A 144179-nucleotide genomic window follows, 5' to 3' on the forward strand; every position below is an offset into this window, starting at 1 on the left:
ATGTGATTTTAAAAGTGTTACTGCATTGCTGTCACAGTGCCACCCAGCAGTGCAATTAGAAATGCAGAATATGCTGTTTGAAAGCTCGCTTTGGTCAATGAAAAGACCCTGTTAATGTTGGTGGTGTGTCAGACCACGCTCTGGAAATGAGTCCATTAACAAGAGATGACCTTTTTCACTAGACTAAAATAAAAACGCACCAATCTTAGATTTGAAACCAGAGGAGTGTGATGTGATTCCATTGGCTTTGACTTATTTATTATTTTATTACTTACACCAGCGCATCTCATACCTGCAGAGGAGACTTGGCTGCAGCTCAACCCTTTACTTCATAACACAGTTTGGACTTTCCCCTTGACCTTCTGCAGCATCACTCAGCCTGACTCAAATGAAAGGCCTTAGGAATTCTCTTGCCTTTCTCAGTGCCCAAATGGGCACAGAGGATTACGCCTAAGGTTTCTGCCCTCCTGCTGTGGACTATTATGTCATGGTCTTCTTTGTGCAGGAATTCTTTCCATCTTCATCATCTCAACACGTGTACATGCATATATATCTTTACATGTACACTTAGAGGTGCTGTAGCTTTTTCTGTTGTATTCTTTTGCCCAGTCATCTGGAGTTACTCTCTCAGGCTTTCTGTAAGGTTGTGTCATTTTGTGCTTCTCATCTGGGCTTGTCGAATTTTGTTACAGAAATAGTGCGTGACTGATTTTACACTGCTCATCTTTTAGCTTTGTTTCTCCTACTTGCTGCCACCCTCACATACATGCCCACTAAAAGAAGGTCCTTCCTGGTTTAGATCTCCTTTGATTAGCATCTTGAATTTTCATGCTAATTTTGGAAGCCTGAGCCAATGCTGTACACAATAGCGTTTTTTTCTAATCTTTCCTACGTGGCTTCCACCATCTGCTGAGGAGAGCTGACCCAGCTCTAGCTCTATAGCTGCAGAATGGTTAGCACTTCTAACAATTCTAGGTATTTCCTTTACGTCCCCAACTCTGTCTGTGATGCGAGCATGGACAGCGATGGCTTCAGCTACATGAGGGCTGCACAAATGTATGACATGTATGCTAGTGAGGGACTGCTCTCAGTCCTCTAGTGCTTTAGGCCCTGTATTCATTTTGGGGTTTAACAAAAATTACCTGCCTATGTAGTGATGTTATCTTTCCCATGGGCTCTTCTATACTGGCAATGCAGGGGGAGGGATGGAGGAGGTGATTTCTAAAGGTCGTAATGTAGCTAATCAGCACCACCTCATTTAAAACAATTTAACTTCTGTCTCTCAACATTTGCTTTTGTCATTATATATATATATTTTTTGTCTCACACCAAATCATTGCACAATATTCCTGCTCATAGATTCCTTCAAACAGATGTCTTCTATACTCTTTGCATTTTTATTTATCTGTTATGTGCTTATCTTGCATATACGTGGACCCTTTTTGCCAAGAGCAGTACACCTTCTTCATATGGAAGCTTATTTTACCTGCCTGACACCCTGCCCTTCGTCCTGGTTATCTGTATATTATTCCACGCTCGCCTCTTCATGTACTGCACACAAATGTGGTCTCTGCCATTTGCTTACCCTTGTAGTCTCTCTGCATGCCTTGGTGTGCCTTTTAATTAGATGCACTTCTGTTCTTTCATTGCTTGTTAACCCTTTCTTTTGAGAAGCCGTTTGCCTTAGCCCTGCAAATAATAACCTCTTATTTTTGCAAAGTCAAGTCCATTTCCCTCAGTAACCTTGATTTCACCAGCTATCAGTTATACCACAAATAATTCAGCCTCTAATTAGTCCATCTGTTAACTATTCAAGTACACATGACTTATCTTTATTATGTAACATAATGGTCAGTCTTCTTACCTGCTAGTGATACTTTGGTATGGAAAATATGTTTTTCTGCTTCTGACATACCCGTGTTGCCAATGTGCCCCCTACGGAATATACTGCAAATTGCATGGTTTTATGGTTTGTGCCAAGGAAAACAAGGATTTCACCCTCTCTGATTTTTAAATTTAATTTTATTTTTTGTTCTTTGCGATTGTTGTTGCTTGCAAGGAAGTGTGGCAGCTTTGCCTCCTTTTTTTTTTTTTTTTTTTTTGCCAGATTTTCTTCAAGTTAAAGAGGTGAATGCTAAAGGTTTGCTACTTAACGGGAAATATCAGTGATAACAAAGGCAGAATAATTTTGACCTTAATTTTCTAATGCAAGTCATTTGGGCCAAGGTTAGATTTCTTTTGCAGGATGAGAGTCAGCATTAAATACACAACTATTTGCAGATAGGGCTCAGAGGCAAATTCTGTTCATCCGTTCAAGATCGCCACAACCTAGAGGACCAGTGCTGTTGGCCGTCAGCGATGTTGTGACAAATGCTATTGCTCCTGAATTATTTTTCAGGATTTTATTCTTGTTTCTATTTTTCTGCATTTTTTTTCTCGTTATTTGGAACAAAACAAAAACAAAACAAAAAGCAAAACAACACCCTTACATGATCTGGAAGGCTGCATTCGAGATTTGTCTTCTTTGGAACCCAAGAGCAAGCACAGATAAACACGCCCTGAAGAGCTTTCCTAAGTTTGTGTCACATATCTTGCATTTCCTTAAAAACTGCAGTCCTGAAAAGACATCCTATATAACTTCATTTTCATGGGCTCAAAATTGGGCTGAAATAATGGATCTTTGAGGGTCTTGTGGTTTCTTGGCTCCTTGAGAGATTTCAAGCAAGTCAGCTAGCAGTAATATGTTTCTTAAACTGGACACAAATCTTTTGAATTCGACTTATCTGAAACCTGCATTGCAAATGTAATTTGTTTTGAGTCTGTCTTTTTGAAAACTGTAGGCTTATGCCCCGTGTGCAGAACTTCACCTGGCTGTTTCGAATGTCACCCGGTTCCGTGCAGTGGTTTTGCAAACTAACCAACAGGCATGGCAACGCATTATTCAGTGCTCTTTCCAAACCTGCTTTTTTTTTTCCTTCTACAACTTGCATCGAGTCCCAAAAGTTCTTCGATGGGACAGAGAAGAATGAATGCCAAAGTTGAACGAGTTACAGCCGCTACTACCTAATTAAAATGATTTTGCGCCAGTTGCTTTTGTTGGGTAGGATCCACACATAATATAATTTTAATCCTGTTTATATACACTCCGGGGACAGATTTGAGATCAGCATTGCCATTTAAGCGAGGTTAATCAAGCATACCGTATGCAGCTTTTGTTTCTCGATGGTATGTGAAAGGTGACCACAGCTGATGGGCTCCTGACTGGCCGTTCGCTGCAAACCCCACCACTTCCTTGTTAACAGAGTGTCTGATCATTAACCCAACCCCAGCCCCGATGACTTCTCCTGCCCGCTCCTTGGAATTGCGCAGCTGTTGTTATTCACAGAGGAGCTCATAGTTATGAACTGGGTCGTACTGGCAGCGGGTACGCGGTTGTGCCGAGGGTAGGAAACAAGTAAGAAATAATTACATCTTCCCGAAAAACAAATGCCATTTTTTGTATTCGTGGCGCGTTTTATGTATGCTTAAAGGAAGGACATTATGGCAAAATTAAAAAAGACCCTCATAAAAATCCTTCTTGAAAAGTATTGTTGCTGACAGCCGTGACCTCTGTGAGTCTGCATGTTTACCCATAATTCATAATTAACAAAGACATTAGAACTGCCACTGGAGGATTCTGGGCTTTATTTCTTTCTAACTGGGCAGTACTAATGCTGGAAGTGCTCCCAATTCAGTGATTTAACATTTCAGGAAATCTTGGAGAGGCAGCAGAAGCCTCCTTATATAGTTCATACTCTGGGACTGTGGTTATACAGATATGGCTGAGATAATTATTCAGCTCTTGTTATTGCTGTAGTTCTGCACCTGATCCCTGAGCCATTAGAGCACTCTGCAGGTTATTACAACTATCAAACATCAAGGTCTCTTTTCTAGTCTCTCGACTATGTGGTTATCGTTTTGCTTCTTCTAAATCCTCCATCTGCATGGAAAGCTTCTGTGCTCTAACTTGGAGATCTGCTAACACTTTTTTTTTTTTTTATGACTTCCCAAATGAGGCCTTTCTCTTACCAGCACACTAGCATAAAAAGATAAGCTGAGAGTTTCTCTACTTGCATTGTTTTTATTTCCTCCCTCTTGGTGATTATTTCCTTGAGACACTGCACCTATGCTTCCACCTGTGTAGAGAAGGAGTGCTTGGGTGTTTTCAGAACTGTGAGAAAAACACAAAATCTCCCCAGGAGAGCATCGTTTCTGGCAGTGGATTACATTTGTGCCAATTTTTTACTGATATGGTACTTTGTTTTACATAAACTTCACCTCATTGCTGCTCTTCAAATTGGGCAAAAACGTCATGAAAATGGAAAGGTAGCTTAAAACGAGGCTTCGAATGCAGCTATGCTTAAAGAGAATTGATACTTCAGTGGGTACTCCTCTGTTAGCATTTAAGATGGGAAGGCATGCTGGAAAAAAATATTTCCTATGCGATAATGTCACCACCTGGCTTTTAATTTCTTCAAAAAAAAAAAAAAAAAAGTGGATTTGAATATCCTTTTTTTTTTTTTTTTTTTTTTTTAGCTATTTAGAGTGCACACATTCACTTGTATGATAATTTTTAAGATAATTTTGTACAATAAGAGCCTAGAGCAGACCTCTGCAGGCTGCGCAATAAGGGAGAACAAGGAGCTAATGCTGGGGTAGGCACAAGGGAGCTCAGCTATTTGAAATCTGTGTTTTGCATTATATCAACAAAACACCTGCAAAAGGCATTCCATCAGCACCAGGCAAGCTGATGAGGGATCTAATCCACCAAGAGGCAGGGGCAGTTTCAAGCAGTATGGCAAGAGGAGGAAACATATGGTTGCCTTACTTAATATTGCTGTACAGTCGATTCACAACATATTCCACTAAATGGGCATTAGCTTTATTGGTAAATCAGAAGCATGTGGAATGCAGGAGAAAGTAAGAAAAGTCGTACATGTGGTATTTTTTTTTTAAATACAGTCTGTAATGTGACAGGTAGACTTGTATTCCTCTCACCCAAATTATATAATGCCTATTAGACTATTCTTACAGTGATAGATATTGTGTATGTCTCTTCTGTGTAATGAAAGCAAAAGGTGTTTATGCTTTGACTTGCACTTTACTAGTTCTTTGATTATTCTTACACATTTTTACTGCACCCTCTGCATGGCTTTCCATGCAATGTCATATTGCATACCAATGCTACGTTAAAATCATTCAGTAGAAAAAAATTAACGTCTTGGCAAAAAAGAACCAAAAAAAAAACACAAAACAAACCCCAGGATTTTCCAATTGTTCTTTAAATTCTAGTAGTGCGACATGAAAATAAAGCTAATTTAAGTATAATTTGTTGGGGAGAAGTCTTGAGTATTCTCTTATGTTGGGATAACTCCCTGGAATACACTAATCTGGGTGAAAAGGGTAACAATAATTGGTTTTTAAGACTGAAATGAGCCATTCCTTTTTTTTTACACTTTGTGGAGCTGCAAGAAAAGGTATCTTTTAAACGTTTTTTTTTAGCATAAGTCTGGCAAGTCTTTAAGAGAACTGTGATTGATTATTTGTAAGAGTGCATTCTTTATGCACGAAACTCCAGTGGGCTGCTTTGCAGGCCACAAATAGCTTTTCAGTGTAGGTAGGCAAGTTTAAAAAAAATAACACGTTGCAAGCATTCTTCTCTTTCAGGTGGCTAGGGAAATAAAGAGAATTTACTTAGAGAGTACTCTTGTGTACCTGGCTTTCCTTGAGATTTTGATACGACTTCCTAATTAAACTATTTAGAGTAGAAAGAAAAGATGGTGGGAACAGCACTGACAAGATAAGCCGACTTGCCTTTAATGCAAAGTCTTGTTGCTGAACATGTCTTTCTCTTGTTTAAAAACAATGTGTGCTTGCTACTTCAAAGCCAGTCTTAGAGTTTGACACTGATGTGGAAATGTTTGCACTTGCGTCCTGTTGGACTTAGGACAGATGCAGGAATTAACAATAGCAGTATGTAGATTTATGGCATTTCATGGCTTATCACTTGCATAGGAACGTGAAACCACATCAGTGATCAGAAAATGACTCATGAACTAACTTTCAGATAGTGAATTGTATATCACTAATTACAGCCTTGTTATGATGCTTTTCAAAAAATGGGAAATGGACGTAAATGATTAATTATGCATTTTTATTTTATGACCACAGCAGAAGTTATTGGGATGCCAGAGATCCTGTTGATCTGACATGGGCACTCAAATCTGGAGGGGCTGGCCGCATGTGCACAGAAGTAAGGCATGACTTTATGGTCTTCTGGATAAATAGGAGCACACTTGAGGAGTAAATTATCAGTTTCTTGCTTTACAGTTCCTAAGCTTAACACTGAGCCACTGAACTTAAAGACAAATATATCTTCGGTTTATTTCATTTTCACAGTGCACAAAAGCACTTTGCCACACAGCTCCTTCTACATCCAGTGGGAAATGAGCAACTAAATCTTTGTGAATGACTTAGGAATGTAATGCCTTGAAAAAATGCTCGTTAGTGAGTTGTCCAGATCTCATTGCTGCCCGGATAGGCGCCGTACTCTGAAAGCAAAAACATCCCTGTACTTTTCACAGATGTTTTATAGGACTATATTCTGTGTTATTCAGGACTCACCTTGGCTTTCTTTTTTTTTTTTTTTCAGTTGTACAGATGCTCTTGATTGCAGGATTAAGCCTTTTACTTCTCAGTTCAAGACAGCAAGACGTCCAAGACAGTTTCTAAAACCTAATAGTAAAATATACTTAAATGTGAAAACTCACAGAGACCTGTCTTGCTAGTAGTTCTATCCATGAACAAATGTGTAAATGTTTGCTAAATCAGACTGCAGGGGAAGTGTTTCAGGCCAGGAAGCAAAACTTAAGAAAATATATAACAAAGCATTACTTTCATGCATTTATCATTCCGTATATCCTGGCCGTAGCTCGGGGCTTCATCCATCTTTAAGTAAGGAACTGCACTCAGAATTGTCTGTGTCTTCTGCAGAAGAGCTGACGGTGGGGGATCGTTCTGAAGTGGGAAGGATGCGGAGGCAACGGATGGGGCTGGAGGCTGGGAAAGAGATCAGAAGTAGATGGGAGTTTCCTAGGGAGGTGAAGCTGTGAACTGCCTGTCTGTCCCTCTGCTGATAGAACCTTGCCTTGGGACTGAACACCCTGCTAGAGAGCATTTCTCACAGTGACAAAAGGGAGTGTGACTCTTCATGGGTTGAGCACTCAGCAAATTATTAACATCACAAATACAATAGAGGAGAAAAAACAGAAAGTCCAACTTCTTGGTACTGCAAAGCCACTACTACTGCAGAGAAGAGAAATCTCAGCTGTAATACACTGGCATGTACACTGCAAAACCAAAATGAAAAACCTGGCCTCATCTTTAGCATGCTCCATTGCAACTTTCATGGAACATTTTATGTAGTCTCACCCTCTGCTTAGAGACTTCTTGGATAATTAGGTAATAGGAGATAGTTCTTCATTTCTTAGATAGTTCCACATTTTTGTTGATGTATATTACGATTATGCCTTTATGCCTATTCTTTTCTCTGAGGGATTATAAACAACAAAGCAACACCTTCTTTTTCCTCCACCTACAATGTTCTAAAGAAATGTCTTAAAATGAGGTTAGGTTACTTTTCATCCTTACATAGCAGTCCTGTGTTTATAGAGTCTATTCATTCTGTGCACACCAATGGTGGTTTGCTGTGAACTGGTTTATCCTTCCCCACTTCAGAAACATTGATTCAAGTCTTCTTCATTGACGGGATTTTTTAATTTCTTTTTCTTTCTCTTTCTTTTTTTTTTTTTTTTACTTCAGTGAAATATTTCAGGTCAGTCCTGTAGAACCATGCTGGTCTCATTGTAACCACTGCTGCAGAGCATGGAAACTTGCTGGCACAGTATTGCAAAGTGACTCTGCAGGGGCTGGATGACTTCCAGCCAGCAATGAACCACAGCCAAGAAATGCCAATATGGATAATGCAAACAAGAGAGATTTGGGGCACATTTCGATTTAACCATCTGATTTAATTGACAGAATAAATGCACCTGTCATCGGGTAATATTCTTGTGATTAGTTTTGGCTGTGCTGATGAAACGATGTTAAAAGAATGTCAGAACAACCTGTCCTGGGACTCCTACAGGCAGTTTCAAGCTAAGGAAGGTCAGTTTTCAGCTAGATAAAAGATTCAGAATTGTATCTTCTTTCTTTCCTCCTATGTGGTTGCGTGTCTTGTACTGAGACATGGAACAATTTATCTTGCATATTTTCCCTGCGCAGTCATTCTTACAGGTCCTCAGGTCAAAGCAAGCACAAATAAGTGAAGCTGTAACCTTTTCTTATACAGACTTCGAGGCTGTTCTGTGTTTGGAAAGAGATCCATTCACAAGGTCATCATTTGCCTACTTGTATGCTGTCATTCAGACTTGGACGCCTTTGTGGAAGTGGCAGCTCACTTAAGAGTCGAGGTGTGATGTGCTCCACTGTCTCCTGCCTCCAGAAGCAGCTGATTAGTGAAAGAAACTGATTTCTGCAGCTTTGGAGCCATAGCCCCCTGATTTTAATCTTACTGAGCATGAAGCTGGTAGGAGGAGATGAGTTGATTCTAAGTACTGGGGTGCCAAGACCTCCTGTTGTCCTTTCCATTTATTGAGCCATTTCAGTGGATTTCAAGGCAAGAGATGGGTTAACCAAAGGTAGGAGTATTAATATTGCGGGGGGAGGGAGGGGGGGGGTGGGCAGGGGCCTGGAGATGCAGCCTGTGGATAAGGTTCACTTTGCTGGTACGTGATGAGGAAAAACTCCTGGTCTGAAAAGGTAAATTAGCAACTGGACAAAGGTTTGGAGAAAAAGGCAGATGAAGAACTCCATTTCACAAGGGAACAATTTTACTGGAGAAGTCCCAAGGAAGAATTACACCAGCTCTGTGAGCTGTGATAGGCATTACACCTTCTCCACTGTACCCACTACGGTGACTTACGCTGCCATGTTGCAAGAAGTGGCAGTGCCCACATGGCTACACATCCCTCAGTACAGATGGAGCTGCATCTGTCCGTGTTTCAGAGGGGGAAATTGTGGACAAGGCAATTTAACAACTTGCCAGAGGTCACAGCTGAGGTCTGTGACGGTACAGCCAGTGAATCTAAATTCTTTCAGTCCCAAGGCCTTATCCACAAGACCATGCTTCTGATGATTAAAATAATCATACTTTTTCTTTTTTTCTTTTCTAGTGGTGTTTAATCTTATTTTTGGTTTACTTAAAAGCTCCACTTCATTATTTATTAGTTTTAAGCAGGGGCATTAACTGTCCTGAGAAAGGAACCTGAAAAACAAACTTTTTTGTTGAAGACCTGGTTAGCACAGCCTCCCTCGCCAGCAGTCAGCCCCTTTCTTTTGAGTAAAGAAATATTTTTTTCTTTTGCTAAGTCTAAATAAATGACATTGAAGAGAACATGGTGAGATTTGTCCCAAGTAGAGATATTGCAAAGACTTATGCATCATCAAATCCCATTTAAGTTCTATTTTGCGCAGAGCTGGAGGCTGCACTGCTTTATTGCACAAATGTAAATTTCATCTTGAGAGCAGATGTGCTGCACAAGTACTCTTAAAGGTGGTGGGGTTTTTTGGATCTATTTTCTAAGCATAAACATACATTATTTTCCAGGTAGCTCCAAAGTGCTGCTTCAGTTACATGCAGTTAACCATGAAATTTGAGTGCTGTGCACAGTTTCACTCTTGTGATTTAAAGTTCGGATCTCAGGCTATTTACACATTGCATCAAGAAATGAGTCAGCTGATAACCCAGCATTAGAAATTGCTCCGGGGCTGCTGGTGGTGGAGCACTGGGCTGTGTGTGGGACAGGGAGCTGGGGTGGTGGGATCACAGGCTAAAATAATTTTTCATGATTTTCCGTTCTTTAAAATAATTTCCAGACTTCATTTGTAAGTGTCCACGAGAAGAACATCACTCTTTTTAGTAAATGTCTACAAATGCTACAGTGATGCCTTAAATATTAAAGTAACATATCTGTTTACTGTTAATGAAGTTTAGGCAGATGGGCATGCAGAAGTCTGTGTATGCTCACAGCACGTTCAGCAACAAGTCTGAGCTGCAAGGTGCATTAGGTAACATCATGAGCATTCGTGTTCTCTTGCACAGTTTTGTTCCCTCTGGTGGCAATCAGAAAACTCCCATCGTTATGCAGCACAGACGTGCAGATCCCATTTTTTGAGGGATCATTTTAATTTCTGGTCAATGCTCCACAAACAAAGTTCTCCTTGTAGGAAGCTTATTTTAACTCGTAACTTTCTGTCTCCCCGCCTCCCACTGTATGGAAAGGAAATAATCACTAAGAGATTTTCTTCTCATATACATAAGAATATTTATCAGGTGTTGTTGTAATGATTCAGAGAGAGATGTAAAGCTCTAAGACTTCAAATAGTTCAGAAAAACAGGTCTATGCATATTTAAGATTGGTCAGTTAAAATACATTAAAATTGTGTGAGAGAGAAACACCAAAATATCACCGTAAAATGAATTCAGCAGATTGTGCCATGGACAAGGCTCACAGGAAGATAGGGAAAATAACAACAAGAATCTTGGATCTTCCTCTACATCCCTGGAAGCCTGGGCACCTCTTTGTTTTCAAAATAGAATTCTAGGGTACAGTAAAAAATGAAGAGGCTGAGGAATACGTGGTGTCATTTAGAAATACGCTGTAGCTTGAAAACAGAGTAACTTTTTCTTCAGTGCTCTTGGCATTTAGGAGAGAATACCTGTATTTGTTTTGGAAAATAGAACTGCTCAGCTAATAAAATGCAAAAGATTTTTCAGTTCTTTTCCATCTATGCACTGATGTTCTGCAAATAATAAGCCAAAGCTTTTGTGAAGAAATTCTACCCTTGCTGCCATATTTGGCTTTTACCTTTTGGCTAACTCTTGTGTGGGTATGTCCCACATAGCAGTGCTTTCCTAAAGCTTTTAAGCACTATAGAAGCAAGCATTACGAACATCATGAGAGCAAAGTGTTTCTGGATGATGGGTGTGAGGCAGGATCAGTTCCCTAGAATGCGAAATATTTGGGAACCTGTAGTTCTGCTTGAACTTCCCTGCCAGTGTGAACAACTCACTTGCTTTCACTATTCAAAGTGTGGCAGCCCATGGGTCACTGGAGAGGGGGAGACTGGGGAGCTGGACTAGATGACCTTTGAAGCTCCCTTCTGTCTCAAGGCATTCCTATAGTTCTATGAAATTATCTCTGTGGATGTGCAGGTGTGGTGTTGAGTTGGTCAATAAGAAAGTTGGTGAGAGTGAAGCAGTTGTTTCGATGCTGGTTGGCACATGGCAGAGCAGCATCTTCCCACAGCTGGTGGTAGCAGAGGGCTCCAGAACAGCTTGGGAAGTCAGAAGGACCCTTTACTCCTGGGGAGAAAAGCAATGCTCTGGAGAAAGAAAAAAGGACTAGAAGCCACATGTCATAGTAAAAGCAAAATTATTTTGATCCCAGTAACCAAAATATGAGTAAATGGGTTCAACCTTGATTTAGTTAATACGCATTGTGCCTGCTTTCTGGGGATGGCTTTGGCACTAAGTCTTAATTCCCAGTTTCCATCCAGCTATCCTATCGCATCATTAAATCTCACGGGAAATGCAAACACAAGTTGCCTGTCATTTATCAACAAAAATATTGTTTAACATTTGCAGCGTATACACAACCCATTATAAAACTCACTGGTGCATGCTCGGAAGCAAAATGTATTACTGTAGATATCAGTAGATAACTATTTATAATTAATCCTGTAGGAATAGCAGTTCCAGCAGTAAGAAACATCTGAACTAAAGGGAAGGTACAAATGCCTTACGTTATTTCCATGGGTTCTAAGGCTACAGGTTTGGTCATAGCAGGGTCAGCCTTCACACAGACAAAAGCAGAGGTGAGCCAGAAGACATTGGCCAGCAAATGGAAAATACTTCGAGGGAATATAAGTTATACATCGTAGTCCAGGTTTTGTTGTTCTAGGAAAAAAGGATGTCTGGACACAGAGGCTTTTGTTGCAGCCCATCACGTGATTGAAAGAGTCTGTGTGACATTCAGTTTCGAGCTAACACAGCTCTGCAGAGGTGCCTATCACAGGTGTTGCAGTCAGTTCTTCCGAAAGGAAGAATTTTTAATTCTCCTTAATATTCACATCATCAACTGGGGAGAACCCTCATTTCCGTCTATTAGCGTGGCTTCCACCTATAGGACATGAAAAATTATCTGAATTGAATTCATAAGCCATCTTCCTGAGAAATGACTGCATAATCGATTTTTAGCTGGAGATACCTCACGTTAATGACATTGCTGGTCATCCTGCCTCTGGTACTTACACTGTCACCTCTATTTCTGTCTCTTCCTGTGGTCTCTAAGGCAGCCCATTTTCTCCCATTCTCAAACCCAGAACATATGTAAATATGTAGGCCTTTTACACCTGCTGCCTGATTGAGAATTCCCCACACAAAGCTGGGTGACCTTTCTTAGAAGTATGGGGGTGTTTCGTAGAAGTAAAAAAAAACATCAGATGCAAATCCTTAAACCTGAAATACAGTCACATATTTCTGCACCTGACATTGGCTCTGTCCTTGCAGCTCTGAGATACTGCATGATGGTACATTATATCACAAAATGTTGCTATGTACGTAATTTATTTGTTTACTTATTTGAGAAGAGGCTTCTTGTTTCTAAATCTTCTCCACTGGAGGAGATGACTTCCTTCCCTGACCATTTGTTGTTGATTATTCTGACATATTCCTCTCTGCCATTCTGTCTCCTAATGTAAAGGATTTCTTCAGTTTAAACTTGAGACATACCATGGATGTGATTAGCCTGTGCTGTCAATCTCTGGTGTATTAAGACAGAATTCAACGCTTATCCTAAAAGCTTTCCAGACCCAGAGAAAAAGTACAAATGAAAAGTGAGTTAAGCTCTCATGCATCTTCGTAGATGTATTGGAGAACATATTAGAATAGTGATAAATGTCCAAGATAGCAAGAGGCCTTGTGCTTACAGCACTGTAAAAATCTGTCTTGATGCTGGCCTGTACTGGACAAAGCACCACCTGAAAGGCTTTGCTGCAGGCAACGTGTCAGAGCCTTGCAGGGGTTGTTGCTGCACTGCCTGTGTGCACAACACAGCCCTGACACCATGCCTTCGCTTCAGAGAGCACTTAACAGTGGAGCTGGACATCACACAGCCTTAGGGCGCTGCTCCTGGCTTCAGGGTGGACCTAACATGAAATCAGAATTTGCTGCCACTTCTGTGAGCACTGGAGTGTGAGAGAAATTCTTAAGCACGTTTTTTTGCTTCTTCTTCAACTACCCACTGCTGGGCTGTCTTGTCCTCCATCCTTTGCTGGTGAGAAGGACTCAGGTGCCTAAACACACTGCCTGACTGTGCCCAGAACACCCGCAGGGAATGGCACACAGCACATTATGGTAACCAACCATAGCAACCTTGGGCAGAGTGACTTGGAGGGGTCCAAAACAACTTTGAGTGTTGTGTGAAGGAGCTGAATCCAATGAGGTGAACTGATGACATGGAACTTTATCTTGAATGTATCCCACCAGCTCCAAGCTGAGCTCAAAATTCAGCACCGTATTGAACACGTAGAAGTAGACTCGTGTGAATGAGTTAATGGCCTAAGTTGTGGTTTTAGGTTCGAAAAATACAGAATCTCAACTGTTATGAGGATGCTACCATAAGAACTCATATTTCAGGCTGAATAGTCCAAATCACAGTAAAATTATAGGGAAAAAACAGCCTTGCATGTATTTGTTAGGATGACATCGTACCACGAGCAACTGTGGCCAGCAGGCAGTTTTCTGATGGAAGCTTGAAGATTTGGAGGGAGGGGGGAAGTGAAGAAATTATTTAAGCATTTAAACATGAAATTATTTTGAGTTGAGTGATCCAGTGAAAGATATTGCCTATAATTCTGTGTGTATTGACAAAAGCAGTTTTCAAATAATTCTATATGTGTTTACATGTATGTGTTGCAAAAAACAATAACAAAAAAAAAACAAAAACAAAAACAAAAACAAACAGAACTGGGTCTTCAGCATACTATTTTTAGAAAGCCATAACAGGGCAAATTAACAAAAATAGCACGTCGTAAATAACACAAAATCCTTGCAAAATAACACTTAGCAATTTTTATCACCCATCAGTGGAGGAAAAATCTCGGTGTTTATATTGTTTTTCAATCAGGAAAGTGTAGTTAATTCTTTATCAAGCTCCTTATTGTTTGTATATCTTGAGAAAGGAAATGATGAAGCAATAGAGGGCATGTTGTAAAGTGAATCCCACATTCAGAGTGATGTGGAGTGCATGATGGTACTGTTTGCAGAGCCAATGCAAAGGACATATGTTTAAGATAGATTTGTCATTAGGGATGCAGTGCGTGACAAAATTTAAGGCAGAGGAGTCTTTCAGTCCCTTCAGACCTACTTGCTTGGATCAAGTGTGGAAAAATAAAAAGATTCTTTTCACTGATGCTTTCAGCAACCTGCCATATTCTTAATGCCTGGAAGGTTTAATACATCAGTGAGTTTGTTTCTTTCAAGCATTAATCTAAGCCTGCTCTGCTGTTGCGTGTTGTAGGATTTAGTTTTGGATTCAGGAGAATCTATTAGCTCAGTGAACATATATTTTAAATAACCATGTTATAGATGGAATAGAACATGGCAACAATTTTATCATACCATCCTCTGCAAGAGGCTTTCAGTTGGGCTTTTCCTACGCAAATAAATGCCCAAGAGGATTTTGTGTTTTGGTTGCCTGTTGCACTAATGTAGATTTTTTACTTATAAGGCAGTCTTAACATTTCTTAAATTTCTTCAGGATAACACTATTTCTGTTGCTTTGTACAGACTCCATTGTACACAAACCTTTGGAAGGCTGTAGTAACGGTCACCATTTTGGTGACACTGAGTTGCTGCTCATGCCAGCACTGGTTTTGGATCTTGCTCTGCCACTGTAATGAGAGAATGATTTAATTTATTATGAGAGATGATTTAATGCATTATTAAAGAAAAATTACTCCTTTTTCTCCCCTGGTTCTAACTGCAAGAAAGTTGGGCAAATGGCTCATTTGCAAAACAATACACTCAGCAATTATTCAAGGCAGGAAACTGCAGGAAAGGAAATACTCTTGAAATCACTGAAAACTTATTGACTTGTCTTTTGGAGTCCACCAGCCATTGTTAACACCTTCCTAAGAACCTTGCTAAAACCTTAAAATTTGTCCTAATCACATAAAGCATACTGGAAATAATTCCTTCCCATCTTACTTTGGAACTCATGAACTTCCCTGGAAAATACTGAACTCTGAACATCTAAGCACAGCCTCCCTCCGAGGCTCCAGTTGCTGCTTTTTTTTTTTTTTTTTTTTTTTGTAAGTCATACCTGATGTAATTTTGGAAAGTATTATGATCTCGCCTCACCCCCGCAACTGATCAGTCAATTAACTGATCCCACTCACTAACCTCAAACACACATTAAACCTATTTGTTTCCACAGCTCAGGAGCAGCAACAAGAACAATCTATATGCCTGAGTTAATATCTATGATTCCATTACAGTTCTGGTGCCCTGCAAGATGTCACACAGGGGCTTTGTATGACCTTTCTTTTAATGTTCAAGTAGTCCTAAAGCACCATTAAGAGGCGATCAGTGGTAATTGTCTTAAGGAGGCCACCCACCCTTCTAATAAGGATGTTCAGTGAGACCCAACCTTAAGGCCTGATTTGATTTTTAAAAAGGTGTTGCCAGGTAAGCAAAGCATGCGAGTTGTCTGCTTTTTTACAACAACTACAACCCAAGGCTGCCAAAAACATTTGATTCTCTCATGAATCAGAACTCGTCGTATCAAGTGTAATGTGAGAAAACAGAATATCTCATTTTGGAATCAGCTTCCATGGTTACAAATGCTCTAAACTGATACTGGAGACAGACAAACATCTAGTTACTGTTGCAACAATAATAATAGAATTAACATTTTCCTGATATGATTAGTATAGACCTTAGATTTTTTTTCCTCTTCCTATCATTTGTATTAAATCGTGTTTTCACTTCCCTGCCTTGAGTAGCTAACTCTTTGCTCTGAAAACAGTTAATTATGCCAGCAGACCAAAGCTGACGGATCTGTGTGCAGGACAGACTCCATAGCATTCATGTCAATTATATTATATTAGGGATTTCCATTAATTTTGTCTTCCAGCTTCATGAAACACTAGGAGACAGATTAATCTTACCCCTGATGTAACACTATTGATTTCAGTGGTGCTGTTACCAAGGGAAAGAGCAGTAAGTGACAGGAGATTCTGGCCCTGAATTTTCCCAGTGTGAACTTTGTGCCAGAAGATTTGCTGGATGTGGTTGTTAGGAAGTTGTTTGCTTATTTATAGACCTTTCCTTCCTGTGATCACAGTATCCTGCCTTTTACTTTCATACCTAGGATCTCCAGGCATGTTACGTAATCCTATTTGACATTAGCTTTCAGTAATTCAGCTTTTGGTTCTAGAATGACAATCTAATTTTGTCAGAAAATCTTCATTATATTGCACAAGCCATTTATATTCTGGGCTGCTCTTCTCTTATTAGGCCATCTCAGATGTGACATGTCTTCCTCTTCCATATAATCCTGTTACGAACTCTCTCTACACTTAACCTACTTTCTCATACGAGTAATTTGGATCCCAAGAACAAATTCATTGTGAGGTAGATGAGCTGTACTGGCATCACATTGCTCAGTTTCTTGTTTTTGTCTATGATTTACACTGCTTTTAATATCAATAGCATAATTTTCCATTAGCAATGGTCAGATTATTTGCTTTAACGTGACTATGTAGGTCGCTCTAAAAGTAATGCCTCCTATTTATTTCCACGGGAGATACAACAGATACAAAGAGCAGAAAAATACAATTTGATAGAGCAAACTCTCAGCTAAAAAGCACTATTTTTCAACATAGTCCCCACCATTACCTCTGGATTTTCACCAGCGATGAACAAGAATCTGCATATCACACTCATAAACATCTGCACCAGTGGAGGTGATCCACTGTTGCTGTCACAGCTGCTGAAATGCATCACCCATCACCTCACTGTGCTCACATCCACTGCTTGGTCTCCATAAATGTTCAGCAGGTGTTGATGAATATCAGTGGATGCCATTTTTTTTCACATGGAGGAATCCAGAGACACATCTTTTCTTCACATGCACTTCCATCTCAGACACCATTCTATCACTGCCCCTTTGCTGCCATCTGTCACACAGCAACAAAATGTAATGGAATACTGCTGGGAAGGATCATTCTCTACTGCCATACCACCAACATCCATCTCTGGTGTCACAAGCCAACATCATAAAATAGGAGGCGTCAGTTTCAGAGCAGCCCTCACATGTAACTATAAAAGATCTGCAGTCATAACATAAACTTTTTTTGTTGTGTTATTTGAGGTAATGAAGAATGATTCGGTTTTTGCTACTTTTTTTCTGGAAGAAGATCACTGTCTCCAGCTGCAATTACAGACCTACTGCTACATCTACTCGTACTGTAAATGGCACGTAGACTGACTTGCATGCTCCATTTAGTCAAGAAGTAAAACAACAGATACTGTCATATGGGAAAAAGTGATGTGTAAGTAGTCCAATCAGTGGTTAGAATAAGGAATAGTGACTAGTTTTGCGTGCTTACAACTCTAGGTACACTGTAAATGGAGGCACTAGACATTTTCTCCTGAAGTAAAGGCCACAGGCTGTTGTCCTCTTTATTTGCTCCGAGCATTTTGTGCTCTGTCCACTCTTCCTGTCCTCTTGCCACTTGCAGACATGGTTGTGAGTGGGATGTGCTGTTAGCCAGCTGCGTGGTGCACCAGTGTCAAATTCTTTGGCTTTTTTAACCTATTTTTTGTTCCCCCATCGCCATGCAGTGAAATGAGGGGCCATCATAATATGGGAAATTTCCTTGTATGCAAGGAAAAATACGTGCATACAGAACTGCTAATGAAATTATGCTCACTGGCTTGCCATCTTTGCATTCATTTAAAGTGCAGGCAATCCCTTTAATACTGAGACCTGTTACAGACACGCTGAGGAACTGGGAGAAAGTGCCAGCATTCAGTCAGTAGCTGGAAGGTGTGGGCAGCTTCCCATTTTCTATTTGTGCAGACTGCTACAAATTGGGCTAATAGAAGGAAAAATGGTCGAGCTGACATAGAAAACAACGGTGCCAGTATCAAGCATTTCATTCCAGAACGCAGGCTTTGCATTGCAGAGGAAAAGAAACAACAAAAAGCAACTGCAGCCATCTAATAAAGGCAAAGATGGAAAAAATTGCTTGAAAGTAGAGTCAAAACACCAGGTAAGAGATAAAAACAGGAGCAGACAATTTGTAGACAAAAGTGCTTCCATACAACATCTGAAATGAGATTGCAGTATCAGGACAGTGGAATCATACACTGAAAACGGTGTTTAAACTGCATTCTAGAAACACCATTACTACACTGTAAGGATATTTAACAGGAAAGTGTTGTTTTTTTTTTTTATCTATTCTTGCGTGTGTCCTAAAGGAGTGTATGAAAAAAATGAAGTTTGTAGACAAATACTTGCTTTTGAAAAGACTACAATGGCACGTACATTAAAAAAAAACAAACTATCCCTACAGAAACAACTAATTGGTTCCTATTTTTGAAGGAACGGAATACTTACTGTATGGCAGATGCTAATGTGACTTTTCATTTTTGCTAGCGTGGCTATTTACTACCTGAAGAACTCATGTAAATAGTTGAGGTGGACGGCCCATGGATACTGTGCACAGATAAGCTGTCTTAAAATATCTCTTAGCTGCCATCGGTGATGCCTACTTAGAATAAGCTGACCTTCGAGCTTCTAGCACTGCAACTGCAATGGGATTTTTTTTTAATTTACTTTTAAGGAAAAAAACCAACAAATTTCAGTCTTCAGATCATTGTTATTACACGAGGAATGTGTGCAGCGTAAAATACATTCACAGATGGTCCCTAAACGTAAGCAGCACATACTGTGTATACAAGATGTGTCGTTATTCAGTTTCTCTGGGTTTTTGTATTTAACCTATTAGAGGGAAGAGGAGGAAAGAAAAAAAAGGTGTCAGAAAAGAAATCTCACCGCATTCAGGTGCTACAGCCCAAGCAATCCTTTGCAACAGCTGTAACTCTGGTGCTGCCACCTGACTGCTCAGCTCCCATTGGGGGGACTTTGGAGACAAATGTAGCTGGTGTGATAAAAGCTTTGCCACAAATTTACAGTTATGCATGATTTTAGAATATCTCTTATTAAGAAGTTCACTCCATCTTGTGCAGGCCAGCAAGATACCTGACAGAGGTCAGAGACCTTGTGCAACGTGCAGATTGCTGCTCTGGAGATTGATGGGCAGGATGGCACAATTCTGCTCATCTTCTTCCCATCAGTTCTTGTAATTTTATGCTAAACACATGCCCTTCAATAATTACTCTGATTTCTTGGAGATACGTATGAAGTACACTTCAGAACCTGTTTCAAGCAGGAAGAGGTGATCACGGGGAAACGGGGAGCCAGTTAGTCTACTGTAAGTAGCAAATTAACTTCATTTTGTCCAGTGTTCTTAGAGGGCATCCGTGCTCTGTCTTTCACACATAACTCCGTGAATGCTGGAAGCTTACAAAAGTTCATAAAGCAATTAAAAAGAGTATTGGAAGCTGTAAAACCCAGACATCAGCTCTGGATTGGCAAAGGCATTCCTGAGTAGTACATTCCTGGAGGCTGGGGGAATTTGTCGGGGAAATAACCCCGTATCACTGCGTCACTATCATGCACCTCCCAAAGTGAGCTCTGCTTAGCTATCAGCTACTTATAAGACTTGCATGAGTACACAAGAACCACATCTGGGAGGACTCAAAACAGGACAGCAGATGCCGGCGTGTTATTCTTTGCTTTACTATAGCCGTAACCATAGCCGGTCCCTTCTTCCCCATTGGCATTAGTTTTCTATTCACTCTGCATCATGGGAGGTAATGGATGCAGTGATGGAGAACAGAGTTTTTACACAAAAGGCACTGACTCAGCCTTATCTCCAGGCTCTCTTTTCCAGGTTTCTTTTGGATTCTGAGAAGTTTATTAGCTATTAATTTCTATTTTACATAATGTTATTTCTTATTATAGCTGCTTTGAAGACGTAAAGGTGGAAATATTTTTCGTTTAGAGCATTAAACTGAAGTTCTGTGTAACTACTTCACAGGACAAATTGAACACAGTTGTATTTCTGAGCAAGAAAACAAATTTAAACATAAATTCAGAGGGGGAAAAATTAACAAGAAAGCCCAGATGTGTTTGTTCTTTGTGAGTTTACTAGAAATCAAATGCGTAACCCCTTTCGTGAGTTTTGTGAGGAGGAGAGGATCAGGTCCCAAAACTTTTATATTTTTATTATATTTTTTATATCTCACTCGCACCTGTGAGTGAGACTCCACACTGAATCAGTAACGACGAATTAACTAATTGTGTAACAAGTATTGACCTAGAGCCGCAGCTAAAGCTGGAGCTGATCCTTAATCAGAGCTTTTCCAAAAAAAATAAAATAAAACTTGTCCATACTTATTTTTCTTAGTTCTGCACCTCGTGATGTCAAAGAGATGGTGGAAACAGAAATGCTGAAAACACAGCAGGAAATATTAATTTTATCCTATGGAAATGCATTTTATTTTGCACTGGAAGGAATTTCAGTATTTTCAGCCCAGATTTGTAGGCACTCAAAATTACGTCTCTGTGGATAAATATCTATGCCTGTGAGAAGTACCTGGTGTTTTCAGAGTTGAATTAACAGACGAGCTTTCTCTACTGCTGTAGACCTTGCTAGTAACAAGAGTGCTGTGATAGCACTGTCCGAAAGATGAGTTTGTTACCCACTGTGCAGTGAGCCAGTCTCATACACAGATATCAGATATTGATTCATTGCAAAGATGTGCAAATTTGGATGCTAGGTGGTCTCCCATGAAGCTTCCACACACACAGGGATTTTCTGTGACCCTTTTTATACAAATGACCGTCGCTTGACTACTATCCCGACACAGGCTCTGGATCTACGACTGCTTACTGCTGACTACTCCAGTCATACCGATTAAACACGTTTAGTTTACATATTTCCAGGATATTCCATCTTTGATGACAAGTTAAGCAGCCAAATCTTGATGAAGATTTCCTCTGCTTCAGCGCTTTCAGCAGTTTCAAGGATGGTCATTCTGTCCTAGACAAAGCTATATATTTGCTATATCTAAGGATACCCACACAAAGACTTACACAAAGATTAATTCCGACTTGACTTAAAACAGTAGAGCCCTCTGAATTTTTGTCACAGTTTTTTAAATATTTTAAGTTTCTCAGATTTCAGTCTTCCTCACTTCAGCCTTGCTCCTGGAAAACAATAAAGTAAGTGCTCAATTGACTTCACGCAGCTGGATTAACTACTTGTGAAGAATATATAGTGCTGGTTCAGAGCTCTTGAGAGCCCATGAAGGCACTGGGTGAGCAAGGATTACCAAGAGTGAAAGAGTATAAAACTAGATCTTCAATTTCGGTTTTTAAATTTGAAGATGATACAACTTATATACTAAATAAAATGTATTAGTATATGTTGATACCATATAATACTGGTGGGGGAGAAGGGGGATCGGAGAGGAAGCGTATGTAGATGTTTCAGTTTGGTTCAATCAGAGTGTGTGAGGTTAATTCTGGCTTTGATGGAGATAAAAACAATGCATAAAATCTAATTGAATGCTCATGAAACAGCGTAGTCTACCAAGGTTTATGTGGATAGTAGTGGAAGCTTTAACCAAAAGGGCTGTTCCTGCTCTCATGTGTGACTAATGTTCTTTTTCTTCATGGTTCTTGATTATTTGATTATGAGGCTCTCAGAACAATCATATTTTCCCTAAGAAAATGAAAATAACATTAAAAATTACTGGTGCAAAATGAGAGGAAACAAATCTCTAAAAGATGTAGGCACTCGCTTTTCCAAAGCCAACACAATAATGAATTGTTTGCTAGCACTGTTATGGTATAGAAAATACAACTTAAAATTGAATTCTGATCAATCTGTGCAATGTTTAGAGTGTCCCAAATTATGTTAAGTCAAATAAAATCTCTCTTTGCTAACATTTTTTCTTACTTCCTTGCACACCATCTTGCTCTATTGTGCATTCAGGCTCAGGGAAGGCAACCTCCCTTGTACAGGCGAAGAGCTCTCCGCTGTTTCGATTTGTATGATGTAAGTGAATGTAAGTGTTCAGAACCTTTCCAGCTAAGGCTACGTTTTCCTTTTCAATCCATCTTTTACAGTACGGAATTAAGAAAGACATTTTTTTCCTCACGTTTACTAGATGTTTTCCTCTACAGAGTTGTCTTTCTGATCTACATTTCCAGAGGAATTTAGGTCTTTGTTTACTTGTAGCTTCATTAAAGAACGTCCAGTAGCTAACAATTTCCATTGTCAACCTTTGAATATCAAGCACGGTATTGTAATACTCTTTGAAGGCACGGCATGTAGTGCAAAAACCAGAGAGCTCTAGTCAAGTTATAAAAAGAGCACTAGTGAAGCCGCCTGAACAGGAGGAACGTGTGGGGAGATTGAGGGCATTGCCATGACAATCCGACCGACGGAACTTTGTTCTTGTCGCCTTCTGGCATAGACTTTCTTCTTCCAACATCAGGTGCAAATGATGATTACAAGAAGCCGTGCTTGTTGTGGAGAAAATGCGGCCAAACACCTCTTCTTCTGTTTGTTGAAGCTACAAAATACGTGGTCAATGGAGTCTAATTTGAATGAAATTTTATGGGCACACAGAGGTTGGTGTGAAGTAAGGAACGCTCTATTTTGACCTCTGTAGCCTCTCTACAGAGAGCTTAATAGATAAATGTTTCAAATTACAGTATGTTCCAATTATTGTACATTTATGGGACGGTGTGAGCTCCCTCTACGGGCTAATTTAACGTCTGCAAATTCCAATAATTCTTTTTTGTAACAAAGCCTCTGTGTAGCCTAGTGGATAAGGTGCCTGCCTAAGGTTTCTAAGGTTGTGCTCTTTTGAGCGTGTGCAAGATGGCTGCCACAAAAGTGTTTGAAGCTGCCGCGTTTGAAGCTGCCGCGTGTGTTTGAAGCTGCCGCATTTGAAGCTGCCAGGTTTGAAGCTGCCGCGTGTGTTTGAAGCCGGCGTGTTTGATGTTGCTGAGTACGTTTGTAAATTTGAGGCAGACTTTAATATTGTTAGACGGTAGGGGAGTCCTTTTCAACCTTTTTTCATTTTTCACTTGAACTTTTAAAAAGTTTTATTTTAACTTTTTTTTTAAACTATTTTAACTACTTATGTCAGCTGAGGAATGCTGTGATTCACAGCCATTATTGTAAGGAGGCTGTTATGTATTTTTAGTGCTGCTGGGACCATAGGAATTTTTGAGTGACTTTGACTGCAGACAACAATGTGGAGAATAATCCTGGCTGTGAAAAGTGCTGTTGGGGCTGCAGAAAAGTACAGAATAATTTTGACCAAGGGCAATCATGGCTGCTTTTAGAAGACATCCAAGTATGCCTGAGTGTTGAATCTGTGAGTTGCTGGGACTGGGAGGGGAAAAAATACTGCTGGAAAGAGTTGGAGCTTTGTGGAGATTTGACAGTGCACTCTCTTAGCCGGGAGCTGAGAGTTTAAAAAACAGTTCTGATGGGACTGTAGAAAAGCCTTCAAAGATGCTGGGAGAGAAGTACTTAGCTGTTTGGATAGTAGGAGAAAATGGTACGTGGTGCCATTTGTTGAAAGCTGTGAACTGTCAAAACTCTGTTCAAAAAGAAATGCTTAACGTACACGAGGAATGTGAGGCATATTTTGTTCCATCTGGAGAAAAAAGTGTTCTGTAATATTATTTAGGAACACAATTTTTGAGGACAAAAACTGACCAAGAGTTGATACGGGACTGGGAAGTCATGAGCTGTTCAGTGGAAGATGGGAATATGCTTTAATTTATCTAAATGATGTTTTATTTGTTACCAAGCAATATCTTATTCTATGAAACTGAATACTGGTTGGAAGTCAGAGGTTCTCCAAATGTAACTTTTTTGCTATGGGTGGAACACAGATGGACAACTTCTGTTCATTGTTAATGGTGATTTGGGAGCGCTGTGTTCTACTGAGATGTTTCATAGTTCTGGAATGTCTGCAGGACCTCCTCTCTTTTATTCTCAGCCAGAGTTGGAGAAATTTTTAGCAATTATGTTTGTCCATTGTCTTGGAGCCTCTCTGGAGATGTTACCTGCTCTAATAGTCTTTCAGACATTAGAAAGTAGACTTGGTAGCTACTGTAGTGGCATGTGTGCTTCTTTACCATCTCCATCTATTGTTTATCAGATTGAATTCTTGGCGCAAGTTTAGGATATGTGAGTCTACTCCTCTGTTAACCTGTAGCAGATGCTAAACTTCTGTGAGATCATAGATTATTTTGTTTATAATGTTGAATCTCCTTCTGATTAAATCATCACCTTTTAATTTCCCTAGACCCGACTCCTCTGTTCTGATAATTCTTCATTCAGATCTGTTTTTCAATCATCTGAGCTGCTAACACTACATGTTGTTTTGCACGGAATTACACAAGTTGATGAAATTATTTTTTACACGCGGAGTTGAGTAACTTTGTGACTTGGCTCCCTGTGAAAGTTGGCATTCGGGGAGTTTTAATTTCTGTACGATAACCAACCCTGAATGACTCTGGATGACACAGTTTGTGACGAATGACTAGTACTGTACGTTTTTTTCCAGGCACTTCTCCTTTGTATTTTAGAATATTTGTTATGTTTGGTTGGTTCAGGCTGTTGTTCTTGCCACATTTAGTTTACCAAGCACCTCATGAAATTGACTTCAGCGTTTTCTTTGCTGATCACGCAAGCTTCTGATCGCCTTGAAATGTTTCCTCAGACAACCCAAAGCAGCCTGCACTCCTCTTTGTGCCATATCTGGAGGAATTCCTGAAATCCTCAGCCGGAAGGCTAGACACAGAGCTCTCATTATGGGCCTCAGTTCTTGTCTTTCACATGGCTTTGGTGCAGTGTTCCACCCTGACTTGTTGCAGGACCTTCCTCTCAACCTAATTTTGGTTATACATATGGTACACTGTCATCTTAATTACCATTATAACATATAATGGTTTTCTCGATCTTGAGCAACCTGCACTCTTTCATTTTACTGTTAATGAAGTTTTTTTGAGTATTATCAACTTCACGTCCATATGGTTTGATGAGTTTTGATGATTTTGTATTACAATTCTGAGTGGTTGCTGCTCTATCCCTCTGTATCTTCCAGGTTTGGTAAATCAGCTGATTCTTTTAACTTTTTGTGTAGTCTTACTGATACAATATTTATTGTCATTTATTCTAAAGCTTTAATATCTTTATTTGTTAACATTTGGGGTATTTCTTCTATGAGTTTCTTCATGAGTTTCCACCCTATCCAACAAATGCCATCCCTTTGTTTTGCTACGGACCTTGTGAATTTTAAAAGGAATGCCATGTTAACTTGTGTGTCAGTGGAGCCTTTCATCAACTTCAGTCTAATACTCATAAACCTTTGTCTTCAGTTTACGTTCTTGCCCTCAACACAGCAAAATGAGTATTGAAAGATATTGTGCTGGAACATTTGAGTAGTTTCTCTTACCTTAGAGCTTGCTGCTGGTGTAAATCAATCATAAAATTACCTAAAGCAAGACCACTGCATAAGCTTTGGATAAATTGTCTTGATTTTTCCAAAACAAAGGTCTGAAACTTTGAGGCAAGTCTTCAACAACTTAGTAAAATTAACAACACAAATCCTGATTATTTATATCTCCCTTGTTTCTTGATGTTTGTACAATATAGTTTTTTAACCCTCTGCCTATTTATATATAACTAGGTTTTGAAGAATCTAAAGCTATTTGAAATAGGATTGTTTCGGTTTCCTTTTGATTTGTTATCCTGAATATGCTTCTTACAGATGAAGATGATAATCATTCTTACAAATTTCATTCTATATTCAAACTGTATGGTATTTCATCATCTTACTGAAAATATTTTTTGAAATAGTCATACAAACTAACAGTTCACTGTGTATATGCTGTGCATTTTTTTCAGACATGACATACAGTCTGTCTATTCATTCTACTTTTTTTCATTTTCCTCATAGATTTTTTTTGCAGTTTCTGTTATTACTGTCATATAGTTGTACTTAATAATTAGTGTACTAGTTATACTTAATTGCGTGTAATTACATTCTGCTGTCAGTCACATATGAAAGATTACCAACAAGTGAGAAAATGTGAGGGATTTAGCTTATTGTTTCTTCCACTCTATTGTATGATTGTATGCACACATACAGGGAGGAGTGGTGAGGGGTTTTCTTCTCATCTGTTCTGCCTTACTTTCAATCAAATTCATATTTTGCATCTTCTGACCTAATATTTTTGTCAGAAAAAAAAAAAATGCCATTGGACAGAAGTTGTATGGCTGCAGTTGAAAATGATTTATAATAGCTGTTTTTCTCATTCTCGATTTCCTTTTGTTTCGGAAATTCTGTGGCTGAACGAACACTGTGTCCCCCAGATAGACAGGCTTCCAGCTTCTTAAACATGCTTCTATTCTGTTTCAAATTGTGAAGTTCAGCTGAAAAAATCCATACTTAGAGGGAGTGGCCTGATTTAAAAATGCTGAGCTTCAGATGCCCAGAAGGTGACACCACACACGTAAAACCTCGGATGCAACTTTACGAGATGTAGGCACCTTCCTTTGAAAACATTAGCTTTTGTCTCTTTCCACAGAAAATTGTGTTTGGCACTGCACATTCCATTCACCCAAAGAGCTTATAACCAGAGCAAAACACTCAAAGCGTAGCTAGGATATACAGTGATACCCGAGAAAGGAAATTAATGGGGTATTTATTTTTCTTGTCTTTGTTTAACTGTGGAAATTAATACCAGGCCTATGTCCACCCATGCCTCTTTTCTTAGATTTGTGACTATATAATTTGGTTCTCTGAAAAGGAAAGTGGAAAGTGTCTCATTTGGAAAACGCAGATAGTTGCAGAACAAAATTTCTCTTGATGAATTACTTATCTTTTAGTATGCCTGACTGACAAAATAAGGCAATCTTTTGGTCTAATGAACCTTCGTAACATACCCCAAAAGCTGCAAAGTGGAGGGGTTTGGATTATTGCTAGCATACGGCAATCAGTTACAATGGTAACCACTTCTCTGCATGGTCTACTTTGGGTTTGGAGGTGCGGTGCAGCAGTGGAGTCTGCCTCCATCCATTCTCACTCACTTGATTTGATCCAGACCAGAGGATCATTTATTTCATTCTCTTGCCCTTGAAAAAGCACAGAAATGCTTTTTCTGTTGATACAAAAGGAGACAGTAATGAACAGACTTGATCTAATAATGTGAAAACTCTCCAGCTCTGTTTTGGTTTCCGTCATACTCTTTGTTTGGCTACCTCTGCTCCAGGAAGATGTATTTCTCTTATGCACACCTGTATGTGCATGCTAACAAGTTATTTATATTCAAACAAAACATTTTCTGCTGCTTGTTCATTATTATTTTTTCATTCATTATGTCCTGCTGAGTAATTCCATCCAAGAGAGAAAACAACTCCCCACAATTTTATGAGTGGTCAAACACTTGAAAACTGACTTGCAGAATTAGATTCACATCAGACTAATAGTGGAAAAGGTTTGCTTCATGAAAAAATGGGATAGGCAAAGCAAGTGTTAATTGACTGGATAAGTGATTCACAATATCTAATTCCAGCAGCTCTTGTTATACATTAGGGGCAGAACTGAAATGAATGTTTTGGATGGCGAATGGAAAAGGAGTCTTCTGTCAGCTGAAGCGCTTCACTCCGGGTCTGAGAATTCCCTTCCTCTCTACAATGTTGGCTAACAGCAGCACTTCTGATGTCACACAGGTGATTCTGTTCCCTGCCACCAGAAAATCCAGCAAAGGTGTTCTTTCTGTGGATTTACCTTTCCACACTTCCACTGATGTTATAAAAACGATTGCAATGTTTTCCTCCTCTGGCAAGTCAAAGCACATGTCTAGCAGTGTTTCTGTCAGAATTTCCAGAACTAAAATACCTGTGTTTTGCATGATACTTTTCTTTGAGACATGTAGTATCTTCAACATTGGTGTCTGCATCTTCCAGTTGAAAAAACGATGGGCTCAGCTGCTGGGAGCTGTTGGCATCTTCCACCTGAAAGACCCTGATTCACATATGAATGGAATGGAATGAGGCTGTACATACAATTCCTTCCATTGTTGCAGGACTTAAGATAAGTAGCTTTAATCCCCTGTGTATGGGAAAGCAAGAGTAGGTGCTGTTGTTTATGGTATGAGGATCAGACAAGGGAGTGAGATTGGTACCTGCAACACTTCTCCCCCCGAATAATAATGTTTTGCATGTAAAGGTAAATCTGAGCCTTAATTTGGAACCTTTTCTTTACGTTTCAGGGTTACATTATGCATCCATATCTTGGGCCTAATAACATGAATTAATCCTTTTCATTTTCCTACACTTATGGCTTTAAAACAGGCAAAGTCTTTTATTTTTTTTCCACTGCAATTTAATCTAATTTTAATATTCCCTAGATAATAGTGAAACAACTGGTTCTGTGCAATTCTGCCTTAGATAAAAGCATCAGCATGTTTGGAACGTAAACCTTATTTTACCTTTTGTTGAGCTGCCCAAATTAGTAAGAGCAATTCAGCGCTACATCTTAAACATAGTATGACTTAGAACACTGGAATCTGCCTGGAATGTGAAAAAAGGGAATAATTTATATTTAATTGGTCTAAACCTACCTTTCCTAGGTCAATAAGAAGAGGAAAATCAGCAGCATTAATCAAGATAAAATTATCAGCTGATTAATCAGTGTTCTAATTACTGCATAGTTCTTTCCCTTTTCAGTTTTAATTACTAAACTTCATTGTCTTTTCCATATGGCCATCATGCATTCACCGTACACTTTTTCTCCTGGTGAGATCATTAATATAAAAAATGTACATTCAAGACATTGCTGAAGATATAAGAAATTGCTACTGCGTACTAGAAATTACCAAGGAAGCTGCAAATCAGCAATAGGTTATACAGGAAAAGTCTAATAAATCTACTAACACTTAAGAAAATAGATATAGTGGAAATGTAATTATGATTATCAAACCAACCTTTGTCCTGAAGTGAGCTTTACCAGTCTTATTTCATCAAATTTGTCTCTTGGTTGGGTCAGAAACCAATCACAATCTGATTTAAATTGGCAAAACACAAGGGAGTCCTCTTGAATTAGTAGGACTATCATGGACCAGACAAATATTGCCTGTGTTTTCTTTGGCAGAATGGCCCTGCTTACCAGTGCCCAGCTCTGCAAAGGTATTTAGGCACTCCACTGCAATGGACTAGCTGATTTCAGTACTTCCTGGGTGACCAGGATTTAAGCCCACATGAATCCATCTGCCACGCGTTGTTCTGTCAGAAGTATCTCGATTTACTTCAACTCTGTCGGCCACAATCTTTACGTGCATCTGGGATGTTCTCAGTACCACTGGTTCATCCCAGGTGTGCTCATCTTTCCAGCCAGTGCCTACCTGGAGCAAAGTGAGGACAAGTCCGTGTTCCCTCGGGACAGTGGTACTCAGAGCACGTGCTTCTCTACACTGGGGAAGTGCATAGCCACGTCTTGCCTCAATGTAATTTTTTTATTAATGTCTTCAAGCATTCCTACTCCTTCTGATTCCTCTTCCCCTTATCAAACAATGAAGAGAGCACACAGATATCTGTATGCAATGAACCTCGTGCGTGACAAGCTGCTGAGTTGTTGAGTTCTGTGCTACGCAGGAGTGGAAGAAGCTGCCCTAACATCCTCAGCCTCAGCCTTGAGCTCCTGATAGCAAAGATCTGCAGGACTTCAACGAAGTCATGGTGACTCGTACCTGATTGCATTACCATTTCCTAAATATTCATCGCCTTCCTGATCAAAGCACATTAAGTGGGCATGCGTGCAATGTAATTGTGGAGTTTCCCACTTCTCTCTATAAAACAGGTTATCCACGAGACAAAAAGAACTGCCCAGCACACACATCTACATCACCATGCAGAGGGCTGTGTGCATAGCCAGGGCTGTCCCATCTACTCCCAGCCCACAGTCCATGCCTCTGCCCATGCAGCTGAGTCTGCAGGGTGGCACGTGGGACATCAGCATGCTCCCTTTCCTGGGGACAGCTGCCAACCTTACAGTAGAGAGATCTCAAACAAGGGCAGAGGAAAGGCAATCCCAATCAAGACAGGTTACAGCTGCACCCCTGAGCTAAGTGGTGGATTTCTACCCTCTGATTATGTTAGGAAATACTACTTTTCTGAAAGAGTGGTCAGGCACTGGAATGGACTGCCCAGGAAGGTGGTAGAGTCACCAACCCTGGAGGTGTTCAAGGAACGTTTGGATTTTGTGTTGAGGGACATGGTTTAGTGAGAGCTATTGGTGATAGGTGGATGGTTGGACTGGATGATCTTGTAGGTCTTTTCCAACCTTGCTGATTCTGTGATTCTGCGGTTTCCAAAAACATCTTCTACTTTTAAAAACGATTCTATCCACTTGAGCCTGTTTCATTTACAAACCAGATTCTCCCGAGTAGCAGTAGTTGCACCAGTTATTTAGTTAGCTGATTAGCAATTGAAGGCCTACTTTGGAAATGGTGCAAGTTTCCTATGAATATTCATAAAAAATAATAAGCCTGGCTTCTGATTTAGAACCCAACAACGTTCCATTTGACTTTTTTTTGTTGTTGTTTTTTGTTTTTTGTTTTTTTGATGGATGAGTTAATCGCGTGCCGGGATCTCGTAGCCGGTCCGGAGGGGGTTCTTTCGCAGCTTTCCGTGCCTTTCCAGCGCTGCCGTTCAGCGAGGGACGCGGCTGCAGCGCTGCAAAGCTGCACGGGCCGACCCTCAGCCTCCGGCTGACTCCTCCAGAAGCAGAGGCGGCGGAGGCTCCGAACAGCCGTGGTCCGGCAGCGGCCGCAGCCCCGGGCCGGGGCAGGAAGCGGGGAGAGCGCGGAGCAACGCTGCCATCTAGCGGCGGGTCCGCCGCCCGCGCCTCCCCTTCCCGAGGAGGTTTTCATCCCGTCAAGGAAAAAAAAAAAAAAAAAAAAAAAAAAATCCGGCTCTTGGAAAACAACCAACTCAGTTGGAACTCGGAGATAATAATCAGTTTCTCTGGGCTTGTGAAATTGGCTCATTAAGCGTGCTTTTTAACAGAAAATATTGGAAGCGATTAAGTCTGCTTTACTGAGTGGGCATGAAATGGCTAACCTTCGGCCACCCACGGCTCCTAGGTGCCTGGCGTCGTTTTATGCATGCGGCGTAATGTCTTTACTTGAAGTGCTGTTTATTCATCACCTGCTTATTTATCTCTTTGCATTTGGCAGGCACATCGATCAATGTTAAACTGTCACACAAGGTTATTTTTCTTTTACATAACAGTAGAGGCCTAAGGTAGTGGCATATTAAAAGTAATAACTTTCTAACTTGTAGCTCAGGATGACAGCACCATTTGTATCTGAATATATTACAGCCAGAAATTAAAAAAAAAAAAAGTGGAAAAAAAAATAAGGAATTTAAAAAACAAATGATATCTGTGAAACACTTTTGGTCTTCCAAGGTCAAAGGAATACAACACTCCTTGTGCTGCCATGAGCTGGTGCCCATATGAATGTGTCCAAATCCTCCCCTGACCCATCTGAGCTATCTCCAGGCACTGATGGTTCTGACCAGCCCACATGGACATCCAGTATCCAACCTGACTCACACCGTGGTGACTGGCTACCACAGAATCACGGAATCGCAGGGGTTGGAAGGACCTCTGGAGCTCATCTGGCCCAGCCTCGATGGCTGCCCACTGTTTGGCTGTGGCTGGGGATGCTCGAGTTGCAAGCTGAGGGCTGTTGGCTTGGGCAGAGAAAGCAGGGAGTGGTACAGCAAACAGCACACGCGAGGGACATGCAACCATCTGAACAACAGCAACAAAAAAAGTCAACGTAGAAGGAACTCTTTTCATTCTAGTTCCTTTCCCCCCAGCCCCCCTCCCTCCCCCTTTCCTTTTTTTTTTTTTTTTTTTTTTTGGTTCTAGTGTTCTGTTGCTTTCAAACACTACCCAGCTTTGATAGACTTCCTGTCTTGGCACGGGGCCAGGCAAGCTTTCTCTGTACAAACAGGTTTTCTTATATTTTCAGCCCAGCCTAAAAATGCCTACAGATAGAAGAATGTCAGATCTTTTTAGTGTTGAATTTCAAAGCGGTCCTTAGAATTCCTTCCTTCCCTTGATCTCATCTTTGGATTGCTGCTTGGACTCGCTCTCTGTTTCTAAATATAAGCTGTGGACAGTGGCTTTCTAATAAAGAGCTTTGATAACCTTGTGTACATGGGAATTAAGTGCAGGGCCATGATGGTTCTTGTGTCAGCAGCACCATTCCTGCTGGTATTTCTCCTCTCCCACCACTGTGCACGTCGTCTGCCAAAGTGCCTTCACCAGAAAGTGTGAATGAAAAAATGGAAATGCTTAAGAAAGCAAGGCCACAAAACGCGCTCTCATTTCATGCAGATGGCATCTTGCTTTCTGGATTTAACAGAATTTATCGTTGAGGCTGGTCTATCTTTGAATCTGTTAATTCATGTATTCATTCCTGCTCTTGGGCAGACAGTTCTGCTTTATCTCACGAAGTGCAAACCTGGGAGAGAAGGAGGGGGGAAGCTTGTCCATTAAAAAAAGCATCACCTCCACATGGCTATGCTCTTTGGATCAATATTTGCATCAAAGTGGTTTAAATGTATGTGGCTCTAGGGCTGTCCATTCTTTCAACCTGACCTGCTGCATTGATTAGGGCTGGTATAAGGAAGGGAAAATAGCAAATCCGGTAAGATAAAATTTTAAAAAAGCAAGGAATGTCACTGTGACTCCTGAGAAGGATGTACTTAAAGTGCCCACATTGCTCGTATGAAGGTTTAGATAAAGGCTGCCCCTCTTCACCACCCGGGTACGGCAGCTGTGGTTCATTTGATTGTATTTCTGAGCATTACAAAGAAGAGATTTGGATTTATTTAAACAAAGATGTAACCTGCTTGTTTGGAGGCCTTGAGTTATCCTGATTCTGCTTTGAATATTCACACTGATTTGTAATTACTTCTCCAGTTTCTGCTTCTTTCCTAATTCATGGAAGGCGCACGGTAAGTTCATGCTGTGGATAGAAATTAACTTCTGCATGTTCTTTTCTTCCAGTAACACTGTGAGCCCTTCCTCGAACTCCGTTGGACATTAAACATGCAGGCAGTGCGAGGCAATTTACACCCATAAGAGATTCTTATCTGAAGAGGAGCACAATTAGAGCGAAGCTGCAGGGCTGACCCTCCAATTTTTCCTGATTACAAGCTTTTGTTAGCATTCTGGATGAAGGAAACATTCGGTTTCCTTCCCTGTTTTGCTCCTTTTGTTGCTTTTTTTTTTTCTTTCCTAATGCATTTTTCCAATTCATGTCGAAGTGATGGGTTGAGACCAATAAGATGGGTCACCTGGCAAAATCATGGCGCTGCTTACGTGGGCTGTTCACGGGCTCCACCAGGACTCCCTTGGAGGCTGACCACCCTCTGGTGGCCGCTGGCATTGGGGGGTTTCCTGGGGCAGGACCAAGGCTTACTTTTATTTGGTGTGCATACCAGTTCATTTACAGTTTTTGTCAGTGGGTGAATTTGAAAAGTCGCACTGCAGACATTGCAGTCCTGGATCTGCATTTTTTTATTTTTTTTTCTCCTGTTTGGTCTCAGCTGGACTTTTGGTATTGAATTCTCTGGGTGTAGGATCAGCCTTTAAACTCTGACCTGCATGTGTGATAGCGTAGGCAACAGCTAATTTTGAAGCAGAAAAGATTTAAGATCAGCTTTTTTTGAGACGACTTCAATTTTTGATAAAGAGAAATAGAAAAACAAAATGACAGAACACAGCATAATACATAAAACTGAGAGAGGAAAAAATGACAGCTAAGAAATTTATCATGTAAACAAAGAAATCTACCCTATTGAGTGGAATAAAATTGAATAAATAGAATGATCTCTCCTCCATGCTCTGCAGCAGTTCTACTGGCAAAACACTTAGCACCTACTCAGATTAGGCTGCATGAATACAACAGTATTAAGTTAGCCTCACAAAAGAGGACTTCTAGTATTAAGAGTGATCAAAGGATTTTATCGAGGCAGACTTGCCCATGACCATAAAGGTCTCCTAATAAAGTAGAACTGAGCAATTAATTTACTTGACAGAACGTCTGTGAGCAGATTGCAATTTCCTTGTATTTACACGTTATTCAGTGTTACTTGGCATTTTTGTGAACGTATTTACCTGCAGAACTGATCACGAGCAGGGCTCCATAAGGACTTGATACCTGATATTTTACATTTGAGCCGTAGTTGCAGCTAATTGGTCATCTTGGGCAGAGGAACGAGGAGAAAATTAGCATGTCTGAGCCACGTGCCCAAACATTAAACCACTGTTGGCCCCATAAACCTGCCTGCAGCAGTTGGCATTTATTGTCCGTTCCACTTGTCTCACTTCATGTGTCTCCCGGACATAATTTAGGGCACTAGCTGCTGGTAGACCTGTCCTAGAACTAATATACAGCTACCCATAAAACAGTTCTTTCCTAACCTGGCGTCAGTGCCTCCTGTGCTCGTTGTCTAGTGGAGTTTTATTATCCTTAAGGATGGTGGCTCCTGCAAAATGGACCAGGAGCTCATGGCTGTCGTGGAAAACGTGGGCTTGGTGGATGTGCTTTAGATGTGAGGTAAGTGGGGGTTTGTGCTGCACTTCGGGGACTATTGTAGAGGAATTGCAGCCCTGGTTTGTTCCTCCCTACAGCAGGCCTGGGTTGTTTCCTCGTAGCCTTGGGAGGCTGGTGGTTCTGGCCAGGTTTCAGGTGTCCCTCGGAGTTAGCCATGTTTTTCTGGCCATACGGTGTTAGCAGCAGCCTGGCAAGAAGCTGGGTTCTGTCCGCTGGAGATGCTGAGGTGTTAATAGCCAGCCAGTGTTGAGGTATTTTCAACTGAAACCGAACTTTGTCGCCGTGCAGCATTTTTAATTCATGTTATTTGGCCACGCACAGCGGGTGTGAGCACTTCTGTGGAAGAATGCACAGCAGGGAGCCTACAAACATAATAACCTCCATAATTTTATACAGGCTAGTTCACCAGAGTCCTCCTATGAGGCAGAGTGCCAGCTTTCCTTAAAGCAGTGCTAGGTTCTTATGAACTTACCTTTCCAAGGAACATTCACCCGTGTCCCTCCTGTCCTCTCTCCCTCTCTCTCCCTTCTTTCCTCTCCGATAGGCACATGGAAAGTGCAGCACTTTGGGATTTGCTGCTGTAGGTTGTTCTGTGGGGTAACTGTGTGTAAATGCTTCCGTATTTGAGAGCTGATTGTGAAGAGTAAAATGAAGGCAACAGTAGAACCATTATCAGGAATTTATGCTTGGTTTTTGAAGAGGTTGTATAGAATCACGGAATCTAGTCCAACCATCAACCCATCCCCACCATGCTTAACAAACCATGTCCCCAAGTGCCACATCTCTGCATTTCTTGAGCACCTTCAGGGACAGTGACCCTGAACACCTCCCTGGGCAGCCTGTGCCAATGCCTCACCGCTCTTTCTGAGAACAAATTTCTCCCAGTATCCAACCTGAACTTCCCCTGCTGCGACTGGAGGCCAAACCTCTCATCCTATCGCTGGGAGAAGAGGCTGACCTCCAGCTCACAACAAGCTCCTTGCAGGGAGTTGTAGAGAGCAATAAGGTCTCCTCGAGTCTCCTCTTCTACTGAACAATCCCAGTGCCCTCAGCCACCCTGTTTTCAGTCACCTGCCTTATAACACCCCCTTTTTTTAGGTCACTTACGTAAAGTAGATATAAGTTTCTAATGTTGGACAGGCAAGTTGTGTAGTCCTGGCTCTGATCCATTCCCATATAATGGTGAGATTGCTTCATGCAGTACGTTCTTCAGAGCTGTGTTCTGACGAGTTTGTGTCTTAAGCAATGAGTCTGTCCCACTCACAGTGCTAATTCAGCCCCCTGCACGTTGTATGCTGCAGTATCTGATGCTCTCATTTACATTTCCTTAATGTACTTCTAATTTTTACTGAACACTAAAAAAGGGAACACTTTTAGCTTCCTAAGATATCTTGCTCCTACTTCTGATGTAAGCATATAGCAAGTTCAATGCACAACAATAATGATGTTTAAGAAAACACAAGAAAAGAAAGGAAAGTGGATTATACAGTTTCATTACAGAGGTTATCAGATAGAAATATCATCTCTGTTTTTTTGAGGCAGTGTGACATTCAGACTTGGGGACTTACAGAGATCAGATTATTACACAGAAACCCAGAGTCTGTCTTGTATGGTAGCCATGTGAGATTCTGTTGGGAAATAAGGCAAGATACATCAACTCGAGCTGGCTAAAAATTGCTTTCTTGGAATGAGTAGCATTATGTGGACCAGGGTGATCCTTGGAGATCTTTTGAGAATAAGTAATAGTGGAGTAGATTACCAAGAGATGTGAAGTGCTTGCCACCCCTTCACATCCTAGAATCAGTGCTGGAAGTGATGCTCTAGCTAAGCCCCAGTCTATGCAGTTTGATTTTTGTGCAAAATGACTGACACAGGTGGCAGAAGAGGTGACTCCAGGCAGCCATTGGGTCCTTCTGTCCCTGTAGTCCATGGCTCCAATAGCAAGCACAAGGGAAGAGGAGTAAGCTCCTGGTCTGCGTGAGTGGCAACTTCGTGAGAGTGTGAGGAGTTGCCAGGCAGTTGTATCTCATGGGATACATGGCAGCCAAAGGGGCCCCTTTTCAGGCTTACTACAGCCATGAGAAGGACAAACCTTTCAGGCTGCGTGTTGCACATGCTGCCCCTGCACTTATAGGGGTTCATCAGCTCCTGCTGTCTCCAGGGCCCAGCTTCCATGCCAAGATCTTCCAAGCACTACTGAGCCCTTGATCTGCAAACTCTCCCATACTCCAAGAAGATGTTGGCAAGCTGGCTGGCTCCAAAGAACTCCAAATCCTGGCAGCAATACCCTGCTGCATTGTGCAAAGCACCCTGTTTCCAATTGGGAAAGCAGAGCTTTTGGAAAGTTTTTATCTTAGATGAATTGCAATTTGCAATAAGTTTTTATCTCAGATCCCTGCAATCAGCAACGCCTACATATGAATTCAACTTTGTAACAAATGAACGGGCACACAAACACATTGCCGCAAAATTCTGTGGCATGAACAAGAAGGGAAATGCCATAATCCGTTTGGACAGAACTATCATCAGCTTATTTTGCTCCTATTTAAACAGTTATTGACTGAAGCTGACAATAGGCAACAGACAATAGGCAATAGGCAACAGTTTCTGAACTGGCTGAAGTGCTTTTTTCACCTCTACTTCCACTAAGCTGGTATTTTTATTTTCTTTTCAATGAAGTCATTAATAAGGCAATTTCCTTTCTCTCATTGTATTTCTTAAGCATAATTCCTGTTGTTGGTTGTCTTTCAGTTACATTTTTGCATCAAAAGTAGAGGCAAGATTTCTTAAGAAGCTGAAATAGACCAATAATGGTCTCAACAGGAAAGAGATTATCAAATCGAGGAGGAAAAAGTGTAGGGAATTAAGACATCAAATACTGCAAGGCCACTTTAATAGTCACTCCATGTACTCTGGGAAACCAAGTCCTCTATGTTCTCTGAAAAAATGAAGTGTACCTCACTCAGTAAAGCCTCACTCATGTTGTCTTCTAACTTCTATGGAGTTTGGTTCAGCCCCTTTACATTTGCTTGTAATCCTGTTTAGGGAGGAGCAGAGAGAAATAATTATCTACAACTGGAATTTTCAAAAGAATTTGACAGAATTTGGGATATGCAATTAGACTAGGAATAGATGCCTATTGTCACCTTCACATGCCTGAATTATGTGCCCTTAGGCTATGAATTTCAAAGATTTCTTTCAGCAGTCTGGTATACAAATAAAGATGTTTTTGTAGCCATTCAATTTCAGGAAAAGGAATGCTAACTGAATATGGTCACAGTCCCCCAGGTATACTAAGGTGATGCATATTATCTGAGAGGGCATTAGGGTGCAACATTAGCTGATTTCTCCATAGTTCTTCAGGTTTGTTTTTTTTTTTTTTTTTAAGTAATATATAAACGTATTTTCTACGTGCATTTATATATGCACACAGAGGAAAAATCACTCCCATGTAACAAGTCTTCATTGACCTTACCAATGCTTTTGATGCTATTAGACTACTAGCTCTGTGAAAACTGTTGGCACTATTTCCAAACTCCTGGATGTCCAGAAAAGTTTGTGAAATTATCCGTCATCTGCACAATGGTGTGCTGGATAGAGGCTGTGGCTGGCACTCTGTTGGATCCATTTGTAATAGCAAAAGGAGTCAAGCAAAGGTATATTTTGGCACAGACTGTTCTTTGGACTGTTCTTTGTAGTAATGATTGATGATGCCACTAGAGACATGATGCCAGGAATATTTATTAAATTTTGAACATCTGGCAAGCTCTTTAACCTGAGCAGATTGAAGGCCTCCACAGCACTGAAGGAGAAGGTTATATGTGATCTTCTTTGCGCAGGTGGTTGTGCTTTCGTTGCACACACTATAGAAGACCTCTAGTTCACAACCAACAAATTTGCTGTGGCAGCTAAAGTCTGCAGATTTATCGTCAGTTAGAAGAAAAGAAAGGTTATGCAGTAGTCCAGAGCTGGAAAAGCATATGCAAGGCTCAGAGTCAGAATCGACGTACCAGTATGGGTAATAGATTTCATTTATTTTTTTAAGAGGCTATCAGAGATCTAAGAAATCACAAACTGAATTAAAAATACACGTTTTGCATGTGAGATTGCATCATAAATTGACACCTGCGTGGTATCCCACAGAATACCAGAGGTAGTGTTTATTTTGCTGTAGTAATTTCCACATTAGTCTGTGGCTGTGAAACATGGACAAGTCATTGCTGGCACATCAAAGAGCTGGAAAAATTCCATCAACAGCACCTTCAAGCTATTATGCATATCAAGTTGTAGGATAAGAATGGCAAATAACAAGATTTTGCAAAGAGATTTCACAAACAGCATTGAAGCAATCGTTATAAAAGCATTATTTTACTGGACTGGACATGTCCTCTGTATTTAGGACATAGAGCTCCCACAGTACGTGCTGCATAGTAAACTTACAGCAGGCAGCAAGCAGATCAGAAGTCAGAGAAAAGGAGATGCATTTGTCCAGAAAGAATTGCTCCCTGGTTGCTACACAGATGCCATCATCTGGGAAACTCAGCATCAGCTATTAATATAGAGTACTACAGTATGAAGTGAGACATGTTGGTCAATGGAGCCGAAAAATAATTCACAACTGAGAACTTGTGAATAATTTTGCCCTTGTTGAACATCTGCGATTAAATCATGTTATCTTTATACGTGGCTGTGGTAAATTCAGTTTTGAAAGGAACCAAATTGTACCTGAGGAGCAGTTCAGGCATCATTCTTTCCATCACCAATGGAAGATGAAGCTCTGCTCTGCTCTGCTAAACAGATCGGAGGAGGAGCACAAAGCACTGCTCAGATTTTAGGACGTGTCTGTCATAACTGTAAAAAGGCCAATTAGAAGAAACTGTTTGCTGAAAATGGAACTTCAGAACCTGGGACTGTAGTACACAAGCTATAGGAAATGGAGTAGGAGCAGTTCAGTGTGTGTAAAATTGATAGGCACATTTTTCTCTTGCTATCCTTTTTGTCTGAAACACCTGAAATTCAGTAACTCTCTTCACTAGCACTACTTCTGAGAGTAATTTTTCATCAGATTTTCAGTGACTGGATATCACACATTTTGTGGTCTTTCTCTAGGTTATCAGAATAGCCAAAAAGGAGTAAAATGATAAACTGAATTATTGGAGCCCGGCCAGTTTTTACGGGGAAGTAAGATGAACTAAAGCCCTAGGAGTAATCCTCTAGGCCACATTTGAAAACTTTCAGGCTAGTAAAAAGCCCAATCATTGGCATGCAGTATTTCAGCTCTGCAACGAGATACTGCTTACTGGAAGAAAGAAGGGGAAAAAAAAAATCAACAGTGTTTTATTGTAAAACCTGTCTAGATTTTTAATGAAATATTGGAGGAGGAAATACTTTTGTCCTGGCAAGACCTCAAGGGTGCTTTTCTTAATTTCTCAGTTCATTTTATTCTCTTATCTAAAGTATGTCAAAGGGATTCTGTATTCCAGTTATGAAAATGTGCATATTTTATACCACAAAAGAGAAACCTTTTTTTTTTTTCTTTTTTTTTTTTTTTTCCCTTTTTGGTAAATATTCTTTCAGAAGAAACACAATCGATGTAGTCAGAGCTAACAAGCAGATGGATGTATTTGAATGCCATTATCTTATGTACAATGATATTATCTCTTTCATGAAAAATTCAGCAGTTTGGGCTGCTTTAGTCAAGGAGAAGGAGGAAGTAGGAAAGAAAAAATAGCGAGAAAAACATGATCAGACTTGGAATCCCTGAGGGGGTCACATTGCATCATTTAGCAGGAGAATAAGCAATGCAGAAGGAGCAAAGTTGGTGGAGCTGCTGTCTGCTCTCCTTATGGCGTTCTTGGCTCCGAGCTCTCTTCAAGCCCTGCAGCTGTAGGTGGGCAGCTCTTGGGCCTGCTAAAGCATCACACCATGACATTTTTATCATCAGTCTAGGAGAAGAAAATAAATTTGCTAACAGAATATAGTTGGCAGGCTAATACTGCCTTGTCACATTCCAGACATCTCCAGGTCTGGCCTGAGCCAGAGGAAACAAGAATGAGGGCCAAGAAGTTCATGATGGACATGTTATATAAAGAGCAGAAACACTTAAGGAAAAAAAAAAAAAAAAAAAAAAAGAAATGCATCTCTATACTAGAAATCAGGTATTCCTTGTAATTTCAGAAACGGGAGTACTAGCACTTAAGTGACAGAAAGCTCTGTTTCTGTAAAACTATTCTAAATTTTCAGCGACCTTCATTTAAGTTTATTGTGAGGAAAACAAACCAAAAAAAAAAAACCTTAAATACTATGAAGGTGTAGGGTCTCACCCTGTTTTTAAGTATCCTGCTATGTCATGTAAACTCTAGCAGCTGGCCAAAATTAACCAACCTGCACACAGAAGGTCAGGTTTTTACTCTCCCTGGAAATGGGGTGTCAGAATGGTTCCCATTTGCTGGAATTCGGTGCTTGTGGTATTTTCTGTTATACAAGCCACTTATCTGTGACTTCCTCCATGGCAGTTAAACATGGAGAGAAAGTAGAGAAGCTCTGCTTTTTGCTTCACAATTTACAGGGGAAAATTGCCTGGAAAAATTAAAGTTCTCACAGGTAACTTTACAGTTGAACCATGCCAAGAAGAGATGTTTTGTACCACTTTACAACAGGAAAAACTGACATGCTATCACTCAGCTGGGTGACTGGACCACATCAGGCCTTCAGTGCATTGGGAGAATGAAGGCTGTGATGGAGATTTTCACACGGGAGAATCGATATGCAGTAGAAGTGTCACTGTTCTCTTCTGAGCTGTGTTCATTCAGCAGCTGTGCTCCCAAAATCTTACTGTAGGAGATGATTCGCACATCGGTAGGCAGATGGGTGGATTAAATTTATTTTTACTTGCCTACCAGGAGAGTGCTTCATGTGTCTGGGGGAAAACAGTGTTCCTGAGTCGTGGGGTTGGTCCTCCAGGAACATCATCTTCCAGAAGGGCTGTGTCCTATGGACATCCACCCTTGGCCCTGCAGCATTTGGAGGGCAGTGCTGAGTTTAGCTAGATGTTATAGAAGAGTTCTGGGAAGCATGTAATTGAAAAAGGCATTATGCAAACAGTGCAACCTCTTTGGGGTTCTGGATGTGTCACAGTGTCTTAATGATGAATGTTTAGGAAAATAACCAGATAAATTGACTGTGGCTTTCTGTAGCTCAGGTTGTGGGAATTAACATGTCAACTCGAACCAGACCTTCAAAAGTCCTTGCCCATCGTGATGTTTATACCCAATCCTGCTGCCTTTTGCAGTGTAATTTTCCAGATATGGTACAAGATTAGAGCATCTGAGAGTAAGATTTGCTTTGGTGTAAGGTCTTGAATGTCATTCAGATGTTTCGCTTAACTAAAATTGTTTATCTTTGAGTTTCATTTACAGCAACACATCAGGTTGGATGGTTTTCTTAAGCTTCAAAATCATTACCTCTAATTGGGAATGTTGGTTGTTTTTTCTTCCTTCAAAATTATTTCTTCCTCGATTCCTGTGTCATGTCCCTTTGGAGAGTGAACCTGTTAGTTGGGAAAAATGCTCAGGTCCCTCCTGTAAAAATAAACCCCATTTCTTAAATTTGTTGATGAAATGAAGTTTGTTGAAAGTGTTGGCATTTGGTGGGCTGAAAGAAAAAGCAGGACTGAAAAAATATTTAATCTAAGTTGTAAAGGAGCTTGGAACCACACCACAAGCATCATAATTAACTTTAATAATTATAAATGTAAATGCAGACAAGCCACAAGGTTTTAATGGTGTGCCACATGCTTCTGCTAATTATTTTAGAGTTTGGACACATTCAGTGCCAGCTAATTATAAACCCTGCTATGGAAATCATCTGTTTATATTAGACTTATTGATCTCTAGTGTTTAAGCAATATGAAAAGGGAAATCTACAATGCTGTACCATCTGCTTTGTATTCCTAATTGCTTTTAAAGAATCAAATATATAAATAGTCAGCTTTTTATATGTTAGGCTTCAAACTCATTCAAGAAACATGTTTTGCAAATCTAAGTGAACAAGAAAAATACGGAGTATTAATTCATTCTCTCTTCCCTTCCAGCTTTCTCCATCCTCGTGTCTCTGCAGTTCAGCGACCCCAACATGGGAGGAGAAATGCACATGTCCCAGAAGCCCCACATATTGGTCCAGCCAGCTGAGAAGGTATACGGTTTATCATTTACATCTTTTAATTGCACATTCTCTTTCACTCCTCACCATCAAACACACCTTATGGCCATGAACATTTCTTGTTATTCCAGTTAATGGATACACAAGAAGAGGGGAAGGGAAATTAATGTTCAAACTAATGATCACCTCCTCTGGGAAGTATTTGGCTTCGTGGCAGATTAAGCCTATTGGGCTGCATGACAGGCAGTTGTTTGGGTGGGAGATTCGTACTTTGATTATTTTTTCTTAGTACCACTGTTAAATATTTCACCTATCTCAGAATGATTTCTTCACAGATACATACATATAGTTGCTGATTTTCATGCTGGATGAAATAATTATTTGCCCACTTAGCAAAGTCGCACTTTCTCACTTTTACCTGGATGGTCTCCTTTGTTAGGTGCTGACTGTTCTTTGACCCTTTAAAAGTCTACTCATGAAAAGATGAGGCCTGCTCAGTGCTCGCAGGACCCCCAGGAGCTGAGTGCTCCCTGGGCCCATTCCACAGTCTGAGGAGAAAGAAGCAACGCTGAGGGGCTTGTGTTGGTATTCCCAACTCTCCAGCCCTTTCTGATGTCTTATCCTCTAGAATTCTTGTTAGCTTTTGCGGTTAATCTCTCCAGTGCTTCACGCACACACAAAATATATCCTTCTAAAGTCAGAATTTCTACCTTAGCCTCATTATTTTGTTGCCCCCGAGAGCGGGTGTCTCATTATGGGGCTCAGCACTCAGGGTACATGTTGAGGATACCTCTGGAGGAATCCCATCGTGAGCGTAAGAAGGAAAGTGAAGACGCAGAAGCATGCCCACTGTGAATTGTCACCGCTGTAACTTTTGAAACCTGTGATGTTTTGTGACAATCTGCATAGGACAGAGGAGTGCCCAAAGAATTGCCATCTTTGTGACAAATTGAGAAACTGGGCCAGATCCCCAGCTGGTGTCAGTTGTAGTAGCTCTGTTGAAATCCGTGGAGCTGCGCCAGGATGCACCAGCTGGGAGCCTGGCAATAGCCCTTCAAAATTAAACAAGTTAATGCACTTGACTGCTGCAGTTAAGAGGTCCTGAACTTCTACTGCTTTGCCTACAGAGGAGCTGCACATGCCTGCCTGGGCAGCTCGCTGCCCTTCCGTCCTTGCATCCAGCCTTGCTTTGGGTGAGGGCTAAGTGGTTGTGGTAGGGGTTGGTGGAAGAGAACTGGGCCTTGAAGACACACTGAGAGCTGGTGTTTGTGGGTGTGGATGGCTATTCTGCTTTCTTTAAAGGATGTTGTTCTGTTCCGCGTGTGAAATCACTCTGCTTAGCCTGGCACTTTGGAAGACCAGTCTGTCACATATGGCTTTACGCTTATCCTTTTCTAGCACACATGCGTACCCTGATTTTAATCTCTCTGCCTGTACATTAGTAGTGCAGGCTTCTATTATTATCTGAGTTTATTATAATTAGGGCTTCTGCTTTTCTGCAATTCAGTAGGGAAAGAAGCGCAGCTTCAGTTTTCTATCACTTTAAAATTCAGGCTTCTTCCCAAAAGTGAGGTACCAAGCAAAGAAACAATGCTGGAATAGGCTCTTAGATGTCCTTCCTATTAAATCTCGCATTTACAATGGACAGTGAAATTTGGAAGCTTTGAGAGAGCTGGCCAAACTCCTAAGTTGATTTTCAGAAAATTATCACCTTTGCCTTTAAGCCACTGGGGTAAACAGTAATGCTGAGAAGAAACACTGTGACGGTGCAGCATCACCTATTCACCTGCAGTCCAGGAACAGGTAACAAGCACATAGGAGTTCCCCTCCGTGACACCTGGTACAGTGCTTGCTGTGACAGTAAGGAGTTTGCTTTGGCAGCCTGCAGTGAGCCAGTGTCTGTGACGCAGTGTGGGGTGCCAAATATAGCAATGGTCTTGTAGACTTTTGTCTTGGGATGCTATGTCTTATGTGTCTTCCCTAATGGAAAGACAGACCTCCAGAGAAGGCCGCTGCAAAGTAGAATAAACACAAGTGTCTTCCTTTGCAAGAGGTGGAGATAGGAAATGTTCAGTTGTTATTTCTACTCACAGTCAACAAACGTAACTTTTATGACCTACTCTTGTACAAGGCCTCTCTTGAAAATCGTCACTTGGGCTGGCAGCATTCTGCCTCTGTGAACCATTTAGTTTTCCCAGAATGTGAATGTTACAGTCCTTCATCAGATCTTTTGGAGGGCCCTTCTGGTTGGTGGTGTTAGCATTTTAACATTATTATTAAGAACTGCATGACACACTGGGAAATGAAAGAGAAATGTCAGGTGCAATTAAGTGAGACACCTCCGACTGCATTCTCCCAGCTCCTCTGCTTGTCACCTTCCCAGGTGGCTCCTGCTGCAACAAGCTTCCAGTGCAGCCAGTGTGGATGAGGCTTCTGCTGTGAGCACAGCTCTGGTGGGATCCACACCGCTCAGGGCTTTTGAAGATCAGGGAAAGCACCTAATACTTCATCAAAAAATGTCTGTGAACAGAAAATAAGGAGCAAATGAATTATGTAGCTTTACTGGACAAGGCAAAACCAATTATATCCTTTCAATAGCACTCAGTCGTAGCTCTAGGTACTGTAAGGCTAAATAATTTATTCTGAACTTGCCAGAGGTGGGGATTATTGCTATGGCAGAGGCAATATTTGACAGAAAAAATTCTCCGGCCACGTTGGAGGTGAAAGCAGTTGGTTTTTGATGCTACTCTTATCTGGACAAAAGGAATTAGCGTTACGGATTTAAATGATGGCTGAACACTTTGATGTCCTATAACCTGTAAGTAATACATTGCACTGACTGGGGCCATCTGCCCCCATTTGTCTTCATGCTGCTTTGGCACTGCGTCCCACCATGCACGGATTGCATGAGTCATCACCCACCCGTCCATAAAGGAGCTTCTGACGTTTAACCTAGAAAATGAGCTTGCTGCACAGCAGCTCTGCCAGAACCGCAGCCATGCTGCAGACTGGGGCAGCCTCAGCTGGGTGGTGACTCCAAGGTTTTGTGGCCCCTCGGGGTGAGAACACGGCCCTCAGTACGATGATGTGTTGGTCCCATTGCACCTGAGCGCTGTCTCTTCAGAGAGAGTAGATGGGCTTTTGTGCGGAGACTGCCATAAAAGCAATGAAAGCACCTATTTTTGGCAAGCAGAAGCGGTGTAAGGACAAAACTGAGCTGCTACAAACCAGGAATTGTAAGGAGGAGGAAAACAGTGCTGACCTGCGTGGCAAGTTTCAGCCGATGCAATGCGCAATGGCGAGGATACGCAACTCCCCCGAGATCAGGGTTATAATAGGAACTCCAGTGACCCTCCACTACAGTGGGGCTTCTATGGTACTATAATTAGGGTTATTACGATGAAGTCAGGCATATAAATGTTAACATCCTGCTCATTAAAATAGTTCTTCTCAGAGAATTAAAGATTCTGCATTTTACATTCATAAAGTGAATAATATAAACTTAACTTGTGGTTTCTTTGATTACGTGTTGGAAAGAGTTAAAATTCTCTATGTAGATAGCTGTAGTTTTATTATGTAAGATGACCTTAGGAACTGTCATCCCCCTTGAATTTATACAAAGAATTCAAAGTAAAGGTTTTCTAGGTTACGCTTCTTTTTTCAACCCTTTGTCCTGTCAGCTCAGTCCTAGATATCTTCATCTGCCGACATGCCCAGATGTGCAATGAATGTTGATTTGAGCTGGCCCCTCAACCCCTCCCTGCTGGTGTCATTAAAACCAGGGAGGTAGCTGCTCCCCTGGCATCTTTGGCAAGGCTTGGCTTTACACTGCGGACTAAATTATTGATGAAGAGCACTTCTGTCGCAGTGTGTTTTACCCACCTTTAAATGAAACAGTGCGGATAGAGCTGTCATTGCCTCCTCACTCCCCGCAACTTCTACATGACATTTATGATGTGGTTCAGATTGCAGTGAAGCAATTAATTTCCAGTAGAGCCTGCACTCAGAATGAAGTTCCCTGACAATTACCAAGGGCTGGTTTTTCAGCAAGCATACTTCACCGTCATTGATACAGTATACAAAAGAAAACATCGCAGTGTTCCGTAAAGGTTTGTTGGTCTTTTTTTTTTTTTTTTCTGAATCCGATGCTTAGTGCCTGAACATCTCTTTCGCATCCTTTTCACACTGATACCATTCCTTAACAATGCCAGGAAGCACAGCGCTCAGCTCCATGCTCTGGGCCTGATCCTGCTGTGTGCTGAGTGCTCTCAGATCCTGCTGCAGTCAGCAGGACTCAGGTTTTGCCATCTGCTACGAAAAGCCTTACCAAAAATGCCTGTTGGTTTGGTAAGAGGCAGCCATCAGACATCTGTCTGCACCTGGAAGCAAAGCCTCTTTTATAATTCCGCATTCAGCCATTAAAACAGCGCTGGGTACTCCAGGAACTGCTGTTTTATCTCTCTTCTAGGTGCTGTCTGAACACGAGAATAGACTTTTTTGTGAGGAAGTAATGCTCCTGCTTAGGATTTGTGTAGGAGAAAGACCATTGCAGGTTTTGTTTATAGATGTTGTTTCTCTCACACTTCACAGTCTCCCAAAGACCTTGACAGTGAGCTCCCCACCTGCAGCATCTGCCAATCTGTGAGCAGGGAGATTCTTGTCCAGGCGTGGAGTTCATAACCTGTTTTGCTGCAGAAGGGAGCACTGACCTGAACACAGAATTGCACTTGCTGCTCCTCTTAAAATGGAGCCACCAGCTTCCACCTGAGGAGCTATCAGGGACAGACAGGAGAAGCCATGCCTTCAGGTTTGCAGAAAGAAACACAGTACAGCTCCGTCTTCCTTGTCAGCAGCAGCACTAACAGAGGGTGAGAGCTCAGACTGGCACCAGTGCATCAGGATGATGGGCATTTCACAAATGCATAGACAGGATTGTAGGTAATATATTGATGGATAAACTGATGGCTGGTCTTGTGTTTACATGCTCAGGCTCAGAGGTGAATATTCTGAGAACCGAAAGGTTTGGACACATATAATTATTAAGAAAATGTGTGAACTGGTTTGGATGAAATCAAGTGCTTCTTAACACAGAGCACGAAACTCTCTGCTGGAGAGTTGGGAAGACTAGCCAAATTTGCCTTCCTTATAGTTCTGGTAATCATACCTCACAGTAGAACTAGCAGTATCGGAAGGTGGCTCTTTGAAATGTGGTCTGAGGTGTTTGAGCTCTGGAGAAGCTCTGCAGTGAGTGCTGGCCTCATGCCACAACATTTATGGATTTAGGAACCTCTTTTTAAGCTCTTTCCCTCTGAGAAAACTGTAGCTGTGCTGCAGCTGCTTGCAATTTTTTTTTTTTTTTTTTTTTTTTTTTCAGGTTCATGAGATTTAAATTTCATTTGAGGCAGAGGCAGCAGAAATAAATCAACTAAAGGGATTTTATTCCATGCCATATTTAACTAGAATAAAATAAAAAAAAAAAAAGCGGAATTCTTAAAAATAAATAACTAAATATCAAATGTGCCTGGCTGCCTAGCCAGCTAACCTAACTATGTTCAGTGTGGCAAAAGCATCTAAAATAGTCTGAAGGAAGGCTAGCATCCTTTCCCTGACAAGGAAACTCTTCCCTGGTTGCTTCCTCCCTTGGAGAGGCTCCCAAATTTGTTGCTTTGGCTGAATTACAGCAAGGTCTCATCGGTATCTCTCTGAGGTCAGAGGAACTAAGACTGAAATCATTGCAACCTGAATGAGGCACTAAAAAAAGTGGGTAAGGAATCTGGCGTGTTCCTCACATTTTAGTGGTTTCACTTCTAATGATTCTACCACCATTCTGCAGTTAAGGTTAAACAGAAAGGCTTATGGGATTCACTGCAGTATTGTGTTGGAGACTGAGGGATGCTTATACAAGGGATTTGTAGGATAGGGAACAGCCTTTAAATGAGCATTTCAAATGTCCTGTAGATATATGTTGGATCTTTAGTGGGAAGTGAGGGGGGGGTCTTCCAAATATACCACATATCTTCAGAAATCTCGTTGCTTTTGTCCATGTTTCAGCTGGTTAGAGACGGATCGCATAAGTGTAATGCATCCTTTCTGCCCTGATTGGAGAGCACAAAAGCCCATGTCTTCTCACTGATGTTTCAAGCTTGGCTATTTCAACATCAAGATTTGCACCTCTGCCAGGACAGTGTGTTTCACCCCGGGGGCTTAGAATAAGCCGTACCAGCACACTGTTAATTGTGTCTATTTTAATAGTAATTGGCTGGTGCAACAAGCTAATTTATCTGCTGATTTTCTGGTATGCATGTTGGTTTGCCTATTGTGGTTTTATCAGCAGATGCTGAGATAGATAGTAGATGGAAAAATTGTTTTGGTATTGCTTTCCTTTCTGTCTTTCTATTAGCAGGGACCAGTAACATGCAAACTTTAAAAAGGGTTGAAATTTGGTTAATTATCCAAAAACCTGTGTGAATTCCTCAGTTGCTTTGTCAGGTGGGCAAACAACAGAGCAGTGTCTTGCTGGGCACCACATGCAGCAAAGCATAGGCTGGCCTGCATGTTTTGGCTTTTGTTTATGGAGGGGAACAGGATAATAAACCTGTTCACTGCTGCATCCCTCCTTGGAAGTAGGCACTTCAGTATTTCAGGCTGTGTACTGCCAGACCATTTCACATTTTTATATGGTGGATTGAGAAAACTCTGGTCTTGCTACCTCTGGCTCTTTAAAACACCCTGGGGATGAAATGCCTCAGAGAAGACTTGATTAGTTTAGTCCTTTTCCTTTTTTTCTGTCTTTTTAAAAACATATATATAAACCAGGAATTTATTGGCATGCCTACTTCTGCAAACCAGAGTTGCAGTCTAGCCCTGATATGTATTTTTCACATAAAACCACAACCTATCAATCAACATTTTAAAACTCTGGCATCTGTATTCAGCAATCTAAATAAAACTGGCTTTATTTTCAGAGGTGTGGGAAACTTTGAGCGATGAGGAAAAAAAAAAAAAAAGGGAAGGATCACCACAGAATAAAATAAATGGTGCATCACCATTGGTGTTGCACAAGTGGAAACTGGATTTTCCATGGGCCTGGCGCACTGGGTTTTTGAGGCAAGTTGGGCTGATGCCCCAGAGAAAGGGGTGTGATTGGGTGGTGGGTGACAGCAGGACACTGCTGCAGGCAGAAGGTTGGTGAGGAACTCCTTTTCACTCCCTTGCTGAAATTCAAAGGTCAGCGGGGAGGAGAAGGCTGCTGGGTGCTGCTGGAAAAATAATGGTCTGGCTTGATGTAAAAGTGGTCTGCTGGAGCTGGAGAAAGCTGCTGATGAAAGAGTGACGGATTATTTTACATCGAATAAAAAAATAAAGCTTATCTTTAAAATACCTACAGATTTCTCTATGTTTTAAGGCTCATGATCCTTTATGGCTACTAGCCTAAACAATACCTCAAGTCTGAGGTCTGGATTTTTGAGTAGGGCAAGACGAAATTTCTGTTTAAATGTGGGTAAACAAACTCCCTTGTGTCCAGGAGAGCTGGGATACGACTCTCTGCTCTGTTGTAGTCCTTTTCTGCTGGTGCTCCAAATATGATTTGCACCGGTGTTAAAAAATGCTGTTATGTGGCAGAGAATTAGACCTCGGTATGTAAAACAGGGAGATGATGCAGAGTAATTTGAGTGGGAAATCCTGGGACATTAGCGATGCTCCAAGAGCAAATTTTAATATGGATTTAACTGCGGAGCTGTTACTGAGGCCTCTGTAATGTTATTTTAAGGTTAATTTGGAAACCTCGTTGGGTGTTTTGGCTGCCTAACAGCCACTGTCATTAGTGAGAGTCGCATGGTTGAGTTCCAGTGCTCTGCTCTGAAAATCTCCCTCTCTTCGGTTGTTTATGTACACAGAAATAAATGAGCAAACAGACCATTCTTTGAAAAGACAATTTCATGTATAATAATGTGTTAATGTTTTAATCCAGTCATCTGTACTCCCCCAAGGCAGGCAAAGGAGCTTCAGATCTGAGTTCTGAACCTTTTCTTAATGACAGATTTCTTTGGTCAGAAGCAAGTCAAGCTCTCCCTTTGTCATCCTGGCTTATTTTGCAGTCTTACTGTCTTTCCACGAGACAGCAGTGAGAGATTGCTATGAAACTAATTAATGTCTGACAGACAGATCGAACCAAATATCCAAAGGATTCAGAGTACAGTTCATTCCCCTTTACAAAACAGAATACCACGAGGCAAGAAACATATAGATGACATTATTATACTAACAAATAGCTGAGGGAATTTTCTTGCTCATTTTATCCAAATTAGGCAGTTTAAGACAATTATGGTTAAACTCCCCACCCAGGCTGCAGCTGAGTTACCTTGATGTGTTGGTAGTTGTGAAGAGGTATTATGAAATATTACCTAAGAGGGAAGCTGTGTGCTTTACTGGACCTCTATTGTCTCTCAGAGTGCAACCACAAGGGAGAAATAAGGGTCATGTGTCATGTATGCACAGCCAAAGTATAGAAGATTTATGACTTGGTGAATATGTAGATGTGCTAGTGTTCTTGACCAGGCTGTGGAAGCTGTCCTTGAGTGTGTCTGCGGTTTTACAGTTTTTAAAAAAATACTTCAAAGAGAGGAAGAGGCAAACAATTATACACACACAGTCTTGGAACACTTGGGCAGTGTTCTCTGCAATCGCAAAAATAATGACTGCTCATCCTAGTCTCTTGAGGGGAAAATTTCCATATTTTTGCTTTCGAAGCACTTTCAAAGCCATTTACTGCCATAATTCATACACCACTGGATTAAGAACCATATGCCTCTTAAAATCAGCAAGAGGCTATGTAACGGATTTGCTGATTTAAGGAAAAGGAAAAAATAAAAATAAAATAGGCAGACTGAGACCTACTTTTACTTCAAAGGATATAATAATACCAGTTCGTAAGTCCACCCATTCAGAAATCCTTTCAAATTAATTGCGTAGGTGACAACAAAAAATATCCAACTCCAATTTGTTGCCCACTGCACTTGATTTCTGTGCTTACTGTAGTGCCTTTTGGTCACCATTAACAGTAATTGTGGGCTGTACATTCAACACGAGCTATGAGTGCATCCAGAGGTTTAAGCAGTGCTTGTGGATCACAAGAGGAACATTTTATCTGAGAAGCAGACACCGTTCAGAGAAACAGGGGGTGCTCCTGTGATGTTAATGGTGAGCGACCACAGTTTGCTACAGAAGATTACAGCTTGATGCTAATTCACTGTTCTCAGAGCACAGATTTCACTGCTTAGCAGTCACATACCTTTCATTGGTGCTGTTAATACCAGCATGTCTTCTGGACTATCTCTTCTCTTGTCTGGTGTGTGGTGTCTTGCAGATCTCTGCTGGCTTCTGCGTAGGGCAACTCATGAAAGTCCTCAAAACTCAATTCATAAGTACTGTGTCAGTATTTATTTACTGTCTTTGTGGTCACAAAGAAAAGTTTTCAAATAGCAGCAGGCTCTTTGTCTATGAGCCACATGGAATGACCACCAAAGCGGCTGCCTACGTCTGCAGACTGCCAAAAAATAGCTTTGAAAGGATTCTGTCCAGAGCACTGATGGCATTTCCAAGGAGAGCAGGGGTCTTCTCATTGTTAATGGTTTTCCCAGCACATAGCCTATGTGGGCATAGTTCCTGCGGGTGGCAAGGAGATGGGGAGCATGAAGTTGTCATGATGAGCATCTGCCAAAAACAGAAAAGCAGTCAGACTTTTCAACCAAATTCGAGATAATTCTAACTTTTTTCTCTAAATGGAAACATCAGGAAATTTAACTCCCTTTCAGTCTTCTTGATTGCTTTTTCTTGGCTGTGTGGCTCACAGAGCAAAATTAAAAGAAATATCTTGCCAAGCCTGAGCCATGGTGCCTGGAAGGGAGTATGACCGGTGCCTTCACATTTGTACGTCTGATCTCCCTTTCCGTGGTGGACAAAGGAATGGGATTGAGCTTTCAAGATTCGAGTTGGATTTTAAAGAAGACTTCCCTGCTCAGGGAGGTTGTGATATCACTGCAACAGGTTGCTGAAGTCACTTTTACTGTGTCCTGCTTGGATCTGGGTAGATAGACATCTGGTGAAATGGGTGGAATTTGCTCTGGAAGAGATATATCTTTTATCTCTCAGGGTCCCCTGCTACCTTATGATTCTCTGTATGTCCATAATGTTCCAAAAACTGCTGTTGTTACAGCATATAAAGTCATCCCTGTTAAGCAGTTGGATAAAGAAGGAGAGTTTCCTACTTCCCCTCCTTTTCCTGGGAAGAGGCAATCAATAGGTGCAGAGCTTCATTACAAAACATTTAATTCATTACAAAACATTAAGAAGATGTTATTTGTTTCCTGGCAGTTCTGCAAGGGGCAGACCAACAAATTCAAAAGCCTGTAGAAGAACGATTCCAAGGATCTGGGAGAGAGGACTTAATTGTAGCTAATGTATAGCAAGTCCCAACGTGGATTGCTAAGAGTTGTCCCTGTCACATGGGGCTATGACTGTTTACAGAGCAAACTGCAGCTCCCTGGAACAATCTGCTTCTTTTTTTCTCATTTGCCCATTGAAACAGGTGACCGTGGTCTAATTTTGTCCTACACAATTTGTTTTCTTGTGTTTCAGCCTTTCAGAAATGAATAGAAAAAAAGTGTGATGCATTTCCATGTGCTTGAAGCTTGCTCTGCAAATGTACTTGCCCAGGATTTACTATAGAAAACTAAACCTTTTGTTGTCTGTTTTTCAGTTAAGAGGGACAGCTACTTGTTGTGCTTCAGAAGGGACTGTAAGCCTCTGCTTGTAATATCTGCTTCTGAAGGAAAATTTCCCCTTAGTTAACCAGGGTGAATCCTGGCAAGAACTGAAATGGAACTCACACCCCATGTTGTTGGTCATTTTTCATCATTCATTTCTTCTGAGGTCTTAAAAGCTTTCACACAGAAACCTGATCTAACCCTCCAGTTGCCTCCCTTCCCCTCAACAGACACATGGGAACTCTGAGGATACCAATAGGACAAGCCCCCCAAAACCACGTCCTTGGAATTCACTTTTTTTTTTCTCCCATTTGAAAGAACAAACAATCACATGCCTGCAATAATGTGAATTTTACTTTCATTATGACTGTACTCTCCCACAAGCTAATTACATTTCAGACACAAAGGCTGTCAACTTTCCTGCTCCATGGTGATAAAGGAACCTGCTGGGTAAAATAGCCACCACTCATGTGTTATTTCAGGAAATATCTAGCCTACTGTGGGAGAGAGTTCTTGTTTTTGTATTGAAGAAATGAAACAGGAAAACTCTAGTAGTTTTACAGTAAATGTAAGTGGCTATAATGATCAATATGATTGGACAACACAGTTTAAAATTAATCACAGCCTTTGTTTAAGGAACCTGTCTGGTTTTGCCTTCTGTGTTTGTTTTTTTTTGTTTTGTTTTGTTGTGTTTTGTTTTTTGTTTTTTGTTTTTTTGTTTTTTGTTTTTGTTGTTCTTTTTTTTATTTATTTAGAATACTGCCTGAATTCAAGACCCTTTCTACTGGGATTTAAGGTAGCATGCTTTCCTTTGCAGCAGGGCAGGGCTGGAGTGACGCCAGAGGAGTGTTGCAAAAGAGACTGAATTTCCTCCCAACTCTTTGTCACCCCTGGTGTCCTACAGGTTATCACCCCAACCTGTGGGAAATAAAACGTGCAGGGAGGCCTGTGCTTCAGGACTCGTGCAGCCAAGTTACTTCAGAGCTCCGTTTTAACCAAGCCATTGGATTATTCTGCTGTTAAGCAGATGAAAGTACTCAGCTTTGGATTTGCCAGCTGAAACAAGGAGGTGATGACTTGCAGCAGAAACCCAAAGAAACGAGGGTTGAAGGCAGCATCTTTCTCTGCATGGCCGTCTCCATAATAAGCTTTGGGTGGAACATAAAGGCACTACCAGAAGTAGGCTTAGAGGCCAGCTGACAGGTGCTAACTTGTTTAGCTGCTGTGCCTTGATTGCACTTGATTGTGTGCCTGCAACCTGAGCAGATTCCAGCAAGGAGTCGTGTATTCTATTTAAGGCACGTTCTTTAGGCAGTATATCATACTTTTGGCATCTGGTTTGGCCTTGGGGTAAGGAGGCAACCCAGATGAGTGTGGTTAAGGCTTTGAGGGGAGCTGGTGCTCTCCTGCCTGTCTGGGGACATACTGTTGTTTTGGTGGCGTGATGACAGTGGTACTTTTTGCGTCGGGCTGTGATTTGGCCCACCTCCCATGGCACAGCATTACAGCATTTCTCTCTACACCTAGATGTGAGGAACTACAGACATGGCCCAGTGCTTTTCTTCCAACGGGTGTGATAGTGCAGTTGGGAAAGTGGGAGGTGAGTGCAAACGAGAGGGAGGGGTGCTCAGTTCATTAACTGCCCGCAGTAAATGAGTACAAGACACTTAGGAGGATGCCCTTTCTACTGAAAAAGCTGATGTGAATCACCCTTTCTGCTTATCAAGGCTGTCATACTGCAAGTTAGTAAATGTTGCATCGTTCTCATTCAGTTTAGCAGCACCAAGTATGAAATGAGCTCAGGGAGGTCAAACGTGGCTGTGGTTACTTAATGTTAAATCTTTGTAAATAGTTTCAGATCTTCTCCAGGATTCATGCTGCTGGTGTGCAGTAACTTCAGCTTCACAATGGCTTGATTGCTAGATCCAAGGGCGTAGCCCTTCAGTTACCTGAGTATCACACCCAGTAAAATAATGAGAACTGGTGTTTCAGTACATATATGAATCTGGGCAATAATATGTAGCAATGCACGTTATGTGTCCAGATATTCAATAGGCTCAGCTGAAGGAAATGATATTTGGGCAGTCTTTTAGAATTACAGCCCTGTGAGTGACAACTTCATGCTTCTGGTCACTAATGAAGTGTGTGACATGCACTCAGGCACTTGTGTGGCTCTGAGCCTTCACACCTCTAACTATCTGCTGCAAATAACAGTGAGTGATTTCTAGGACGCAATGATCCAGACTCTCTGACTTTCAGGTTAACGTGCCGCTGCTTTCTTCAGTGGAACAACAGTGAGAATCTGTCCCAGAGGATGAGAGAAATAAGAGTGTAAAACAAAGTTCTGCTCTAATGTTGTTAAATACCTACATCGTTGGAAAAAAGGACAAGTGCTCCATTTATGTATGAAGCAAGTGTGAATGTTTAGGTAAATGTGTAAATGCAGAATTAAGCAGTGCTTGCTCAAACACTTTTTTCATGAAAGAGTTGTTCTTCTGAACATACTCCGTGCTTTGAGAGGAAATGGTGGAAATGGTGAGGACACGGTGGCTTAAAAGTAACTTAATTGTGCACAGTAATTTTTTCCATACATTTTCATGAGTGTTTTTTATTATGCATTGCACACGTCCTAAATACATAATTACATGCTGTCTTGGCCGATCGAGTAAATAGTACACATTAAAAAAAAAAAAAAAAGAAAGAAAGAAAAAGAATGAATATTTAACAAATGGAGTGTGGTGGCTTCAATGTGGGGAACGTAATACGGGTTTGAAAAACCTGCCTAATTATGCACTTAACCAAGACATGAGGACAGTTCCTCTAGAGCCATTCTGGCCTGTCAAGTAAATAATATGCATTTTACAAAACCAACTAATTATGGATTTGCCCACGGGACTGTAAAAGATCTGAAGATGCAGGTAAGTAATACGCACTTTATAGCTAACCATGCATGGGGAATTTAATTTAATTAAAAATGCGGGAGGTAGAAAAAAAGAAAGTAAATAATGCCTATAATCTCTCAAAAGCCAGGAAATTCAAGTTCAGTTAGCTCCTGTGCTGTTGAAATAGTCAACGTGGTGTGAGTGGGATTTCTGAGTCTGGCTGCTCCTTGGTGGAAGGGCCCTTGTGCTCTCCAGGATGATGCTTGGCATAGCAGATCTGGTCTGGCTGCCAGCACTGCACACTCAGGGCTCCTCTTGGAGGACCTGTGTGTCCAGGGTTGTGCACTGCTCAGCATCACGCTTGTGCATTTTTCAGTAGATTGGCTATGGGCTTGACCAGGTACAAGATGAATGGAAATCTGTGTTCATGTTCGGTTTTATTAATATGCATTTGCCAAGGCTCTGAAGGATGTTTCAGATCTTTTAGGGAGTATGAGGAGGATTTGGGAAGTTTCTGAACCCCGAGAAGAGGCATGCTTAGCCTTGAGTGGTCCATCATATGTCTCATTTTGGAATTTTTTCAACTGAAAAGAAGGTGGCAGCAAGACTTTTAAAGGGTCATAGAATCACAGAATCATAGAATGGCCTGGGTTGAAAAGGGCCTCAAAGATCATCCAGTTCCAACCCCCTGCTATGTGCATGGTCACCAACCAGCAGCTCAGGCTGGCCAGAGCCACATCCAGCCTGGCCTTGAATGCCTGCAGGGATGGGGCATCCACAGCCTCCTTGGGCAACCTGGTCCAATGCCTCACCACCCTCTGGGTGAAAAAATTCCTCCTTGTATCTAACCTAAACCTCCCCTGTCTCAGTTAATGCGAAAGCCATTCTGAGTTTAATCCTGCAAAGTACCAAGAACTCTGTGGTATCACTCTCTGCGTAGACAACTGCAAAAAAATCGTGCCCGAGGAAGACTGATGTATGAACCAACTACCTTATGATTTATCAAACTGAGGAAGGGCAGATCTGGGGTGAATGTGTAGGAAGGAGTGCTAACTAGGGTAGTGCAGGAGTTTGTTCATACAGACATGCCAAACCAGCCATCTCTTCACTGGAGGCTTGAACATGAATCTGAAAGAATGTAGGCTGCTCATTTCTTTGGGAAGCAGTCTCATAACAAGAAGGCAGTAAAGTCAGTCAGTAGTGGCACTAGCCTGCCACTTCTCAAACAGTATACAAGTGTAAAGAAATTACTTTTTTCTTTTTTTTTTTTGGTCTTCCTCTTTTTTCTTAACTCTGAAAAGCAACGTTGGTGCAGCTGAGATACTCCAGTCTGCTCACTGATGGCAGTTTCATACATAAATACATCACCCAACATTTTTTTCCCTGTGTTTTTTTTTTTTTTTTTCCACCAAAGTTGCATTCTGAATATAAATTCCTGCAAGCTATTGAGATCACAAGTATGAAATCTGAAACTTCTGGTTCTATGATGATAAAGGGACATGCTCTTTAAAAGAACCCGTTTTTGCTGCAAGCAATGAACATGTTATGCGGAAAGAGACCTAGATTTGAAGTACAGTTTGAAATGCTGCAGGGACTGCATTACATCCTTCTAACACTCTTCTTCCTTGGTCTGATAGAAGCTTTTTTTTCTGTTGTTGTTTGTGTGCTTACTTGGAGAGTGTTAGATTGGAAAACTTCTATTAACCCCCTTCTTCTGGGCTGCCTTTCTTCCCCTGTCCTTCTCCGTCACTGGAAGTAGCGCTTCTGTTTGGAAGCTGAAGAACTGCTTTCTGTGGCCACAAATCCATCTTCTCCAGCATTTTCTTTCCCTAAAAATGCTCTTTGTTGTAAAATGCAGAATGGGTGTTGCAGTAGTTGTCACTTATTGAAGTCAGATACAGAAATCTGTTATTAGGAAATCAAGTGTCAGGCTAGAATAGACGGGAGCACAGTCATATTAACAACTTGATGTGTTCTTAACTGTGTGCCAGGGTCTCACCCTCCTGCTTACATCCCTCACAAAAAGAGAAATCGATAACTTTAAAACAAACAAACCACACACACACGCACAAACCAAAAAAACAACAAAACAAAACAAAACAAAAAGAAACCAGAATCAAACCAAACTCAACCACACTGATGTTTATTGCTTTAGAAATAGTTGTTTTTGCTTCAGCTCCTTTGGAAAGCAGAGGAGTGAAATGAGCTAATGGCTGTGCAGGTTTCAGGTCCAAACGCTGCAAATAAAACTCACCTGGAGCTTTTGAGGAGTGAAAGATCAAGACTGCAACGAACAATTTCTTGCCAGCAATTGCCTTGACCGTTGGGTCACCATTGGAGAAATAATATGATAATCTTTACGCTAACTGCAGTGTTTCCCTTTGTGCCAATTGCTGCTATTGTTGCCGTGCTCAGCGAGGCTGGCATGCAGGAGGTGTGCCACTGGACTGCTGAAGGGAAGACTTGCTCGAGTTCTCAAGCGAGGTGAATAGGACTTGGAGAATCTGACAAAAATGTTTTATCTGAGCTGTTCTCTTAATTAAATTAGTCCCATTCCAATAGCCAGCTGAATAGTGATGTCAAGAAGGAGACAGCCACCTTATGAAACCTCTCCTGTAAAACTTACTGTATTTTTAGATTCTTTCAGTGCCATCTGCAGCGCACACATCACATTCTTCGCCGTGTCATTACCTTACAGAAGTAGATGAAGAATAAGAAATTATTTTATCTAGGTCAGAAAGGGAATACGTTGAGAGAGAACTCCTTTGCAAAGGGAGAAACCAAGCCAACGCACAGCATTGGGAAGCACAGGGGAGCGTTTATTTAGATATTGTTTTAGCCGTAGCAATCGCAGCAGCAGCACAGCAGGATCGTGTAACAACTGATGCTGCTGTTGCTGGCTGAAACGAATCTCAGCGTCGGGCAATTCAGGAACTTTTGGTTCCTTGCCCCTCCGCTGCCTGATGGCCAAACCCCGCTCGACCCATCGGTGCTTTTTGCTGGGGGAGCGAGCCCAGAGAACCTTCGGGAGGTGTGGGTGATGGTTTCCCAGGTACGAGCCGGGAAATAGCGGCGGTTGGTTTTGTTTTCCCGTATTCTGCCGTCGCGGTGTGCATCCGAGGCAGCCGGGCTGAGCGGTGCGGCGCCACTGCCCTCTGCTGCCGGCCGAGCGGCACGGCCCGACCGCCGAAAAAAGGGAGAAAATGGAGAAAAAAAAAGAAGGGGGAAAAAAAAAAGGAGAAAAAAAAAAAAGAAAAGAAAAGAAAAGAAAAGGAAAAAAAGGGAAAATGAAAAAAAAAAAAGGAGGGGGGAGGGGGAAAGGGAAAAAGAAAAGGAAAAAGAGGGAAAAAAAATAGCGTTCACCCCTGCGATGCACAGTGAGGGAGTTGGGTGTGCTTGGGGAATTGGCAGAGCATGGAGCCCGGCTGGGGTCAGTGGAATTTACCAACTCAGATCATAATATTTTATTGAACATTTGCACTGGTGAGTAATTTTGAGAGCTGCAGTAACAAGCTCTGTGAATAATTCCAGCGTCTGTGCTTGAATATGGTGAAATGCTTTGAAGAACTTAAAAGTATGGTTTAATATATTCCCTGAGTGCTAAGGTCATTTGTGGTCATCATTCTTAACTCATTTATTTATGATAGAGCTTAAAGGAAAAAGAAAATACTTTAAATTTCCAAGTTGGAGCTTGTACAAAATCTAGCAAATCTATTTTTAACCAAGTGTTTTAGCTAGTAAGTATTCCTATTATTTTGTGCTTTTCCATATAACTTATACTGACAGCAGCTTTTACAGAATACTAATATTCTCTCACACACATTACACATCTAAGGCTTCTAATTACAAATCACATTTTACACCAGCTTTGAAAAGAAAGCTCCAACACTTTGTAGAGCATTCTTTTAAATAGCCTAGTACAATATTAAATAATCATTAGACAAAGATTATTATAAAACCGGGCTGCCAAATTACTGACTTTGTGTTTTCTGCGGCAATAATCTTTCATTTCTTCCTCAAGCACAACTCCCACTGGTGTGCAGAATGCAAGATTTAGGTCCCTTGCACGACGTGAGCCGTGCATATGAACTACAGCGTGGCTGGCTGTAGTATTTCAGCATTATCTGGAGATCAGGTGCGGATTGTATATTGTGAACCTGCAAGTGGGAAACGTCGTGGCTCCTTGCCAGGTGGGCTGAGGACATTAATAAGATCCAAAGTGTCTTCTCAGCTGTACTCGTGAACACCAACTGGAAACAACTTTGAATTCCCTGCTTACAATGAACAGCGCGTTGAAATCTGCTGTAAAAGTCAGTTTTCTGGTTTTGGAGCTGCTGCCTTTGTGGAAGCTGTGGAAAAACGTAGCTCGTGGTATGCAGTGCTAATCAAGAGGTTCTTAACCTTTTATCTTGCGGTGAGCCCTTCTGATGCATTAAATATTCCTCCATTCTTTCCTTGTTCCAAGTTCAGCGCTATTCCGGATAAAGCCTTAAGCAGTTTGAAACATCACCATGAAATTAATGCTGTGAAAAATCAATACACGTGTAATTTAACACCAAGCAAGTTAGCTCAGAGTGAATTTGCTGCAGAATTGACTGGAAGGAGTGTCCCACAAGCAGTGCAGGTTCTGCCATACGTCTGTGCCTCCTGGCACCTGGGTTCAAATGCGTGTTTGTTTTGTTGGCTCGGGTCGGTGTTGCTCCTGCTCTCTGCAGTGGTGTAAATCAGAACTAATTTAGTGGTCCTTGCATGAAAAATGCGTGTTGTGAAGGTTTGCAAATCAGGGCTGGAGTGCCGTGACAGAGCTGTGTGTGGTAAATTCACACACATTTATCTTCCTGGTATCTTCTTCTGCTCCATGCTATTGTTCTTTCGCTTCTGCAAAGATTGAAACTCACCTAAAATCTTGAAGATAAATCAAATTCATAACCTTGAGTGGGTATACAATTCCACAGAGAACAAACCTGACAAGACGGTGAGGCTGATACAATTGTAAGGCAGCCACCTAGCCTAGGGGGTTCCTTTAATGTTACTTGTGCTGCAATCAGGCATTGGCACAAATTCAGACGTGGTGCAGGCTGGAGCTCTTGAGAGCTCTGCAGTGTACTGGGCTGATGGGAGTGCTCTTAGCACGGCTTGCTGAGCTCATGGGCAGCAGAAGGCTGTGTGCTCTGGGTGCAGGGCAAGGAAAGGTGTGCAGCTGTGGGATGAAAGAACAGAATTTGGGAAATGGAAATTGGTGTGATCCTTCTGTGTGCTGCGAGGTGAGAAGGTGCAAGCACCGAAGAGAAGGAGTATTGCTGCTTAAAGCAACTGCTGTTCTTCCTTTCTGTGTCGTGTCTGGTAGCTAAGTCATCTTCATAATGCAAATGCTCTTCTGTTTGGATAGTAGATCCTTCGATCAGATCTCTTCATCTCGTATCTTATACAGCCCGAATTTTAACAGCAAAATCTAAAACTGAGATTGTTTCTCAAGTGTTGGGATTTAGCCCTTCACCTGAAGTAAATGGCTGGATCTGGGCACTATTTATAAGCTTCACTTTCCCACGAACACCATTTCCCTTTCCCTTTTTAGGAGTACTTCTGCAGTGCTGAGAAGCTGATGCTGTGACATATCGGAGGCAGCTTTAGGGGTGAATCTCCTCTGTACCCCTTGTAGGCTCTGTCTCATAGTGGGTCCAACGGATATGTTTGAGCTGAGCCTCACACTGGGAAATACAGCTGTTGCCTCCACTGTTACCAACTTTGTTGCCTTTAATGCCTCACTTGCAAACCTAAGAGGCAGCAGACTGCTGTTTGCATTTCCCTTAATGTCAGAGTTCTCTTTTACGAGTTTCACTTTAGAAAAATGAGTTTTGAGCAGGCAGAACATATGGTCTCGTAATTCTACAGAACTGTAGCTTTATTAACTTAGTACAAGTTGTTAAAAAATACTTTAGGAAACGCAGTATCTATGTAGATACAGGAATGAAATTTGTACCTCTGCAGGAGCATCTATGCCAGTGTAAAGTTAGTGTAGCACAGGGCAAGTGTTTGCAAGAATGCCTTCAAGAAAGTGTCAAAGCCAGAAGCAGAGTATGAATGCTGGCCCTCTTCCTGCATTTCTTCCTGTCCAAGTTCAGAAAAATTATTTCACAGCTCTTTCTTTGATGTCTTATTTCTTGCCATTAATTAGCTTCTTGAAATTCCTTCTGAAACGAGCTGATGACAAAAGTCCTGTGATTTTATGGGCAGACAGCATCTGGAGGTGCCGGAGTACTTTTGAGTCCATCCTCAGGGCTCGCCACAGTATCTATTTGACACCCATTTGCCTTTAAAATTATTTTCCTCAGAGCTTTCTAAAATGATAATCTCCCCCTCCCACATCACATATTCAGTTTTAATTCCTTTGTTTAATACGTTTCACAGTCCTTAGCGATAGTCAGTGCTTTTGGCTGTTTTTTTCCCACACAGGCAGGCAGATCTACGGCCAGCTGACAACAGACTTATCACACTGATGATGCATGTGTATGTCAAGGTAGGGAAAAGGATGAGATAAATGAGAGGGAAGAGGAGAGACCCTCTACTAATGAGGAAACCTGCGCACGTTCTATTTTTGTAGGTGGAAATTTGAGCTATTGTTATTAGGCAGTAAAACTCGATGGCAGATGCCAAGATGCTCATCAGAGCTGAGGACAAGGGTGGGTAGGGCAGGAAGCTGAGGTGCTGGGATAGGATTGGAGCAGAAATATGAATATGGGCGTTTTGGAAATGTAATGAAATGCAAATGGCAGACGTTTGGAGTGAAGAAAGCTTGACAACACTGGATTATCTGGTGTTTTCCAAAGAGCTGAACACTGAGCCTTCCCATGACTGTCCAGTCCTGCCCTGTGTCTGTCAGGCTGGGTTGCTCAGCAAGTTTCTTCCTGGCTTGCAGATAGGATGGGTAATTTCAATAGCTCCAATAGAGAGGATGTGTCTGCTGTAGAACCAGAAGTAATCTTGGTGACTGTGAAACTCCTAGAGACAATGTGGACTCATTTGGGCCAGGAGCCAGAGGGAATATCTTTGGCTGTTTTAAGCCCTACAGTTGTAGACTAACAATGCAAATTTCCAAGGATAATTGTATATCAATTTCATATGCAAGTTCCTTTACTGAGGGGAAATATCAGAAATTAAACCTTACAAGTATCCAGAAGCAATTATAAAATGAGTCGATTATAGTGGTAATATTGTAAATGGAAATTCACTGAAATGTCAAAGTACTTGCCATAAAATGTAGCAATAATATGATACTAAACACAATACAGAGAGCTTTCAAATATTAATACCTTTATTATTTTCTCTATTAATACTGATAAAGTTCAAACAATCATCACAAGCTGATCAGGGGAATAATAATATCATTACAATCAGCTGCTGGCGGGAGCTACGTACACATAATGGTGCTGTCATTCTGTCCTGCTGGAAGATCACTTACGAACCAAGTTGGATTCTGACATAAATCCCTGGAGGTAAATGACAGGACATTACAAGGCTCAGAGGATAATTGTAAACTCACATGCTAATAGCTCAGACTTGCAAAGATACCAATCATAACAAAAATGGTAATAAATAGCAAATTAATTTTTTCAGCTTGCTTGGCACTGTCTGCTCAGAGAAAAAGTTCATTGTATTTGAAGGCTTAGTGAGCTTTGCTTGCTGTATTTATTCTACTATTCTTTCCCTTATAGTGATCCATACATAATGCCACTGCTCGCGGCTGGTTTATTTAATGACCTAATCAGCAGGCTGCTCCTGGAGTTTTCACAGGATGGGGATGCATTTTCTTGCAGAAGTGCTTGCTTTGCAAAGGAGGCTTCTGAGTTGGGCAGACCAGGAGATCTCCAAGCGATGCAGATGGCGCATAACTTGAGTGTCTTTGAACTCTGTAGTCGCTGCTCTTTGGCACTGAGGCACGTTGAGGCTCCCAACATCTGCATGTATCTCTGCATACAGCTTCACAGTCACCACCGTAATAAATAATGTAAGCATTTCATCCGGGATTGCAGAGCCCAGGCGTGTCCCCATGTCTATGTAATGACACTTGTTTTTTAAGGAAATCGGTGTTTTAAAAGTAAGTATTTAAAAATCAAGGATTAAAGTCAAAGACAGAACAACAAAATGAACCGTTCCATTACTTGAAGGTATAGGTGCTCTTAGAGGAGCATATCTCAGGCAGCAGGGTTAACACCAAGGGCACTGCTAGCTGCTTGAGGATGAGTTCAGGAGTTACAGTGCCTCTGGCAAAGCTGTGGGTCCTGCTTGCAGGGTGGGTTACACTTCTGTTGTGTGGTGGAGGAGTCTGTTGCTGATGATGTGCTTTCCAGGTATGTTTTTTTAAGTAAATTTTTGCTTTAGAAATAACTAAAACAGAATTTTCAGAAGAGCAGCCTGTGCATTTAATTATAATACTGAATATTAATTAATAAAAAACATCAAAAATAAGTTGCTGGCTGCTGTATAATTAGGTATCTACACCCATCAGATCAAAGTATGCAAATGAACTACATTCTAATAAGCCCCACTGTTTAGCTTGAGAAAGATAATGAATCTAATTTGCCTGCCTTAACTTAGCCAAAGTCACTAACTATGTGATTTTCTTTTCTTTGTACATTTTTTTGAGCTGGTACAAAAATGAGATAATCAATAATGGGGGATAGTCTCCTGAGTGATTCCCGCTAATGCTAATGGGAGTTAATTGCTTATATTTAGAGGAGATCGCACAGTTCTGGCACCCCAGTGAATATAAATTACACAGTGGCGGTGATCGCACAATAGGCTAAATCATCCCCACCCACAGGAGGAGGAAAGTTATTTGGGGAAAACTGCTCTATTCCTCCCTCAGCATGTCGTCTGTTTCCCCAGGGGCACACCACCAGGCTCCTCGCCTGGCCATGGCCGTGCCCAGGGTGCCCAGAGCTGCCACTGGGCCCACAGTGCTGCCTCTGCCCGTGCTCTTGGGAACAGCAAAGCAAGGCTGGCAGTGCCTGCTGGAGCCAGCTTGATGTATCTCCTGCTCTTGTGGCATCAGACGCATTTGGCTGTCCCCAGCTTCTGGTTCCTCTGTGTTCCTTTCAGCCCTCTGTTGAACCAGAGGATCATTAAGGTCAGAAAAGACCTCTAAGATCACCACGTCCAACCCCCACCCACCTCCGCTGTGCCACCAACCACGTCCCTCAGTGCCACATCCCCACAGTTTCTGAACACCTCCAGGGATGGTGACTCCACCACCTCCCCAGGCAGCCTGTGCCACTGCCTCACCACCCTCTCTGAGAATAAATTGTTCCTAACGCCCAAACCGAACCTCCCTGCTGCAACTCGAGGTCATTACCTCTCATCCTAAGAGCTGCAGGAGAGGGACTAGCATCCCGTCTGTACTCCCACATTGTCCCCAGGGCTCCCATGCATTTTGTCCTCCACTTCTTTGCACTGGTTCCAGGGCACAAACAAAGACTTCACCACAGCCTGTTGGCAGTGCAATGTCCCTGAGACCACTGGCACGAGGCTAGCAGCGAGCCTGGTGCTAATGAGGGAAATGGAGTTGTTAACGTCATTAGGAGTTTGTCAGATCCTGTTTGGAAGGGCTGCATGAGGATGCTGGGCTGTTAATTCTGTTGTTAGCGGTACCTCGGGCTGAAACTCTGCCACTTTGCTTCTGAGTCTCCAAGCATCCTATCTAAATTAAATTGGCCTGACATGCCGTTATCCATTTCTAAACAAGAAACAAGACAAAACAAACAAAAGCTTTCACAGTTTAGCTGAGTCTATGAAAAATGCTGTATTATCTTGGCTACAAAAAAAAGAAAAAAAAAAAAGACTTATTTGAAGATGGAATTTTGCATATTGTTAGTCTATAATTTAGGCACTTCAGTATTTAAAAAATTATATGGCTGAGTTATTTACAGCAGAAGAGAGGGAGTTGTGCATACAGATTAGCTTCTTGTCATCATGTTTTTAAATCTGTAATGGGCATAATGGAGTCAGCTGTACAACGGTAATTTGCAAAGCCCCATTGATTTCAATGAAAGTGCAATGAGGATGGTTAAAGGTATTGGGAAGGCCGGTGCTTCCAAATGAAGAGAGATTAAAAAGGCCAATATTAGCAAAAGGAACAAATAGAAACAAATGAGATTATAGAGAAGGCTTCCGATACAGTTCAGGCAAAGATAGGTTAGCTGATCAGCAAAGCGAAATATCCCCATGTTTAAACAGGACTCACAAGTTTTCATGCTTTGATTTAAAATAGTTGACCTATAAATTGATGTTTTTCTTTCTCACGAACTGCATTTCAGCCTGATGTTCACATCTGCCCTCTGCCTTTTGGATGGCTCGTTATCCTTGCTTTTTTTATCAAACAAGTAGGAAAGGATGAGTACCACGAGCACCAGGATCATCATCAAATAACGAACTACCAGTTGTAAGGACCAGTTGTCAGTACTGTGGCACGTTGCCATTTTTACAGTCTTTGCTGCATAATTTTTTTTTACTGTATAATTTTTGAAGGGCCCAGCATCTTTGTGCTTTTTTGAGAAACAGCTCTCTGCAACAGAATGATTTGCTGTGCTAACAGGGAGTTGCAAGCAGATGAAGATATTGTTTTGGGTTTTGTAAGGGCTGGTGTATGAGAGGTCCACAGTGCTAACTTTGTGCTGAAGAAGAGCCCTTCTCATACTGTCACAGGACTGCTCTATTATTCTCCTATGAGACATTACATACAAATGTAGCAACAGCCAGCAGCTGGCAGAGACCCCTGCCCATCCTGCTGACCAGCGTTATCAGATATTTTCTCTCTCCACTTGGTCTGTATGTAACCACATACCATGTCTTGCCCTACATATCAGGTACAGGAGCTCTTTGAAGTGTTGTGTTAGCATGATGCCCGATATCAGGAAGCTTTGACCTCAGATTGACATCCTATACAGTTGTTACTAGGAAGTGTAATGAACGTGCATATATTTGCGTGTATATACATGTTTGTGCTGTATATATATGCATCCGCATATATATGTGCGTGTGTATTCTGCAAATAAGCTTATAATTTTACATATTAAACACTGGAACTTTTTTTTTTTTTTTGAGCATTTTTCAAAAAAATTCCATATTTGGGAAGTTGCGTTTGCCTTAAAGTTTGCGTGGTTTTTGTTGTTGTTGTTGTTGTTTTTTCCCTTAAATCGTATGATTTGGTATTAAACTGTTAGAGCAGACTCCATCTCTCCAGCCATAATGCTGAGCTCTGCCTTCCTGCGGCAGAACATTTGTGCAGCTAAAGTAAGAGGTTTTCCAAGCAGTTAGCAAGAATAAAAGAAGTGCAGGAGTTCGCACTTAGAGACTTCCTTTCATCACTTCATGTTTTCTTTGCAGGGACATTTCATCCTTTATGATAATAAAGATTAAAACCTCTTATTGGTAGTATGAGCATAGCTCTCTTCCCTTCTCTAAAGCTTAAAAAGCCCTGCTTTCTGACTGCAAATCATGCATTTTCAATATGAGTGTTGTGACGTTAAGCCAAGTGAACTGTCCTGAAGTGCTAGAAACCAATTTTTTCCTATCAGCTTGTCATCATTTGTTACTGTTCTCCTCAGCAGCAGAGGCACAGGAAGTTTTATGTCTGGCACTGAATGTGAGAAGATAGCAACCCTGCCACAGAACAAAAAGGACTCATCAAGATTCATTTCAAGGTGTTCCATGTCTCTGTGTTTTGAGGACTAAAACCGTCGAAGCAGCTAAACAGTTTTGTCAGTACTGCTTAAATTGAACCGAATTTACATGAGCAAGCTATAGGCTTTTTGTATAAAAGGTCTGAATCACCAAACATCTCATTTTTAGCAGCACTGCTAACAATAAAAGTAACACTTCATTATCTTTGTAGATAGTCAAATGTATCTAGATTGCTTTTAAATTCCAGCTTCGCTTTTGCAGATCGGGTTATGAATAAGGCATGCAGCAATGCATCGATTGAAATAATTCTATCCTCTGCTTTCAGGAAGCATGGAGATATTTGGGAAATAGATCTCTATGTAAATTGCTTCTTTTGAGTTAGGAGGCGTATTTATTTTTAAAAAGGTTCCGAGCCTCCCAAAAGGCCTCAGGCATTTTGTGGCACTTCTGGATCTGCTGCAGAGCACACAGCCAGCTCCAATATCCCTGCGTCCAGACAACTGCCTGCTTTGCCAGGGCTGCCACATGAATTGGAAAGATGCTGCATGCCTCTGCGTATTGGTGAGAGGATGTAAAAGGGATAAGAAAAGCATGCTCGTTCAATCTTTCTCTGTTTTTATGTACATAAACATAGTGGAGCCTCTGGGATGACACTTTCTCTTTTATGGTGGTAAATCTATTGACTTAAATGGGGATAACTTGTGTAGAGGACTGACATTCAAATCGGAGGAAGAGCATTAAGAGGCTGATTTCTGGGTGGTTCAGCCTGGATGTAAGTGCAGTTTTTCAGTCCAAAATTTGTTTTATTGTGAACTATGTTCTCACACTTGAAAGTAATGTGAGCTCTTTATCTGGCATTGACAGCACAAGTGCAGGATTTCGGTGGAAGAACATCTCAATTGCATCAGTTAGACTGACAAGAGCATCAAACCCATGATTGATTCTCACATTTGCACGTATCTTTCCTTTTCAGTTTGGTTTATCCAGGAAAAACATGCCAGATCTTTAGCAGTGAGCTGTAAGTTGCAGCAAACAGGCTTAGTGCTGAGCTCAGTTGCTCTTCTTTTCTGTTTTCCAACTCAGTCTCTGCATTTCCAGCTACAGGCTGAGGCATAGAGACTCCTTGCTAAAAGGGAAAAAGAGAGTTGCATAGGAAATCTGATCATCAGGTATTTCCCCAAAACTTCTCTGATTATTTATTGCAATAATGCCAAAGTCTTTGATACTTTCCCTATCTGTAAAGCGACGCCGAATGCCATTCGGTGGTGCCTCAGGTCCAGTTGTTTTGCAGAGAGGGAGCTCCTTTTTGGCAAAACCACAGTTCAGTGTAGGGCACTGTCACACTCTGATGTGCCCCCGCAGTGCTGCAGTTTTCTCAAAGTCACACCTTTAGGGCCCAACTGAAAGTTGATTTCAAGCTTCCGTTGGTATCAAAGAGTGGGACTTTCGGAAGGCTTCCTGCAGCATCCAAAGACTCAGGGAGCTCCAGCAAGGAGAGCGGCAGTGCAGATTACGGCACAGATGGAGCCAGTCCATTTTTATCAAGTGAAAAATTAAATGATGCACTTGAAGCCCCGAAGCCTTTCCTGCACTTACCACCATCGGGTCTGTAAGCGATAGCAGGAAGGCTGCTGACGCTGCCCTGGGGAGAAGCACTGCGTTGTTCCAGCCAGGCCTGCAGCTGGCTGTGTGTCACACACCCAGCAGTTCCAATGCAGATGCAACCAACTGGTCTGAAGAAGAGTTTCTGTAGGGAGTGGAGATGTAAGGCAGCATTAGTGCAGGAGTGCAAGCAGCACCACAGCGTGGCAACGTGGGAAGCCGACAGAATCCCGCAGGGAGCTGCTTAAAATCTACTTCACTTGAGTGGCCAGCCAAGGAGTGCAGAGAGGTCAATATATCCATAATTATTATTACAATTTTCTGTTTAAAATATGCCAAGCTCTTAAAGGAAAAAAAAAAAAAAGAAAAAAAGATTTTTTTTTTAAACCTTTTAAATTACAGCTTCAAAGCATTAACTTGTCTAGTAGCTTCCTAATTTCCCTAAGGATGTAAGAAATAGGCATTAGGATTCCTGGAGCAAGACAAAGACTTTTAAAATTCTAGATTTTAAATATAAAAGCATTTAATATACGTTATTGAAATGGAGCAGCTAATTTTGTGTGACTTTCACTAACTAGTTCCTGGAGCCCACACAAAAGTACATGGAGAGGATGCTTCATTTTCATCTTCAGAATACCCGTTAGCATTGGGAAGAGACGAACATATTTCCATTTTGCACATCTCTCTGGAAAGCGTTCTGGCCATGGAGAACAATGACTTCTATTTCTGAATTTGGAAAGCTGTACAGCTTGCAAATAATGCCATCTTATTTTTTCAATATATTTATTTTCTTCAGCAAATGAATGAGGTATCCTTCATGACGGTGACAATGAGGAAAACATTACCAATCCATTATGCAGCACTTCAGATAATTAATTTTAGTATAGCAAGTAAATAATTCTCCCAATGGCCTTATGAACTAGCGAGATAAGTATTATCTTTCCAAGGGTAAGTGTCACTGGCAGTAACAGAACTGAAAGAATGGGATGCTGAGTTTTAATTTTCTTATTTATTCAGGGTGAGATAGGATATGTATGTGATAAGTGTTCATAATGTCAGCCCAAGAAGCTTACTGTGCCAAATGGCTCATGATGTGCTAACCACATCACACTTGCCCCTGCTTCAATTCACAGGGATTACTGACCTCAGAAATGGTGCAGCACCTTCCTATCAGAGAATACTCAGGGATACACGAGTGTAGGAGTGTAGGAGTGAGGATAATAGTGCCTGTGGGGAGAGCTGTTTTATGTTGAAGGGGTGGAGTTTTGGACCATTCCTATAATTATTTCTTGTTTTTACTGGGATGAACCAGACCAGAGTTTGTCTGCCGTGACAAGGGACATGTCTGTTGGTTGGGTACCATCACCATCAGAAGCAGTGCACAGAGCTGGCTGAGATGAGCCCTCCATGTGAGCTGCTCAGCTACCAACAGGTCACCAGCTCCTCTGGTACCTAGAATATGTCAATAAGAGGGGACAGAATTACAAGGAGAATCTGTGCCTTTGTTGTAAGGGTTGATGCAATCTGTACCTTGGTCACTTCCCTCCAGATTGTGAGCAAGTGTCAAAACGAGCCCAGCAGGGCCAGAGTAATTCGGAATTAAATCCCTCCTGTACTCATTTTGTTTCTTAAGGCGTTTCATTTTCCATTGTGAATCTGATGGAACACATAAGGACAATGGCTACTGTCCTTCCCATGTGAAGTCCATTCACCAACAGGCACCGTGCCCCAGCTCCAGGCTTTGTGGGGCTCTTCTTAATGTGCACCATGCTGGCTTCGGTTCACAGCAGGAAGGCATTGTGCATCAGGCATTTAATTGGAAATGTTTTGTTTGAGTAGGCATTGTTTCCAAGGCCAGTGTTTTAGGCCTTTATGTAAATGCTGAATTACTTCTATCAAAACAGGAAAAAGAAGAAAATAATTATAGCCATATTATTATATCTAATTTACATTTTGCCCTTTATGGGGTACTCTCTAATAGAAGTTTTCAAGGCAAAATGTGTTCTTATTAAAAGGCATTATGAACTCTATCTGCTTATTTTGAGAACACTGTATTAAAACCTACGTACAGTAGGGTACCTTTGTGATCTACCACCATTTATATGAAAAGCTTTGGTTTAATGCTTGTTCTAATGGGAAGCTCAACATTTTATCTCTACAGGTGTTGTGACAACGAAGAAAATGAGCTTTAACCAATGTCCTTGTTTGGGGATGGTTTGGATTATTTTTTGTTCTCATCTTTTTCTGTGAAATCAGACAGGAAAAAAGAGAAGTTTAAAGCTAATGCTGTAGAGAAATCTATACAGTTGTGTAGAAAGTGTTTACCTTATTATTAAGGAGCTAATTAGAAGGCTGTAACTATTATTTTTTCTTAGAAAACGTGGAAAAAAATAAGGAATATTGATATAATAGATATTATTAGTTTGAAGCACCTTTTCGTATAGCTTCTATTTTGATGATGATGGATTTGAGATCCTTTTATTATCTTCTGTTTCAAGAAGTGTCCTTGGGAAGCATGGATTTCAAGAAACGCATTAATATTAAGTTAGGGAGAAAAGTATCTGTTCCTTTCAAGCATTTCAGAAGACTTTGTTTTGAGATGAGTTACACGCTACAAAACACCATGAAAAAGAAAGAAAGAGAGATGTTACTGTTGGTTCAATGGCTGAGGACAGCAATTGAGCACCTGCTGAAGTAGTTTTTCATAGATACGGAATGCTGCATTCAGAGAAAAGATGGGAAAGGAGTAGGAAATTGTCATGTCAACTAAATAAAATATTCTGCTCAAGTAGCATCTCCTGGAATAAACAGTCATTACTACAAGAATCAGGTTGGTTTAAATGTTTTGTGCTTGTCAGTCTTCCATCCTCAGCTTTAACTGGGCCAATGGACTCCTGGCATGGATGGGGACAGAAGCAATAAAATGCTCTGAGGGAAGCAGCACTGGAGGAAGAAGTAGCAGGAAAGACTGCAGGAAAACATGCAAGTTAGCCTCTCTATCTTGTGGAAACAGCCGCATTTCATCCTCTCCTAATAGAATTTAGCCATATTTTAATTTAGAAATGATTCTTTTCTTTTACAAACCTTACACAAAAAAATGTGCTTTATCAGTTTTGAAGCATTCTTATTGTTATTCTTCTTGGACAAAAGCCTGATATTTATTTTCTAGTTGTATTTTGATGTACATTTTAATAATCTGACTGTAGATCTGAGAAAAAGAAATGATGCTACGTGTGCACAGAGTATGATGAAGTGTGCATCCTCTGATGTACCTGCGAGCCTTGAATTTCCTCTGCTCTCATACGCTCCATTGCAAGGTCCAGTTCTGAAAAGCTGGAAGTTGTAAAGCTCACTGGATTGCTATTGCTTTGCGCAGCTTATTCTTGTACTCTCTAACTGCTGCTTTCTCAGTGTGAAGGAATGTATTCCGTGCCAAAAACCCACAGATTCAGAGCTCGACTCCTATCTTCTGCAAACCTGTCTTCTGCTTCCCAGGGTGAGTGTGATCACTGCAGCCCTGTTGTTAGCTTTGCAGTGGTCCAAGGTTGGTTATCAGCAGGCATAGGACTTGCTTGGCAGCAGGCCTGCACCAAGACTCTCTGGTTTGTCTCAGAGGGCACTGAGTTCTGCCTGGAGAAAAGTCCTAGCCCTGCAGGACTTGCATTCTTCATGGGCACAAAGGGTTTGTACAGCAAGCCGTCTGTTTCCGTCAGCCAGTTTGTAAGAACTGCCCTCATCCTGATCAGCATGGAGAAACCAAGTCACAAGGAAGCACAGAGCACAGCTCCTGCCCAGCATGGTGGGCTGACAGGAGGGAGAACATGGAAGAGGGACTGGGCCCATGGGGCCAAGCTGGGAGACCGCATCCTCCTGCCAGCAGTGCAGGGGCCAGGTGGGCAAGAAAGAAATCAGACGGATGAAGACGAGTCTAAAGTCTTGCAGTGAATCCACAGCCATCCCAAGAAGCACGGCAGCCCTGGGCAAGCTTTGCTCTTGGCAAACATTTATTCAGTGGGCGCTGCAAGCTGCTGACTGACAGCGAGCTCTGCGTGCCCGCAGTCCTTGTCCCCCAGCATCACACAGCTCTCCTCTCCTGCAAAGGGAGAGGGAAGCACGCCGCTCCTGCTGCACACTCCACTTGAACCGAGGTTCAAGGATAAATATTACCTCCCCTCGGATGTGTTAACTATTTTTTAATGATGCGATCTGATATTTTAACAGTGTGCGCAGTGCAGCAGAGCTTTGGGTTTGTTGTTTAAATATCTTTGATGGTATGTCATAACAAATTAGTTTCTAAATGTTGCCAATTTGGCAGACAAAGCTGATTATTTCCTGCAATCACACTGCATATGTGCACAAGATTATAATTAATGACCAGGGATGCCAAGCACACTTTAATAATGATCCTTCAGCATTTAAGGGACTGTTAGAGCTATTGGCATTTGTGCCTCGTGTTGCAGAGGATAGGGGCAATGAATACTGATAGATCTATCAGTGTCATAGAATCCAATAGCTTCCTGATTTTTCTTATAAATTGGAGGATTCACTGGGAGTTATTGACAAAGCAGCTGCAGTGAATATTAACAGTGTTTGTGCTGCTTTCACTGAAGTACGATGAACTCCTAATTAGATTGGAATTGCTCTTTTGGCAACTTTGCCAGGTGGATTTTCCTTTCACATATTGTCCATTTTGTGTAAGGATTATAAGGAAATCAGCAACGGATTTTTGAAGAGCACCAGAATGTCAAGGCAGCAGAGGGATGGATCAGAATGAAAACTAACGTGGAAAGCCACTAAGGATGCTTAAAAAAAGAGAGAGAGAGAAAAGAAAAAGGTGCAGCTTGTGATGCAGCCCGTCAGAACCAGGGTGTGGATCCAGCTCCAGTGCTCTTTCCAACATGCTCAGTAAAACAAATCTTTGGCAATGTTCATGTGCTCAGTATGAGAACTGTTATAACACTATATTTGGGTCATGGAGAGGGTAAAAAGTATCTTAAGACTGTTGCTAATTCAGCATCAGTGCCTCCCTACCATTTGCTCAAATTAGCTGCGATTGAACGGGACACATGGACTGGCAAAAGCTGGATCAGGATAGCTTATTTTACATACTATGGACTTTAGTTTAAATAAATAAAATCCAGCTATCTGTGAGGGAGCAGATTCACATGGACTGCATGAGGAAAGGAGAGCATTGCTGGTACTGATACATCAAACCCACAAACTTCCACTTGAATTCTACTCTGACTCATGAAATTGGGTAAAATGTGAGTGATGGTTTTACAGACAAGGGAAAGAGGAAGCAAATGTTCCTGGCTTGATAAGAACTGAACACCACGATATCAGCCAGGCAGTGTGGAAAATAACAACCAGGAAGACCAAACAAACAACAGGGAGGATGACTCGTACCAGCATTGTGAACCTTGATGCCTCTTGCAGTACAATGAGCAGATCTATATCAAGGTAAAGTCTCTGTACTGTGTTCGTGTCCTTGGTTTCTTCCAGCAAGTGTGGGTCTGAACTGCTTTGGCTGCGTGCTTGCTAAATAAACAGTTGCAAAGTGGAGAGGGAAAGAAAAAAGAACAAAAGTCCCCCCCTTGTGAAAATCTCCAAGGATTAGCATTGCCAGAAAACAAAGAGCCCAGGACTGAGCATCTGCCCCTGCCCTTGGCCTCAGGGAGGTCAGCTAAGCTTCCAGTCTCTAACATGAGGCACTGGGCAGTCAAAAATTCCTCTGATTGGAAGATCTACTGATAAAGTCTGCTTAAAATATTATGCAGGTATTATTCATGAATATAAGGGGATTAAAATCTTGTTGGTAATAAAAGCTGTAGGACATAGTTCTGTTATGAGAAAGTAAGAATATTATTGAGGTCTGGTGTAAGGAGAGGTGCCAGCATATGAACTGCTTCTGATATTGATCAATAACCATCTTTTGCTGTAATTGTTCCAGTTTGTTTACTGCTGGGTATGTGAGTTATTGATCTTTTCTTCCTACTTCTTTGTGTTCTTCCAGTTTCTAATTCATTCTTGCTTCTTTTTCTCTTTTAAAGAGTTTAAATAAAAGCTTGAAAAGGATTATCAAAGTGAGCCCTGTGAAGAGATTGCTTAAAGCTGGCATTCATAAAAAAAAAAAAAGGAAAATAATAAAAATCTGTAGTCCTGATGACTATTCTAACCTTATCAGTGAGCTGCCTTGCAATAACAACAAATCAGAACAATTTATGTCCTGATAATGAGAAGCCCAGCATGGAGCACTCAGTGTTACTCAGTCTTTGGAATTCATAGTACCATGGGGCTCATTCTCACAGTCTTCTCTCTCCTTTTTGTAGAAGTCTGATGCCTTCTCTCATTTCTGTGCAGAGGGGAAAGCAAGACGGGAAAGCAATGTGCAAACTGTAAAATAACACCCATGTCTGAGAGTCTATCCAACACATCTTTGGTTTGCTATTGTAAATGCTGAAGCACTGTGACCATCTGATGCCTTCTTAGCAGGTGGGAAGGCACTCTTCCTTCTTGCTTTGCATTGCAATTGGTCAGGAAAGGCATCTCTGGGATGGTAGACTTAAGCCAATGTCAGACTTACTGGTGCACGGCTACTGCAGCATGTTCAAATAAAACAGAAGAGGACGTGCTTGGCGTAAGCAGCTGTAGTGCTGCCATAAGAATATTCAGAAATAACTTGGGATCAGATAGATTTTCCATTTTGGAAACTCCCTGTATGCATTTTTTTCTTTTTGTAACAGATCTCATATTTACATTACCAAAGCTCTATCTCAGTTGAACAGAAGTGCTCTGTAGTATTGCAGATGATGCCAAGTTGTGTGGTGGGGTTGAAATACCCAAAGGATAGAGTGCCATCCAGAGAGACCTGGACATGCTTGAGCAGTGGGCCCAGGAAAACATCATGAGTTTCAACAAAGCAGAATGCAAGGTCTGGGTGTAGTGGTGGATAGGAAGTTTGACATGAGCCAGCAGTGTGCCTTCAGAGCCCATAGAGCCAACTGTATTCTTGGCTGCATTGAAAGCAGTGCGGCCAGTAGGGTAAGGGAGGGGGTCTGCCCCTCTGCTCTGTGCTGTGAGACCTCACCTGGAGCACTGTGTCCAGATGGGGAGTGCTCAGTACAGGAGAGATGTTGACCTGTTGGAGAGTGTCCAGAGGAAGGCCACAGAAAATGATCCAGGGATGGAACACCTCTCCTATGAGAGCAGGCTGAAAGAACTGGGGCTGTTCAGTCTGCAGAAAAGTAGGCTGCAGGGAGACCTGAGAGCAGCCTTTTAGAAATATCTAAATGAGGGCTGTAGGAAGGAAGGTGACAGGACAAGGGGAAATAGTTTCAAACTAAAAGAGGAGAGATTTAGATTGGACATAGGGAAGAAGATTTTTACAATAAGGCTGGTGAGGCACTGGCACAGGCTGCCCAGAGAGGTGGTGGATGCTCCATTCTTGAAGACGCCCAAGGACAGGCTGGACAGGACTCTTAGCACTTGGCTGAGCTGTAGATGTCTTGTTCATTGCGAGGGAGTTGGACTAGATGACATTTTAGGCCCCATTCCTTCTCAAATGATTGTGAGACTCTCTGATTTCCCTTAATCTCTTTGCTTGAACTGAACTTGCCTCCTTCAGAACAGCTCAGTTTTCCTACCTCTTTATCTTGGATCTCATTTGGTAGAAAACCTTCTAACTGGTTGTCCCCACCTGTGGCTTCTGTACTGGCCTGACCTACCCTGAAGTCTTGGTGCCTTCTTAAACTTAAACAGCAGTAGCAGTAACTCTGGGTGGATAGACAGCCAGCAGCAAAGGTAGAACCTGAGGCTTCTCTCAGATCTGGTGCAATGTAGATTAGAGTAGGACGACAATCACATAATTAAGCTTAAGAAAGATCCGATGACATTCGTTTTCTGGCATGCTATCTGGGAGTATCCTTTGATGTTGAATTTGAACAGGAATGAAGTGCTGTATGAATTACACATTTCCTTCCTCACACCTCCTTTCTTGCCTTAGATGCGTCCCTTGGGTTTGTTTTGTGCCTTCCCACCTTGTTTCCCTGCTTCCTTTGAATACTGCTGCTTCAGCTGTCCCTTGGCCCCTCCATGGACATTCTCTAGGACCACCTTCCTTTGAGGAAGGAGAACAACTCAGGAAGCACTTTATCCACAGGATTGTTGAGGCTGCATAATAGCAGACTTAATCTGGGAGATCCCCTGTATATATATTGTGTGTTCGTGTGTGCCAGCTCCAGGATGGATAAGCAAAAGGAGAGGCGTGAAACTGAGGGGAAAAATGGCTACCAATACAATCCAAGCCTGATTTCTTTAAGCGTTAAGGCTTATTATCTGCCTATTTTTTGAACCATTTCTTTGATGTATGTAGGTGACAGTGCTCTAAAAAGCCGAAGACATATTTAAGATACCTGAAAGAGAATGTAGGGGTCTTAAGTTTTTAATAAGCTTGCTGATCAAATGATGAATATGCCTATCACTGAACTTCTGGCATTTATCTTCATAACTTTATCAAGATCTGATAGCAGTAGCTTTAAGAGTGCCCCTTCTCCTTTCTCCACTTTCATCCCTATCAGCAGGTATTAAAATGGCCTGTTTCCAGAGAAGAAAAATATATGTCATGTAATATATCTGTGGTTTTCTAAATGGCTTGCACATCTCATTAACTTAATATTTTTTCCATTGGTCACTTCAGATTTATTGCTTTCAAACCATAATTTTTTAAATTTAATTTTGACCTGACATTACCCTAAAATTAAATTCTGATCTACCCTCCACCTGAAATGGTCTGGGGAGGAAGCCATTTTGCATTACATTATCATCCTATTGAATTTAACTAATTTAGAGGTGACATGAATAAAATATTCATTAAAAGTACAGTAGCCGTTTGTCTGTGATCTTTAGCAGTGTCCCCATTAACTTTCAGTTGACTCCCAGTTGCAAATAGCAACCTCTCTTCCTAAGCCTTTCTGGAACAACTTTGATTTACATGAAGAACGTAGCCTGTCTTCTTGCTCTCTTACCCACTATTTGTTAAACTACCTTTTTATTTTCTGGCTCTGAGCTAAAATGATTCCCCTCCATGGTAGCCCGAAGTATGGATGCAGTGATGTATTAATGCAGAGAGATATTATGACTTTGTCAAACTCCTTTAAACAAAGATATTCCCGAGGGTCTTCAGCAGCTGTTTGGGGAAGTAGATATTTTCTCTTTAGTTAAGCAATTACTCACTGTTTGCCTTCAGTTGTTCCTGCGTGCTTCCTTCCTGTAAGCAGAATGGCACAACATCCTCGAGGTGAGGGCTGCTTCTTGCAGGAGTTGTGCTGAATTGTGCTTGGGAATTTCCTATGTCTGGAGTGCACTGTTCCTTTCCACTTGGGTAACTCTGGTAAAAGTCCAGCACAATTTTGTAGTAGAATACGGGAAGAAGGTATTATTCTTCGAAATTATTTCAAATGAAAGCTGGAAATATGCATAAGATTGTATTAAATAATAAGCAGAAATAAAAGTTCTGTTGGGCATTTGAAACCCGGTTTGCGGCTCATGTGAATCACTGGATGCTTAGAAATGCTTTATTCTCAACTTAAAGGCACAGTGTTATAGTGGCACAATGGGATCATAAATAACTTGTGCACACTCTGGTTTTGCCTTATTGATTGTGAAATGATGGGATAATTTCAGGGCTTTTTTTCCTCTGAGATTCTTAGATAAGGTGTTTTCCTCCTTTCCAAAGTTAATAACCAAAATCTGTTGATGCCACCGGGATGGAGATATGATCCATATTACAAATACTTGTCAAACTTCTTCCCCCTTAAAATTGTGAGTACTCTGGATTGCTTTTAATTGAAATTCAACATTTCCTTCTTTTTTAGATCTTAGTGCCCATAGCTTTAAAGATTTATTAAACCTTGGAGTATTTTAAAGTTTAAAAAATCTGCTTAACTTTATATATAATTTGAAGCATAATAGTAAGTAATATGTTAATAATAGCAAAAATGATTCCACACAGTCCAGTGCCCAGGCCTACATTCTTTCAGCAATCAGGGTGAAAGCATAAGATAAATTGGGTTAGACCCATGGAAGTTCTCATGTTTTCACTCAGCATAGCTGGTCTAGGAGCAAGTCTAGCTTCCTTCCTTTACAGCCACAGCTGAATGATGGGTACAGTATTGAATGCAAGAACATGGCATGATGGGTGATACTCATTATGAGGTGATGGGTTTTAGTACTTTCAGTGCAGGAATGTAATGATCACCATTTGCATGTTACTAAGAAAGAAGCTTTGGCCCCAGTAGATATTTCTTGTATTAATAGATAAATTGAATATTCTTGTGCCAGTTATCCAGATTCCGCAATAATCTAAGGCAGCCTATGCAGAAGTAGCAATTATGTGCTGTTCAATAAGGCATGTGGCGTATTTCACTCCAAAACATCAGCAACTCTTTTAACTAGTGGCTGTTTTACATCTACATTCATTTAATCTCATTTTATCTTGCAGATGGGACAGTGGACATGCATCTGCTCCTGGTTATGAGTGTTGGCCTCCTGTCTGCAGCAGATACAAAATGAAGGGATTGGGGCCACGTGCATTAGCTGCCAGACCTGTAGAGCTCAACAGCCACAGGGTACAGTATGGACCTTACTCAACCCTGAAGACTTGCATCAGAGAGAGCTGCAAATCTCATCTTCATCTATTATCATGGTAGAGCATCATGCTTTCAGCCAGGCTCAGACGCTGTGCACACAGGTCTGTAATACATGTGTGTCTTCCTGAGGACATGCTTTGGTTTGTATCAACACTGCTTACCTTGTCAGTTTGTGTAGGAGGTAAGCAGAGCATCTCTTCAGGCAGGAGACACAGGAGATCTTGAGTGGCCAAACTTTATTCCCCTTTAAGAGCCAAATACCAAAATCTTTCTTTCTGCCAAACGTTGGCAAAGCTCAGCTAGCTCTGTGCACACTGATGAAGTGCCCAGCTGATGTGGGAGATAGACAAGATAGGGACCTGAGCTTATCAAAATCTTTTCACAGACCTACCAGAGCTTTGTGATCATTGTAGTGAATTACACAAGAATAACCCAGTCAGAGAGCTCTCACATTAAAAATAGAATGATAAGAATCAAAGCAAAGTATCCCAGCATGAGTTTAATATCCTTGAAGGTTTGAGTCAATTTCTCAAGAAGTCTAGTGAGTACACAAAAATCCAAATTAAAAGTAGATCAAATTTACTCAAGCCAATACAACGTTAGCAAATTCAGAAGACACGTGTCTTGAAAGTTTCCTTAGGGCCATCCAGACAATCTGCCAAAAAACGCCAAAGGATTAACAAAAGGTGCAGCAGCAACTGCAGCAGGACTCTGAGTGGAGTGAAATTTTTTTGCACTAACTTTTGCTTTTTGTGTCTTTCTTGAACAAAAACATAAAGCCCAGGAAATGCATGCTATAGCAGTGACAATTTATGGATCCAATAATTTCTCAGATGCTATTTGAAAAATGTTTCTTTATCCAGGGGTTAACTCCTTTAGGAGTACAAATCTTTAAATTTTCTTACTTGCTCTATTAATTGGTACAACTAGATTCACCACTGTTATAAATCTCTCAATTTTCTAGTCTGTAACTGAATAATCCCTGAAATCTCATAGGCACAAATGGAATTGCTAATTTTCAATAAATCTGCAGTAACAGGTAATAGTGTCATGTTTCCCAGTTCCAATCATTTTTGCCATAATAAATGAGACTATAGAAGAGTCACTTTTGGCCATAAAATCTACTGTTCAGGGCACATATTTTAACCCCTAAAGCACTTAACCAGTTTCCCTCTCTTTGTTGTTGTCACTGTTGCAGCACAGCATCTCTTCCTGATGTAAGATCAGGACCATTTTGGACCACACTTGCTACTTATAGGCTGATCTGGGGGAGAAATTGAGAATATTTTCAGCTTTACAGTATTCAGTATGGGGCTGCAAACTCAGGCTGTTTGCATGAACCTGGAGATAGATGCAGTTCACCTGAAACCTCCCCAGTGCCCAATCCCAAGCCTGAAATCTGACTTTAAGGTTAGATGAACGCTGCGAATGTTGCCAGCCCTGTTGTGCTGAAGGAAACTGGTGCTGTCATCTGTGGAGGCTCTGAAAGCTTCTACTCAGATGGCTGCTGCTAAGGGTTTGTGAGGCTACTTCATTCCAAAATGCTCCACAGCAGTTATGTTTTTCTGGGGTTTTTGGCATTCCATCCTTCATAACCCACTGGCTCTTTTGGGATGCTACAGGCAGAGGCTATGCTGACTTCGGGAGCATTCTGTAGGCAGACTTACAAAGACTTGGATGCTGGATTTGGTAGTAACTTTAAATCACCAAACTGCTCACAGTCATGTCGCTAGCTACGTACCTTGCAAGTTTATACCATCAAATGCATGCATACATCTTCACAGAAACAAGCTGGGAACGGATATAAGGACCTGGAGAGCTGTAGATACTTGTCCCACATGTTATAAATGGCTCTAAGTTTAGAATCCATATTTCTGGAGTCCCAGTTCAAGGATCTGCCAACACAGGTTTGACTTTCAGTGCCAGCAAAACAATGCTGAAAAATATTAAATTTGTTAGAAACTTGCCAAAAGAAAGTTATAATAACAAAAAATGACTCTTTGAGCTGTATCGATTTTCAGCTTTTGGGTGGAAGAAACTCTCTAGACAGACATTTAAACACATTATTGTCTTCTATTTACTCTGCAGATATACCTTTATAAGATGAATTCAGTAGGAAAGAGGCCAATTAAAATCTGAATCTCATGCAGCAAAAGATTGAAATAACTCCATATTTGTTACATTCAGCTTTAATGATAACACCCAAGCCACAAAGCATCTAAACCTAGCTCCAAATCTTACACATCAGGCTTTCTCTGCACAATTCACTCTGTGAATTGGTTGAAGCTTCACAAAGGACACAGGCAACGTCCTTTCAGTTAAGACCTCTTTGTGAAGCTTATAGATGTTTGACATGGGATAAATGGTAGATTAGGAGCCAGTCACAAGCTGGTGTCATAGAATTACAGAATGGCTTGGGTTGGATGAGACCTAGAAGCCTATGCAGCCCCAAGCCTTGTCGTGGGCTGGTTGCCACCCACTAGATCAGGCTACAGTTGGCTTTCAGGCTTCAAGCTCTTGCTACAGGCTTGTGTCAAGTCTTTTATCCACCAGACATCCGGTATCATATGAAATAGCTCACTACGTTGGACAGGTCAAGACCTTACGCTGTTTTCTTTAAAAAGATATTTGTCTGTTAGAACATGATGGGTGTACTCAAGAATAAGTTGGCCAAGAAGCCAATCACTGTTAGATATGTATGCAGTGCAGAAAGTGGAGGATAATGTGGCAGCTGTCTTTCAACTGTTACATCCAATATGAACTATCATGTCACCCTGCCTGTACATTTCCACAAGCAATGAAAATGTGAACTTCTGCTTCATGAAATGTTCTGTTTATCTACTTTTATACTTTTACCAAAGCTTTCAAATATTGTTGAGCTCTTGCTAAAATGCATGAGGTAGTTATTTGAGCTTTCTGAGGTTCTTCTCTAGATGTTAACTCCTTTTGCATGCAATATCCAAAGGATTATATATCAGCAATACAGCAGATACTCTAATACATAATTAATCTGCAGTGTAGCAGGCAACAGAAAGGCCAGACCTCATGTACTGCTATGGACTGCTGCTGATTTCACAGTGCTTTATTTAGCTGTCTAGCAGCTTCATGGGCAACCACCCACCATCATGCAAAAGCACTTAGTTAAAAAGCATCTTATTTAACGTGCATTTTACCGGAAAAGGCACTGGAGATGTGTGAAATAGATTTCATGTTGCATTGGGAGCACATATGGGAAACAGCACACGTCATACACAACTGTGGGAACTGCAGTGAAATATTCACCAAATGCCATTAGACACAAATCTGCTCCCTCTCAAGTAAGCAAAGCCCCACATCCTACCCCCATTTATTTCCTGTGACTGATGTCTGATGTATGTCCTTGTGCAAGGATGAAAATGAGATGTCCTTAAGTACTGTTAAGTCTTTCACTGAAATCTTTATAGGGAGTGATAGGACTTTTGTACAAGCATTAAAGAGGAGCAGGACTTGCAAGGCTGCTGCTGAGGCGATGTGGGCAAGGTACGGGAGGAAAGTGTCAGGGAAAGCAGCACAGCATTGCCAGGCATGGAGGAAACTTGGTCAGGAGCCTGGGAGGAATTTGAGAATGAGCAGTAGCTCAGTCAGTGCTGCATTTTACAGGCTCATTACAACTAGTAAATATTTCAGAAAGTGGAGGAAAACATCTGTCTCGCATTCCAGCCACTCACTTTTCAGTACTTCAGGCTTTGTTTGAAATGGTAATTCAAGTTGGATCATCAATGAGCCTTGGGTAATACTTTCCAGTGGGAACAAGCCAGCCCATCTTCTGGAAGCAGAGGCTGGTTCCAGCCCTTGCACTAAGGGTTAAGAAACTCTATCTGAACTTGCTCTCGTTAAACTTTTGTAGTGCACCTGTATGCTGCTGACATAATCACAATAACTGATCTCTTCTTTAACACTTCATGCCATATCTGCACTTTCTGCATATGAAATTTTTCCCATCCTGTTATGTTCTTGAAGAAGTAGAGCATGGCTCGAACAATTTAGGCAATTTTCTAACTTGTCTATTTCTGTTTGCTTCTGAAAAAAGGGCAGGTCTTTGTGGAAATAAGTAGGATTCGCATTACTTCTCTTATTTTGTGGAAACACATTAAAAATGGCACTGATTAATAGACTGGCAATTGTTATAGAAGGCTTCCAAATCCTTCAGGACATCTTCTAGAAGCTGCTTCTCAGGATAATTTCATCATTTAAAAAAAAGAAGAGGAAAAAAGAAACATATAGATGTCTTTTCACCTTCTATCCACCTGTTAATAAACTTGTCATTTCTACAGCCAATTCGGGAAAGGAGTTATCAGATCCTTTCCTTGGAGACCTAAGTGTAACCCTGCAGGTCTCTGGGGTCAACCTCATACCTTCTCAGAAAAGCTCCCTGCACAATTTTGATAGTCACGGCAGTCATTATCAACCAGCTTGGCATGGGCCTCTAGGGTTTTCCCATTGAGCAAGGTCTGAACTGTGCTGCCCATGCCTTCTCTCACCAATTATAAGTTCTGTACAGTTTTTTAAAAGACTGCAAAAACATATCAACATCATTCCGTTCCTTGTAATGAGGAAGCAATTTTACCTTATTATAACTGACTAAATATGCATGGGCTGACCCAGTAGGACCCTCATTCACCCTTATTCTTTCCCTCTGGAAATCATATTCCATTTTCATCGTTTCCATTTCAAATTTTTCTTCCTCTCCATCCTTTCTCTGCTCTCTCTCTTGATCCCATTCTTGTTCCAGCTTTATCTTTTCCATGCTGAATTGCCACTCTCCACACTCCTGCTCTCATTACAACTTCCTTTGTATTTGATGCTCGCTCATTCTCGTTTACAATTGCCTTCCCTTTTACCTTGTGCCTTTATATCATTGGCTTGGCACCTACGCAGCATATTTGCTGTTCGGAGTCCCCTGCATGGCTTCAATTAGCTGATGGGTGTCATTAGCACAGTTTCCTGCCTCCGCCCTGCTGCTTCAAAATGAGAAGAAGGCTGCTAGTGGGAGACAGCACAGGAGCAGAGGGATGGTTGTGTGTCCCTGTATGGCCACGGTGGATGGCTGCCCATATCCTTCTACAAGAGAGCAGGTGCTCAGCAGAACCCACCAAATTTTCCACCCTACTCTCAGGGTAAGCCTGGGCCACTTCCCCAAAAGTAATTTCCACTCAAGCTCTTCCGAGATCTCCCTTTTCTCATGTTTGTGAAGAGCTCTGGCTCTGAAAACCCCAGTCTGGGCTGTGAGGAAATGTATAACATTGTGAAAATCACTTCTCAGCCTTCCGAGTAGCAACCGTTGAGATTGTTCAGCAGAGCATGTGGAAACCTGCTTTCTCAGTGACAAAGCACTGCACATTCTTCATGCCTATCATGCCTGAGGGCTTGGCATGAGAATGAGGTAGGTGATGCAGAATAAAACAAGGAGACTCTTAAATGCCTCAGAAAAACTATGCCCCGAAAAGCGCTCTAGGCCGTAGTGTCAAAGATGAGAGACACATCAGAGCTGTAAATCCCAGTGACCACTGGAGGTAGCTCCCGGCCCGTCCCAGGTTGGCCTTGGTCATTCATCTACAGAAATGAAAACAGCTCCAAGTGCAGTGTCTGGGATGGGCTGAGAGTTGAAACAGCGCAGGATCTGATTTATATAGCATGAAAGAGAAAGGGACAGATGGTTCCCAAAGTCCAGGAGTGGTCCCACACCACCAGACAATCCCGGCTGCTCGGGCCTTACCCAGCAGGGCACTGGGTTAAACCCACCAGTTATGATGGGCAGTGAAGTATTGACAGAAGTCAGGTTGAGTGAAGCTACAAAAAACCGACCAGATATTTGTACAGTCTGTGGATTACTTTCCTATGGACACAAGATTACCTGTTTCCGTTGACCTAAGTCTCTTTTTTTAGCAATATATGCCCTGTATGATCCCCAAAGATGCACAGGTATCACTTGTCTGCTGGCACTTTAAAAATATTGCTCTTCTTTTGACATTTGAAAAACTTGATGTGCAGGAATATTTTCATACACAGAAATGCTATCTGTGACCTTTCTGCAAAAAGTGAGCAGCCCAGTATATCTTGGCTGGAGATGCAGGGGACAGGAAAATGCAAGTGGAGAGGGAAAGCATCTGGCACCTCTGCAACGTGACTCATCTAACAGCAGTCAGGGCTCCCTGCTGGTGCAGGGGACACAGCACCATGGCTTCTGCAGGGCTCCTTGGTGCATGAACCCTGTCCTCAGCCTCCAACAAGGCACGGCACTGTGTGTGCATCTTGCTTGGAGGAGTTCAGACGAGGAAAGGAAGATCCTGAATATTTCCTCGTATTGATCTACGTTTGTGTTCATATGTGCAGAGAAATTCTGTGCAATGCCAGTGGAGTGAGCATTTCTTAACAGCTTCTTATTATCATCTGCCTCTTCTTAGGATGCATTCTGCTGTGCTACACATTTAGCTCTGCCTGCTGAAGAACTAACAAAGGTCAAATGAAGGTGAGAACGCTTCATTCATAATTTTTACGAGTGATTCAGACCCACTGTATCATTATCCTTTGGGAACATATGTTTTCTGATAGCACTTTAGAAAATATTCAGCACATCTCAACAATCTCTCATAAGCAATACAGTTCAGCTGTCACACTTTGTCATGCGGCATCAGGTTGTATAGTGTGGTGAATTCACTGTAGAGTCGTACACTACAGCCATTTGAGAAGCTGTTCAGATCATTTCTGTGTCTCTGAATGTAATGGTATACACGATGTTTCTCTCTAGAAGTCAGAAGTATTTTAGTATATCCCCATCTGAGTTAAATCTTAAAGGGTTTCAGAGAAAGTACTTAGTCATCCCTCCTCTACTAGTTTTAAGTGTCTCTGATACGAGTATGTTAAACAAAACTTTTGATGAAATGGGTGCCCCAGAAAGCTAAATGTTTTAAAGGTGCTGTCTCAGGCTGCCTTTTGTGTAGTGCTTGAGTAGCTGAAGTTGGGATTTCTCTTAGGTGGCCCCAGGAAACTCTGCACTATTTAGAGCTGAGGCAGGGGCAGGGAGGAGAGAGATTACCCCACTATCATACTCCAGGATGTTGCTAAACAATAGACTCTATTTCTCATTAGGATTTTACTAGCTTTTCTGCAGGAAAACAGGAATGCAGAGCAAGGTTCCAGTGTTTCCTCCTGCATTGCCCACCCATCCACAAAATTACACGTAATCCAGACCAGTACGCAAGGATATCAACATTTCAGCTAGCAGAGAAGTTAGATTAGATGGAAAGCATTAAATCTGTGTTCATAGCTGCTATCCTGATGGGTACATTATCACTCAGTTTGTTGAGAGCAGAATCAAGCCCTCCTACTCACAGGTTGTAAGGTCGGGCTGATGTCTTTTAGGTCTGCTTTCCTAACACAGGGCTCCATGTTGAATATAGCCCCAGTCTGTGACACCTCATGAACACTGGAGTCCAGCAGATCCCAAGCAGCCCCTGTGTCTTTCCCCACAGTGGGACATTCACTGCAGTGTGGGTGAGCTGGAGGAACCATTTGTTTCCTTTTCTGCCCCTGCTGTGTATACACTGGAGAGCTGTGACTCAAGCTGAAGTTTTCCAGACTTCCAAGAAAATCCACCTTTATCCCAGCAATTACCATGATGCAAAAAAAAGAAAAAAGAAAAAAAAAAGAAACAATGAGAGTTTACTACCTCATTTAAAAACATCTGTTTGGCAAGATGAGTTTTATTACGGTTGCACTAGCAAACAAAAGTATAAAGGACAGGGGTTGTGAGTTCATCATGCTGTGCTGATGGTGATCGTACCAGTCACTGCTCCACTTGCAAAGCAGGTGGAAGAGCAGAGATAGTACATTTCTTGGAATGGCTTGGTGGCTTTTCTTGCCTTTCTTGCTAATTACAGCCTCACAAATGCTCAAAACAAGAAGAATAGAGGCTCTTTCCTCTGTCATCCCTAAAGGTTGGCCTTAAACATAATTCTTTGCATATTTCCAGGCTGCACTGTGCCAACTCTGTGGGGTCCCACGCATGCAAAGGTGCTTTGCTTTATGATGAACAGATTTCTGAACCTCAGCAGACTCTTGGTTTCCCAATCCCCTGCTGAATGTTATGAGATTTGCAGAAAAATGAGCCAACATATAAGGTGCTATTTGGATTCTGGAGCGAGAAGAAAACCTTTCTAAGTCATCCATTCAAATGCTTAACTGCATGTGCTTTTCTACTGCCACCTCATCAGTAGCAATTTGGAAACTGTAACCACAAAATAACTAGCAGGCCAAGTACGTAACTAGCATATCCAAATGATCTCAAACCTCTGGTTTCTATAGCTTCTAATAACCTAATAAATGGATTTTTGGTACTGGGCTAAGTACAGTCATATATAATTGCCGTTATTCTCACATTAAGCTGCAGGGAAGTGGCAAACCCAATTAGATTAAATCCTACCACGTCTCCTTGGGAGTTGTGGTAGACATTTAAGCAGAGAGGCATGTCACTTCCACAGACCAATTTGCTTGTACCTGTCTGCTTAGATTTATTGTGATTTGTCCTTGTTGTTGTGCATGTTTATTTGCAGAAGCCTGCTCCAGCTGCATGAGACATTGGTGTACTTTGGAGCATTGTTTCTAATTAGCTGTGTTCAGCTTGTAGTTAAATGCTTGAATTGCTTCTGTGCTACCAATGGAGTGTGGAAAATAAGTACTGTTGCTCTCAGTTGGTATTTTTTTTCTGGTTATGGTGGTAAGGGAGGAGGTAACCTTCCCATACTTTGGCACAGAAGTGTTCTTGTCATGAGCCTCACAGACAACTGAGAGAAAACATTGTGACCAAATTTTTCCTCATAAACCTGCTTTGCTCTGCTTCCAAAACCCATGGGCACAGTTCTGCACTGTGCTATAGCTTTGTGCAAAGGAAGAGCAAAACATTTCCTTCTCCTTTGTGTTCCATACTTGTGTAAGTGACTGCATGAGGAAAAATGTGGAGGGCTGAGGACAACTGATGATTTATTTTGCAGAAAAACATCTCTTGGAGAAATGTTTCTGGATGAGGAGGTACCGTACAGAACAAAACCAATGCAAATTGACAAAAAAGATCCAGGTTCCAAGTTTCTGCAAGGCCAGAGTTGCCCACTACTGACAAATCTTGCTGTTAACACAAGCAAGCCTAAAGCCCTGCAGTGCTGAAAGCACTGGGTTTTGGATACACCCTGTTGCAAAGGGTCTGTACAGGTTGGATGTGGCTCTGGGCAGCCTGGTCTGGTGATTGGCAGCCCTGCCCACAGCAGGGGGGTTGAAACTAGATGATCTTTGAGTCCTTTGCAACCCAAGCTATGATTCTATGATTCTATGATTCTATGATTCTATGATTCTATGATTCTGTGATTCTATGATTCTGTGATTCTATGATTCTATGATTCTATGATATGATTCTCTCCTTTGGCTGAGGATGCAGCCATGTCAATGACTGCTCGTCCATCCACAAGGTTTTCATCGTGGGCAGTGATTTCACAAAACTCAGGCACTTCTGCAGGGAAAGAGGGCAGACAGCACCCCCAGCACCCAGCAGACCCCGTTGGACATACTGTTTATTTGTGGGAGCTTTGTGCATGTGGGCCTCAGAGTCCCAGTTAGGCGTGAAGGAGCAGGATTTGCTTGTGCTGCTGTGCTGGAGCTGTCTGCTAGGGGCTGGGCTCAGGGAGAAGAGTAGATGGCAAGTGGGGATGACAACTGCTGCTCACAGGTTGAATAGCTGGCAGCAGGGCCAGGGAATGTGTGTGAGGATGGCACAGTGTACATGATGTGCAGCATGAAGCTGAATGGGTGAAGGCAGGGAGGAAAATGAGGGATGAGGAAATGGAGTCTGTGACCCTATTTGCTCACTGCGAATGTACTGATCATGTTCCACTTCTAATCCAATCCTTACATCTCTTCCTGCTTGCTATACTGTCTTCCCTTGGTAGTTTGCAGCAGAAAGAGCACAGAGGGCTGGATGTGCCCATCACACCTTGCTGGGGCAGAATCCTTGGCCTTGTCCTGAAGTGTAGCATCTGTGGGGTAAGCCATGTTACATGTTCACCTATTGCTCTAAACTGAGTGGAAGCTGTGGTGAGCATAAAAAAAAAAGCCATGCTGTGAACGAACATAAGTGCTATGGACGGTGCTTAGGGCAATTACAGCCCTATAGAGATATTACAGTGACAATTATCTGTAAGATAAGACAAATGAGAAATTTTCTCTCTCTTTACCTGGTCACGTTGGTGGTTATTTAGATACCAATAACAGCAAGCCTGGGGGAACACAACTGCTCTGTTATTTATAACTGCCTTGCGAACTACTGGGACCAGTGTGACGGCCTGACAAACAAGTCAGAAGGTATTTATTCAGTAGTCTGTTCCATTGATTATTGTCAAACAAGAATTCATAATTTTGCACAGTGAGAATTTTATGACCGCAGTGATGTGAAGCATGTCTCTGTGCTTAGAAACCAAGCTGCTTATTTAATTAAGTACTTCTGGTTGTTTGGATTTAATAATTCTAATTAAATTGTTATGGTTATGACTTGCACTGTGATTATGCCCACAGTCTCAATTAAGATTATAAGAGGTCCTTACAAGCACGTGGATTGCCTTCTTTGGGGTGATGAGCAACAAGGGATTGGAAGGACCTATGGGTCAGCAGCCCTGATAGCCTGGGTGTTTCAGAGACAGTGCTGAGTACACCAAAACCTGACAGTCTCTTTGACCACAAGAAATGATAGGTAGAAAGTGAGGAGTAACAGCAACACTAACAAAATGTGCTATGTTCAGGCTGGCAGCATGCACAGTTTGATACTCCTGAATGCTCAGAAATATTTAAAGGAACATCTCAAACATAAGGGGACTTCACATTCTGGTTTTGTTTTGGTCTGGTTTAGTTTTATTCCCAAACAGCACTGAACACATCCAACTTTCCATTGCCCTGTGGCTGTGAAATATTTGTGAGAAGATGTGTGGCTGCCTAAATGAAGAGAGAGCCTCACTCAGCTTTAGATACTTGCATTTGAAGATTGCTGTGTACTGAGATCATCACCTTTAAACACGGAATCACAGAATCACTGAGGTTGGAAAAGACCACTAAGACCAAATATTAAGACCATCTAGTCCAACCGTAAACAAACACATTACAAGAACTGTACTTAAAATGTGCTGCTAGATTATTTTAGAGTATCCAGCATAACTGAGCGGTGGTGTATTTGAGTGACAACTGTCAACTTCTACCTGGCAGGCAGCCGCTGGGTTTTAAACCCATATAAATCCCTTATTGGTACTGAAGTAATCACCTGTTGGATTTATTTCAGTAGCCTTGCATCCTGGAGGCTCTCCAGGTCCAAGGGAGATATCTCACTCCTTTTGCTTTTACTGAGATTTTTTTTTTTTTGCTTTTAAAGTTAGGCTGAGTTAGTGGTAGGAACTGTGTGTTCAAAAGGGAAAGCAAGGTGTGGCGAAGGTCTGAATGGTAGAAGGCAGGCAATTGCACAGCTAGGAGCTGCAGCTGCAGAAACTGGGATGGCAAACAACCACACTGGATAACACAAATACAAATAGCAGCTGGGTGTCATGGAGCACTGAGCGCATTTGTTTCTCATAGCCATCTGCTGTAAAATGCACTTGACATTTCCAGCCATACCTCTTCAGAGTGTCACAACTAGAAAACCATTTTTCTTACTCAGAGAGTGCCGTATGCTTCCTTGACTCCTCTCAAGATGGGGAAGTGTTCTAATGGTGAGAAGTGGTGTGCCTTGTCCATAGGAAAACAGCAGCGTGGCTGAACGTGATAAACTCTTTCTGATGTCATTAGACATGTGGGTAGAAAAGTGACTGTCAGTCTGATGTGGAGGTCTGACTAACTCAAACCCCATCAAATCTAGTTTCTTTTCACAAACTTGTTCTTTTGTAGAAGAATTTATTTTTCCAGGCCTTTGCTTTGGCCAGTCACTTGAAAAATAGCAACATTAACACAGCGGAGAAGAGGTCAAGAGCTGTGCTTGATCAATGCACGTTCTGTATTGTGGCTATTGATCTATCCTCAGATACCTTTCCTCGCCAAATGCCTTTTGAAGAGCAAACAGACAAGAAAGACCTCACGCCTGGCTCTGTGGGAGAAACTGCACGTGGACAGCATTGCCATTATCCCTGGAGAGCCAACGTCTGCTCTGCCAGGATTCACAGTGCCTTTAGCAGAAGGGTGTTCTGTGGCAGTCACTAGTTACAGTTCATTGGCCAACAAAATCAGATGAATCTCCGTTCCTGGCCACTTATGCATATTAAATGACTGATACGAAAGGTGTGTGATAGAACAGAATGCCCTGATTATACATTTTGACTGCCTTCGTGAAAAGGAGGTTCAGTAAATCTACTGCTATTAGTAAATAATCAAGACTATTACTGATTGAGGTTTCTTTCTAATGTGAACTGTGCCTGGTTGAAATTATGATGATTTTGTCCACCATGAGAAGGCTTCAGTCACATCCCTCACCTCCACTGGACTCACAGTTCGTAAAAGGCATCACTTGCTCTCCGAAGGAGGTCCTAGCAGACCTATCAATGAAGCATTGGTCTTATGTCCCTTGGTCAGATATTTCTGCTTCAAAAGCAGAAACTGTCCTCTGCAAACCTGCCCCAAAAGCTGTATCTCAGCATGGTAAGAAATGACTCTCTCAGTGATCCTGAATGACTCATCACAACTCAAACTGCCGTTGTCCCTTTGGGAGTTTGTGGTGGTGATGACAGCACAACCCTGCTCATAATTTCGTGCTTCCACATGCAAACTTTCCCATTTAGAATGGAAAAGAGTGGCTGGTGGCCACACATAATGCAGAAACAGTAAGGGACGTCTGCCCTTATGAAGCTTAATGGATTCCTGCACTTGCTACATGGAGGTCAATCTTTCTCAGAGTATATTTTCCCTAGATTATTGTTCATCTCTGCCTGTTTGTCACTGGTGTCTTAAATTACCTCCCAAGTTGTATCTCTGCAGGCTTGTTTGGTTTGCGTTCTGCATTGATTCAGACGCAGAACAGCTTCTAGTATTTTGGAATCCTTTTGCAGTTGTCAAACTATGAAACAAAATACAGGTTTGAGTACTGTGCACTAACCCATCACCCTGTTTGAGGCTGACAGCGTGTTCAGAGCAAATAATTTCCCCTGCTGTATGGAAGATGGAATCTTTTCAAGCGTTATTTTATGTCTGTCACTAAGTTCGCTTTTTTGACAAGTGCCTGAAATACACTTGGTAGAGCTGATAAAAGCCATGCCAGCACTGAGAAGAAAAGTCAGATGTAGGGGTAGAGATTGGAAGATACCATCTAGAAATATGACCAGGTGCTGTTTGACCCTGGGATTTTTACATATGGAACTTATCTATTAAGGCTGTAACTCTGCAGAGGTATGTTGGAGGGAGAGGGAAGCTGATGGTCGTGACAGATGACCCCTACAGCTCTTATTGATGAGGTTCTTTTAAGGGAAACAGATTTTTCCAAGTGTTTTCCTGAGATAAGCCTTTAATGACAGTGCTGGGAACTGTCTGGTACAAAGACCACACAAATCTTTCTTAGAAACTTCTGTTTGCCAGATTTTTATGGCTGGTTATATGTCTTTGCCAAAGGATTGCTTAAGATCCTGGAGTGTGTAAAGCAGATGTTAGGATACATGTTGTATAATTTAGGAAGGCTGTGTTGTTTGAATATTTACTGAAAACTCTAAGAAATCTAACATCTATAGAAAATGGGTTGATTGTTTTACACAACTTTATTTTATACCGTTTTGTAGACACGGGTGAATTTTTGGTTCAAATGAAAACAGCTGCAAAACTGGCACCAACACGCCCCTACCTATGTCACCTATCTGCTGCAGCACGGTACTGTGCTGTTTCCTTGCACAGACCCATAATCCTGTCGTGTCAGCCTGCCCTAGGCAGCAAGCAGGTGCCTCTGCCACCACATCTGTATCCCATGCCTTCTTTGCTCTCCCCACTATCCCATTCTTTCCCTTTTTTCTCCAAGCCTTTCGCTTGGATGTGTTCAGATGATTTTATGTACATTCTATTCAAATTTCCTTTCTCTTGTCAGACTTACAGCCCTTGTCTCAAATACCAGCTCTCTTCTTTGAATCTGTCCTTCGCTACTAAAAGATTGACTTCCACTGCCAACACCGTGTGAAGCCCCGTTAAAATTTCAAATACTTCATTGTTTCTTTCACCATTACTTACAAAGAGAATATCCCAATGAAAAACAGCAGTCACTTGCAAAACTGCTCCATCAGGATGCCCATGAAGTTTCAGTATGTATTTTACTGATGTCCTGGGACTGCCAGTGGAGCTGCCTTCACTCGGTGGTGTTTCCCACTGCAATCCCAGAGCAGAAGCTGACATGGGAAGGGCCAGTTTTGTTTCCTTACAGTACAGTCCAGCCTGGGTCCAGGACTGGGATCCCCATCTGCTGCTGGGATGCAGATAATGGAAGCTCATTGATTCTTTGCTCGTCTGGAAAACCATCCACTCAAACCGCCAAAATACAGTTTAGGTATTTATGTTCTTAAGTTCTTCAAGCAATTCTAATAAAGCTCTGTTTTCTTTTAGCTGCCTATTTAACTTCTCAAAAATATATTTTTCAGTATTTTATATCAGTATGGCTCATGTACAGCCCTACAGGTACAGCAGAATCACATATATGGGTGAAGAAAGCTTTTTTCCACAACAGCTGCCTGAGATCTTTTTAGTATGCAGAAATGATAGGTAATATTGGGAGATTTGCTGGTTTGGTGTAGCAAAAATGTGGGGGCTGCCACGGGCATCCTTGGGGAAAATCTGCTCTGATTATTTTTAGCTTTGGACTAAGATTTCTTTCTTATGAGGTCATATTTGAGATCACGCACTTTCTCCCCTAAATTGTTGACGGTTCTTAATACTATGACAATCATAGACCACTAGAGGACTCTCTTTTCCAGCTTATTAAATAATTCTCTGCAATCGTGCTCTTTCTTAGGTTTTTTTGTGTGTATGCTTTACAGAGTGTACAAAAATACTCCAATTTAGAGAGTAACCAGGTAGGGCTCGGCCATTCAGCAATCAGTAATGCATTCTGAACAAAGATGAAGTCTCTACGGAAAATCTGGTCTGCCCTCTAAACAGAAGTAATGGGTGAGCAACTCCGTCCATCTCTCTGTATGAATATTTGATGTAATATTAGGATCCTGCCTTCAGTTCTGGCCTACACCATCACTTATTTGGTTGTGGGATTTCTGAAATTGCAGCTGTCATAAACATGAGAGTTTGACAAGCTCTGACCGTTTGATGACTTTTAAAACATTGTCCCCATCTTTTCTCACCAGTCTCAGAGAAACCTGTCCCATCAAAGCTGGGTGACCCACTTTTCCCTCACTTGACAGGTGTGCTGGGCTTGGGTTCCTTCCAAAGACAGCCTGATAGCTTTTCAAGATAAGAGGATCCTTGCTGTAATTTTGGGGGAAAGGAGCCAGAAAATGAAGTAGATTACCTCTCTTTGCTGTCTTTGGGCAGACAACAGAAATCATTGTAATTCAGAGCCACTGTTTGTTTTTTTTCCCAAGATGTTTTTCATGAGAACAATGCAGATCCTCACGTCCATCAGAGGCACTGTTTACCCAGCAGCTGGCTCACCCAGCAATGAAAAACATCTCTCTAATTGCAGCGAACTGAAAACTGCCAGAGGATATCTGGCTCTGCTTTTCAGCCGCAGCACTGCCCATCAGTGAGAGCTGGAGTAACGCAGGCATTTGTGTAGGAGTTGCCATTCATCAGTGCAAAAGAATGAGTCTAACAGGAAAATAACCAAAGTGCCCCCACGGGTTCATAAGTCTAACAGGGATTGCTTGGAATTTGCTCAAGTGAGCACAGAAAACCCCCTGCTAATGGGAGGGTTTCTTTTATAAGCAACTGCCACACTGGAATGTTGTGTTCTTGTGCACGTATACAATTTCTATGCAGCAAAGATGGCATTGTAAGAATATTTCTGCATTGTCTTCATGCAACTAAAGGTTATCCTCTAACAAATTAGAATGGAAAAGCATTAGCAGTGGCTGCAGAACCTAGTAAAGCATGTAGGGAAACAGTTCTTCAGGGGCTCTGATGTGAGATGATGCTCTTCTGTTCAGTTCCCTGCTTGTTTTTGAGGTTTGTGGGGTCTTTTCCCTAAAGCCTACAATTCTGGAGAGCAATTTTAAAATAATTTCAGTGGGAACTTCATGCGCTGTTTTGATATTTTTCATAGAATCTGTCAGTTATAGATCTGGGGGGAAAAAAAAAGAAAAAAAAAAAAGGTGAGTTCTTGAAACAGTTTTCTTAGATTTTTTTGATCAGGGATTTTTTTATAAGCTCTTCTTGAACTCGCTGGAATCCTGCAGTAAGCTTCATTTTTGTATGGACCAAGGGTACAAGAAAAAGAAGAATTGAAAGCATTCACTGAATTTGATGCTTTGCCTGTATGGAAAGACAAAGGTATTATTATAGGCTGTGCTACGTGCTTTTCTACTGCATTTTTGTGATGTTAGTGTGTGCTTGCCCAATTTCTTCAATTACAAGAAAGTATTTTCATAGTTTTCTGGACACATTGAAGTCTGTAGTGAAATAGAAAATAATTTTTTCAAACATTTCTGATTTCTGCTGTATTTTGCACAGGATAAAGAATGCATCAAGGAACCCAGTAACTGTATTTACATACAGCTAGCATAGATGTGAGAGTTCAGTTAAGCACTGAAGCTGCAAAGGTGCCAAGAAGCCCTTAGCCACGGCTCTCTGACCACAAGCAGCAGCATTTCTGCTCTCAGGAAGACATGGGGAGGAGAACAAGGATGTGGCCAAAATCTGCCACCCTGATGGCCTTCACTTCTGTGAAGGTGACCTATGGATATAGGAAAAAGCATGTGTAACCATGCACAACTGTATGCAGGGGCAATTTAGATGATTTAAGCAATGCCCCACTGGGAAGGAGTTCATGCCAGCTGCTGGGTATTTAAAGATCTGTGATGAGGTCCATAGGTTGCTGTAGGAATGCAGATTTTCAGCCCAGTATCTCTCTCCCCGTACAAAATTCACCTGAGCAACAGCACCTTCTGGAAATCCTTTCCTACCAAATGGAGGAAAATACTTGTCTTGTGCTGGGAATATATTTAGAAAGTTTAAACACAGTTTTGCAACCAGTAGCATTGACCATATAGAGGACTGACATGGTGTGAATTACACATCAGAATGGGCAGTATTTGTAATATGAACTTAGAGCAAGAATTTCAGCTGCTGAAATGGTGAGCATCAAACCCCACCATTTCCTCCATGTGTAACATATATCCAAATAGTTATTTCTCTGCCTACATTTGTATATCTCTCACTTCCCGGGGTAGTGCTGTCTCATCCTGTTCTGCTGCAGAACTCACCCTTCTGCAGGGATTCAGAAAGAAATTGCATCACTTAATATTTCCAAAAACTTCTGGAGCAAAAAGAATTTGATGAATTTCAGGGATTCCATCCTAAGCTTTATAAATGAAAATACCTGGACAGAAGCAGTGCATCAAAGCAGCCAGCCTCATTTTATATAGCTCTAAAAATCTTAGCATTGGTTTCTACATGCACCACGGCAGCTGTCAGGTCACACCTGATCCTAACCCATGCTAAGATGTGTAAGAAGCTTGTGCTGTGATATATGTTGTGAAGCAAAGGCCCTGAAATAAGACAAAAAATAACTATGTGCTCTGATGCACAAACATTTTGAAACTAGCTGAGATAAGGATTCCTGGCCAACAACACATCTCATGCTTTGAAACCACTGCAGGCACCTTTGTCCTGGGCAAGAAAGAAGTGCAGTAACTGCTGTTAAATCTGTGAATCCCTGAGACATTATTTCCATCCACTCCTCCCAGTGAGAAATCAGATCACCAGGCTGACAAACACATTTTGCCATCTTGTTTGTCTTGCCTCAGCATCCCACAGTGCCTGCCCCACAGCTCACCACGCTGCTGCTCAACTCCTCCTTGCCGGAGTGCAGCCAGGACACTGACTTCAAAGGAGCACATTTAAGTGCATTCCTGAGTCGGAGTCAACTTTTGTGCATAGATCAGGGTAATAAGGATTTATGGAAGATGTAAAAACTACTCAGTGACCTGTGATACTTGGCTGCATGTCTTTGGTATCGTACTTGGCAGGAGAAATGACTATTCTGTTTTGCAGCAACTTTCATGATTTGCAGAATTATTTTTATTCCAGGCTAAAATAAAAACAAAGTGGTTTTTTGTTTTTTTTTTTTAAGTAGTACCACAAAGCTATCTGGGTCTCTTTGGATGGATGATACCAAATCTGCTCTATCTAAAAGAGAGTTCGGCCTGAGCCCTTCAAAATGATACCATCTGTAGTCCCTGTAAGATATTTCAGCTCCCATGAAACAGCAGTTTCACTGGAACAGACTGATAAAGTGTTTCCAGTTATCTCATGTTGATATCTTCATGCACTTTACTGGGATTTTGTATCATGATGAAGTGAAGCATGTGGTTAATTACAGTCTAAATGGGTAGATTTTCTAAAGGGCCACTTTTTGACTTCCTCTGAATCTTGCCCAGCAGCCCATTGCTTTGCTTCTGTCTCTGTTTGTTTTGTAACTTCCTTGGGGAGTAGAGCTTGTTTGCTCAGTGGTTTATTATGTGCATGGAAAATTGCCATGAAAGCCACTCGCACACGCTGCAAATGTGACTGACAGCACATTATTTAACTGCCTAGTGAATTGGCCAGCATCACAGCAGAAGTGCTCTTTTCAATTTACATGAATCACTTCTTCAGGTGGGAAATTCAAAAACGTTCTGTGTTGTACATGGGAATGATGGGCTGTGCATTTGCCAGCTTCCTTGTTAGGGCTGCTTGCATTATTGGATGATACAGTAAGTGCCCAGGTTTAAATGGGAAGATTCATGACTCATGCCTACCATCAGGTGCCCATTTGACCAACCACTCTCAGCACGGGACAACCATAACTGCTTATACAGCCGTGGATCAGTGCCATCCTGGCACTGCTCCTCATTGAAACCCATCCTCTGCAGTGCAGAGCTGGAGCAGGAACTGCCTTTACTGGGATTTACTTTTGCACAGAAGTCTCTTCTCCCCTTGCTGGGACCCTAGAGATACCATGGGGTAGCTGGGGAATGATTTTTGGGACAGTTGCATAAAAAGATGGGGAAAATGATCCATACAAAGCTGCTTTGAGAACGCACTGGGGAGATCAGAAACACACAGCTGGGGCTGAGCTGCATGACATCGTGCTTTGGTACCTGGCCCGAGGTGTGTCAGCAGTGTGCTCCATTGCCACGGTTCTGTGGTTGCTGAAAGAGGAATAAAGGGCACTTTGTGCTTGACTTCATCCACTGATGGAGACATCACAGCTAGTAATCTCCCATCGCCTTGCTGCCACGTGCAGTGGTGGAAAGGGCCTTCTGAGATATCACCTTCACTCCCTGTCTTTGCAGGCACCACGTGGTGGGAGCCATTTGTGCATTGTTCAGATTGCACTTATGCTCTGGTCTTGTCTTCCTGATCATTGTTTATCTCATATTTCACTTTTCTTCCTACACCACTGCTGCCTAATTTATTTGAGAGTTAATCAGGCTCTCGCTCATAAACTCCACCTCTTCTCTTGTGAAATTATTTACAGAGAGATATTCGAGGACTGTAATGTTCATCCACAATTTGTATTCATATGGAAGAAGCCAAACTTTCATTAAAAAAAAAAAAACTTGATTAATTTATTTGAGAGGACTTGAGCTCAAAAAGAGAAAGGAAAAAAGCACAGCTCTGAATATTTCTGACAGAAGAGCTGAAAGCAGCTATGGAAGAAGTGGGTAGGGGTATCTTAGCACAGACAGTCCTCAGCTCCTCAGGAATGAGGTGAGGATGTGGTGGTTTTGGATATTCCTTCTGCTTTTTCTTTCTGTTGAAAACAACAAAGAAATTTGGGACAGCAGGCTATCAAATAGATTTTCGGTGTCATAGTCTATGTTCTGTGTATTTCATACTGTGTAGAAGTTGACTCAGCACCCTCTGAAGTTGGTGTAGGACCTTCTAAAGAATTTTCAGTGGGGCAACTCCAGTTGGATACACACACAAGAAGCACAGAAATCATAAGAGAAAACTTATATATATGACAGCAGTTGTTGCATTCAAAAAACATTGTGGGTATACTTTCCTTTTTGCAGAAGGATGCTCAGAAACAAGGAAGTGATCCTTTCCTGATGCTTAGGGTGGCCCCAGAACAGTTTTGGCCTTTTGATCACTTCTCTAACAGCGCTGGTTTGAGAGTCAGACACACATTGGCTTAGTGTGGATATGGGAGTACCTGCTGCTCTGCTAAACTTAAATCGCAGAATCACCAAGGCTGGAAAAGATCTCTAAGGTCATTCAGTCCAACTGTCCACCTGTCACCAATATTTCCCACTAAACCATGTCTCTCAGTACAACATTTAAACATTTCTTGAACACCTCCAGGGTCAGTGACTCCACCACCCCCTGGGCAGCTTTTCCAGCACCTGACCACTTTTTCTTAAAGTATTTCACAGAATCGCAGAAACACCAAGGTTGGAAAAGACCTACAAGATCATCCAGTCCAAAAATCCACCTATCACCAACAGTTCTCACTAAACCATGTCCCTCAGCACAAAATCCAGATGTTCCTTGAACACCTCCAGGGTTGGTGACTCCATCACCTCCCTGGGCAGCCCATTCCAGTGACCACAGGACAGGTCCCAATACCAACCCCTGGGGAACACCACTCATAACTAGTTGTCACCCTCCATTCACCATCACTCTCTGGGTCTGGGCATCCAGCCAGTTCTTTACCCAGTAAAAAGTGCATCTGTCCAGGCCACAGCTGACAGCTTCTTCATGAGAATACAGAGAGTACTGAAGGCTTTGCTGAAGTCTAGGTAGTCTATGTCAACAGCCTCTCCCTCATCCACCAGGCAGGTCACTCATAGGAAATCAGGTGGGTCAAGCAGGATCTGCCTTTCATGGAGAATCTCCATCCTTTACTGAATGCAGTGGGAATGTGACCACTGAGGATAAGGAAAAGGCTAAGGTTCTCTTACATCTTCTTTACATCTGTATTTAAAAATCAGACCACTTGTATTGGAGCACTCTACCCCCTAATCTGGAAGTCTTGGAAAAGTTCCATGTTCATGATCTTCCCTGCTAGCCCATCTTGTGGCACAGAAGGACAGCCTACTCCTGTGTCTGTAAGACTTTGTTTTTGAATAGTGACCAGCATTCCTGGACCACTTTACCCTTCAAGTCTGAATCCCGAGTGACTTTCTCTACCAGCATCCTGACCAGTTTGAAGTCCACCCGCCAGAAGTCCAAGGTAGCAGTTTTGTTGCCTCTCCTCCTGACTTCACCAAGAATTGAGAACTCTACCATTTTGTGGTCACTGTGTCCAAGACAGCTCTCGACCTCCACATCTCCCACCACTCCTTCTCTGTTTGTCAACAGCAAGTCTAGCCGGGCACCTCCCCTGGCAGGCTCTTACCAGCTGTGTCAGGATGTTGTCTTCCATACACTCTGGAAGACTGCTTCTTCTGTGCTGTGTTGTATTCCCAGCATACATCAGGGAAGTTGAAGTCCCCCGTAAGGACAAGGGCTGACAGTCACACAACTTCTGCCAGCTGCTCATAGAACACCTCATCTGTCTCTTCATCCTGATTAGGCAGTCTATAACAGAGCCTCACTAGGATGTCAGCCATGCCATAGAGACCCAACCTTATCATTCCCAGCCCAGCTCAACAACATCAAAACATTCTCTAACATAAAGAGCCATATTACCACCCCTCCTTCCTTGCATATACCTTCTGAAGAGCTTATAGCCACACACTGCAGCACTTTAACAATCCCACTATGTTTCTGTAATGGCAACTAAGTCATAGTTAGCCTGCTGCACAATGGCTTCCATCTCCTCCTGTTTGTTGCCCATGCTGTGTACATTGGTGTAGATGCACTTCGGCTGAGCCTCTTGCCTAGCACCAATCCTGTCACTGTTCCCCTAGGCTTAACTCTAGCAGGCCTGGTTTTATCTCCTCCCCCTTCATGCCTTGTTTAAAGCCCTCTCAAATAGTCCTGCCAGCTCCTGGGCTAGGATCTGTTTCCCCATTTGAGACCCACCAGCAGACATCAGGCCAGGCAGCAAGTAAATGGCCCTGGGTTATGGGTTGATGGTTTACTAGACGGTCCTAGATGTCTCTTTCATCTTAACGATTCTGTGATTCTATTTAAAAAAAAAAATAAAATCATGGGTGAATTCAAAGAAACTAGAGTGAGGGCCCTTCTCAGCTTTCAGAACTCATCTCCAAGTTTATCTTTCCTTCTGCATAAATCAGCTCTGGCTTGCAGAGCTGTGCTGCATGAGGAATATCCCTGCACAGTGTGTTTACTTAGTGTGGCAAAAGAACTCTGCATCTCCTTGTGTTAATCTGTTAATCATTTTATGTCCTACCTCTTTTCTCATCTCTCCAGCAGCACATAAATGCATGCTGGGAAAGAAGGTGAGATTTCTAGCCCTGTAAGAAACATTGCTAGATCTATTCTTTCCAGCACTCCTGACAGAAGGTCCGATTTCTCCCAGAGAAATAATCTGCCTTGACACTGCAGGGAAATATGCAATCCAGAGTTTCAAACTATATGGGTAATGCTGCCTGCTTCCAAGAGCAAAAATATTTTTAGATTTCAAGCCTATTTTAAACAACTCGCATGAGGGAACCTTCAGTTTGTCAAGCACACTATTTGCTTTCAGGAGAAGTGAGGCTTGAGAGTGCATTGATTGTAGCCTAGATGTCACCCTGCAGAAAAAGTCCTGGAAAGGCTCTGGGAAAAATCTCTGGGGCAGGCTAGATTCAATTTGCAGGAAATGGCAGAAGATAGAGAGGTCTGTACACTAGGAAAGCTTGAAAGCAGAAGCATCAATTCAACCATAAGTAGTGCTCTTACTCTGCTTAGCTCAGCCTCACGCTCCCTGCTCTCTCCTGCTGTTTGGGCAGCCACATTGTGGCACTGCAAGGACATGCTCCCCAAACAGGCTGAAGATGAAGAAGAATGAGAGGCACAGTCCTGCGTGGTGGATATGGTAACGCAGGCAGAACAAGGGGTGCCTTCCTTGCAGAGTTACTATGCAAGAGCAGGATGAATTTGCATCAGATATCCAAACCTTGCACAAGGAGAGGTCAAACTACGGTGGTACAATTTGCAGCTGATGTGAAGGACTGGGTGACTGCATTCAGGTTCCTCCTTGGCATTTATCCAGCCACTGATTTTCCACTTTCCTTAAAGTGTAGGAAAAGTCGATAACAAGGTTGCCCATCCCTTCAGTGAAAACTGTGGAGAGAATTTAGTTCATTTCAGACAATAGCCCCAGATGACATTTCACAGTATGTTGCCGAAATTCTGAAACCTTTTTAATAAATACAGAAATTGACCTGATTCTGTCTCACACAAATTGATAGTCTGTAAATTCGGTGTATTTATTCATTATTTGCACCCTTTGAGGGCAGATTTTTATCAGGATCTTCAAGACCAGTAACTGGCATAAAGATAACTGTGGAGAAATGAATCAATACCTCCTGGTTAATATTTTGGGCAAGTTCAATACACCAGTGCCATCTCTCTCTCTGTTTAGGCATTTAGTAGCTGAAGGATACAACTCCCTTGTTGTTACAGAAGAGGGCAGTGATGTTTCATTTTTTAAAGATAGAATCAACAGCTGACAAAACCTTCCACTCTGCTTAATGCAGAAATAGATATAAACACCATATCCAAGGTTTGCTCGTGCAAACTTGCTTCCTCACCTTGCAGCGTGCTTCCTATTTGTTGTTTGATTTTCTTCAAGGCTCCATCTTGGAGGAAGCATTAACAACACTGGATTCTGCAGAGCGCTTCTGCTTGAATCCTGAGAGCTCACTGGCTGAAAGGGCAAATTCACAGCAATACATGAACCTTTATGTAAAACTGCTAACTACCTGTTATCTTTTAGTTTCACTATGCAGTTTGTTTAGCCTTGGGGCTACTGACGTTACTGCAAGTCAGTAGCATTTCAAGATTCTCACTCATAAGTCTGCTTAGTGCAGTTTGGGGAAAATGAAATAAAATGAGGGCTCATTACAGAAAATGAGCATGTGCATATAGCACAGAGGCTTCCACTCTAAGAACAGCTTGCATAGTCGAGACATCAAATACCAGCTTGTGTGATATGAAGTCAGCTCACACATGCAAGTGAATGACAAGGCAGAGTTTCATTATAAACTTTTGTGGCAGATTCTTCTAGGGCTTTTGCTTCTCAGAGCACATGGGACGCCAGAGGAGAAAATATGTAGTGTGGACATTAGATGCTGGCATCTTTTCTGAATATAACCCAGTAAGATTGAAGTCTAACCCTATTACTGAAAAAAAATCAAGCATTTCCAGTAGCAACCACAGCGAAACAATTACAGGAATTCCTAGACTTACTGGGATATTGGAGAACTTTCATATCCCACCTCACATAGATCTTAAGACCTCTGTATCAGTTAACTAAGAAAGGCCAGTTGTGGGATTGGGAGCAAGCAGAACAGGATGCTTTTCAACAGCCAAAGTTAGCCATTAAACAAGCACATGTGCTTAGTATATTTGATCCCACTCTCCTCACCAAACTGGATGTCCATGTGACTCAGGAACTGTTCAGCTGGAGATTGTGGCAGTGCCTGGATTCCATTGGAACCCTGATTGGTTTTTGGTCTCAGGTATGGTTCAGTATGCTTGAGATGCATTTATGGCTACCTATTATTCATTGCAGGTAGTAGAAACAATTACACAGATAGCAGAGGGAATAGTAAAAACAATGCTGCCTATTCAGGAGTGGGTGAAAGATCTGGCCCTTATTCCTAAAACACGGGTGGTCCAAGCCCAAATGGTGGTGCATCGGGTCACCTATATGGGACAACACAGCTGTTTGTCTTCTTTGCCACGGAAAGAAGAGTTGCAGAATCGTGTCACTTCAGCAGGTCAGAACCTCCCCTCTGGTTCCTGGTATAATTGTCAGTATCAGGCCAAAGGGTGTGGTATATACAAGCTGAGCATGACTGTTCAGGCAGAAATATTGACCCAGGAGTGTAATGTTGCATGTATTTTACCTTGGAGGGCAGACTTGCCCGTTCTGGTCCCAGTTAGACATTTGTTTTACTCCTCCTGAGATCCACAAGACCGTCAGCAGGAGCAACATCACTGAACTCTGATATGCTCCAGTGTTACTGAAGTCATCGTAACATCCAGCACTTCAATGGCAGCTGGTGGTGGACTTTCTCAGATTAAAAATTGGACATTCTGGAAGACTGAATAAATCCTGCAACAACTATAAAACTCGTGTGTGATCCTGCAGCAACTACAAAGACTGCATGCACAAGATTTACAGACTTTTACATATTCTGTATGGGAACTGTTGATGGCATATATACTGTAATTGAAATGTGTAGGCTCATGCCATGAAGGGGTGGAGTGTGGAGGAACTGTTTGGTCATGGCTTGAACTGGTGATTGAGTACCTGGTGAAGGGCTGTGGCTGGCCCAGGGAGCACAGGCACATTTTTTGCACCTGTGCTCAATATGTGACCAGAAAGGTTGGACCTGGAGTGGAACCACTCTGGGTTGACATAGGGGTCAGCCTCTGCAGGGAGAGCGTCTCTTGGATACGGGCTGCTTCCTGGGAAGAAGTGATGTATAGCCAGAGATGCCCTTCACCAGTTGGGTGAGTTCAGCTCTTCATTCTGTATATAACTACTGGCCTACTTGCAAATACTTAAGAACCTGTCAGAAGCAATTTTGCTTCTTTGGAAGCAGAATGAAGTGAGTAAGAAAAAGAGTGCTAATCAAGCCTTACTAAGGAGCCCCTCTATATAAGGAGTATCAGCATGCTTAAGATCAGTGGTAAAAGTGTAGTAGCTGAGTGTTTCCCAGTTGGCATATATCACAAACTGTATGAAATAATACTGTGTATTAATATTTTTCAAACATACATTAAAATTTTTGTTCCAGAGAAGCAGATGATACATAGTTTCTAACAAACACCTTCAGAACTGCAGCGCTTCTTGATCAAGCTAGAAAGCAGTGGTTCAAAAAGGTCACATCTGTACCCACACACAGCTTCTGAAAATTGATTTAAATAATCGCTTCTGTCCCAAAGAATAAGCAGGGCTATTAATTGATCTGAACTGCAAATATCATATGGTCTTTGTCTAGCACGGAGAGCGAGATGAATCCTGTGGGAAGTGAAAGGCTTTGTTTTAACAAAGATTCAGAGTGGAGAACATGAAGGTATTTCCTCTTCCTACACAAATAAGATATTTGACTAAGATATATGTGGTGGGATTCTGATCCTTGTGAGGTCTCTCTGCAACTGAGAGGAGGGACCTGCATTTTACAAGTCTATTTCTCTTTTTCCACTAGAGCCTCGGTGCCTACATTTGCCCATCCAGTCAGACCATGGCCTTCAGTTAAGTTCCCGGAGTTACAAAATTCAACCTAAATTATCCTCTTCCAACTAGCAGAGAAAATTGTCAGCACGTGACAGCAGCTTCAAAGTTTGCTGTAAAAATTAATAGCTGCTCAAAAGCCCTACGAGTTAGCAATGCTTCTCTGAATTGCAGAACTTGAGGTTTAATACATAAAGCAGCATTTTGTGTTTAGCTCAACGCTAACAAGTCTGTAGGTGCAAGCTGGGAAAGAATAGTAAATATTACTGTATTAAATAAAATATTAATGATTCATGATGGTTAAGAAGTGATGCTGGAAGCTGTTGCAGACCTGCAGGTGGTAGTGTTGAAAAATGATATCAATGTAGTTGATATCTGCTTTGATAGGTTAAGCAGTTTATATCTCTTATGCAGCAGGGTAGCAGTATTTGTGAATGGCCTGCTTTTCTGTGTTTGTTTTAATTAACCAAAACAACATCAGGAGACAGAATAACTGACCTACAGTACAGACAGTGGTAATGACAAATGAGGAATAATTCCAAAGGCATGTGTTAGCTTATTGGTAGTGGGTAACTAGTAGACCTTCTTTTATGTGGAAGTAGGTGGAAAGATAACTACTTTTAAATGCACCTGGTAGATAGTTCAGCCTCTGCTAAACTGCCTATGCCCTGCAGAAAGGCAGAGTGACAAGTGGCTGCTATTTCTTTAAGTTTATCAAGGCTCCAGAAGGATTTAGGCATCCATTAATCAAAGATCTATTTCGCAAATGTCTGAAACTGAAACTGAAAACACAGAAAACAAATTCTGAAAATAGGTAGGAAGTAATAGCATGACTTTGGGATTAGAAATGTTCACCGTATTCCACAGAGCTGGCTGCTGTGCTCTTCACTATACCACTCTTGATATGTCTGATGAGTTTATTAAAGAACTGTTTGATTTTTCTGAGGAGGAATATTGGTATGTTTTAGAGGCGCTCTGAAGGGCCAAGCTCTGCAAGCAACTTATGTTTGGGTTATGATTCTTCACCAGATCTCACAAGAAAAGAGCAAGTCTCCACTGAGGCACCTTCAGGTCAATGAGCTCCATGTTTGTTAAGTTATGCTTGAGCTCACCAAGGACAGAACTCAGTAGGTATTTACTGTAAATGGATGTGTCTACCTGCCATAACCATAGTGGATGGGGAAGACAGGCAGTGCAGTGTTAAAGGTACTTGCAATCAAGTGCCAGTGAAAGCATTTGCAAAAGTGATGGTATGTCCCTTCTGTCAAAAAATCTTGTGCGTGCTTTCAAAAACATTGATGTGTTTATCCATCAATACTTCTTTTAATATGTCTGCTAAACAAGTTCCCCCTCTTTCCTTCCTACTGTTTCTTGTTAATAAAACATTGATGCTTTAATCCCTGCAGCATAAAGTTCAGAAATCTTAACATGAAAAGCAGTTTGTTTTTTTTTTCTTGAATGCGGTAATGATTTTTACAGGTTGTTTTTATGAAGAGAGGTTGAACTCTCTGTAACTCTGTAACTCCAGATGAAGCACTATATCAATTTTACAAGAGTTGTTCTTATTAATCTGCCTACTGATAGTATCTGTAAAACCCCAGTAAGTAAAGCAAACCATGTCGGGAGAAAACTGAATGCATCTGAGATGCTCAGAATATAATTGCACTGAATTTCTGTTCTAGCAGTAAATTGCACAAGCATTTAGCTTCCTCATGATATTCCCCGTGTGAATTTTGCTGCCGCTGGCAATACACACTCTATTCTTTCCTCACATTTGATGCCAAGTGCTTGGAAACACTTTCAGTTACCTAGCTTCAGCTCTTTGGTCTGCTTTATTTAGAATAAATAAACTGCAGTTTTATTTATACCCATGTGACCCACATGGCTTGGAGGGGAATATGGATTTAACTGGGAGCACGGCTTCACCTGTGTTCTTCAATATCATATTCCTAGGCAGACACTTGACTGATAACTATGCCTCTGCAGGACCAGCAGGTCTGGAAGTTACGTTGTATTAAGCAGACTTTCTGCAGAGCTCTCAGGAACTTATCCTTCCTTTATTCCTCCTGCAAACTCTTGGGTTTGGAGATGGCTTGCTGTTTTTTGGGTTTTTTATTTCCCTCTGCAATTTGAAACCAAGACCTACAGAAATTTTTGAGTTAAATGAAGGCACATAGGAAAAAAAATAGAAAAAAGAGAACGTTAGGAAAGAAGCTGTGGCAGGCTCCTCTAACATGAGTACTATTCAAACTTGTTGCTCCACAGCAATACTGCTATTTAAATAAGGGAAATTGCAATGATTGGTCTTAGTCTATTCACTAAAATATGTGTGTGATTGCTTCTAATTGTGTAAACACATCTCAGCATTTCCTGTAATGTACTAGGCTTTTTGTTTGGTACTCATAGAGTATGTGTTATGATCTACTACTCCCACTGTTAGACTATTCCTGTCTTACTAGAAATGATGGGGCCAAAGTGTCCACCTCTCCTGGTTAAATCTGCACAACCTCATCCTTTAATCAGAACTGAATATGTCACTAGGTTAATTCTTGCCTCTCTTCTTTCACGTTTATTCTGAGCCATGTGGAAGTGATATCTGTAAGGAAAGTTCCAGTAAGACTGTGAAGAGGAGAATTCTGCCAGTATTTTGGTTTTGATGCATTTCTTAATGATTTGTGTCTAAGGAAAACAACTGTAAACGTTTTCATTATCTGTCAGTGCAAAGTGTCATTACACAACATAGCAATGTTAAAAAAAAAAAACAACTATAAATTATCTCAAGTATTTTGGGATATTCTGGTCTTTGTAGTGCTGAGTTACTCGGAGGGCTCCCTGGGCATGTTCAACCTGCTCTAGCAGCATGGAGCCAGAAGGCACAAAGACCTCAGCTCATGCAAAGTTGGATTAGTTGGACTTTGTAGTAGTCCTACTATTTAATAATCTATGGATGCTATTTGTCTGCAATATGTTAGACCAGTTGTTAGCCTCGCATTATGGGTGTTTCTGCTTATTGCTTATCTGTTAGATTAGGTAGCAGCTATGTCTTGGCAATCTCAGCTTCAGCAGTGAATCAGGCTCTTCATATTGCTCATTGATTTTTATGCTACTTTAACCATAGCTCGTAGACAAATTCCTCAAATGCAGTGGGGGATTTCTGAGGCACCTGGTTCCTCTTTTAGTTATACTTTAATGTTTCAGAGGCTCAGCTATAGTGGTTTGTTGCCTTTTAGTATTTTTGGTTTGGGGAGCTATTTCAGCTGTTGATCTTTTCACCAGAGCTTCAGAGGAGGGTCATCTCAGACATCTCATGAAATGTGAGAATCCTTTTCCTGTTGCTGGGCTCTCCTAGAACACCATTACAGTCACCATCTATTGCTTTGCTGCACACCAGCAATTCAGTCCTTACTTCAGTAATAACACTGGATGAGGAGCTTGCCTTTTTATTGTTGTTTATGGTTCAGGCTTATGAGAAAGAAGTGATTTTTCTGGCCAGTGGGAGTTTTAAATTTGGTTTAAGGAGAACAAAATTCTGTCTCTGATTCTTCTACTGCTGTTCAAACCAGCTCCAACACAGATTGCTAAGAGTATGATGCTTAATTTATCCTCTTGTTCTCTTGCAGCGAATGCACAGATGAGAGCTTTCCATCATTATGCAACATCTAGGTGTCAATCAAAGCATGTGTTAAGAGAAGCTTTAATAATCTTCATGTATAGTGTTTTGTGTAGTTGTGATTTACATCTGGATTGAGCACTTAAACTGGGTGATGACTGTAAAATTCAACAGAAAGCATAGAAATGGCTGCAGACAGGGAAACAAACTGCTTAAATCTGTTGCAAAGAATAGTGTTTTCATTGCACAGCATTAATCTGCAAAGCTGCTCAAGGACTTCAGCGATATTTCCTATCTTCTGCATTGGTCTCATAAACAAGAAAGTAAAGAAGAAATCTAGAGGGAAATTCTTGGCTTTTTTTTTTTTTTTTTTGGCAGTACTTGTAGGAACTCTTCCTGATGCATTTTGTTCCATACATGCCTCTCTGAAGATCTTGTGATTCATATCTCAGGTCATTCTTTTAATGCCCTTTCTGTTAAAATGACTGCCTTTAATATAATCATTCCACAACCTCATATTTTCTACAGGAAAAGTTCCTTATATCACATAGCTTCACAGTAGAGAGGAAACTCTGCAGCATATTTTGAAAACATAAGTAAAACAAAATCATTACACAGATCCTTCAAGTTGTTCTTTTTCATATTTCTTCAGGTACCCTCATATCTCTTTTGTACACGTTTTAATAAATATCTTGGCAGGCCTTTTGATGAAAAAGAAAACCATGCAAAATAATGGCTTATGAGAGCAAATGAATTGTGACTTGCAATTGTGAGCAGTCATGCAAAAAGTGACTCTCCTGCTGCTTCACCTCTGATTAGAGGATTGGAAAAAAAAAAAAATACTAACAAATATTGTTGCTTCAAAGCACCGTTTTGGGATATTACTTTCATCACATTCCATACAAATAAAATTTATAAATAGTCTTGGTGTGTGGTTTTCTTGGATGTAACACTACTAAGGCGTCTTCAGGCAAATTAGAAAAGGACTTGCAGACAATGACAAAATATTCTTACTTCAGTTGTGAGTGGTGAAGAGGTTTAGGGATGCTCAGTGTTCTCCTTGTCTGACACTTCACCCCTTCGGTCTCAAGAAGAAAGCAAGTCAACTTTCATGTTTTTGGGGAAACTGAGCCTAAGTCTCTTGACCCTGGGTTGTGAATTGCAGAAGTTGAATTCGTTTTGAACCCTAGTTAGAAAATTTCTCTTGAGAATAACATGGTATACAGTAGTCCTGGTTTTATTAGAAAAGCTGCTGTAAGTGAGATTTCTTTTCTTGTAATTGCTTGGGGACCTTCATCTGATCTCTCCACTTGAAGGTAATATTGTAGGTCTTAATTGAGTAAGAGTCCAATATGATAGTTTACATAGTAAGAGTCACTTCTAGACTACCTTGGCCTTTGTCTTGGGGAAAAAATGGCTGCTACTGTCCCTGCCCTGCATGCAGATTTTGGAGCCCTCCTCACCTGGATTCTTGGCACTCCTAGCAGGAGCTCCCCTCTCAACAGATTCAGCATGGGAACAAGTATTTTAACAAGTATTTTAGTCCTTTTTGAGACGCATCACAGCCCAGGCTTCAAGCCCAAGGTTTTAAAAGAAGTAGAATAAAACAGAACTCTGCTGGCTTTCTCTCTTTTCTAGTTTGAGTTGCTTTACGAGTGTACTACTCATGGCATTTTCTAAAACTAGGGATTATCACAGAATGCCCCAAATCCTTTTGAAGCACAGATAAAAATCAGTCACAGTTCCTTACTTGAAGTAATGCTTTCACTTAGGACAATTCCAGGTGTTGCAGAGTCCTGGGAAGAGAGAAATCTGAGGCATTTTGGTATTATTTCTGAAGAAGATTGGGGATAATCAAAGAAATACACATGGGAAGAGAGCAAGTACAGGTGTAAAGAAGGCTAAAATAGTACTTAAAAACAGCATCTGTCCTACATTCTAAAGACTAGCCTGGTGTATAAGAACAGGGCAGCGTGGAAGAGTGAAGGTTTCTGTTATCCATCAATGCTATCAGGAAGGAAATTCTTGAGTGATTCTGTGCTGGAAAGGAGTCTTCACATGCATGAAATCATCTGTTTAAGCTTAGCAACTGAGAGCTTTTGGTGTCTACTGTCAATTATATAAGAAGGTGCTGTAAAACCCTGCTGTTGCCAGCTTTGATCCCCACTGGTGCTAAATGTAGCAGCGTTGGTAATCTGCTGTTGCTACTAGAAACACTTATTTTTCCCCAAAGAAAAGTCCATGTATTTATTGATGAGACTGCAGAGTTGTTTTTTTTTGTTTGTTTTTTGTTTTTGTGATTTACAGTTAGCTTTTGTCTTTCTGTCTCTAAACTCTCTGTGGCTAGGAAGACAGAAAAAAATGGTTGCAGGTGGCTGGTATCCTCTGCATGCCCAGCCTCAGAAGCAAGTTCATAGCCCTGACTGTTCAGTACTCATAAGTAAGCTCCAGGACACCAAAAAGGTGTTTCCCTAAAGGGAACCTTTACCTCAATTGAGAACCCTTGTGTCTGTTTATATAATTTTGTGCTTCCTATTGCTAGAGCCGAGTCATTAGTGCTGATGCTTTTCCCAGGAACCCCTTTGGAAAAATGCAGCAGCACCTGGTAGTTTAGGGAATCATCACTGTTCCTGGATCTTCAACTCCAGTCCCTCTTTGTGACTTCTTACCATGCTTATTAATAAAAGCACACACCCTGATTTAAAATAGAAAGTGATTTGTGGGCATTTTTTTCATTCATCTTTTTTTTTTCCTTTGACTTGCCTTCCTTTGCTCACTCACATTAAACTTCAGGAAGGCTGTTTAGAGAAGCAAATAATAAACATATCTTAGTTCTCAACATCAGGCAAAATTTGAAACTTCTTCAAAATGCTTCCATCCATGTTATTAACCAGCCTTGTATGAACTGTTGGGATGGAGTCAACAGGGGCAAATATCCTTCTTGGAAGGCAACGCAGGTCACAGAAGAGTGTTTGCTGCTGCATGGGCATTTCTCACGCTTTGCTGCATCTTTATACTTTTAATGACATCTGTGGGGACCATAAGCATCATATCAGTACTCGTCTGTGAATTCAGATCTTCAGTACTGTAACAATTTATTAGCATAGGAGAGCGTGCTGAGAAAAGCAGAGAAGCAGTGAGTGAACAACCTTTGAAGCTTGCCATCTTTCTCTGCTGTTCCACGTTAAGCAGCAGAACAAGACAGTTGAAAGCATTGCTGACTTGTGGCCAAATCCTAGAAATCTTCTTCAGCAACAATATTTTGGCTTTTGCAGCTTTTATGGAAAAGATAAGTTGTCTGGATAAGGCTAGAGTCTCTGTACACTTATCAAGGAGTGCCACGCTGCTCTCCATCAAAGAGCTAGCACAAGTTTGGTGATGTCATGAGCACGAGTGCTCAGCCAGATTTCTTCAGTGACCTACCTTTGCTTTGATCTGAAGGATTTTGCATTCCCCCAGGATTTGTCAGGATGACAATGAAGCATTACTGCATTTCTTTTAATGAGATCTGCAGTAACAATCCAGACAAATATAAACGCCGTCTGCAAATTTAGATGAAATCTTGTCTGAGAATTACACATTGCCTCCTGGGAAAAATATTTTAGTGGAAAGAACATACAGTGTATTTCTGCCGATCTCTTTGATCCCACTGATGTTCAAGACACCCAGTGTTTCTCCCCCTCTTTGAGGACATGGGATGCTGTGTGCAGTACCATGGTATGGTGCACTGGTTGAGGTACTGCTACGGGTGCCTGGTGAGTGCGGGAGTCTTTTTGCCAAGGCAGAACTGATGATAAAATCACTAATAATCAATATAAAATTTGCACGTTCAGTATTCAGGCTCGTATCTTTCCTTTTTGATTTCAACTTAATGGAATATTGTTTAGTTCTTTCTCTGGTGTGAAAGGCCTTAAAGCGAGAAAGGTGGGCAGCACTTTTCAGTATCTAGAAAACCTATCTTTGATCCTATTTCTTCAGGCTTACAGTGTTTGAGAAGGGGCAGCTGGGGGTTGAAGAAATAAAAATCATCATTTAATTAGAAGAAAAATAAGGACTTCTTAAAAGAAGGTTTTCTCCCTCTTACTTCTTTTGGGAAGGAAGAACTTTTAGCAAACAGATGGAAAATTTTGGAAATGAATCAGACAGCATAGCATCACTTATCAAACCTGCAAAGAAGAATCATTGTATGAGGATATATCATTCGGAAAGCTGATTAAAATTCTCCATGCAATCTCTGTACATCTCCAAATTTCATATGGATTTCTTGCAGCCTTGGTGGATGGTTTGAAATATTCTCTTCTGAACTGCCCAAAATCTCAGTCCTGAGCAGTAAGGGAAAAAAGTGCACTGCAGCAGCGTGAAAGGGGCAAAATAACAGCTTTGCATCTGTTCACAAAACAAGTAAGAATTGAATCATCTGCTCGTGTAACTGTATCATAACCTTTGTAGCTCATAACTGTACATTTTAGCCCTACATTTTCTATGTAGATTTCATCTTGTTTTATGTGGAATAATAAGAAAAAGCACTATCAGTGTATGTATGCAATGTCTTTACCCTTGTACACTGCATGTTCTGCACATCACCTCTGCAAGAGGGAAGAGGAAAAACATGGCAGTTTAATTCTGTGACGTGTCCTAACATTGCAGTTTGTTCTATACATTAACTTGTAATAAGACTCCTCCTTTACTACAGTTTTTGCAGAATCAGTGCTTCACCGAGCTGCTGAATAAAGCTTTAAAGCCTGCACTGTGCTGCTTGACTCTAGCAACTGTAGGTACTGTATTAGTATTTGTGCCCTGTGGTGTGTTGGGTCATTCACTGCCAGTTCAGAGAAGCAAGTTGTGTTCTGAGCTGACGTGCTATGTGTTGTCAGGGTTCCTGGGTTCATCCTGGCTGCATATAATGCAGATGGATTGGAGAAAATGAAGGGAATATCCCCTCAGTTCAGTTATTTTGGCTCAGCTTCCAGGACATGGAGTAGTAGGAGTTAAAAAACTGCTGGTGTGGTTGCTTTTGTCTTAGGCTGGATTTTTAAGTCTTGAGTACTGATCCACTTTATGTGGCATCTTTCGGCCGTATCTGCCCAACTATGGAAAAAATGTACTTGTAATTCATCCTAACAAGTTTAGAAATGATATAATGAGTACTTAATTTCAACTGGTTTTTTGTTGTTTTTTTTTTTTTTTTTTCCTCAGTAAATCCTTTTCTTTTTTATCCCTTTAAACTACTGATGAATACTGCTCATCTAAAAATGATTCTTCAGTAATGGCTTGTTTCAAGACCGCTTCTTTTGCAGCCCATATAATAATTTTATCCCATTGCTCTTATGGCAGTGACAGATGATGATTTCTTCTTTTTATTTACACTGCTTACTGATATAACAAAGACCCTTTTTCTTATGTTGAAGCTTCAAAGCCCTAGGTGTGCTCGAAAAACATACTACATTTATGGTCATTTTTCCTCATTTTTTATCATTAGAACTATGATCCCTTTTCTGTATAATGTTATTTCTGAAAGATATGAAAGGAAGAAAAAATGGTCTGCTTTGAATGAGACCAGAGAGGCTGTTTTCTAGTGAATATTAGTGTCAGAACTACTGTGTGCTTGAGTTGCTTTTGCAAAATCGAGCAGCTGAGTTGTATGTAGGATAACAGAACAAACAACACACTTCTTAAGTGTTAGCCTGATATTGCTGAACAAGATGTGAGCATCTTAAGAAGACTTGCTGCAAAACATAGGCCAAAGTGAGCTTGTTAATACCATAGCAAGTGGTCTAAGATTTTTTTTCTCCTGATAGAACTTGTTTAAAATTGGCCAAATTCCTCACATAGCTGAGTTCATGTTAGTGAATTCTGTCTCTTCTCTTTCCTGACCTTCTCAGTCATATTGCCTTGTTTTGGAAAGGAGAAATTCCAAGGTGAGTGTGGTCTAGATTCCACTGCTGTGAGGGTGACAAGCTCAGGCAAGCTTTCTTAATTAGGTTTTCTGCCAAAAATCTGGGAAATGTGTTTTCAACTGTGGAACATTCCCAATCATAACTAGGTGGCTTTTCTTCAGATTCACTGAAGAAAGCATAAAAAGTTTCACGTTTCATATTGAAAGAAATGTGTTCATTTTTCATGTCCATCAGAAGGCCCCTGCACATCTTTCTAGTCCGTGTAATTTCGGCTGAAGTCACTGGCCTGAATTTAATAATTGCAGCCTAACCTTTATAAATATTCTTAATAGGTGAGAGAGAGTCTCCTGGCATGAGGTATGTAGGGAAAAGTTGAGATCTGGAGATTCATAAGACCATATATATTCCTATTTTCTTTAAAAGTGTCTTTTTCTTTGCCTGTAGGCACCATTAAACAATGCAGAATGAGAAAGAAGTGAGAAAACGGGAGGGGAAAAGTCATTGTATCTTATCTCCAATGCTATAAATGTTACTTAAAGGAGAGACAGACATTTTTCACTCCGGCTTCAAAATAAGCCAGCAGGATTTCAGAGAAGAATTTGCTTGACTAAATGATTAGAAAGCCAAGGATAGACTTTCACCTCTTATCTACCTGCCTGCCACTCCAAAAGCAGATTTCAAGAAGGAAGAAAGACTGAAAACTTCCCTGTGCCTGGGAGAGTAACTTTTGTAGTGGTTTAAGGCATCAGAAAAAAATGTAATTGCAGTGTTACAGAAATTAGACTGAGGATTGCTTTTTACTTGAAAAGTGCTCTTTGGTGATGTGTGAAGTCAGTGTGTTTGTATCTGTGTGTTTCCATTGTATATTAGTATCTGGTTTTATGGCCAGTACTCTATTCAATGCAAAAGTACTTCCCAAAAGTTGAAGGAGGCAAGCTAGCAGAACTTGTCACGCAGAGTCCCATGCTTTTCTGGTACGTAAGGAAAAAATTAGGATGCTTTGGTGAAGATCTTGGAAAACAGTCAATTTCCTGAGTGTGCTGGGGCCTTTAACTGCAGGGGTCAGAAAAGAATATTTTGTGAGAAATCTCCGTGGAGACAGATGGACAGACATCAGAGTGAAATGAGGGTGGCACAAAGCCCTGAGAGATGGCTGAGGTGTAAACCAGGTTTGACTGGGCAACTGCAACCCATCTCTATGACAGTGGAGAGCCATCATCTTTTGTAGATCAGCCCTGGCCTAACAGGAGAGCGTGGCTGCCTGAAGGACCAGAGACACGATGGAGGGCTGTTTGGTATTGATGTGAGCTCTCAGTATGTGTTTGTGTTCAGGCCTAGCTTGTACCAGGGATGTTGCTGCATCCTTCATCAAATTTACTATTCAGATTAAAGAAAAAGAAAGAAATTCTTACATTTTTATCTAAGCATTTTTGAGGTTTGGTTAAACCACAGGAAGAAATCTGCTTTTTGTCCCACCTGTAAACATTCAGTGGAGGAGCTCAAAGTCTGAAATGTCTGTCAGGAAACGTGTGTTATGCTGAGCCCTTCAAATTTCTTACAAAATGCACTGTGTAAGAAAGTGATGGGAATCTATTAGCCAGGTGATCAAGTATCTAGATCCTTAAAGCTTTCGGCTCTCAGGATTTAGTGAAGTTTATAGAGCTGTAGATTTTCCTTCATATCTGAGTGACACAAGCAACTTGTAGCAGGATGTCCACAGCACCTAGGAGCTACGTTCACATATTGATACTGCAGACAATGAGAGAGTTATAATTGCATTTTTTTTTCCACATTACTCAAACGTCTCTATCTTGGTAAAGCAGGAAAGTTGTTTATTTCTTGAATTTTGAGCATTTGTTAGCAATTCTCCTTGAACAAGCAGATGTCTTCCAATGCTTCCCAGCACCTTTGGCATTGCTCATACTGTGGCCTTCAGTACTCAAAATATCTTTGATTCCCTCAGTCACAAAGAAACTTATTGCCTGCAAATCTGCTGATGAGCAATGATAAATGTTTCTTGCACTGTTTTTTTTTTTTTTGTTTGTTTGTTTGTTTGTTTTTTCCCCCCCGGTAAGTTTTGTCTGCTTATAGCCTTCCTCCCTTTGACAGGGAGATTTTTGCTGTTTGGTTTTTATAGGTTTGTTTTTCTCATCTAAATACTTACAGCTGTGCTGAGGTTGGTAGATCAATATTTATTTTTAACCACCTGAGTGCTCCTAGTTTGTAGGCTGATGCACAACACTAAAAATGGCAGGGCACTGCTGGGAAGTAAAAATTATGAGTGAAAGCCATTACAAGGGAGGTATAATTTTGGACAAATTAGGGTAATTAAGTTTGCTGTGGGGAAATAAGTTAAAGGTGCTTTTGTCTAATCCATGCATTGAAAGAAGTTTGTCTTTTTTGCCCAGATCTCACTTCTTCAGTGTAGCAGGCTGTTACTCTTACAAGCTTCCTATATGACAAGCCATAATTACACACAGCACGTTATGTGATGGAATGAGGCTGCAGTCGGTTTCCTCATTTTCAGATGATGTGCTGTTGGAACTTCAGCTTGGGGTCAATTATTTGGTTGCTGTGGCTGCAGTTTGCTTACACAGAAGAGCACTAATACACATGGAATAATTTCAGAGTAATTTGCTGTTAGGCAATCAAAAAATATTGTGAAGAAAAGCTGTTTTTTTCCATATTCTTCACAATATTCTCTTGGTTAGGGATCCTGCCTTGCACCCTGTTTGAAATTGGGTTGTATTCATGCTGCTTGCTGGTGAGCAGTCCCACACAGGGTTGGGCTACTGTGCATTCTGCATTTTTGGCTGGGACTGAGCAGAGCTTTCTGAGATTCATTCTATTTGGAGAGCTTGGGAGGCAGATCAGAGCAGGGGAAGCTGCTTGGGGTGCCAGGAGCAGTGCGGCTGTGTTAGCGCATGGCTGCAATTGAGCCAGCTCAGACACTGTGGACAACATAGATGCATTTTCAGCTCCTGAGCATGCTGAATCAGTCTGCAGGGAACTGTCTGGCTGTCTTTGTTGACTGAATGATGTGTATGGGTGTTCCATCATGTGTTTACTCCACTGGTGCATCTCTGACCTATATCAGTAAGTGTGAAACAGTTAACTTGTCTAGGAAAACAACATTGCGTTGATTTATTTCCAAGGCTGCCTTCTTTTTCCAGATATTACTCTTGATACCTGGGTGTTTTCACTCTCTCACATGGTTATGCTCTTATAGTGGGTCACATCTCAGGGAAACTCCTCAAGGAAATCAGGGCAGGATGGTTGGTACTGCCATCTCTGTGTGGGGATGGCACTTCCATCTCTGCTGCTTTTAATCCCTTCACATGACTTGCAGAAAGGAAATGGCACCAGTGAACTCACCAACCAAGACAAAAATCAGTAGGAGAGAAATGTAAGTTCAGAGAGTTCTTACAATGCAGCATCATTAATTTTACACAGCTTCCTATGCTCTTCAATCACAAGAAGCATAGTGGGTAGCAGTGGAAGAAAGCAGTTACTGAATTACAGATCTTGGTGTGGTAGCTTCATGGGGTGTGATAGAGCAGTGGAAAAGAGTGCTGCAATTTAAACACAGTAAATGCTTATGATAATATTTTTACAGCTCTCTAGCGTAGATTCTGCTGCCTGAGAAACAATAACACATCTTGTTCTAGAAGTTTTTAATCAAAAGGAAAGATATCTGAAAATTTCAGACAGTAATGGGAAATCCAAGGGTTATATTGTTTTATATGGTTTCTAAGTAACAAAGTCTTGAGCCTACAAATCTTGGAGGCAACACGGTCTTGTACACATAAGATATCTGCTCTTGACAATAGGCAATGGCCATATGCCCTCATGGTATTTAACATCCTGCAGATAAAAGCCAAAACTGCAAAGAGGCAGCTTAATTAGATATTGTTGAGTAAAACTGTCCTCATATGGAGAGATCTATGAAGAGCTTAACGTGGAAGAATGACAAAATTAATCAGTTTCTGTGTGCTGTTAATGGTTCCTGTGCTTGAAAATGGATGGAAACTTTTAACTAAAGGCTTTAAGTAAGTACTGACCTTTACTGTGTTTTTCAGCCAATTAAGTTATTCCTTCCATACGTGTTCTAGGTTCAGCTGGAAATGAGATTCTTCTCTACATTTACTTTCATGGCAGCACGTGGCATAGTGGTATTATAACGCCTTGTGTTGTTTTCTTATGGTGCTATTGATTCCGAGTAACCTTGATATTCACTTCAAGGTCTTGGTTAATTTTCTAAACACAACAATTACCCAACAATTTAAGCTTCTTCACCAAATTTGGTAAAATCTGCCTTTTCACTGCCGGAGGACATAAAGCAAGTGTGACCCACTTGCTGTTTCCCTGTACTAATTTAGAAATGGAACTGAAAATGCCATGGGCAAAGTGGGGTTTCTTGCAGTGCTGTATGTATTTCATTAACTTCTTCAGTTGTCTTAGCAATGCAGAGGCAAAGTGATGGCTGACCTTTGATTAACATTCAAGCTTCTAAAAAGATAAATGAAATATTTAAAGGGATGATTAGTAGAGTTGCCAATTCACACAAGCCTAACTCCGGTATGCTTCAGGGAATCCTTTGAATTACTGTTCATGGAAGTGAAGGAAACACTTCGTGGCAGATGCAGAGAGAATTTCCTATGTGGAAAGGATAAAACTTAATTCAACTACTCGCTGAAAAGAGATCTTTAGGGAGTCAGAGGACATCCTCTGCAATTGCCAGGTGTGGAATTTCTGAGAACTAATGTAAATCATTAGATTTCTTTAATTAATGTCAATTACATGATCGTTGGTGGTTTTGAACTGGTGTAACTATCTGGAATTAAATGCCATGCTGGCTTCTTACTGGTGCATTTGTTCAAGGAATGCTGTAACAGGATGCACAGAAAGTGGGAGTTGTAGGTTTAGGATCAGTCAGTAAAACAGCACATCTGGGATGGCCATAACTTCTTCTAAAGACAGAGTTAAACATTTTTGAAGTATCAAAAAATCAGGTAAGGGAGGGATGCAAGTTTGAAGCGTTAACATTTTTGTCTGTTACTGTGGTAATTACTGAAAATTAATCATCTCTTCTGTGTGATATTGTTGATAAAAGCTGGCAATTAATGGCAGTCAGTGTTTCCCATATGAAAGAAAGTAAATGAGGAGTGAATCAGCTGTAGTCCTGCTCCCTTCCCTCCCTCTCCCTCTGTTTCTCTTCCCTCTGCCTCCAGCAATATGCACAGCAGGCACTTATTTCATTGGATTCTGACAAGCTTCATCGTGCTACTTAACCTCCCTTCACAGAAAGTCCTTTGCAAATAACAAGCATATGGGTGTCACTTTGGGCACAATTCACATCCAGAGTCTTGATATGAGTGTGAGAACTATGGTTCAGATGCTCATATTTGGTTTTGCGTGTAGCTGTATAATTTCATTAACAAAGCGCTCCTAGAATTTCTATCTGCAGATACTGTGACCGTGTTTATGAATTCATCAGTCTGTACACCATGCGAGTGGATATAAATCCATTTGTTCTACTCACGACAGAATGCTAGGTGATATCAGTCGTGACTCACCAGCAGCTTTTACGTCCATGCAGTTGCTGGTGCATGCATGCTGTGAAGACGGCCAGCTGGGTAAGGTACAGCCACAGTGATATGTAGGAAAGCCCTCAGTCATATCCCTGCTTCTTTGGTCCATTTCTGTTTCTTATTGCCCTGCTACAAATCATTTTTTCCGAATAATTCTTTTGAAATGCACTCCAGGCAACTTTCTATGCTTCCCATAGTTTTCAATTTAGTAATTTACCAAGAAACCTCATGCTGAAACTTGTCCTTTCAGCCAAAAGTCCCTAATATGTACAACTGTTTGGATGAACCCAGTAATTACAGAAGATAACCTCAGCTATTTCACATCATCTTCTCCTACTGATTTTCCTATGTGCAGTGTCTCTATGAAGTTGTTAGGTGAATAATCCTAAATGAATGTCAGTCCAGTCTATTGTTTCCATTCTAATTCTATTCTAATTGTGTAAGGCAGGTGGGGATTGTGTAATGAGGTGGAGATATGCAGTGGGATTTTGATTACTGGAAGTCAACAGTAAATCTCTTATTGATGTTAAAGCAGTGTTTTTCTAGAGCTTATTAAATGGCTTGGTTTTTGTTTTTTTTTTCAAATAAATGGAAATAAATGAGAATCTTTCTAAATATTTTTGGTATCAGATTGCACTGGTGATTATTACATTTCATGAGATATAAAAGTCCTGAGACTTAAGAAATGTTGGGACTTTTTCCTAGTGAAACAATGAATATTAGGTCAAGATATGCAAATGTTTATAATTCCCTGCAGAAAAGTTTCAGGCACCCATCCACAAGGTAGAAGGAAGCGCATTGTGTGTTAATCTAGACAAGTGAAGAGTAGCAAATGGGACATTTGATGTAAATACTTATTAATTTCAGCATGTGGACAATTCTAATGGATGTTGCATGTATTTGTAGCTAATTATCTGGGGTGCCAAGGAAGAAGTTTACCCTGCAAGGGATACTTGAAGCCCTGCTGTGCACTCAGCTGTTCTTGCAGTGAAGTTACGGATCAGATCAAGTATCCTCAAAGCTGTGTCTTCTGCTTTATGGCTTTCCAGAAAACACTCTGATAAGGTTGGTGATAAGGTTGGTAGGGAGGGATTATACTTTTTCACCTCAGGGCTTTGGATGTGTTGTGGTTTTTTTTTGTTACTGAAGGGCTATTCCTTGTCACTGGTGGTGGCTTCCCATTGCTGAATGTTGTAAATCATCCCTTGAAGGTTTCCATCCAGCGTGTGCCCTTTCTAAATGTGGTCAGGTAAGTGGAAGGTAGTGCTAGGTAAACTATTACAGCTAGGTAATGCTGTACCTGCTCAGTCTATCCCAGAATATGCTTTCTGGTGGGCTGCCTTGTAACAAGTATGTGGTATTAAAAATGAAGCAAAGACAGCAGTGATCCTGAGATTGGTCCATACCTCACTGGAGAGGAAGCTTGTGCACCTCTCTTCATCCTGATGCACAGCAGGAATAGGGAGTGGGATGCCCTGTGTGTGCAGGGAAATCTTGATTTGAAGTGACTTCAGTTCCGTAGCTTTCTCTAATAAAGAAAAGGGGAAATAAGCTTATACTCCCTAAGACATAAGAGATGATGACTAAGAAATTGTCTCTTGGTGAATAAAGTCACTATAAAATATAACCTGAAAACAGAAATCTACAGTTAAAATGACTTAAAATTGCACTGCTGTGGTGAAGTTTCAAGTACCAAATTATCATTTGTTTCCATTACCAGTTGCAACTCCTGTACTTTACATTATAATTGCATGAAAGTGCTATTAATCAGAGCCCAGATGTTCCTTCTGATATTATTTGTTATATAGAAGGAAAATATTACCTGTTTTTGTTAGAAAACATTAGAGATAAATCAAATACTGATGCTTGCATTTAAATGCTGTTGATACATGTATGATGCATTTTCCCTCTCCCTCACCTCCCCTCTTGCTTCTAGAATGATATTTTGCAGTCTGTGTGAAACCCAGCTTTCCTGGATGCTCAGCCTCAAAAAAAAAAAAAAAAAAAAAAAAAGCAAATAGGCTTGTTTTGGCTGCTCAGGTCCTTGTCCAGCAGAGACTTTTAGTATGTCTGAAGAAAGGTATCCCATGGTGTGCGGGCCCTGTTGGTTTAACCAACCTCAGAGCTCTCTCTGGGGCACTGGCATTTCTGATTAATCTTTTTACTTGCTGATAAACTTGTATCTTGCTAAACAAGCAAGGACAAACACTTTTTTTTCTTCCTCCTCTTCAGTCACTCATGTTTTCGAGTGTGAGGTATGGTGCATTAACAGGCATGCATGATGCAAATGACTCTGGGATAAATGTAGGTAATTGCTGGCTCTTGAAAGAGACCAGATATGATGGAAATCAATTTGGAGTGACTGATTTCCATTTTGTTTGTCTTAGTCATATCCTGACACTCTTACACTGAATCTGTTAATATGCTCTTGATTGTAATGCATTTTCAAATAGTTTGAAAGGTGACCCTGCTGCAATAATTATTTGCTGTTAATATTAAACTTCTCTAGAGACATCGTATTACTGCACAGTTATCAAAAGCAACCACCTGTATTCTGACTCTGAGAAACTCAAACACAATTGAACTTTCCCATAGATGTAACTGCCCGCTTTATATTGCTGACCTCAGTGCTGTTAATTACGGTGATTAATTCTGCTTAGCTAAGGATGTACACCTGTAGGTTGTGAAACTCATTCTGCTCTCAGTGCTCTGATATCCCCTTAGAAGGGGAAAAAAATCCTCCTTTCAGCCTTAAGTCCTTTTTCCTCGTTTTCACTGGTAAAAAATGATTTTTCAAGCATGCAAATTTGTGTGCAGTGTTTTTAAAGCTGACATGTTGGTGGAGACCTTCCCTTTCTCATGCACGGCTTGCTCTGCGTAGCCATGGGATAGAAGAGTCACTCTGGGTTAGAGGCAGTGAGCAGCTATAATGAATGGACACGTGCATATTCAACACATTATGTGGGGGAAGTCAGAGGGATGGGATGACAACGCTGTGTGGCTCTGGCACCAACCCCTGGGAAACTGCTGGTGGCAACACAGTCTCTGCAAATTACTTCTGGTATCGAAAAAGTGACAAAATGGCCCATAACAATTTGGTAAGCTTTGTCTCTGACTGCCAATAGATAGCATCTCACTAAACTCTTCTTTGTGAGTGCCCAGAGGATGTAAGGGAAAAAGCAGTGTTAAAAGAAGATAGAAAAGTTCCATTTGTCCCAAGTGTTTTGGCTGTTTGTACCTATCTCCCCCTGCACATGCATTGCTCTGGGAAATACCCATCACCCCGACAGGGAGACCAGGATAGCTTACTCTGTTAAACTCAGCTTTAGCTCATACCTGTTAATGTGTAAACTCAGTTTTGGTCAAGCCTAACACTGAATCACACCTCTATGTAGCTCACAGGCTGATGTGAAGTCAGTTCCTCCTTTCTTCCTGTTGTGGTTGGTTACTTGCAAATGCTATCCTTCCCACACAGCGTGGGCTTCCTCTGGACTGTGTGTGCATGGGCTGTAGTGGGAACTGCAGAGCTGTGATGGCACTTGGGAGCTGTATCTCATCTTGTCCCAAGGGGCTTGGCTAAATATGTATTTATACATTAAGAAACATAACTTTGAATTCAATGAAACAAGAGATTTGTGTTTGTTCATGTTTTGCTTTAGTTCAAAAATGACATTTTTTTTGTTTTGTTTTTTCCCCAAGAAGGAAACTATAATAAGAGTTAGTGTTGCAGGGAAAAGGAGCAAGAGCTTCAAATCTCTGGTGGAACAGCTGAATCTGGGTCTTGAGTGATCTCCACTTGAACGCTTAAAGGTTCACAGCACCAATTAACTATTCCATTTGATAGCTAAAGGCTTAATTAAATAGTAGTATGCTGCTAGAAAAACTTCAGGATGTGAAGCAACTGCTGCTTTTTGTGGGTTTTCTTTTGATAGAAATTGAAAAGGAATTGCATGGAGGGGGAGGACCCAAATGGGTGCAGTGTCTCACTGGGAAAACAAGGGCTGCAAGTCCTCTTTTAAACTTCCAGGGGAAGGTACAGCCCAAAAACAATGGCTTTAAAATGGCATTGAAAAGTCAATTCATTTTATGGCAAAACAGTTAAGTGCATTTTGATCTGCGGAACTGTGAGAATCAAATGTTGTTTCTGCATTAGAATTGGATAATATATATTTTTATTTCATGATCTCCACTGTCATAGTTCTTTCTGGGAGTCTTTCTGCTTAACTTGGGGAAGATCCCTCATAGTTTACATCACTTATCGTCTAGATAACCCTTCCCAGGGACGCACACTCTGTATATAGGTGTATATATGTATATTTTGTCATACACACTGCAAGAATATCCTGCACCAGATCAAACCATAGAACAAGTCATGGCATGCCCGAGGAAGCACCTGAAGAGACATCGGAAGGCCTGACATCATCCCCCACTACGGTTATCCTTGTTTAACGAAGACTTGGAAGCAAATCACCATATCAATACGACAAGAAGAGCACTGAGACATCTTGGAAACGACAGGATGGCGACACCAGATAACAAACAAATTAACAACTAAATAACAAATGTAAATCCTCTGATAAGATTGTGAACCTGGAGTACCCAGCCAGTGGGGAAACAGGGGAGAGGGGGGAGACAAGGGGGAGAAAACAGGGTATAAAGGCTGTCATGTTGTGTCCATAGGTGCGCTCCTGCTTGCGGGACGCCCGCCATTGCAATCGCGAATAAAATCTGCTTTTATCAGAGATACCGTCCTGACGAAATTATTTGGATATTTCCAACAATTTGGGGGCTCGTCCGGGATTATTATTGCCTCTTTGGGTGTCTCCCTACTGCCCTGGACAGGATAGGTGCACCCCGCTGATTTCAGCGGTCCTGTCTGAGTGGTGAGGTGACTCCTTGGGACGGCCGATAAGAAACCGAGACTGTTAGATAAAGGACGGATTCTGTAAAAGCCAAGGGGCAGGTAGGCACGGGTGTTGGCCATTGCGACCCGGTAACTTCGTGCACGGACCAAGGTAAGAGAGTTTAATTCTTGCCTTGGGGGTCGGTTGAGACTCTTGAGTGTGTGTATGTGTGAGACGCACTTCAGTGCGAAGCGAGTGCGGAGTCCCGACCTGCGGTTCCGTTGTCCCGCGAGGGGCACGGCCAGGGACGGACGAAGCGGCTGTGTTGGTGGAAGGAAGAGTCTCGGGAGGGAGCTGTTGGTGTACGGTACCCTGTGCACTTGACGAAGTGGCAGCAGTACACCCCTATTTGAATCCGAGAATCGGAGTAAGGTACTCCGGAGGGATTGGCCCTAAATCCGAGAGTCGGAGTGTGGTGACCTGTGGGCTGGGTAGTTCACAGTAGCACTCCGGAGGGATGGGGAATAGGAGCTCCCGAGAGCAGGGGAAAAAAGGTCCCCTGGTTTGTGCCTAAAGAAGCCCCTTACGAAAATGTTTCAGAATTGGAAAGACGGTCCCAAGACCAGGGACAAGGATAAGAAAAAGATGCTTAAATATTGTATACAGATATGGCCTAGAGAGCCAATACAGGGAAAATAAATATTCTGGCCAGAATATGGATCTGACAAAGATTGGGTGTGTCAGATTCTGAATTCGTATGTAAAGAATAAAACCCTCTTTTCAAAGGAGGAATCAGACTACGCTGCTTGCTGGATTCAAGAAGCCAGTCTGTTATTAGTGAGAAAAGGTCCGGACCAGGAAGGGGAGGAAATATGAAAGAGAACCAGAAAGATCATAAATGGGACCCCTTAGACAACTTCTCTCCCCCCTTTCAATTTCAAAAGCACTGCAAGTGGCAGTGATCTCTACAGACTAAGAGAGCGGCCGTGCTGCTGATCTGTGCAGGGTCCTGGAGAGAGGATGCACATTCTACTACTGAGGGAGTTGGAGCAATGTGAATGGGACCTGGAGAATTTTCCTTTCTCTAACACTAACCTTACTAATACTTCACTTTATCCTCTTAGGGCAGTCTCCTTAGGTCAAAGGGAAATAGGGTATGCTAATGTCTGTTGTTTTTATGAGAAGAAAAGTTAGGAGTTTCAAGAATTCCTTAATTGAGGATTCTGTAAGTGTAGCAGAACAATTAGATCAATTTCTAGGGCCTAATTTCATGGCTGGAAATGATGTTATCACTGATATGTTGTTTATTGGAGAAGGAGGTGGGCACCTATGCAAGTATGGGAAAGGAATACAGAGGGAAGATTGGGCTCTGGAGGGAGGCAGAGAGAGAAAGGATCCTGAGGATAAATTGTATTGATTATTGTCACTGTCTTTGTGATTGTTAAATGTTTATGTTGTGAAAGTGTTATGTTGTGTTATGATATGTCATGTACGAGGCTGTTGTGATACAAGGAGGTCTAAAGTGATACTGAGAAGACCCCCTGGGTTGTATTTTGGCTCAGTGGAGAAAACATTGCTGGTGAGCCAGGGAGAATATTGAATAAGAAACCGGGAACATAAATGGAGTAACGGGGTCAGTTTTATAGTTAAGTACTCTAATCATGAGACCAAGTGCTGGGTATTTGTGGAAGTTGAGGAATTGTATTGTAACTTTTAATGGTATGTGGAAATGCAACTTTTAATGGTATGTGGAAAAGCAGTTGTTAACGGTATGTGGAAAAGCAGTTGTTAACGGTATGTGGAAATGTAGTTGAGGTATAAATAGTGGAATTGTGGAAAAACAAACAAACAAACAACAAAAACGGCAAGAGAAAAAAAAAAAAAAAGGGTTAAGGAAAAAGTGAGTTTGGGATATTAGAGTTTGGGCCGGCACGAGAACACATCCCCCATACTACCCCCCCCCCCCCCACCGCGGCTTGTAAGAACAAAACGGAGTAGGAGAAAGAGGTGTGGGCCGGAGCCTCCCGCTGTGAATGTAAAGGGTGCATTGCTTGTGAATGGGGATGGGACGGGACATTGAAAGTGAGAATAGCCGTCATCTGCAGAGATCTCGGAAACCCGATATCCCAGTGTGAGCACTGGAAGCCTGGGGAGGGGAGGGGGTGAAACTGAAATAGTTAGTAATGTATGTGATGATGAAAGTCTAGAAAGTCTAGAAAGTGAAAAGGGTTTAGAAAAAAAAAGAAAACAAAAACAACAACAAAAAAAAACACAGGCTGAGGAAGGCAAAGTTGAGTAAAGGTATAACAGGGATGTCCTTACCAAGAAGAAGAGGTAAGGGGGAGCCTGGAAGGGCTCAGGGAGAGTTCCCCCCCGCCACTGGACCAAAAGCAGCTTGGGGAAGCAGGGTAAAGAGGTTTATTTTCTGATATGGATGCCTCTTACTCTGTGCTACATCAAGAATTATTACCTTTAGATGATTTTTTTTGTAGTTGTAGGAGTTATTGGCAAGAGAAGTTTACTTTTTTTAGGGGATCAATTAAATACAGTCTAGGAGAAGAAGTAGGAATATATAAATTCTTGTACATGCCAAGTTCTCCAAAACCATTACTTGGGCATGACATATTAGAACAGTTGAATGTAGAGATTAAATTCAGTAGAGAAAATTGGAGCTAAGTGTCAAGCAAGAGCAATTGACTGAAAATTTTTGAAAAAGTTTGGCTTTAACATAAACTGGGAAAAGCAATGTTGGTACCCCCAGAAGTTACGTAAATCGTAAGTCAGGTATACACAGGATTGCAGGCATCAGGAAAGCCTGGCAGAGCCAAAAATGCAGCCCAATAAAAGTTAAGTTAAAGATGGAAGCCAGCCCAACCTGGGTAAAGCAATTCCCTTTGAGGATAGAAGATTGTAGGAGGATAAAAGAAATAACTTTTTGAATTTTGGATTATTAATTGGATAGGAATTCAAATACAACACCCTAATCTTGCATATGAGAAATTGGATGGCAAGAGCTATAGTTAGGTAGAAGATTTGAGGGCAAATAATAAAAATGTTGAATATATACAACCCATGGTGTATATCTTTATTAATCAAGTTAAGGAATAAGTAGGTGAGGTTTAGAGCACTGAGACATCTTGGAAACGACAGGATGGCGACACCAGATAACAAACAAATTAACAACTAAATAACAAATGTAAATCCTCTGATAAGATTGTGAACCTGGAGTACCCAGCCAGTGGGGAAACAGGGGAGAGGGGGGAGACAAGGGGGAGAAAACAGGGTATAAAGGCTGTCATGTTGTGTCCATAGGTGCGCTCCTGCTTGCGGGACGCCCGCCATTGCAATCGCGAATAAAATCTGCTTTTATCAGAGATACCGTCCTGACAAAATTATTTGGATATTTCCAACAGGAACTTACACACATTTCACATTCTCATCTTGATTTGGGATGAAAACAGATACCGAGTTGTCACAGCTTGCCACAGGGTAGCAGATCTGAGCTTCAATCCATTCTGCTCACCACCCATCAGTACAGGTTTCTTACAGGCTTTATTCCACATTTCTCCTTGAGTCTATGCAAGGAAACATGATAAGTGAGGCTTAGATCTCATCGAGGAGTTAGTTTGTTTTTCCTAGTGAAAACTGCAAAGGAAGCATACTCAGAATCCCACAATATTAGGTAAAACAGATTTAAATTAGCATTATTTTTATGCGTGAAAACTCATCATTAGGTTTCCAGGAGAGTTGTAACTTTTTTTTGCAATGAAAATTAACCTTTCTCCTTCACAGTTTAAAGCCAGAGAAAATCTCATGGCAAATCACTGTAAAAAGGTCTGTTTGGGTGGTGCAGGTGGCATTGCACTTAGTACCAGTAAAAACAGAAAAGCCATGATGGTTTTCTCAGATCACTTTCTTATAATAATAAAAAAACAGTACGCAGATCACCTGGCTTCTGTTCCATTCTCCTGCAAGGGAGAGATTTGCTCTGTGATTGAGCCATTCAGCTGCTCCATGTTACAGGTTATCTGGCTGTGAAAATGGACTCTATTTACCTGCAGCGTGGCTGCATTACGGAACAACTGGATGCAAACTGAAATCTAAAGCTGCCATTGCTAATCTTCACTTTGACCCATAGAACCCATGGTGCAGCTCAGAAATACCTTGGAAAAAAAATACTGGCATTGTGTTTATAAAAAAATAAAAATAAAAAATCAGCTTTTTGTTTCAATGTTGTTTCCTTTGTGGAGAAATGTGATGCTTTCAACAGGACTGGAATTGAGAATAGAGATGGAGTTTGGTTTGAAAGTGTCTGCTTTCAGATTCTGGCTTGTCTTGGTCTAAAAAGTGCCCTTTTATTCACTCTTTGTTCTTGCATGACAAGTGTTTCTGTAGTTCATGCAGGTGTTCCTGCCTAGGCCTGGCTTTGTCAAGTAGGAGCTTTACTATAGTGGTAAAGTGAGTGAGAAAAACTGTCATTAAATGCAGCCTCACTTGCTGGTTTCTGTGCCCTGCTGTGTTAACTATTGCTGTGTGGTGTTTTGTTATGTGTGCCTTCAAACCAATACCTCTCTGGATGTTTTTATTTCTAACTCTGTGTCCCACAGCATCTCAGACTTTGTTTTTTCTGCTTCAATTGTATTAGAGATATGAGGCATTTGTGCTGCCACATTTCTTTGTACAGATTATAAATACATGCTACACAACTGGTGAAACGTGGTAGCTGTTGCTAAAAATGCATTGGGATGATGGAAAGTGGGAGTAAATAAAATGGATATTGAACTTGTAGCACCTCTTCCTTCCCTCCCCACCATTTTTATTTTTGGTGAACAGAATGTATGTCACTATATGACATATCTATGCAGATAAGAGGGCTTTCTTATGATGGTTACTCCAAACGATGTATGGTGAGGCATGAGGAAAGATGGGAACAAGTCCCTGTTGAGGAAAAATTTTGACTTAGAGTAAACAATTCTAGATCTCCAAAGTCACACTGTGGAAGTCCGATGTATTTTGTCAAGTGCCCAACATCTATCTACAGCCATGAAGAGGCAGAGGATATAAAAACTGTAGAGGAGAAAAACAGAAAAGTAGCAGCAGAAAGTGTAAAAATTAAATACATGAATTGGAAGTGATCATGAAAATGTTCTTCTCACTCACAGTCCTATACATAACTACTGTCTAGCACTTAAGCCCATCTATGTGAGTGCATTGGACATAGCCAAAACAGGCAGAGGTGAAAAGAGATGACACAATTGCTACTTCAGTAAAATTAAATTTAATTTTATTTAAATTAGTTTAATTTACTTGTACTCTCTACAAGTTCAATAGTTATTAATATCCCAGCCAAATTTGTTGCAATTTTCTACACCTGCCTCTTGTTGCTAAACTAAGAGAATACCTTGAGCTGAAGCATCAAATCCCATTCCCACTGCTTTTGTCAGTAGGAGAAAGCAACATCCGAACTCTGCTGCTGAAGTGGCTTTTTTCCAGGAGACAAATGCTACTATAGGGTATATTTGTTTCAAATAAAAGTTACTTAGAAGAACACACAAACGACTTCACCTACTGAATGAAAGATAAATTAGAATGTCTGGCTCTCCCTCTCTAAATGGATAAAGCTAGAAGAGAATAAATACAGATAAACCTGTACACACACAAACATGCTCTTATCTTTTGGAAAGTAAAACACTATGTGTACTTTCCAAAATACATTTCCATAGAGGACATCACATCTTCGTATGCATCCATGTCCATAGGCATTTCACTCATTAAAATTAGCTGCTTTTGATGAGTGATAAAAAAGAAGGGAAGTAGTCTTTCTTACTAGTTTGGGCCATCCGAAGTCATGGTGGTCAGGGAGCTAATCTCAATGATGGGCTGCCTCTTTTGTCAGAGGAGAATTCTTCAGTGGAGCTGCCTTCTTCTTTGGCATGCTCAGTAATACCTTTCCTTGCTTGTTTCTGACTGAATGGGAAGGTGCCAGATGCTTGTCAGCAGTCTGTGCTGTGGTTTGATTCAGCAGCCACTCATGAGGTTACCAAGGCCTATTGAAAACTCAGCTCTGATTTTGGAGCTGCAGGACGGGCACATACCCTTCTAGCTCTCCAGACCTTGCTGTCTGTGCTCTTTAGAAAGGATTGCTTTTACTGCCTGCTGTGGTTGTGTATTACTGTTGGTAACAGCAGGAACACAGAAGGGTCTCCTACCCCTGCGTGTCTGTTGAGCACACAAATGCTCACTTGTCATACTTCAGTCAACCTTGTATTTGGTAAGTCTGAGCCCAAGGGGTAAATTCTCTTAGTCCTTTCTGAGTCAGTGAGGGGTTAAAAGCAAAAGTAATTACTGGCAGGTGAAATTAGAGTATTTGTGCCCTTGTTATTCTCTTGCCTTTTTTGATACTTTTTTTTCTATCTATAATCCACCTATTTGGGGGAGTGGAATTGGTTTGTAAATGGCTGATCAAAGCATGGAGGGAACAACTGCTTCTCTTGGTTTCACAGCCTTACTCTTGCAAACAGACTGAACTGTTTTCAGCGGAGACATAAGTGCTCGTGTAACCTCTTTGCTTGGCAGCAGTGTGTGTACATGTGTGCAATTGCACAAGTCAGATTGCCTGCACTCCTGTAAGCCTTGTTACACTCTGCTCTGCTTCCCTGTCACCCACTCCACAGAAAAAAAAATAGGAAATAATCTCTTTTCATCTCCCTGCAGATGCTCTTGTGTAACAGTCCTACCACAGCATTTTTGTCAGTCATGGACTAAATCCAGGAATGCATTTAAGCCTGTGAGCCCCATTTAGCTTATGCTCTCGTGTGTGTACATGCTTAGATGTTTTTCTTGATTTTTCTCAGAAGAATTCAGGTCAGGAATCTCTGAAGTACTCATAAATCCTGTGTATCATCAGCAGGGGAGGGATACCCTAACCTATCTGTTCCCTGAAGCCATGAGCAGCCTCTGAAGCTTAAAGAAGTGGTATCCACAATGGCTATCTGGCCATAAAGTGATGGAAAGTAGCATAGGATGAAGATTCCAGAGGCTTCCTTTCATAGCATCGATCGAAGGCTTTTAAGGGATAAGGATCATAAAGATGTGAATTGAAATGTGAGAAAGCACTATTTATAAAAACCTATCAAATGATACTTATCAGCTATATTTGGATTAGCCTCCATTTGGATTAGTCTCAGACCATCAGGGATTACTTTCCTAAGGCAGAAACTCAGAAGGAAAAAAGCTCTTGCAATCTATCATCAAAGTTCGTGGTTTTCTTTTCACCCTGAAGTTAAATGCTGTTTCCAGCACTCCTATCCCCTCAGTGTCCTCCTGGTAAAGGTTCATTGTCCCCCAGTGAAGGTTAGGTCTTCTGGACTCCTGTCAGTGTACCAGGGAAGACATAACTGTGAAATTGGAACTGTCTTTTCTTTTCAGCATGCTAGCAAAGAAAACATGACAGGAAAGTGCTCTCACAGCCTGGGAGAAGTCATCTGCCTGACTGTGCTGCTGACAAGCTGTTGATGGCTGTAGCTCCTTTAATTTGAGATGCCATGTCGGGATGAAGAAGGGATCAAAGCCCATTTTTCACTTATTTTATGAATATAAAATCCATGTCACTGCAGTACTAGATAACAGCATCCAGTGGTAAATACTTGCAGCAGTGCTGGCATTTGGGTGTGGTACACAGTCATTTTGCTCATAATACAAACTGGACAAATCTGCCAAAAACACCTTCAGCTCACTCCAGAGTGACTTTGTGCTGGGCATTTCCTGAGAGTGCAGCACAGGACGGGATGCTCCCGTGTATGAGAGTCTCACTGCATCCCCAGCACACAGCAGATGAGTGCCTCTGGCTCAGGACAACGTTTACAAAGGGTGCAGCTCATCCTGTAGGGATCTTGGCTGAGAGTCTGACCTCAGTGCTTTGTGCTGGGGCTGGAAGTTACGATGATCTCAGTGGAATTCATGCCTTAAATCAATGCTTTATGGCATAGTGTAATATTGAAGGTACCACAACTTCATCTTGCCTGTCCTTTCGGGTTTGCATTGCATCAAACACCACAGCAGCTTCATCTCTTGACCATTACCCTGTGACTGCTGCTTTGATTGGTGAAAGCAGTCGCTGTCACACATAAAGGAAGGGTTCAGTCTCTGAGATTCTCATTTCTGGGTTTGTGTCATTGGTGCAAACTCCTTAACTATCCAAAATGACTTCCCATCTCTGCAAGCAGAAGGTGCACATGTCAACCATCTGGGAGATGTAGGAATATGACCAATTCCTCTTTCTTCCTCTGGAAAAAAACTGTCAGTTTTCATATGCTTACATTTAAACTTTCTGTTCTCAGACTTGAATTTGTATCTTATGAGTAGAAGCTACTGGCAATCATTGTGCTACTTACCAGCAGATATCTAACCACTTTCAGAAGAATGATTATAATATTGCCACTTTCCAGTTGTGGAATTATAGGCAAAGCAAGATAAAATCATAAAATCATTAGGCTTGGAAGAGACCAGTAAGATCACCAAGTCTAGCCCCAACATATTACCTCTTGTCCTCATGCTGGTAAGATCTGCTTCGTGCTGCAAACCAAGACAATGGAAAAATGTGTCAGTGAGCTTGACTCAACTTCAAATAGGGCTGTGAAATATCCATCCTCAGGTGTATTCAAGCTCAGGTGGACCAGTTGTTAGCAACCTGCTGTAGCTTGGAAGTTTGCCCTGCTTTTGGCCCGCGTTGTAACCAGATGTGCTGTAATCAGTATTGTGCTATGACTTGTTTTCAGAGACAAGAGTGAGATTCTTTTGCAGAATCCTGCTTTGATCTTCAATATGTCACGCAAGGTAAACATATCTTTTGCATTAGAGAGAGAAAATTAATCTTTTTTTGGGACGTTTTATTTTGAAACTTAACAAAGAGGAGTTGAAAATAAAGTAACAATTGCAGCCAGCTCAGTGTCAATATATTGCCTGACAGTCAGTGCAAAGCTGGTGTAATAGGTGAAGTTGGTAGGAAAGCAGTGTGACCACTGAGCAGAGCAAAAGAGCATTTATTGAAGACTCTGCACGCAGACAGAGCAAACATAGACCACATCCTGCATCTGTGAAATCCAATTGCATCGCATTTTATAGACACCCACCTAACATAATTGAGTAATTCTATTTATACAGAAATCATTCCTGCAGCTAGTTTGCTCAGTCAGGAATCTAATATCACTGGTAACCATGGCACCATGGTCTTTCGTTTATCAAACAACTCACACTTTATTCAGTGCTGGACTGTAAAAATAAGAATAATTAGAAAAGAAAAGAAAAGAAAAGAAAAGAAAAGAAAAGAAAAGAAAAGAAAAGAAAAGAAAAGAAAAGAAAAGAAAAGAAAAGAAAAGAAAAGAAAAGAAAAGAGAAGAGAAAAGAGAAGAGAAGAGAAGAAAAGAAAAACTACCACGAAATCAGATCCTTATCTTTTTGGTGGTTTGGATGCACATGTACCAGTCTGGATTTTTTGTTTCTGCACACTAAAATGTCTGTACTATACAGCTGATGGTTCACAATCATTTCAGGTGCTGTCCCATACCAACTTACCCACTCATTTCTGGTGCTGTGGGTTCCCTAGGGGCACCAAATGGTGCCAAAAGCTGTAGAAGCTCTCTGATCTGGTGAGTGACAGCCCTGCCCATGGCAGGGGGCTGGAATTAGATTTTCTTTAAGATTCCTTCTAACCTTAAGCCTGATTCTGTGGTTCTTAGCATGTCCTAATTGCTCCATTAGCAAGTTCTATGCTAACAGAGATGCACATACACTCGGCCCTTCACACATCGCGGATGGCTTGTCAGGGTTCTGCAGACTAAAGTGGATTTCTCTGCTCTGAATCCCCTGTTCTCCTTTCCTCCTGCAGGTGACATTCAAGACATCTTCCCTGGAGGTGAAAAAACAGCTCTTGAGGGGATTGGCAAACTCCTTTGTTTCTTGATTCTCCATGGTACCCTTATCAACGAACTGTCTTATGAAAAAAAGAGAGGTGATGATAGGATGGTAGATATGTTTTAAACAAAGTTCTTGGCTTTTGAAGGACTTCTTTTTTTTTTTTTAATAGAAAAAAAGGCTTTGAGAGACCAAGCTGTAATTGTGTGTAAGAGAAGACATCTCTGCCCAGATCCAACCAAGGCTTTGACTGCTTAACAACGATAGCATATCATCACTACTACCTCTGCAGATTATTCAGAATTCCTGGCCCTGCTTGGCCTCAGATGACAACCTGGGCACCATGTGAGTCTTGTCAGAATGATTCTCAGATGCCAGATGCCCCTCTTGCTTTTTGGGGGGATACTGCTGCCTCAGTGAGCAGCACTATGATGTCCATAGACTGCAGAAATTGACAGATACTGAGATGTAAACTTTTACCACTTTTGTTCTCCTGCTTGAAATGCTTTTCACAGAATCACAGAATCAGCAAGTTTGGAAAAGACCTGCAAGATCATCCAACCGTCCACCTATCACCAGTACTTCTCACTAAACCATGTCCCTCAATACAACATCCAAACATTCCTTGAACACCTCCAAGGTCAGTGACTCCACCATCTCCCTGGGCAGCCCAGTCCTGACCACTCTTTCCACTCTTTCAGATAAGTAGTAACTTCACAAAATTTGTCTCGAATAAGTCCAAATACTTTTTTTTTTTTTTTTTTTTTTTTTTTCTGTAAAGAAGCTGTGAATTGCTCATACTCAGGCTATGAACTGCACTGTTCCTGAATACACCCCTCCTTGCATTTTTGACCAAACTCAGACTGCCAGGGCAAAATAAATATTTAGGTTTAAGCTGATACTCTTACGTTCACAAAATGCCTTTTTTCTTTTTTTTTTTTTTAATGACAAAACAGCTATTTTCTTGGAACCTGTGCATCTGCTATTAGATGACAGAAATTAGATCTTCCCTGAGAATTTCCTGAAATCAAATGTTTTGTCTGAGATAAACAACTGTATTGGTGGACAACATTATACTGAAAAAAATGGGGCTTTTACTCATCTATTGGTAAAAATACTATCACCCTAGGCTTTGCCTAAACTCAAACCAGATACATATAGAGGCATTAAAATGCTGTAGAAGACAGATTTGTTTTTTAATGGGACAAGTTTTTGGGAGCTGTTAACTAGGTTATCCTGTGTACTGAAGTGTTTCTGATGGAATTACACTCATCATTCCCATATAAATACCCACTGTCTTTATGGTGATCACTTCAGAGAACAAGAAGTGTATTAATACTGATTAAGCTGCTTTATGGAAATAGAACATTTTCACAGGATTGGAAGCTGCTTTCCCAGTGACGCTGTGCTGGGTATGGGAACTAATTCAAGCTGCTTAGCATTAATGAATAAGAATTATTAAATAGAAACAATTTTTTAAAGAGGATGGTTCTGCCAACCTGCTGACATTGAACTACAACGAGATACCCATTAGCTATTTTACTGTTACCTATATAGTATTGTCGCCTGTTCTTTTCTTTTTTTTCTCTTTCCAACATTTTACCCTTTTTTAAGCCCATGAGTCAAGGAATTCCACAGTGATTGATGGCTGTTTGGGCTCATAATTCAGTAGGTCTACTGCGTGAGATTACTTTAAAGGAGGCAAAGGAAAACTGTGCTTGTTCCTAGATGGTACGAAGAATGCAAAAAGCTTTGTGTAACATTTTCCAGTGACGGTAATGAATAATGTCCATATCTCTGTCTATGTATAATACCTTCTTGTCTTGCACCACAAAACCTGGTTATGGAAGGCAATTACTCATGGACTTTACCTGAAAAGTAACTTCATTTTTTTTAAGACTTACAATAAGAAATTACCTCTAAAATATTTATTGCTATTATATTAAAAACTGCAATGTGTTTTCCCCACTGCACGTGGTTATGAGAGACCAACTAGAGGGAGATTTTCCAGGAGAGCCCTAAAGCAAATAACATGAACATCTAAGCTGTGCTTCTTTTCTGCCCTGTGTTTTAAAGACATCTGTGAAACACTGAGAAAAGAAAGAACAACAAACTTTCAGGACTAACAAATAATACTAACACTCACATAAACTGAAAAACAGTCTCAGAGAAGGCAAAGGACTTAATCAGAAGTGAAGTGTGAGCATACAGATTGAGTCAGCTGGACATGACAGCAAAGGGGCCATCACTGTGCCAATGAAGCCTAAGCCACGGATGAACGCTTGCAGGGAGCAGGAGGAGAGGGAAGCTCACACTGCTCCAAGACTGAGGTGGATCGATTCAGTAATGTTTACAACATCAGCAGGTGCTTCTCTAGAAGAAGTTGGAAGGCTTAAATAAGTTTAAAAAGCTCTTGTTAAGATCCAGTTTGCCTCTGGTAAATTATGCCCAAATGGCAGGGGGCTTCTGGACTTTTTTTCCCTAAAATTGTCATAGGTAAAAGGAAGCGTCTTTATTACGGGCCTTTGCAATTTGCTGGAGACAAACACCCAACGTGTTACTGAAGCTTGTTTTGTCACAGCCTCAATCCTGCCTCACAGAGCTTTCACTGTACAGCAACTGGTGCCCATTTCTGTGGCTGCTGTCACCATCTTGAGATTTCTATCAGTTAGTTCCAAGCAAGAAAACCGAAACTTTGCCCCAAACCTCGTAATTTGTTCTGTTGACCTCGTGTCATTCAGTGGCTTGACAACCAGCTTTAGGTGAAAGCAAACGTATTTTCAGCTGACAGCCTGGATTGGCAGTAAAAGCCAGTCTCCAAACTCTTGCAGTTCCCAGGGCCGTGAGCAACTTTACAAAACAAGAGCTGGCAGGTGCCGGGGTGCGTGCCATATTTGAGGTGTATGGGCAGCCTGAACTCAATCTCTTGTAGTGCCAATGAGGGTCACTCTTAGCAGTGCCCTTCTCGCTGCCTCCCGTGCTTTTGTCGTGCCCTCTGCCGTGCAGCTCCCTTCTCTGGGAGCACACCAGTACTGACTGGAGAGTTTCCAATTTGATCTTTGTGCGCTTCTGGTCTTTATTACTCAAAAGAAATCCTGTCAACTTTTCCTTGAATTCCTTTGCTGGAAAAAAAGTAAAGAACAGAGAGGGATTTTTCCCTCCCTTTGCTCTGCTTGGTGTTGTCTGTGATTGCCCTGTACCACCTCTTGCTATTCTGTACCAACATGTAGAATAAAATCTCTTTTGCTTAAATACCAAGGTACCTGCAGGATGGCAGAGCACAGAAATAGCAACAGATAGTTCTTTTATATTTCTGTACATATACACAAGCACAGAGGCATGAATCTTTGTGAGAACGTGATTTTCACAAGAGAACAGAACCAAAGCCGTGTTACCATGGCTTAATTATATTTAAAATAATCGATTAATTATCAACTGTAGTTAATGAGCGGAATGGGCTACTGCCACCTGAAATTATTTTCAGGGAAGCTTGAGCAGTTTTAGGCATTTTTTGCTGCTAATATGCAATTTGGGCATGGTTTTAACCATGTGTTAGGGGCCCCTCAATCTGCAGTGTTGACCTGCAGCCCAACCCAAGCAAAGCACTCCGATCTGCCCAGTTTGGGACATTGTTGGCTGCACAGAATCGACCGTGGTCTGCCAGTGAACATCCTTGGTTTCTAATGAGCTCCCATGGTTGTGATGTGGGGTTCTGTGCTCTGCTGGCTCTGTGGGTCCGCTTTCTCATTACACTGCTTTGATTTTCCCCAGTGTTGAGGCTGGTAAGAGCAGTCTGGACGCTAGGTTTGTGCTGTATGCTGTCACAGCTAGAGGGTAGGGATGGCTTGATGTGCCAGATTTGTGTCTGTTCCTCCTGCTCATTAATTAGTAAATCTGCCCTGCTGAAAATAGAATTAAATGAGACAAAACATTTTGCTAAAACTGGCATCAAACTTGAAGCAGTCACGGTTAGAGAAAGTTATGGATGTTGGAAAATGAAAATGGAATCAGGGGGTAAATGAGAGGCAAGCAGGAAGGAATGTAGATGAAGAAGGGGGGGGGGGAGGGGGGAAAGAAAAAAAGAAAAGAAAAAAACAAAAAAGAAAAAGAAGGAAAGAAAACACAAATGCCTGCATTCTGTTTTGCATGTAACATACAGGGAAGAGTTCGGCAGGGTCTCCTTCCGATGACCGGTGCCCAGAGGGAACTATCACCGCTAGAGGGAACCGCTGCATTTCACATCCACCACCGCCAGTTCGAAACGAGTGTTACCTAGCAGGGGGTCAGGGAGGCATTTTCAGAAGGGACTGGAGGCACTCAAGGTGGATTTTAAAAAGTGGATTAGTACTTAAAGATGAAAAGCAGTGATGTTCTCAAAGGAATGAAGGATCCCCATAATAGCCCAGGTGGCTGCTTTGTGTTTTTGTTCTCAAAGTATTGATCAATCTGACATGTTTCTTGTTTTCTCGGGGTTTACGCAATTAAGATATTTGGAAGTCAGCCTGCATCTAGTTACAGCTGTTCTGAGAACAGTGAGGAAGATGTAGGGATGCTTTGAGAGCGCTCAGCATTGTCCTGTTTTTTTAACACCTGAAGTCATTTTCTGGAGGAGCATAGCTGAGGCAACACTAATTGCAAAATCATCCTTTCTCCTTCCTCCCCTGTTGCAGAAGCAGCATTTGTGCCAAGTCAGTGCTAGCATTTGCGTGAAATAAAAATAGACTGAATGCTAATGCGTGGTTGCAGGGTATACGTTACTATAGCCTATAATTTGGAAGAAAAAAAAAAAAAGTAAGGGTTGATAGAGTGCATGAGACAGCAACAAATAGGATTCAATCATGTCTTGCTTGAATGAGAATGCATTAGTCAAAGAGGAGAAGGACAATTCTCTTGTTAGGAAAGATGGGGGGGTTGCCGAAACCAGGTGAGGAAAGTGTGAATGTTTGGGGTGGGAGGAAGGCCTTAGTGCCAAGCCCAGAGGGCTCAGTGGGTGTTGTTGGTTGGTCTATAGCTCCTAAAGGCCAGAGCTATTAGCAAAGCAGAGTGAAAGCCTGAACTGAAAGGTTAGCTGAAACGTGGTAGGAGTTGCCAAAGTGGGAAATTAAGTGTTCTGTGAAGGAGTTCAGGGGATAATTGGATGCTGTCGAGTTAACAAAGGGACTGGCAAATTAATGTCTGTGTAAATATACAGCTTGGTGAAATAACAGTTTATATGAAGTAATGCTCAAAATGTTTATTCCTGGGAAATAAAAATTTGCAAGATAAATATGTATAACTGGCATCATATTAAGGATGATGTGGCTTCTGACCATGGCTGGGATATCCTTACAATAGTAAATAAGAGAAAAATTATTGCCTTGATGGCATATATGGCAGATTTCCAGTGAACTTAATGGCTAGGAATCTTACTGTGTACTTTTACAGAAAAGGATTGTACGCGTGTGGTTAATGGCATGACCTATTTGAGGAAAGTGTTGAGTCCTGAATCAGGTCCTGCTTCTGCAGAAAAAAATCTACTCTTCCACTTGATACCTTAATAACCCCCCACAGGCAAAAAATGGCTGTCTGATGTTTTTTGTTTGGAGGTTTGGGCTATCTAAACCTAGACTGGAGTTCTCAGAACAAGCTGCTACAGATTTTTTTAGGGAAAAAAAAAAATCAACAATTTAGGTCAGCATATATCAGCATTTAAACAGATTAGACTGCAATAGAAATTGTTTTAAAAGTAAAAATATAGTGGAGTAAGCATTCAGTCTCCCAACCTTAGGGAGCACTGGGAATAAGATACCAACACATGGTGGGGTTTAGCTCGCAGAGCGTTACGTGGAGGATCTGTTCATGTCATTAGTGCATAACTATCTGATACATACAGATCTTAGGTTGTGTGCACCACATTTAGGGTGGATCTTTTAATGCATCGTTTGTTTTTAAACATATGAGGAACATACGTTGTGTTTTTCTATGGGTTATTCTATTGGGTTATTCTATTGGGCTATTTCTTGCCTGCTGTTATTAAGCTGTTTATCTGCACCCGTTATCATTTGTGCATAAGCTGTTTGCAATGCTTTGGAATATATTTTCTAATATGTGAACATTTCTGCTTGTTTTTTGAGAATATTTTTGCTATTTTAATTGCTTTTCCTGAACTAGAGACAGTTCTAGTTTTGGCAGGACTCAAGATAATGGGATGCAGCCTGCACAGGCTGCTTTTTCTTAGCCAAGTGGAAATCTCCATTTGTAAGTACCTTTAGAAGTAAAGTCAGTGAGCTGCAATAAATAGGTTGTATCGTCATTAATGTCAAGCTGTAGCCTCCAGGTTTAATCATCCCTTCTTTAGGATGGTAAAACCCTTAAGATTATGGTTTCCTTGGAAGCTGTTCTTCTTCACATCCCTCTCAAAGTCCTAGGAGCTATCTTTGATTCCTGTAGCAATAAATGAAAACATATTATTGATTCTAAAATTTTTGCCAGCATCAGTCAAATTTTGTCACCCAAATGTTATTCTGGTCCAATTCTGTGCTAATATTTGATAATTTTATCCCAGGGAAAAAAAAGCACAGTGTTCTCTGCCTAGTTCTTTCTCTGTCCTTAGTCTGAAGTTCCTGATGAGGACTGTTTGGTCCTCAAGGTGGGTGAAATCCCTCTGTCAGTAGCGCTTTGTATCACATACAGGTTCATTGCTCACTGTAGTACATGCATGCCTCTGTTTTGGTTTTCCCCCCTTCTCCAGAGGCATGTTGCTTGGCAGTTCATTTGCAGAGAGCCTGGTAGTGGCTGATCACTTTCGGCTGGGTTTCTGGTCTTTTGGTGCTCTCCTCATTTTAGTTACAGAGGTCATCCCCATGATGTGCAATTCATAGAATCATATCATAGAATCACAGAATGGCCTGGGTTGAAAAGGATCACAATGCTCACCCAGTTCCAACCCCCTGCTGTGTGCAGGTCACCAACCAGCAGACCAGGCTGCCCAGAGCCACATCCAGCCTGGCCTTGAATGCCTGCAGGAATGGGGCATCCACAGCCTCCTTGGGCAACCTGTTCCAGTGCCTCACCACCCTCTGGGGGAAAAACTTCCTCCTAC

The 144179-nt window shown here is 41.4% G+C and overlaps 1 long non-coding RNA gene across 1 annotated transcript; it reads left to right on the forward strand.

Moving 5' to 3' along the window:
* The first annotated feature begins 6234 nt into the window (after nucleotides 1-6234).
* On the forward strand, nucleotides 6235-81693 carry LOC146544838 (uncharacterized). The gene is made up of 3 exons (XR_014881747.1): nucleotides 6235-6292; nucleotides 43063-43163; nucleotides 80558-81693. It is a non-coding gene; the product is annotated as an uncharacterized LOC146544838 (long non-coding RNA).
* The last annotated feature ends 62486 nt before the right edge of the window (nucleotides 81694-144179 follow it).

This window comes from Meleagris gallopavo, chromosome 2 (genome assembly GCF_905368555.1).
Source record: "Meleagris gallopavo chromosome 2, MGAL_WU_HG_1.1, whole genome shotgun sequence".
In the NCBI taxonomy this organism is placed as follows: Eukaryota; Metazoa; Chordata; class Aves; order Galliformes; family Phasianidae; genus Meleagris; species Meleagris gallopavo.